Here is a 144179-nt window from a genome sequence, read left to right on the forward strand (position 1 = left end):
GACTAAGGATCGCTGAGCAGCATTTTTGTATGTGTCTATTTGGATTCTTTATCTTCTCTTTGGTGAAGGTTCTGTTAAAATAATTGTCTTCTTTTTAAATTGAATGTGTTTTATTAAACAGGAAATGTTTTATTTCCAGGAATTATTTCATGAAGTATTCAATACTATTTCTGCTTTCAGGGACTCTAACTATATACATACTGGGCCCCTTGATAGTTTCATGTATGTTTATTAATGATTTTCATCTCTTAAACTTAATTTGTATGTATTTGAATTTGAACAGTGTTTGTTAATTTAATGTCATCATCACTAATCTTTGTACTTTGGTGTAAAGTATGCTATTATACCCATCTAGTACATGTTTTTTCTTATATATTGTAGTTTTTGGCTAAGTTCAATTTTAGATTTCTTTCCTTTTGCTTTTTTATATCTTGTAAGTCTTTTTAGCTTTTGGACATATTGAATATATTTTTATACATTTTAACAATATTTCTACTGATTTGACCTCTTTTTCAGTTCTCAGTTGGATTCAGTTGTTTAATATTCCTTCTTATTATGAAGTATATTTGTCTGCCTTTTTTAATGCCTGGCAATATTTTGTTAAATGCTATGAACTGTGAATTTTGCCTCTTGGGTGTGATATTTGTGTACTTCCATTTGAGCTATGAATGTAGATTTTTTGGTTTATCTTTTACAGTTTCATCCATTTAGGTGTTAATTTTAAAATATGTAAGGTAGGACCAGAGTAGTAGTTAGTCTACAATTGTTCTTCACTACTAAAGCAAGATATATCTGGCTGCTCTGTCTTAATACCCATGTATTGTGAGGTTTTCAACTGGGGCTATTATTCGGAACAGACCTTGTTCCCAGTACTGTGTGAGTGTCAGAGAGTGTTTCCTCTGGTCCTTTCTGATGGCTACTTTCTTAGCCTCAGGTAATTCCTTCACAAGTATTCACTGATATGTGAATACTCTGTTGAACTCTTGGGGAGCAATATCTGCATAACTCCAGAGAACTCTTTCTATGAAAGTTTCTTCTCACCATTACTCTGTCCTCTGACCTCTAGTTTCCTTGCTCTCCTTTAAATATGATCTTTTTATTTTCAACTCATAGCCTACAGGGTGCCATCTGTCTTCTTCATCTTCATGCCGGGGCCTAAAATGTCTCTCAAGATTGTTGTAATCTGGCACAATCATGCAGTTTACCTATTTTCATTTTTCATCTTTCACATATGTACTCTTTGTTGTTTAATATATGGTGTTTTGAAGAGACCCTTTTTATATACAGGGTCTGGCAGAAGTAAGGCCTGCTTGAGTATGGTTGGTAGGGTAATAATATGGGTACAATAATTTATAGTTTAAATTTGAACAGTTCACCTAAAATGTCATATGGTGTGCTTGAGTGTGACATTGCTATGTTATAGAATTACATGCTCATGGCTTTGTAGTAAGAGGTTTTGTAATAATAACAAGGGGTGTTATTTGTGCTGGATCCTGTATTTTTGTATTTGTTGTTGCTATTTCAAGCAAGTGTTTAAATTTACTTCTTGTTTCTACATCTTGGTCAGAAACACAAACCCTCTTTTTACATTTTGGTGAAGACCACCTTGAATAATAACTATGCATATTTGTGTACTATGTGATGATAGGACTGATCATAACACTTTTGGAAGGTGTTTTTCTTCTTCTGAAAGATAAGAGAACAGATGAAAATGGAATGAAAGTCTAAGAACTAAATTTTTTAAAGACTCAGGAAATTTAAAAAGAAAGAGAAACTAGTGGAAAGCAATGAAAAATTTTGTTAATAAAAAAGAGTGTGATTAGATTGTTATTATATAAGTAAAGGCACTTCTGAAAGGCTGTTCAAAGCACAAACTGGTGAGTTTAAGTAAAATGAATACTGAGAATAACTCATTTGCCTTAGAACCTATGAATTTATATAAAAAGTCTGTTTTCATCAGAATGGTGGTAGGATTTATACTTCAGAGCTTAAGGGTGGTATAAAGAAAGAGATGGTGAAGGTAGTGTCTCCTACTAGTTACAGAAGCATTGGAGTAAAATGAAGGCAGAAAATAGAGTGTCATCTAACAATAACAAGAAAATCAGGTGAAGGCTTTCACAGGACTGTGTCTAATCAAATCTAAATTACTTAGATTTATTATCCTAAGTAATTTAATGAACAAGTAAATGAGTATGTATTGCTAAATTTTTGCTATTTCTATTATGTAAGATCTCGTCGAGTCCTTAAAGTGTTTGGATTCCTTGACATGGCATTTACTGGTAGTCAAGTTGTCCCTAAAGAGCAAAAACTTGTGTAGCTGCTAAGCTGGTTTGTTGCACATTCATAAATTTGGCCAGTAAGAATGCATTGAACCCAAACAGATTGAGGAAAAAATAAACAAGGTGTCTGTGTCAGCTTCCTACAGGCACAAGATGACTGCAACCTGGAAGGGGCAGAGATCGACAGTAAGAGTGGGAGGCAACTGTGTCCTGGAAGAACCCATCCCACACTGCAATGAAGCAGCTATGCTGCCTGCAGTTCCACCCTGAGGAGGAGGAGGTAGATGGATCCATGGCTTTGTAGAGACCTCCCACAACATGGAGAGGAGAGTGGAAACAGCTGTGACAACTCTTCACAAGACTACTTACTTTGCACTGTTCCCGGGAAGGTTACATACAAGGTGTTACACTGGGGTCAAACTGCTTGTCATCCTTGTCCACTTAGCCAATGTGGCCTCAATGTAGTGTATCCATGTTGTCATGGGGAAGGGGTTTGCCTAGAGTGGTTTGCTAAATTACAGAATAGATGGAAAGTCAATCAAGTCGAAATTTAAAAAATGTGAAATAGAGAATGCTAGAGATTGAATGTTTGTGTTCTCCAAAACACATGTGTTAATTCCTAATTCCTCATGAGGTGGCATTTGGAGGTGGAACCTATGAGGGGGCCAAAGGAACCTATAAGGGCAGAGCCTTTATGAATTGGATTAGTGCCCTAACAAAGAGAACCCAGAGAGTCCTTTTGCACAGTGTGGGATACAGTGAAAAGGTAACTGTCTATGAATCAAGACAGGATTCCTCATCAGAAATCAAATTTGCTGGAACATTGATCTTAGATTACTAATCTCCAGAACTGTAATAAGTTAGTGTTATCTAGGAACCCTTCAAGTATATGGTATTTTTTATAACAGCCTAAATAGATTAAGACAGAGAAAACCCCAAGCCTACATTTCCCGATGAATAAAAAAAACAAACAGAAAAACACAAAACAAAAACAAATAAAGCAGAAACAAAGTGGATAAAACACTACTATGCTACTTCTGGAAAAAATAGTCTTCAAGTTATCTAAAATAAGCAGAATTAGAAAGCAAAAGTTATTTGGAGATGGAAGAGTAGGAAGTTGGCAGATCCCATAACTAACACTTTTTAATAAAGTAGGACCATACATCATGCATTCCTTGACACAGATTACCTAGCAATAGCCATTAAAATGTTAAATGCTAATAAGCATATTATGTGAAAGTTAAGTGAATTTAACTATTCCAAATCTATTGAAGAATAAATATCCATGGCCACCATTAATCTTTATTCAACCACTGAACAAGGAAAAAGTCCACTGTAATTCTAATTTTTAACTTTGAATATATTTATTCATTAAGGTATAGTAAAGTTCATTTGAAATGCACAACTCTTGATTTAATAAATGTGATAATCATCTCATGGGGAAGAACCTTCAAGGTTTTCTGGACCAACATCATCATTATATTGATGAGGAAACTAAAGTCTTTTTTTTAGAGACAAAGTACTTTTATTAAATGTGGTGGCTGCCAATAACAGACAGGATACACAGATGGATACAGACATAGACAGATCATAGGTAGATAGATAGATAGATAGAAAGATGATAGACAGACAGACAAACACACAGTTAGCTTACTCCTACTAGCATTTTTTTAAAAAAATTCCAGCAAACTGGTGAAAGTTTATGGGTAGAAACAAAAAATTCTTTGTGAATACTGATAAGCAAGAGAAATGCATTGAAAGCTTCAAATCCATTACCATATTTCCAGAACTCATAAAGACTAGTACTGCCATCTTGTGTCTTTATGGTTATTTATAGAAATAATCATATAGCTGTTTCTATTTTTATTGTCAACATGTGCTGATGTAAGATACACCATACAGTACACATGGCTGTACATTTCCAATAGTCCCATTAATTTGAAATAAAAGCATACTTCACCTTAAAAGTGTGAATAAATTATAATTGGATGCATCAGAATAGGATTAGAAGTGGTAGATATGACCAAAAAAAAATTATATTCTTCCTTTGTTTTTTTACCCACATATATAATGACATGTTTACATATAGGAAATTATATAATAATGATAGGCAAAGGCAGAAATGTATATCTATTCTGTATATAAAGATGTTTATTTTATATATAATTTTATTATATGTATATGGTTTCACAACATTATAGCTTGGGGTTTGTTGAAATTTATACTGAATATACCTTAAAGTTATTTTTAAACAAAGTTTTGTTCAAGAAAATATTTCTATCATGATAAAACTAAGGGAAATTAATAAATTTTACAATCACAGAAATAAATACTTAAACAATTAGAATATTTACACTTCATGATCAACAATCTCTGATAACATGATATAAGTAATCAAAATATTTGATTATTTTCATATTAAAATAAATTCATTTCTAAGGAAGAAAACAATGGAAGAATGGATGTTTATTAATACATTTAGCATTCATTAAATTCAATGGAATACATTACATTTTATAATATATTAAATGATATAGAGGAGAGACTTACATTTATTAATGAAATATTTACCACAACTTTGCATTAGTGAAAGGGGAAGTAGCAACTCGAATTACCCTTCTGAATATCGAAGACCTAACACTTTGAGAAGTGGGCATTTAAGTATGTAAGGTCAAAGACTTAGAAAAGAACTTAAGCCAAGTGTTCTGATTCTGAGTTTATCTTTCAACATCACAGCTGTCTCATCCACAGCTATATATAATCTATTCATTACTAAGAAATAGAATTTGCAAAATCAATGATGTATGTGCATGTTTTATACAGAAAACTATTCTTTGCTTATGCATTCTCAAAGAGATAAATAGATTGATGTATTGGACAATGCAATCTATGTGCTTTTAGGGATTACTTTGCACTCTCCCATATTTTATTCAACAATTTATTTCCCAATTCAGGTTGTTATTTATTCTGAGCATACCAAATGATTTTATTAAAGCATTTGAAAGTAGGGTAGTAATTGACTGCTGCTGCCTGTGAACTACAAAAATCAAAAAGAAAAATACTAGATAAAAAAGATGACAGTTTCCAACATTTTGAATTCTTTTCAAATTGCGGAATAAGTGAGTGAGTTGCTGCTTGTGCATTTCTATTCAAAAAAGTTTCTAAGACACAAAATAGGAATGAAAAGAACCTCCATTTCAGTTTTACAAATAGCTCTTGCATACATTATTCCAATTGTTCCTCAAAACAATCTTATGAGGCAAGTGCTTAGTGCTTTCACTGACATTGTACTGCTGAAACTGGGCCTTGGAGAGGTTAAATTACTTCCATAGGCTCACACAGCTGGTAAATGATAGAATCAGGCCCTAACACAGAATTTTAGACTCTAAATTTTCATGAAATTCCTCCATTCTACCATGTTACTAGCTTTCCCTAGATACTTGTAAAAGTAGTTTGCTTGTCTTTTTAGATATTTTATATCATTGCTCAAAATAAAGGCTTTCTTATTCTTCCTACGTATATTAGTTGAGATTGGTGAATTTTACATACAGCTTGGAAAAAGAAACTATAGAATGTTCAGCAAACTCTTAGGATTGGCATCTTTCTAGTATTGATAATTCTTTAAGCAGTCTCCATGATATTTTTGATTGGTATGCATTTTTGTATGTGTATGTGTCTAGCTTTGCTACATTTTTTACTTTTAGTATAGAAAAATTCAAACACATACAAATTAAACCAACATTATAGTAAACCTCCATGAATTCATTGCCCAGTACTCTGCCATTTTTGCGACATTGATATCTCCAGGCATACTTAATTTCATCACTAGGAGGAAATGTGAGGACAACATTGATGGTGACTATGGTGATAATGACTACATGTGAGATTTTTCCAGGCCCAATATATTTTTATTTAAGTATAACTTATGCTCATTAAAATTTAGTTCACCTTTGTCAATATATATGTTTATGAGTTTCAACAAAGACCTACACTCATACAACCATCACTGTGTCCAAATGATTTTAAAGTTGGCATAGTAAAATTATGCAAAATAAAGAGATCAATAATATTATGTTAAAGATCTAAAGTAAAAATAATAGTATGTCTGGAAATTATAAATCCACATAGTGTCAAAGTGAAATGTTTTTTATTACATTATTTTATTCCCTTAAGTGGACTGGTTAAATTTCCCCCAAAAAAAGAGAAAAAGAAAAAATAAAGTTTATGTAGTCTTGAGTTTTTAACAAAAGCTAAAATCTATCCCTGTGAAGAACAAGAACTATAGTGGCAGACAAATCACAAGAAAGCAGGGATTGACATACATACCAGGTTGAAAGTTCTCAGTTCTCACGCTCCATAACTACTGTTATTGAGAATCTGTCTGTGGACTTGCTATTTCCTAGCCCACAGTGCAACAGTTGATGGAAGATCATTCTTTCAGTTCTGATTTTCAACTCACAATTATTGGTATGTTCCCTATGGACCCAAATGACAGTAGATACTGACTTTTCTTCCAAAATTGGCTAATCTCAGGCATGACTTCCTGATCAGGAGGCTGTGTGAAGGGATGGTAAATCCAACCAAGCTATCAGTTTCTGCTTTTTTTCTCACCAAATAAACAAAAACTAATATGACTTAGCATAGACAAAGAAGAATTTTTTCACGTATGTTAAAATTTGCACTGGCTAAGCTCATGTAAGTCATGGCTGGCTTCAATGATCAATTTGTTAATATAAATCAGCTTATATCTATCTCTCACTATTAGTAGTTCCATTATCAGGCAAAAAATACATCAGAATTAGTTTTAGTTCTTATAACTTTTATGTGTAGAGCATTAGGGAAAACAATGAATCTCTTAGTATGAGTTCTCAACAAGAATCAAATCAAATCTAACTTATCTAAGTCTTATATGCATTTTGAGTTTATTCTGGTGTATGGTATAAAATGATATTCTAATTTCTTTTTTGCATTTACTAGCCCAGTTCTCCAAACACCATTTATTGAAGAGTTTGTCTTTATTGTATACTATTGCCTTTTTTGTCAAATATTAATTAACCATAAAGATGTGGGTTTATTTATGGACTCTCTGTTTTGTTCCATTGATCTATATGTCTGTTCTTATGCCAGTACCAGGCAGTTTTGATTAGAATTGTTCCTCAAAACAACCTTATGAGGCAAGTGCTTAGTGCTTTCACTGACATTGTACTGCTGAAACTGGGCCTTGGAGAGGTTAAATTACTTCCATAGGCTCACACAGCTGGTAAATGATAGAATCAGGCCCTAACACAGAATTTTAGACTCTAAAATTCTGTCTAACTAATTCTGTCAAACTATACTAACTATAGTATAGTTTGATATCAGGTATTGTGATCCCTCCAACTTTGTTCTTCTTTCTCAAGCTTGCTGAGGCTATTCAGGGTCTTTTTGGCTCTATATAAGTTTTTGAAATCTTTTTCTAGATCTGTGAAATATGCCATTGGTATCTTGATAAGGATTGTGTTGAATCTATAGACTGGTTCAGGTACTATGGATATTTTAATGATGTTAATTATTCCAATCTATGAACAGGTATATGCTTTCACTTATTTTTTTCTTTCTTAATTTCATTCTTCAGTGTCTTATAATTTTCCTAGTATAGGACTTTTACCTCCTTGGTTACATTTTTTTCCTAGGTACTTTATTTGTTTTTGTTGTTATTGTTGTAATAGTAAATGGGATTGCTTTCTTAGTTTCTCCTTCTGATAGTCTATTATTGGTGTATGCAAATGCCATCAATTTCTGAATGTTTACTTTGTACTCTGCTACTTTGCCTAATTATTTTATTAGGACAAGTTTGCTTTTGGTGGATCCTATAGGGTTTTCTATGTACAATATCATCTATAAGTCACAAAACCATAAAAATTTTAGAAGAAAATATAGGCAGTAAATTTTCAGATAACTCATGTAGCAATATGTTTACCAATATACCTCCTAGGGCAAGGGAACAAAGGGAAAAATAAGCAAATGGAACCACATCAAATTAGAAAGTTTCTGTACAGCAAAAGAAATCATCATCAAAATGAAAAGGGAACCAACCCACTGTAGGGAAGAACATATTTGCCATGATACATCAGAGAAATTTTGGACTCTCCAAAATATATAAAGAACGTATACAATTTAACACCAGGAAGGCAAACTATCCAATAAAGAAAAATGGGCAACAGACCTGAATAGACACTTATCCAAACAGGATACTGAGATGGTCCATAGACATATAAAAAAATGCTCAACATCACTAGCCATCAAACAGATTTGCATATGTTAAAACCACAATGAGATATCACCTCACAACTGCCAAAATGGCTATCATTAATAAATCAGTAAACAACAAGTGCTGGTGAGGATGCAGAGAAAAGGGAACCCTAGTGCACTGTTGGTGGGAATGCAGACTGGTGCAGCCACTGTGGAAAACAGTATGGAATTTCCTCGAAAAATTAAAAATGGAACTGGCTTTTGTCTAGCAATTCCACATCTGGGAATATATCCCTAGAATTCTGAAACACCAAGTTAAAAGAATATATTCATATGCACCAATTTGATCATAACATTACTATTTACAATAACTAATATTTGGAAGCATCCAAGTGCCCATCCATAGAGGAGAGGATTAAAAACAGTGGTACAGTTACACAATGGAATACAACATAGCAGAAAAATAGAAGGAATTCTTACCTTTTGCAAAGTCATGAATGGAACTGAAGACTAATACGCTGAGGGTAGTAAGCCAGTTGATAAAAGACAAATACCATGTGATGTCACTTATAAGTGGAATCTAATGAACAAAATAAACTAATGATCAAAATAGAACTAGAGGCATAGACGCATGGAACAGACTGACAGCTATAAGAGGGGAGGGGAGAAGGAGACTGGTTAAAGAAGGTGAAGGAATTGATCACAGAAGCTATGAGGCCTGTCAGTAAAAAGTCCAACCATCGCTGATGTAATGAGACTAGTTTGCATGACATTGATGTAACCTGGCAGACAAAGAGAGTGGACTGGAATGGGTGTGCATGGACAATGATGACTTTACTGTACTATCAGTGGGAACAGTAGACACTCTTGAGTGAGTGTGTGTACTGAGTGGCCATTGCATTCAAAATGACTGAGTAGAGCAATGAATCTGCATCAAATTTTACATTAAGCTTGAAAATTCCTCCACAGAAACTACTGACAGGATTCAAAAGGTCACAGCTATGGGCAACTGATGATGAGCAGCTTCATAACTGCAACATGCCCACTCATGCATCACGCCTCCTGCAGAATTTCTGGTGAAACATCAAGTAAACCAGGTGACTCAGCTCCCCTAAAGCCCGTGTTTGGTGCCCTGAGACATCTGGCTTTTCCCAAAACTAAAATCAGCTTTGAAGAAGAAGAGATTTCAGACCTTCAGTAAAATTCAGGAAAATATGATGGGGCAGCTGATGATAATTGGGAGGGCTGTGTGAGGTCCCAAGATGCCTACTTTGAATGGGACTGAGGTGTCATTGTCCTATGTATGTTTCTGGTATCTTGTATCTTCTTCATTAAATGTCTCTATTTTTCATATTACATGGATGGATCCTTTCTGGACAGATCTTGTATATGAAGGACCCATGGACTTGAACAGTGGTGTGGGGACTGACTGTTGGAGTGGGGGGCAGGCTTAGTGGAGGGAAAGAAAGGGGAGGAATTTGAACAACTATGATTGTTCAGCAAGCATAAACAATAAAATATATAAATTAAAATAATAATAAAAAGAAAAAGGACTTGAAAAATGTTTATATTGAATCCTTTTTCTAGGATTGGATTAAGTAACAATCCATAAAGTAATCACTATGGTCAAGGAAATTAAACAAACTGTGGTCTTTTATCCATAATTGTGAGATGGATCCCCACCAAATGTTTGTCCACGAAATATTTGTGCACTAAATATGGAGAATGGAAGATCTCTAAATTCTTATTAGCAGAAGTAAAAGTAAGAAGCCTACATACTGTGTGGAAAAAAATAACAAAGGTGCATCACATTGGAAAAACTTAGTTTCATCAGGAAACTATCATAGTTAATTAATAACAAAATATTATACATATTTTATTATTTCTCTCAGATAAGGACATTCTAATATTGAATTTATTTTGATGAAACAACATTATTCATCTTATATTGAATAACTGGGTACTTAAGTTCTTACTATGATAGAACTCTTAACAATTTGCTGAAATTACAAAAAATATTTAAAAGCAGACTTTTAATAAGTCATATTTGATATTGGCCTGGTAACTATTTTAATTTATATTTTTAAAGTTTCAAGAAAATAATTTAAATAATTGCCTGAAATTCTAAAAGCACAGATATTAAGGATTTTTAATCAGCTTGAAATCTCTTGATTTCTTCTTCTGAGTTATGCTATAGGCACAGATTTATACAATGAAAATCAGACACAAATTATGTGCAGGTGCACTCAGAGGCACGTTACCTATGGCACAGATGCAGCACATGATTGACTTATGTGTTGTTAATGAGGGACCACATGTTAAACATATTATGGAACACATTATGTGTTGATGTATCTGATGTATTTGATGTTAAAATATCAAATAACCATATGTTATACATTAATGCATACATATATTATGTAAACTCATTGCATGCAATCTGTACTTATCAATTTTATATATTTAATTGTATTTATATAATGGAAATAGTATATTATTGATTATACAATCACCTGCATTTCCAGACTTTTGACCTCCTTCTAGTACGAGCAGTAAAGCAACATTTTGCTTGCTTTTGTCAATCTAGCCATTGCATAATATCAAAAAGAGAGCCCTGGCTAGTGTAGCTCAGTGTATCGAGTGCGGGCTGGGAACCAAAGTGTCCCAGGTTCGATTCCCAGCCAGGGTACACTCCTGGGTTGCAGGCCATAACCCCCAGCAACTGCACATTGATGTTTCTCTCTCTCTCTCTCTCTCTGTCTCTCTCTGTCTCTCTCTATTTCCCTCCCTTCCCTCTCTAAAAAAATAAATAAAATATTTTAAAAAGAGTGATTCTTTTTATCCTTTCTTTTACATTTCAAGTTATTTTTCATTCATAGTAGGCAGTTCAGTGCTTTCCACATTTCCCCTTTACTGTGTACTAGATAAATAACTGACCATGGTGACAAGATAATTAGTAAAAGCTAAGAGGCATGCTAAAAAACTGGAAGACATTACTTTAGAGGAGTCTACCACAGCTTTAAAATCCTGTTAATGCCAATGATGCATATGCAGAGTAAAAGTTACTTACAAACTTAAGTGAGCGCTTAGTATTCTAGCAGAACCACATACCTCTTTAACACTATGGAAAAGAAAAGATAAAGTATTGCCAGAAGCTCACAACTAACATTCACTTGTGCATTACTAATGAAATTCATGAACAAATTTTCCCCTAGGATCTAGTAAGCATGAAAATTGCATAAAATTAAATTAGTACATTTCAATCACCAAGAAACATGATTTAAATTAATATAGATTCAGAAATCTATAAGAACTCAGTAATCTAAGCAAACATCCTGGGTATCTCAATGCACACATACACAGATTTATCTGGAGGTCATGTGTGAAGTTTGTGCTCTCTGACTAAAGAGAGAAACAATTTTATTCACCATCAAAAATTTCTGCAGCAATAATTTTTAAACATAAAATGATAATTATAATTCAAATCACTGGAAAGTGCCAGAAAATTTATTCAATTAAATAAAATAGTGTTCCACATCCCCACACGATGATTTAAAATTACCCTACATTTCATAAACCTTTTTTGGTAGTCTTCAGTGGCCCATGTGCACAGCATGAAACAATAATGCAAAATCCCATGCGATTCCAGGTTTTACTCAGGCAAGTTAGTGGGAAGTGCTATTAGTCCCAGTCTCAATGAACCAGAGTTAGGTCATTAGCTCTTCTTTCTCCTCACGCCCTTCTCCCAGAAACAGAATGTATTCACTGAGGCTTGTAATTAGGAATTTCTCAATCATCTTTCTGTGATGATGATTAGTTTATGCAAAAGCACCTGTTGAATTGTCATAAATAAAATTCAAGCATCTACTGGGCCAGATCTCTTCTGGTGTCCTGATAATTAAAAGATCAGGGATATTTTGACACATTCAAAATATAAGCCTTGCCTTCTTCTAAGAGTTAAAAACCCAGCACAATTTACTGCATCAAGTAGAAATATTCTAACCATAATCCATCTGGCATGGCTCTAACTCTTACATTCATTTGAGGTCATAGAACAACATAACAGATGCACTAGTATCAACATTGAAACAGCTGTAGGGATATGTTCATTTTGTCTCTTGTTTGGGGGGAAATTTTCACAAACAAGGCAATGCTTTATCAAACATGTCTATCCCACCAGAAACCCATCTACCAGACAACCACTAAATATGAAATTGCACAACACTCTGAGGGCCAGGCATGAAATACATGGACCCTGTCCTGGTGTCACAGGGGCTTTCAGACAATCCATCTGAGGTAACTCACTAAGAATAAAACTGTTACCAATATCTAACAAAAATTAGGCTTTAGAAAGCAGTATTTTGAGACAATAATCAGGAGACTATGCATTTTCCCCTTTTCTTTGTAACAATGCTTCTCAAAACAGATCTAAAAGACAATTGGTAACCCATGTTCTGATGTAAAAGTCTTCTCTTCACATATAGGTGTATGTAACTTAAACTATTCCTAACATGGTATGTATGTACATGAGTTAAATACAGGGCTTATAAGTATTGCTACCATTATGTAGCACTTACTGTATGCTCTGCACAGTTATAAGCTCTTTATAAAATCATGTAACCTTTCAACTCTACCTGATGAGGGAGGTACTATCATCAATACTATATTTAAAATCAGCAAAGTGAAATACAAAGAGATTAAGGGACTTATCTAAGGTCACACAGATGATAAATATCCAAATACAGAAAATTACTTTTCAATGATAAGATTTAGAAGGTAATATTTCCAATAATTAGTTGGAAATACAAGGGGGAACCCAAAAAAACTCAGAATTTATTTACAAAACATTGTGCATTTATTCTTACATGTTTAAACTTCAGTCACCTTTGAAGTACTCTCCATTTGATGAAACACACCTAATGAGACTTTTTTCCATGGTCCAAGACAGTTTTTCAACTTGCTGATTTTCATGTCATTTAGTGCTTCTGCCATTTTTTTGTTTCACCTATTTCACATCGGCAAACTGTTTCCCTTTTGAGGACTTTTTTTCATCTGGAAAAATTAGAAAAAAAGTCACTCAGGTCAAAATTTGTAAATAAAGAGGGTTAAGCATGGGAGTCATGCCGTGGGTAAAAACTGCTGAACACTCAGCGAACTGTGGGCAGGTGCACTAGTAAATCACACATCATGAAATGAGCAAGCATATTGAACAAGTCTTCAAAAAACATTTGCTGAGGCCAAACATAGCCTCTCACAACAACACCAGCTTGCACACCGATACAGATGGGTTCCTAGAACACTCATATAGCAGGGGAAGCCTGTACTACAAGGGACCTTTCCTCCAGAAGATAATTCCGCTTTTGTGTGTGTCCCTCCTCATATCATCCCCACATAAACACATATTAATTTGAGAAATTAATATTTCTCAAAGAACATGCTCTAAAGGACAAAGCATGAAAAATGTTGGTTTGTATAGTTTAAATATTTTATTGTTGTAAACCAAATTATGGGGGAACTACATGAAAACTAAATCTGTATTGCTTCTCTTAGCTTCTCTTTTAGCAGTCTTTGCTTCGTCACTCTGCTTTCCACATACATTCACACACACTATATGAAATGCTAATGATGAGATTTATAGTCATGGCAAAGTAACAGGGACAAGATTTAACCTTCCACATTAAATATCTGAAGCAATGTGTAAAACAATGGTTTTCAGCCATTGGACAAAAGATAGCTCAGGACAGTTATCTTTGACATAAAAGAAATAAATATGCCTAGTTCACTGCATGGAAAGGCTCTCAGCCACAATGGAGGAGGGAAAATTCAAATAGAGTCTTTCATGAGCAAAATAAACTAACAAACAAAATAGAAACAGACTAAGAACAGACTGACAACTGTCCTGGAGGAGGGGGTTGCAGGGCTGGGTGAAAATTTGAAGGGATTAAGCAAAAAACAAAACAAGATTCGTAGACATAGACAACAGAGTGGTGATTCCAGAGGGAGAAGCGGGGTGGAGAGAGATAGAAAAGGGTAAAGGAAGGATAAATAGGAGGATGTAAGGAGGCTTGTCTTGGGAAAGTGAATATACAATACAATATACAGATGATGTATTATGGAATTGTACACTGGACACCTATATATTTTTGTTAAACAATGTCAGCCTAATAAAGTCAATTAATAAAAAAGAAAGTTCAAGGAGAGTCTGTGGATCTTGTGTGAATCTTGCTGAGTTGAGGAGAAAGGCCTCAGAGTACAAGGAGATAAAGAACCAGAAGGAAAAGTGTTGCTAAGAAAGGAAGAGATTTCAGGTATGCAGAGGTTTCCCTCTGACCACCAGCCTCTCACAGCTGTTTTGTCTGCATGAAGAAGCTGTAAGAGGAGCCACAGAGCGGGAACAAAAGCCATTAGAGACCACACACACATATTTGGGGATACCTTCTGGCACAAGCTAGCCCTGGATTCTTCAGAAAGATGTTGCTTCTTTAATGGGCTCAAATTAGCCCCAAATGCAAGACTGTTTAAATGCCGTCTAGTGACATTTCCAAAACAAATTTTATACTGATTATTTCCCGCAAGCTTAACTGTGTTCCAAATAAAATACCAACATATTTAAACATATGCAGAAGAGTACAGCATCCAATAAAAAATTCACCTAATACACAAGGTAAAAGATTACTCATAATGAAGTAAATATTCAATTGAAGAGACATAGAAATGACAGAGATAATATTAGAAGCCAAGGATGTTAAATTATCCATATAGATACTATATGTTCTTTGATTATGGTTAAAATTTAAAAAATATTTGATAATTTGCAAGTTTTCATGTGTTTTTAATGTTACTGTACAAGAGGGGGCCAAGAGGAGCCGAGACAATACACTATTCCCCGAAAAGAACCCCCCAGGTTCGTTATGTCCACCGCCAGAGGAAAGACATCTCTCAATGTCGGAGATACATGAAAAGGAAAGGGATTTATTATTCATTTGAGATAACACAAACTAAAGTTCCCCACAAATGCACACAGTCCTCCCAGCACCCTCCACGTGGCAAAAGGGAGCACTTCCAAAGCTTCATAGTTCTGACTCTCACCCAAGCCTCCTGGTCCCAACCAAGACACCAAAGCCGCATGGCCCTAAACAGACATGTGGTCCCAAAAAGAGAGACGTGTGGTCCCAAAACAAAGATGTGTGGCCCCAGAAGAGAGATGCCAAATGACTGCCTCACTGGGTTTAAACCCCAGCGCCAATCTTCCTCTGCAGCCCCATTTCTGGTTCCTCCCACAATTGGCTACAGCTGCCAGCATTCTGGGCAGGTGTGTCCTATTGTGTGGAGCCAATTATCTCCAAGCTCTTCTGGACCCGATTACAAATCCCCATTTGGGGCTTCCCTCTTTGCTGCACCCTGTTACAGGGCTTTGTATATTCCTTAAAGTGAAGCAGTTATTCAGAGAACACTTCTGATTTGTTCCCTCCCATATCCCTTAGACTTCTCCACACAAGCAAGGGTGGTTTTGATATTGGAAGATTTGATAGAAGGTCAAAAGACTCTCAATGTGACAGCTGTTGACTTCTGGTCCCCTCTTATTAGGGCGAGTCTGTGTGTGTGTGTGTGTGTGTGCGTGTGTGTGTGTGTGTGTGTGAGAGAGTGAGAGAGAGAGAGAATTATTTCCTTTGCCATGAAGAGGAGAATAACTACAATCCAAAATATGCCCCATTGGCAGATGGATTCTTTTGAGATGCAGGCAGGCAAGACCCAGCAGACACAAGAATAGCTTCTCACTTCTCCCTGAACTACCTAAAATAACTTTTACGGGGGTCCGGTACCAGAAAGGAAGCCATTGTAAGAGATGACCCTTTTTAAAAAATAATCTGAAAGATTTATCTTCATGGCAGAGCAAACACCTGATCACCAAAATCCTTCCTTCTAATCATCCTGCGGATTACCTTTCTCCTTTTTTTAAAGATTTTATTTATTTATTTTTAGAGAGGGAAGGGAGGGAGAAAGAGAGAGAGAAACATCAATGTATGGTTGCCTGGGGCCATGGCCTGCAACCCAGGCATGTGCCCTGACTAGGAGTTGAACCTGCGACACTTTGGTTCGCAGCCCGCACTCAGTCCACTGAGCTATGCCAGCCAAGGCTACCTTCCTCCTTTTTAATGTCTCAGTACTCTATCCAGTTCCTGAGCTCAGAATGGAATATAAGTCTGAATTTCCTGGCTACCTTTGAGTTTCACACTTTTATGGGGCTCACCTACATATAAAATTAAATGTGTTTTTCTTCTGTTAATCTGTTTTATGTCAAATGAATTATAAAACCAGCCTAGGAACCATGAAGGGAAGAAGAAAAAATTTCCCACACCTACTCTACAGTCGCCTGTATTTAGTAACACTATCAGAACAGTTTGCACCTGCGGCATGCCTAAGGTGGCTGTAACGTTTCCCTGAGCTGGACTAAACTTTAGTTAGACCTCTTCCTGACTGTAAGCCCCTAACCTCCCATTTCTTAGAACATTTACTTTAGAAAACTTGCAATCGTGAATTCGGCAGCCCAGGAAAATCTTCCTCAATATCTTGGTGCAATGCATTTCAAGGATAACCATTAAAAAATAAGGCCCCTGTTTCTTAGTCTCTGTGGGAAGGTAAAATTTTAACTTAGATAAGTGATAATTATCAAAGATAGATGATCTAATCATATTTACCTCCACCCCCGTGAAGCCTTCTAGTACTTCTCCCTAGGTTCATCTCACACTTTAAAATCCGTCTACATTTTGTTTCATCGGAGTTAAGTTCAATCTTTTTGCACTATTGCAAAGTCCAGATCCCTATTGCCATAATCCTGAATAAAATCTTTCTTGTTTTTTTTTTAGCATGTTCCAGTGCAGTTTTTCTTTTACATGAATGCACACTAGTAGTTTTGAGTGGATGAGTTCAATTCAAGGTGGAGAACTGGAAGTTGTAAGTTTGCTTCTGAAAAAGACATATTTCCCATCTGACTCCTCAGCAGGTTTTTTAGTTGCTTTGGAAAATATAAAGGGAAGTGATATAACTGAGAGCTAAAAAATCCAATACTGATTATCAAGAAACATTCACAGGGAATTTCCAGAGCTCTCTCACTCTGTCTTTCTGTCTCTGTCTCTCTCTCTGTCTAAAACACACCCCAGCCCCCAAGCACGCACACACACACACACCCTTGGCACACTGCCTCTTTTTCTGAACTATCAAATGGGTGAGGGAGAAACAATTCTCTTCCAATACATAGAATCTACACACCAACATCTTAATGAACAGTGCGAGGACATTTATCTGTTTCTTTGGTCTGTTTTGCTTTATTTTTAGTGAGGCACAAGCAAGTGAAGTCATTGCTCCAAGGGAAGCTAATTAGCAAGAGACCAGATAACGTAACTCAGATTTCCAAAAGTTTCACTACCCTAAACGACTTCTCTACTTATTTTTTACCTGACTACACTTGAAGATATATTTTAAATCAAGACTTTTTATAGAAAGGGAAAATATTTTTTACGTTCTTCAGGAATCTCTATAGTTATTGGCGATTAAAATGTGCTCATTGGCAGATTGTAACCCATGCTTTTTAAGCAAGGTCAGGCAATCCACGCTGCTCCTTCCCCTCCCTCCCGTCATTGACCCTGCACTGGCTTACACGTGCACTCTAGCAGAGCTGCATGAGGCAGGTGATGACGTCAAAATAACCAGAATCACGCAATTTTCAACATTCGGCCCAGTCACTTTTGAGTCGGACACTCCATAGTACTATGTGTCTTATTTATCATAAAACAAAGAAGATTGTGGGTCTACCTGCTGCGAATTGCCTCATTTGTCAATGTTAAATGTTGTTATGTTGTCAAAAAATGAGGATATGGGTGGATTTTCTTTATGGTCTTATATAAAATTTCATTTGAAAAGCCAATAAATATTTCTGTTCATATTTTCTTTTGTTTATTTTGTTTTATTAAGATCCAGGACCTCAAAGAGCATGCACTAGGTTATTATGTATATAATGAATACGCCTGCGTTTGTACATTTGAATGTTAAATAAAATCATATAATCATTATTGATCATTTTCTATTTCTCAGCACATACCTTATCAATGTAAGTATACCTTGATTATGTACTGATACATTTACATGATCAAGATAATGTAAATTTCCAGTTCACCAGATAATTTTTGTTATTCAAGTCATTTCAAAAACAATACAGCAAACCTCCTGCCCTCAGCCAGCCATTCACAGGGTGACTGGAGATCCATCAGGGCACAGTTCTCCTCCACCTCTCTCGGGTTTGGGCTAACAGCAATTCACAGCCTCAGCTTAATGTCTGCAATGATGCACCCTGATGAGTGAGAGCTTTTCTCAGCGTGAGTCTTATTAGCATTTTTCCGCGTTTGGCAATAAGCAGCTCAATACTTCCTCTATCCTCGTCCCTTCATGGGCCCCAGCAGATGGCTCTGATTTCTTTAAAGAAAGAAGCATTCTCTTCTGGCTGTACAAAAAACATTTTTATTTAAGTTTGCCCTGCTCGAGACAGGTGAAAGACTGACTTTCAGCAGCTACACAGGAGGCTGCTTCCAAGTGTTCTTTGCATTAATATGTAAGGCGATAATCAGTAAGTAGTATCTTTTGACAAACAACAGGCGGCTTTTCATTCCAAAGGAAGCAGTATCTTATTGTGAGTCAAAGGTATCCCGTGGTTCTGCCATCACTTTCAGGTACCTCCTACCAGCTCAGGGGATATAGATATCTTCACAGACTAGAGCAGCAACTGCTCTCCCTGGAGTTGCCTTCCATGCTTACATTGAACTTCAATGATCTGGCAAGTCACTTCACCAGTGTATGCTTTCCTTGCACTCTCAAATCACAGGGGGCTTTTGAAGTGAAAACTCGGGCTTCCTAATCAGAGAACAGAACCCATAATAGTGCATGCTCTGTGAGAACGCTCGATGCTGGAATAAGCACACACAATGCAGATTTGCCTTTGCTTTTATCCCACACTTAACTCCCCAGAACCACGTGCTCTGCATTGAACTACTTCCCATTGAACAAATATGTGATTCAGCTATGAAACGATTTTAAACCATTGACGATGCATAATGTTTTCTAAAAATTATTTTACTATATATAGTTGAGTATACCAGCAATGTTAGAAGTGTTGAAGTTACAATGTGTCTTAAAAATGAGAATTAATTTTCTAAAAAATTGCATACAAGTGCTTTCTTTTTGCCTGTGATGAGTTATTAAACACCATGTTATCATGTGTAAGGCAGATTAAAATGAGTTCGATGTGTATTTCTGCAATAGGTAGCCACAGAGAGGTGCCACAGAGAATGGGACTCTGTTTCAACCTATTATACATGCATAGTTCAATTTATAAAATATAAATTATAATATATGTGTGAATATTACCCCTTTCTTCCACAAATGCAAGTAAATTACTGAGAAGTGTCTACTGTACTTTTAACAATAATTTTCAATGTTAGGGTTCACAAATATTTGTAATCTGTATAATAAACATTGGGTTAGCCTTCTCCTAAAATTTCACAAAATTTCACATAAAAATATGTGTCCGAACACATATTTTTAATTTAATTTATTTTTATTCTCACCTGAGGACTTTTTTTTTTATTTTAGAGAGAGAGGGAGGGAGAGAGAGCAACACAGATGTGAGAGAGAAGCACGGACTGGCTGCTTCTCGCACACACCCAGAGAGAGTATGGAGCCGCACTCTAGGTCTGGGCCCTAACTGGGAATCGAACGCACAACCTTTAGGTTACATGATGATGCTCCAATCGACTGAGCCACACCAGCTAGGGTCAAACACATTTTTTAAATGAAATGTACAGTGTATTTATCTCTACTTCTACTTAGTTGTGAATTATTCTATTTTGCATGCAATGATTTACTTTAAAATCCTCCCATATTACCAAAATTTAATAATAATCAGAAATATGTTGGGTGGCCCAATATGCTAGATTAACGGGAGAGTTGAAAATAGGAAGAGTTTATTATAAAAAATTAGAACACAATTAAAAGACCAAGTAAATATTTTCAGAACTGATCAAATTCAGGGTATTTGATTGAGAAATCAACAAGTATCAAACGTACTTTACTAGAAACTGGAGAAGGCCATATCAACCAGGGGAAGTTAGGGACAGAATTGTGTGTCTAGTATTATTTAGAGAAATGGGAGAACAGCCTAGAATAAGAAATCAGGAAATATATGTAATATAAAGGACATGACTTTCTAACAACAGTGACATAAACCAGAGATGGTATCTGATTATTAAGATAATTACAAAACTGTAGATGTCATCGTCTTGGGGTGTAAGGGACAAGAATGTTTTAAATTTGTTCATCTCTCTTTCTCTTTATCTTTAGGCAGTTTTTACCAATGGATTTATCCAAAAGCAGACGCCAGACATAAGATCATGAGAGAAACTACAGCCGTTTCAGAATTTCTCAATGCCGACTGCATTTCTAACCTACAAAAATCTGAGAATTTACAATAGGCAGTATGTTTGCTTTTACTCTGTTTCCAATCTAACCTGGAGTTTAAACTTTATACTTCTCCAGATGAAGAAACTGAGACTTTCAGAGTTTAAATTATTTATTTAAAATTATCCAAGTAAGAATGCAGGAAAGTGCTTCAAATCTAGTTAAAAGAGCTTTCCAATATGCCAGAGTAACTGTAGAAATATTAATTTCACAGGATTTACTCTTTATTGAGTCTATTCTCTGTAGGAAGGATTTTTAATTTTATTATGCTCTTACACTAGCCTTTTTCTTGTAGTTTTTATTTGCATCTTATAGATGAAGAAACTAAGCCAAATACAGACTGAAAAGTCTGTACATTATACACAATTACAGTCAAATTTTATAGTCAAATCATTCTGTATTGAAATAAAACATTTCCATATATTAGTGTATTATATGTCTTCAGAGATAGAAATAATTGTTTGTATTTCTGGCTTCTCTCTGAAAACTGATCCATAAATTATCTCTAATAGGCTTCCCAAATGCCCTGCTAGACCAGTGCTATGTATAATTAATATTTTCTAGCAAACACTATAACATTTCTGTATTTAAGTTGAAGCTACTAAAGTTTGGGGGCAGGGGAGCCACATACTCTGATGAAATATAAGGACGTTGTAGAGTGAACAAGTCAGATCTCATCAGTGCATCATCTATCATCTATCATCCGAGTTTTTTCAGTACTGAGCAGAAGGAAGTCATGTGTGCAGATGCACAGCGCTTCTTCAATTTAGTGGTACTTTCAACATAAACTGTGCCTGTAAATGTGCCATACTGGAGAATACATTTAAGAATCCTGGAAGAACACACATTATAATTAATGGATATATTTCCAGGGTCACTTGAATCAATGTAATGTAGTTACAGATAAAGAGCCGGCAAAATAACAAAAATCAGTAGTGAGCACCACATCCAACGATCTCAGCTAACAACTTCTATAACAGTGCCTAGATTTACTACTTAAACTCATAGGGTTATCTACATCACTAATTTACTTGGATAAATAGATACGTTTGCCACTTAATTTAAATAATTATAACAGACGCAGTATAATCTCAATATTCCACAACCAAGAAAAATTGTAACCTTCCTTTATGCAAACACCCGCCTGCGTTAAGAGCTACGCTGTAACAGCAATGACGAGTGCTGTCGGAGAGTGCTGTGCAAGTCGCTTCTACACTCAGCACCGGCAAAAGGAACGAGTGGCCTGAGAATTTAATACAACGACCCGTGCCATGGTTTTCAAGTACCAGCAGACTTAATATTATAATGTAATGTATTTATGCAAAATACTATAGTTTAAATCATTCATATGCCTTTGCATTATTTATATTTCTGTCCTGTGTAGTAATTAATTATTCTGACCTGATAATACCCATAAGGTGTTTTAAAATCTTTAGGAGTTTAACTTTTGAATGTATTCTTCCCAGAGCTTGATCCGTATTTACTATCCAGGGATGTGATTTCCTTCTTCCAGGAAAAGGCAAATTTGTTGACAAATTTGTTGACAAATATATGCCTATTTGGAATATCTTAATCCATCTGAGGGAAAACATATTCTGTCTGTTTATTTTTGTGATTAACAAGATGCTGGGACTGCACTGATGTCCAGATTCCTTTGATTCACATCTTTAGAAGCGCCTAAAAATGAGTTGTTTTATTTTTTAACAAGCAACAGATGGATACAAGACTGCAGTTTGAATTGAGGTGACATGAAATTGGACTATTTTCTTTTTAACTGTGTTCTAACGCTCAATGATTCTATCATGTTCCATTACAAACTTTGTTTTGTTACAGAGTATGCCTTTTACCTGCTTTTTTTTTTAACTTAACACCTATTTTGTAGACCCAGGTGTCTTGAAGAGTCTATCAAAGAAATTAGATCATCCTGGCAGCTAACATGCTTGAGGCTACTCTCTGCATGTCCTCTTTTTGTAGCTCAGAATACTTTTCATGTGATCTAGCTACAAGGAGGAGACAGATATAAAAACAAAAGAAACCTTGCCACTTGAAACCACTGATAGAGGGAGATGCTGCTGAAAATATGGTAGATACAATAGCATAGCGAGTCACATCTGGCTGGCTATGCAGTGTAGAAAATAAATAAACTTTCTGAGCAAGTGAAATGATTGCTCATGCATGGAGTGAAGCTAGGAACCTAAGAGGCTATACCCACAAAGCAGAATGATGTGAGGAAAGGCTGGACTGCAAAAACAAAATGTGGTTTACAATTTCGAGTTTTGAAAACAAAAAGAAATGCAAAATTTCTCAGCCTTCTTTATTCTGTCCCTCTTTACAACAGGTTAGTTTCAATCTCCAGAAGACTTCTTTAATCTCTTCACGAACAACTGTTGATTTCGTGTGGGGGAAAAATGATAATCCTAAACTATTTTATGCAGTGCATGTGAATGCAGCAATTTGCATAGGAGAATGTGTGTATGTGTGTGTGCGTGCGTGCGCTAAAGGGAAAGCAAGTGTCTTTCCTCAGGAGGTAGGAAAGGAGTTATTAACAAACAGTAGTTGAACCTGCATATATTTGAATACCCTGTCTCTTGACTGCACCTTTGGATCAGACTGCCTGCCTGCTCTTGACATGTAGTTGGCAAAGAGTAGTCAGCCATATCCAAGCCAAAGGGAAAAGATTTATAATGATTAAATAGGATCCTATCGTAAAAATAACTCTGTAGAAGGATAAGGTGAGAAAAGTGCATTGGAGCATTTCACATATTATGCTAACCCTGGACAGAAAAGAAATGAAAGGTTTAAACACAACATATTTCTTGATTTTATTCACATATTGAGTGTCTCTGTAAGTACAAGTACATAAAGTACAGTTGCAATGTGGATGACCTTTAAATATCTATGATTTCTAAAAATATTAGAAAAGATGTATTACATTGGTTGAATGAAAGGGCAGGCAATTCATTATTTTTCTGCATGTAATCAGTAGATATCCTTTAATCACCCAAAGCTCTAAGTACAATGCATGTGTGTATAAACACCAAAGGTCTAATTAGATGTAAAATTGAAAACCAGGATAATATTTACACTCTCCGATCACTTTAGGGCCATAAACGCTAATTAAAAATGCATGGAGAAAGCAAGTGCACCTTTTGTCTGACAGTGAGAGCTATGGCACAAGTTTATGTTTCTTAAATTGACTATTAAGTTTCAAACTAGAGCAAAGACCTTTGTCCCAAACTATTGTTTAAAAATTTTGTATGCTCTTCATTTGATGTTTTCCAACTAGTACAACCATACCTTCAAATTCTTATAATTAGCTGAAGCTAAAATACTTCCCACAACCCAAGAACTAGAGAATCATTCAGAACAAAAAAATTCTATATTATTCTAGTATTAACATATTCATATTTAATACGTGTTTTTATTTTTATTTTTAATGTGTAATCATTTAAAAATATTTGTTTGTTTGTTTGTTTACTTATAAACAGAGGTGAAGGGATAGAGAAAAAAGAAGGAGAGAAACACCAGTGAGTGGTTGCCTCTTGCACTCCCTCTGTTGGGGTTCTGGCCAGCAACCCAGGCATGTGCCCTGGCAGGGAATTCAATCAGTGATCCTTTGGTACATAGGCCAGTGCTCAATCCACTGAACCACACTGGCCAGGAAGAAGTGTTTCTTTTTTTTTATTATACCCCAGAACTTATACAGATTTCATCAACTTTGTCCACTAAAATTCTTTGTCTATTTCAGGATCCAGTCCAGGACACTACAGTGCATTCAGCAGTACTGTCCCTTTAGCCTCCTTTTCTTCTCGTTAGTGTTTCAATCTCTCCTTATTTTTCTTCACCTTCAGATTTTTGAGACATGTTTTGCCTGGTTTCATATAGTTCATCCTTTCAATTAGGTATGTGCAATGTTGTCTTTATTATTATACTCCTCTCTCTGAGATTCTAGAATGCCACTCCTTTTCCTAATATCTCACTAGGTCTCTCATCCATATTTGCTGCTTTCTCTTCTTCTCTCCCACCTTTAAGTTTGAGTAAGTGACCAAAGGGGGGAAAAAGTGTTGATGAGGTGAGGTGATGGATGTATTAATTCTCTTATCTTCATAATCATCTCACAATGTATATGTACACCAAATCATCATGCTGTGCATTTCAAATGTATACACTATGTTTGTTAGTTACTCCTCAATAAAGCTGAAAACAAGTTCGCATGGGTGGCTCAAGGCTCATTCCTAGTTCACATCATCATTTTTGTCTAACTTTTTCACGTTAGATATTTCATCAGGCCTTACGGTTTTCAGTAAGCTTTATATAGAGGTGATTTCCAAACACAGTCCTATTTTATCTTATGAATTCCAGACTCATTTTTCAAGCGCTGATTTGACATCTCCTTTTGGATATCTTAAAGTCTTGTCAAAGTTAAAATCTTCAGAAATAATTTCCTAGTCTTCTTCTATCCCCACATCTTGTCAAAACCCGCTGCATCTACACTTTTTTCCATCTCATTCAATCCAGGTTCTCAGGTCACAGAACTTGAAGTTTGAGTACATGAGCGTTGATGATCATAGTAATAACTTTAAACTTTTAAACAGTGGAAGCCATTCTTAATTTATGGAATATTTCAGTTTCTACTTAAAACAAGTATAATTTTAAAAAGTGTATGTAGCAAAAGTTTGCAGAACAAATTTTAGAGTTCCAGGTAGCTGAATATGCTTTTAAGAAAAACAATGTGTTTCAACATTCCATGAAACAGCCATAACTATGCTGAATATTGATTGGTGTCAGAGGATGTGCTTCTAAAATTCTGACTTTCCAAGGCACCCAGGCTTCTCTGAAACTATCTTTTCATTTTTTTAATGTTCAAATATGTTGGGAAGTGAAATAATAATGTATTTAATAAGTATTACCTGCTGAAACCTGTGCATTCCAGTAATGTGATGTATTAGAAACCGGACGTCTGGATGAGGGCAGATTGACATTATTGGATCTATCTAGAACAGTATAATGTTTGAATAATGACCTTCAAGCTGGTATTTGCTTAGGTGAGTCAATGAACATCCAGGCATGTCTGACTGGGAGATAAAGTATCCACTGTTGTTAGAAAATATTAACCTTGAATCTAGGGCATCAAGGCCACTTATTATAGTAATTGACAACCTCTATCCATCAAATGACTCAATATTCAAATAATCTATATTCAATCCAAGACTTACAGATAAAATATTTTCAATATTCAAAGCAAGATTTATAGATAAACACACTATTCTATATGAAGCATAAGATTTCCCCCTGGAATTCATTCAGTCAATAGTCTTAAAATAGAAATACTTCATTCAGATTATAGTTGCCAGATAAATACAGGACACCAAGTTAGATTTGGATACTGGAGTAATAATGTATATTATGGCAACGATGCAACATTTTGTACATACTTACATTAAATAAATTAGTCATCAATTTAATGAAACAAATTAAACTGGAAGACATTTGTATTTGTTAAATCTGGCAACCGCAATTCTGAGAAAATAACCCTCCTTTGAAATATTTATTAATTATGTACGTGATATTTATTTAGCAACTAGTATGTGGCAATAATACTAAGGTACAGTCAAGGTCCAATGAATAAGAGTTGGTTCAGTTCCTCACAGGGACTGCTATGTGAGAGAAGATGAAGACAAGTCAGTGGATACTTCTACCTTGCATACATGTTACATAAGGAATTTGGATGTGAAGCTACCTCTGCCAAATATGACTGTTGTAGAAGACATCTGAAAGGGGTCCACATCCAAGTTTATTCCTGAAATACAAGTAGATTTTAATGGAAAGGAAGCTATGGATAAAAGTAAGATATGATGTAGTTCAGGGAAAGATCTACAACTTGGAAACATTATATTTCCAATTTAAAATATTTTTAAAAGTGCTTAACAGTAATGAATTTGAGTTCTAGCAGTTTTGTTTCTACATCTTGTATTATTCAGAGTCCAGTTAAGTAAAAAAATAAAACACTAGTTTTAGGAGCTGAAAAATAATATTCTCATTTCAATTTCATCCAAGTCTGTCACAGATGGCAAGACTGTGAACCTGGAGGACATAATGCTAACAGAAACAAGCCAGGTGCAGAAAGACAAATATTAATATGTGGAATTTAAGGTAGTGAACTCATAAAAGCAAAGAGAGTAATTGTGGTTGCCAGGGGCTGGGAGTGGTGTGGGCTGGGGAAAATGAGGAGATGTTGGTTAAAGGGTGCACCTTTTTTTTAATGCATGATGAATAAATACTGGCGATCCTAAGCCCAACCATGCTAAGAATATTGGTGTTAAATGCCCTTACCACACACACACATAAGAGGTAACCATCTGAAGAGATGAATATGTTAATTTGTTTGAATGTGATGATTATTTCACATTATAAATGGATGGTCAATCATTAAATTGTATACCTTAAATGAGTATAATTCTTAACTGTCAAATATAACTCAATCAAAAAGTAAATAAAATATTATTTGCCTTGGTATATAGTTGCTATCCAAATAGGTGACTCTGGAAAAGTAAGAGACACTGGCAACTTCATGCCCGTTCCCACTAAAGAACTGAGGGGTGGGGCCAGGGAGCTGAGACTCCCACCTCTGAGGACAGGACACCGCTTGCCCAGGTGGTGTCTCCCAGGAGAATAGCTAAGGATGGATGGTTCTGCAAATGTTGGGAAGCTGCAAGGCAACTCAGCTGAAATTGCAGAAAGGAACTGATGTGGGGAGAAGTGTTGTAAGGGTGAAACTCTCAAGAGCTGATGTTCTGGAAGAATGGAAGTTCTTAAGAAGCAAATGGGAAGGAGCAATTCTCTTCTTGCTCCTCAATCCATGGAGCCTTTCTTTAGTGCTTCTTCCTGGCAGAAATTCCTAGAAAGACTACAGGCAATGTGCAAACACAGATTTCAGAAGTTCCAGCTTCAGCTCCAAAAACAGGATATAGAGTGACAGCTTGAAGCTGAAAGGCCATCTGATGGTTAACACACCTTTAAGTTACTCTATGAAGACAACATGTAGACAGAATTTCATCATGCTTCTTGTCTTGTAATTTTTCTTTTTCTTTTTAAGTTTCCTTACTATGTCATGGGGAAATAAACTTTTTATGTTAATTGACTTTTATCATATACAATCATGTTACACTTTTCCTGTTCCTTGAAATTTTTCACATACTTTTTTCTTCTTCATTGACTTGACTTCACTACCATGCAAAATTCTCTCTTTCCATTGCCAATTTTTATTCCTAACTTTAATATTTTCTACTGTAAGTAAAAAAATAATGAAAGCACGTTCCATCGGTAATTTGGTTATTAATGGTACTACAATTCTTCTATTAGACAGCTGAGACATACTACATTAAAGAACTTTTCCTTTCTGAGGCAAATTAGTGTTCCTAATGAATGTAAGAAAAAGGCACATTTTATTCCTAAAACTGAAGATAAGAAAATTCTTGATATTTTAAATATTAATTGGTTAAACTAAAAATAAAATGGAATCCCTTTAATTTAATGCAACAATGAAGTACCTGCTACTTCTGATCAGCAGTGAACGTGACCACAGTTCCTGACTGCTGGCCCACTCCAGCCCTCTTACAACCTTTGATCCATGACATTGGGACAACTTCAGGTATCAGAAGCAGTGACAAACATTCAATGGTTTTCAAATTGAAACAGGAATTTCATTTCATAGCCACATTCAACATGCAGTATATAATGCAAAAGAGAGCTAAAAGGTATAATCAAAGTAATATATCTCCTATGTAATACAAGATTATTTTTACTCTCATACTGAATTTTGTGCCACAAATGGAAATTATCATTTTCCAACATGCTAGTAAAATATAACCAAAATAAATATATGTGACACTTATTAAAATAGTACACATTTAACCGAAGGCATGTGGAAATTGGAACTCATAAACAGACTTGATTAAGCTAAGGCTAATGGTAACAATAAGCCAAATAACACCCTCTTCTAGTAACAGTGAAAATGAAATGCAGAAATTAAATTACAGTTAAGGGAAAAGGGAACAAGTAGAGATTTTGTATCTTCTGGTTTAATAGTCAACTCACTGGTAATATAACCAGTATTATTTTGAGGAACCTGAAGATGACTCTCCATTCATAAGATATTAAAATTATATTTACATTGAATGTTGCATATAACTAAATCAATAAAGCAAAGCATGTTGTGTAGTATTTGTCTATTTAATGCACCTATGGTGGTTTAACATCCAGCATTGATACTAATAGTTACAAAGGTAAAAAATAAATCAATAATTTATTTTTGATTATTTTCTACCACAAAGTATTACATATTTGGTAATTTCTTTTTTTCTAATTGATTAATTCTTTTGCATTATATACTGTATGTTGAATGTAGCTGCAAAATGAAATTTCTGTTTCAACTTGAAGACATTCATAATCACCAGTATAGGTGCAATACAATATGGGAGAAAATGTTCCATTCCTTAATTCACCAGCATAATTAGCAACATGTTTAGAACTTCTCTACCAAGTGAACTGGTATGAAGTTACATCGTAGGTCTTGAGGCAGAGTTGCTTAGTATTATACAGCGCAATTTCCACTAGTCACTGCCTTCAATCTTTGCCCATTAGAGATACAAATTAGCTAAATCATATCCCCAATATTTCCTAAAAATAGTAATGCAGAAAAGTGTAAATAAATAAATATAAAAACATGTATAATCTGTATAGATTTAATCCAACTAGTTTGATAGAAGAAAAATATGTGCATAATAAAATTGTCAGAATAAATTTTATGTCCTTTATGGTTTAAGCCATAAAGGAAGAAGCATTAAGGTTTCTTTTGTATCTTATCTTAAAGGAAAATCATAATTTATAAAGAACATTTATAGCAGTTCAATATGTTTTCTATTTAAGAATATAGCCTCACTGTAACACAGACTCAAAACATTAACTCAAGAAAATATATTCAGTGACCCAATCCTCTTGGATAGTTTTTGGATTATAATGAATGTCACTCTAAAGGAGTAATGACATTTTTTTTAAGTTCACAAACATTTCTGTAGACATCATCTTATTTTATACTATTTTACAAAATCTTAAACAAAACACTATTAGAAATGAAATCCATGAAATATGATTATGCATGGAAACATATATTCTGTATATACTATTATTCTTCTCTTCTGAATATTGGACTATCACTATCACACTGTGAAATTAATGGATTTCTGCCTACTCCTGTGTCTGTTTCCAGGACTTTATTTAGACAAGTAATCATAGAAAATCCAACATGATTTTCTGTGTGGGAGATAGAAAAACAGAGCAAGAAAATGAGATATGGTGGAGCAGAGAAAGAAAAAGAGGGAAGAAACAGAAAGAAAACAGGAAATCATTTAGTGAGAAGGAATATTTCTAATCCACAATAATATTTATGAAATAAACAAAGACCTCCCAACCTTTTTGCTGTGAGAGGTTATCATCCATATTGATTTTGGTTTACAAGATCTCTAATTCTTTCTCTCTCCCTAAGAAGACAGCTTAAAATCCATAAATAATGCCTACCCAGAGAGTCAGTTTCACTAGCAGAATCCTAAGAACTGAAGCACATTAATCTTATCCCTGTGCATTGGACCACACAAAGATATGAAATTTAGAATGGTTTCTTAAGGGTCGAAAGAAATCAAGCTCATGTTTTCACCCTCACAGCCCTCCAGAGAAATATTCAGCAAAAGTAATGTAGATTCAGAAGGCGCGTGCACACAGACACACGTTGTGTGTGATGGCTGGGCAGAAGAGTAGAAACATAAATGTCCTATGAAACTGTGAGCAAATTAAATATCCACAAATTAATAATAACACTTTAGCCACTACTGCTCTCTTTGGTTTGTGCCATATATTCTGGCTGCCCGATTCATTGTCAATATGTCTCTTGTGACATCTGGTACTAATACTGCTTTTTGAGGCATGACCAACAGTGGGGAAGACACTTGACTGAGTAGGGAACACATTAGATACGGAGTAGAGACACAGGAAAAAAAAAAAAAAGAAAAGCATGCCTTCCACAGCGTAAGTCCTTTCAGGTTCAATAAGAAAAAAATAAGAGTTGCTTCCCAACTGTTTTGCAGCAGCACAAATCACCAACGATCTTTGAGGATTTCCTTAGCTCACAATAATAAAAGAACAAGAAAGAGGAGGAGAAGGAACAGGGAGTGTCGAGTCAACAGTTCTGATAAGACTACGCATCTGAAAGACGGCCTGACAGGCACAAAATCAGATGGCCTGGCACCAAATCACTGAGCTGGATGCCATTGTATTAGCTCAGGCTGCCTTCACAGAGTAATTTAGACTGAATGGCTTGAATCAGTGATTTTCAGCCTTTTTCTTCTCATGGCACACATTAACTAATTACTAAAATTCTACTGTACACCATATATAGATATGCTTTCAGAAAACATATATATATATATATATATATATATATCTGCTTTCAGAAAACAAGTATAATTTTTATAGATATTTTATTTATTTAACTTTTAGAGAGAGGAGAAGGGAGAAGGGGAGAGAGATATCCGTGTATGAGAGAAACAGACATTGGTTGCCTCTTGCTCACCCCCGCCTGGGGACCTAGCCAGCAACCCAGGCATGTACCCTAACCAGGAATTGGACCAGAAACCTCTTGGTTCGCAGGCCAGCAATCAATTCACTGAGCCACACCAGCCAGGGCGAAAACAAGTATTAATTTTGATTCATTCACTCTGGATGGCTATTGTTGTGTTGGCAGTTGTCACTATTTTTCATTTGACAATCCAAGGCAGCAGTTGCCAACCTTTTTTTGGCACCAGGGACCACTTTTGTGGAAGGCAATTTTTCCAGGTACTTGGGGTGGGGGAATGGTTTTGGGATGGTTCAAGCACACTACCTTGAAGCTCACCTCCTGCTGTGCATCCTGGTTCCTAACAGGCCCGGACCACTACTGGTCCACAGCCTGGAGGTTGGGGACCCCTGATCTAAGGGAAAAGAGGTCAGGTTCCTGACTGAATAATTAGGTATCTCATGTTTTAAAAATTCAGGTGCTGGCCTGGCCTATGTGTTGGCCCAGTTGGTTGGAGTGATGTCCTATAACCATAAGTCTGTGAGTACAATTCCAGGGCAGGGCACATGCCTAGGTTATGGGTCCTATCCCCAGTGGGGGAAGTAAAATTCCCTGTCTGTATGTATACAGAAGGCAACCAATCAATACTTTCCTCTCTCATCCATGTCTCTCTTCCTCTCTCCCACTATCTCTCTAAAAGAAATTTTAAAAAGTCCTCAGGTGAAGATTTAAAAAAAATTATTGCAGTAGACCAGTGTACCTGCCACAGCACATCAGTTAAAAATTTCTGGCTTAAACAACAAAAAATAATGTTCTAACACTTCTGGAGGTTGGGAGTCCAAGATCAAGGTGTAGAAAGTGTTGGTTTCTGGAGAGACCACCCTTTATTTTGTCTTCACATGCCTTTCCTCTGTGTACATAGGCTCCTGATATCTCTTTCTTATTATAATAAAACCAGTTCCATTGGATGAAAGGCCCACTCTTAGAATTTTATTTAACCTTGATTACCTCCTTGAGGACACTATGTCTAAATACAGTCACTTTGGGGGTTTGGGTATCAACATATGAATCGGAGAGGGTGGACACAATTCAGCTCACAACAGCCATCGAGGGGCTTCAATAAGTGCATGGGTTTTGGTATTGGAATGTTCTTTTTGAGTCATGGCTCTGCCACTTACAGTTATTAATGACCTTGTTTGGCACATTTCACTCTTCAGTACTCAGTTTCTCATCAGTAAAATGGGGATTAGGGCAGTAATTTTTTTGTATGATTTTTGTGAAAGTTTAATAAAATGGTTTATGTAAAGTGCATGTAAAGAGCTTAGTGCATTTGAAAAAAACACAAATGGTACTTGTAAATATGGTTGTGTATAGATGAAGCAGACAGGGAAAAATTTATGATGAGAATTCCGAATTCCATAGTAACTTGGAAAAACACTTTGGTTTTGCGCCTTGTTTTTCTTATCATTGAGATGAAGAAACACCTTCCCTTCATATATCACAATTATCATATCAAAACAATGAGGTAATGCCTATATAGCATACTGTTTCATAAATATGAGCTCTACCAAAAATAAAAAAATAGTATTAATAAACTGCAGCATATATATTAGCTTAAAAGTCATTTCTTTACAATTAACAAATTTATAACTGACTGGTATATATTGTAGGTGCATAATTATGTTTTCTGGACTCTTTGTATGTTGGTTGTACTTTGTTCTTTTGTTTTCATTGAGTTACATTCTGTTTTGATTTAGCATGAATGCATTCAATAAAGGATAGAAGAAAGAAGCATTCTTAATGTCATGGTATCTACGTTCTTCCCCATTTGACTAAGCTACTTAAAATCATGGAACACCGATTTCTGCATTGGATCGAAAGACCTGAGAGAAAATCATCACTATTTTTTCCTATTCTCTCTCTAATCATGTGTAGATGAAAAATACAAGAGAAGTGGAATTAGGGAAAAGAGCCATTATTAGCCATTTATTACTTATAGGTTTGTGAAATTTCTAAGTGAATATTTAATCATTCCATATATCGAATTAGCAGTATATGATAAAACATAATTTTAAAAATTTTGTAAAAGAATAAAAAAGACTATATAAATGTACCAAATTAAAAGAAACTAGGTAGATACAATAAAATAGAAAAAGTTAACTTAGATGAATTAAATAAACACATTTTTAAATATTATAAATTCAAAGTATTACTAAAATTCTGAAAATCACTTTTCTGCTAACAAAACACTGTGGAGGTATCACATTTTATTTTATTTTGTCTTTTAACTATGTGTTAAATTTGAAGTTTTAGGCTATACTATTTTTAGTTTTATTAGCACAAAAGTTCTGAAAAACACATTTAAGTAGCTTTTCATGCTTGACTTATTCAAAATAATAACATTTTTATTAAAGCATTTTTTGCTATTTCTGTCTATATTGTACAGAAACATTGAATATGTTATTTCAAAAGTGTAATTAAAAAAGAGAGAAAAATAGTAGAATATACAGAAGCTATCTTTTTAAAGTGTTGTTATAAAATTACCTTTAAAGATTTTAGAATTTGATTTTCCATGTTAAAGTTCTTTTAAAATAATACATTATTTTTAATCAGAAACCTTACATTATTCAGATAAAAGAGTTAATGAATTTGAAATGCAAATAAAAGGGAAACTATTAATCAGTGTTTCTATTGAATAACACCTATTTGCACTAAGAAATACAGGATAATTTTAATTAAGATGCATTTTTAGCTATTAAAGATACTTAAAGATATTTTCTTTATATGAATTCTCTAGCTTATTTAGCTTTAATTACTTTTGTTTAACTAGAAATAATAATAGCAGAAATATCTATGTGGAATTCTACCCCCTTTGTTATTTCACTGAATGAAGAAAGGTCTTTAAAAGACCCATGAAGAGTGTGTGTGTTGGAAGAGGCATTCTAAGGTACTTGCCCTTGCCAGATCCTCATATAATCACAGACTCAATTATACTATTATCTGATGTCAGATAGTTATCGGGAAGCTTTCAGAAAACTGACACCTAGCCCTCCAGCCTGATGCCAGAAACCTGATTTTGGTTTTCAAAAGAATAACAGCATAGAAACATACACCAAAGTGTAAGGTTTTCCCTTGATGATGTGAGATTCTTTTTTCAATTTCCACAAAGGCAATTTTTGCAAGCAAGAGAGACTAAGATAATTCCTTCTTGGTATAGACAGTTATGTTTTGAAATTCATTACACTTAATAATTCAAAAAATCAATCATGTAATTCTATTTTAAATATATCAAGTTTTATTAATCACTTTGCAGAGGTTTTGGAGTAACCTTTTATCCAAATGCAGAGATTATAAGCTTCATTACAAACCTAATATGTTTAATTTCCTTTTAAGTAATAAAGTTTTATGACTAATTGGTAAACTTTATATTTTCAAAAATGTTACAGTGGTATGAAAAATGTAAGAGGAGATTAATTTAGCATCCTAAGATTTAATCAATTATTTAATTGCAACTACAATTGGAGCTACAAAGTTGATAATTTCATGGGCACAATTCTCTTAAACATTACACAAGTATAAAATATTAAATATACCCATTTTCTTTCTTAACTCAAAAAATAAATACATTGTAAAATTTTTTTTACTGATTTACATATTTAATTCTAAATAATTCCATTGTCAGAAGAGCCTTCTCCTTCCAGGAAGGGAATTCCCTTTTTTTAAAAAAAATTATTTATTTTTAGTTTTTGGGTTGTTTTTTTTTTTTATAGAGAGGGGAAGGGAAGGAGAGAGGGAGAGAAACATCAATGTGTGGTTGTGTCTCACACATCCCCTATTGGGGATCGGTCCCACAACCTGGGCATGTGCCCTGACTGGGAATCAAACCCACAGCCTTTTGATTCACAGGCCCACACTCAATCCACTGAGCTACACCAGCCAAGAGGAATTCCCATTTTAACAGGGCACTAGAAGCAGAGATTTTGGCTGGGTCTGAGATCAGAGGGGCAAACACCCAGAGTGACCCTTCGACTGTCAAACTGAAATCTTTTAAAGAGGTTTAAAACTTTGAAAGAGAATGGCTCTCAAGGCTCAAATTATCTAATTCCGTTCATTCTAATTAAATTTGAAACTTTAAGTCAGATTGGTTTCCACATATTGTTGGCTTTCAAATATATATAAAGATTATTTGTTAATGAAAAAAAAACTTTGTATTTGTTCAAACTCATTGATACATAACCTTCAATGAATATTTAAAACAATATTCAAATAAATTCTAGATGTAACCTATCACATACCTTTGTCTTGATTGTTGTCATGCTTTAGATATGCCCATGTTTTGCCATGTGTTTCTTCTACATTGTATACCCCCAACCTAAGTTTCCATTTTTTCTGTTCTTCCAAATCTTGTAGCACATGCTGCCTAAACACAACAAAATGAGTTTCCTCACAGGATGGACTAGTTTCTGGCTTCCTTTTTAAAAATGGGACCAAATTCTTTGTTGACTTTAGTTTTGAAAGCATCCTTGATCCAAATTGTGTACACCCTGGGAGTGATGATTCTGTAATCTGCTGATTTTCAGAGGCTCCACTGCCTAAGACCTTTCTCCCAATAGACACCCTAAATATAAGCATTTACTCAAATTAAGTTCCATGACAGCTTTCCCTTGCAGACAATAATTTGCAATGTTATCTACTTACTGGGAGGTTAATCCTACAGTTGAAGGACTCTTATTAAACCTGAATGCACTCAGTTCTAGCTCCTTCCTTTAGTCAATGACTATTGCTGATCTATTAAAACCTAGGAGATAACCACATCTGAGTATGTCTTATATGGGACCATAAATACTATTTCAACTGAGAAGCACTATATTCTGTTCTTTTTGTTATTACAAGCACTTAAGTATGTAACTCTCTTCATTGTAAAACCTAAAACTCAGAACAAAATGAAGAAAATATGATTTATATCTTCAGTTTTAAAGATTTTTTTATGTTTGCCTCCTTGTACATTTTCTACAAAGCCTTGTAATTGTATTTTAAATATTTCTTACATTACACAAAAACATGGCAATAGAAATAAGTATAATCTCTGATTTCATCATTGAAAAATTATACATTAATTAAACATCTAAGAAAGGTAATAGTAGAACTTATTTTCACATTGCTCTAAAGCATCCTCCTGGAGAAACACTTAGACCAATGTGGGGTCACACAGAAGTAAGTTGTAGCTCAAGAAAAATCTAGGGCATGGTAACAAATTCATATTCTATTCCTTTTTCAGGCTTAGGAAAGACCACTTAAAATTAATGAGATCATAATAGAAATTTAAACAAAAAAACTGATTGTGGCTTGTCCTTACTCAACATTTTAGTTAGGACTTCTTAATGAAAATTTAAATCAAAATTGTTTAAATGGAAATATAAGATTTGAAGTGCAGAATGTATAAACAGAGGAGGTAGCAAAGGACATTTGGAGAACTCTGCTTTGCTTGTCAAGGCTACATCACCACGTGTCTTGTGGGAAAGTGGCATACTTATCCACTGTCCTTAAATTAACATGATATATCAATACCTAGACCATTCTCAGGAGACTATTTATGTGACATTGATGAGAAAAAATGAAGTAATGAGATACTTTTCAACTATTATATCTTATTCTATATCAAGACAAGTTTTGCATGCTTATTTTTACGAAGTTTTGATAAGAGAAATGAAAGGTGCTGATCAGCAGTGTTCTGAAAAACAATCATAGGTGTTATGGATAAAACCTTCAAAGGCGATCATCTAAGGTATGGAGAGCTTCAGCAGCTCACTGGGCCTGAGACTAGACAGTAAACAGGCAATGTCTTCTGTGTTTGACTGTGAATGAACCTCTTTGGGAAGCTTCTTCAAAGATTAGGAGGAGGTAAAATCTACTGAGAAGGAAGAAGGGCTGTCTCGCTGTTTATATTTCTGAAAGCAAAATTCAAGAGAAGTTATTTAAAAAGCATAAGTCTAAGGCACAGGTGGCAAACACAAGGCCCACGGGCCAAATTCAGCCCTCCACCTTGTTTTAACCAGCCCAGCACCTTGTTTGTACCCAGTGTGGCCCCCTGGTGAAAATCAGTTTGACACCCCTGATCTCAGAAACCAACGTGGCAAACATTAGATAATGGCTTTGAGTATAAAATAAAAGGGACCTGTTCCTTAACTCTTTTGAATAGTATCTATCACTTAGCAACTGAAATGATCATTAACGGACTCATAAGAAAACACACTTTTCTTTAGGGCATGGCAAAGAAAGAAAAGAGTGTTTTCTTAGACTTATGTCAAAAATAACATAAACAACAAATTAAAGAAGAGGATTTCTGAGCAGTGTGTGGTTTGAGGGGAAACTGATTGTTTTAGGAATTCAACTAAGAGAACTTAATCTAGGCTAGTCTCCAACCAGATTGAGACCAGAGGTAAACAAAGAAGCTTCCCCTTTTCACCCAGTTCAAGGAATGATTCCCTTTCTCTCTCTCTCTCTCTCTCTCTCTCTCTCTCTCTCTCTCTCTCTCTCTCTCTCTCTCTCTCCACCCCCCCTCTCCCTCTCTCTCTCTCTCTCCCTCTCTCTTTCAATGACCAAAGATTCTGGAGATAGATGGGTGAATAAAGAGATTGGATTGATAGTTAGATATAGATATCTATATTTAGCTATATGTTCGTGAAACATATAGAAATGAATAAGATACGAACTAGAAAAAGTAATGAAAAAAGCATTTATAACTTAGTTTTAAAATAAAGTAAGGGCTAAATTGGTATAATATTGTCCTTTGTATGTTTCTAGGATTTCTCTAATTTATCCCCTCTCCATCAACCAAGCTACCCAAAGGAGTTTCTCTCTCCCTGGTAAAATTTTAGTGACATAAAATGTATGTGTTATAAGTAGGTCAAGGTAAAGCCATGGACTTCTTTTCAAGTGGTCCAGGGATTTCAGTAGGAGGAAGTTTGCTCACATTTGCGTGGTTTTCACTAGGATTTTGGAGAGAATTGTTCTTTCCAGAAGAACAGATGTAGTGTATACAAATAGAGAATATTGCTGGGAGGTAACTCAGTACCTATCAGTCAAAATAGCTTATCATTTGTATGTGGTTCATTCTTATGGGAAAATGAATAGAGAAACAAAGCTGAAATGAAACAGTTTATCCCAATTTTTCATAGCCTCCTCACATGGGTTTAATTTACATGAACATTTAAAACCAGGGGGCAGAATTGAGGGTAGGAAGTGGGGATGGTTGGGGGTGAGGGGGTGGGAGGGGGAAAATGGAGACCCCTGTACTTGAGCAATAATAATAAAATGAAAGAAACCATATTTAAAAAAACACCTGTAAACCACCCCCAGGTTTTCACAAAAGTAAAATGGATTACCATCGTGTATTTTAAGGAAAGTACACTAAACAAAGAAAGAAGTAATGGCTCTTACTCCATCAACTAAATCTTTTAGCATTTCCTGAAGCATGCCTCATTCACAACCTATGCATTTTTCCTGTGGTGCTGACTGAATGAACAGATAGATAGAAGTGGTTGCTAGGGACTAAGAAATAGGGGAAATAGGAAGAGGCTGGGAAAATGTGCAAACTGCGAGCTAGAAGGTAAGTAAGGTCGGAGTGATTATCTGATGCACATGTTGACCACAGGATAACGCTGCATTGTATAATTGCAATTTACTGAAAGAATAGAGCTTGACTGATCTCACAGGGGAGAAAAAGGTAAATGAATGAGTGATGAATGGGGCTAGCCAACACTATGGGAAGAATCCATTAACAATGCATTCAAATACTTTTACAGTGTATATCAAATTATCACTTTAAATATCGTACTGTTATTTTAAAATTATATCTCAATAAAGTTGAAAAAATAAAAGGAAGTAGTCAGCAACAGGCAAGTTGCTGACTCTTTTCCAAACATGATTTGCACATTCACAGGCCTTCGTTTTCAGGTGTTCATTTTTTAATAATGTCATAAAGCATCTTTGGAACACGTCGACTGTACACCCATAGCAGCACTGACACTTTATGTAAAAACAGATTCTTTGAGCCCTTGCTGGCGTAGCTCAGTGGATTGAGCTCAGGCTGCGAACCAAAGTATCGCAGGTTCGATTCCCAGCCAGGGCACATGCCTGGGTTGCAGGCCACGGCCCCCAGCAACCGCACATTGATGTTTCTCTCTCTTTCTCTCTCTCCCTTCCTTCCCTCTCTAAAAATAAATAATAAAAATAGAAAAAATCTTTAAAATCTTTCACATTAAAAAAAAAAAAAAACTTTGTACAAAGGTTCCCAGTCAGTCCTCATAACTTGAGGTGTGCAGCTGGAAACCTGGCCCAGCACTCCCCAGGTAACTGCATCAGAAGAAACCGGCCACGCGAGACTTCCTTGGGAGCCCTTCTCAAGTGAAGTCAGAGCTTAATTTCTTTTGCCTCGACTGCTTTAGTATTCTAAAACTTGAGAAAGTGTTTAGTAACACGAGCAATGAAGTAAAAACTTGAGGGAATTACTTGCTAGCCAGGTAAAGCGTGTTATTTTCACTTTTCATGGCAGTGCCCTTAAATCCACACACTGGGTACTCATTCTCATTCTTAATCACCCGAGGTAGAACGTTCACAGACTTACAATTTTCAGAAAACTCCACTCGGTGTGACACATGAAAATTGATTACACTTGTGAAAAAGCCCAGCTAGAATTGGAGTGAAGGAGTAAAAGGATAATCTTTATTATTTTTAAAAGCTCCTTTAAAAAATCTCCTGTTGAATTTAGTCAATTAATAGTAATCAATTTACTCAGTTAACATTAACTAAAAATGTATACATTTCTTTGACAGGTTTCAGGACTGCTACAGAACTCCTGACTAAATTGAATATATTTACATATTCAGGGAGAGTATAATACTGAAAAAAGTAACTGCTTTTGTTTTTTTCAGAAACTATCTCCATCTGTGAAAACATTAATTAATTAAACTTCAGAATAAAAAAAGAAGCTTGATTTTCAAGATATAATTAAACTTTTCTCATTTAAAAGAAAATTGAGAATACTGGCTTAAAGCTCTTTTAGATTTCTTTTTTTTTTTAACCATGATGAGGGAGGAGACCCAGTACACCACATAGCAGAGGCCAGTCAAATGGTTTTTTACTAACTTTTAATATTTTCACATTTTTCCTTAACAGACCTCCGTCACACAAAAGAGAATGTATCATGATCTTTTAGGTCATGGCACGCTGTCATTAATGATCCAAATATAGCCCTCTTTTGCTTATTTGTTGAGTGTTTATTTACTTGTAGTTATACAATGACCCACACGTGAACTCACTACCCCCAATGAAAACAAAAACACTGACAATAACTTGACCGGGACAGAAACTGTAGCTTCGCCAAAATACTTAATTATAGCTCGTAAGTAATGTTCAGTAATGCAGTATTGGATTTATTTATGTTAATATGAATCCATTAAAAGCAAGCAAGAATAATTTTAATGGGGAGAGACTTCTCACAGGTAATTTGAAATCACTGCAGGCATTCCTGGCTTGTTGTAATGGATAATCAGCATTCTGGGTAGAAACACAAAGGTTCTTGAGGTATCTTGCTTAAGAACAATGGACTGTGGTTACAGGATGTGACTTCCATCTACTCTGGGAAACAATGACAATAAAACAAAACAAAAGAAACAAAAACAATTATTTAAGGTGTCTTCAGTGATTTGGTGTTTTTCAAGATCACAGGAGGGATGTGAAAAGTATCCCTGAAAATTGTCTCTTTTCAGGTAGCAGGTTGTGCTTATATCCCTTTATCTTCTTTACAAAGGTTTATTATAGTTTGAATAATTATTATCACACAACTCCCAGTGGATGAGATTTCTCTCTATAAAGATAAATAGATATATAGGTGATAGATAGATGGCTGATATAGATATATTTGCTAATTTTTTAAAATATATATTTATAGATATTTAAAACTAAAGCAACATTTTATGACACTTGCTATAGTTTTTTAAGTGGAGCTGCTGTTACTTTATGACAATGCCTTATTGTTTCTAGATCTTTCTGTCAGAGTCCCAGAAAATGATAAGAATTTTGTTTCAGCTCTTGACACTAGACTTAACCAACAAAAGTTTATTTTTAATTATAACTGTAGTTTGAAAAGTATGTAAATTTAGATAACTTTTTAGATGTGTATATATATTCCTTTCTATATAAAGAGAGATTATTTTCTCTATATATTTATTTCTATATATGTATACATATATATAATCACTCAAAACAGCAACTGGATTCATACTGTTAAATATATCACATCATCTCACTCTTCTTGAGCACTACAACACTATAATATTTTCTTATTTCTCAGACAGTAAAACTACCAGTTTTGACAATGACTGAGAAGGGCCACTATGATCCATACTCTTTCTCTTACATCTCTGACCTCAGCCCCTATTACTCACCAGCCTGCTCATCCTACCTAGCACACTAACCTCTTTGTTGTTCTGTACTGCATGGGGTGGGGGTCTCCCTGCAGAGCCTCTTGCTGTTCCTGGTCTAGGCACATTATCATCTCAGGACCTTCGAAAGCTGCTTCGCTCACTCTGTCACCTTCTTTCACAATGTGCCCAAGTATTTCCTTCTCAAGAAGGACATGCCTACTGCCCTATTTCAAAATTTCAGTCAGCTCCTTATCGCCCACAGATGCAAATTCACTGGCTATTTTCTTTGTCTACTTTTATTTTCTTCATAGAAATGCATCCCTTTATAAATAAAACATAATGCATTCAGTGGATCTGTTTATGGTCTGTCTTCTTCCACCTGAATGGAAGGAGCCAGATTCTGATGCATCCCCAGCGTGTAGTGGAGGCCTGACACACAGTTTCTACTCAGTAAAGATGCAACAAACACTAGTGTCATTTTATTTCATTTTTAGTATTTTCTTCTATTATTTCCCCCTCTGTGCATTATTATTTCTTGTGTTTCGGTAAGTTATGTCATGCAGTTCTCCTTGTACTGCTCCCAGCCCTCCACTTTACCAGATAAGAGGGAAGTCAGACTTGACAAGGTTTCAGTGGCCTTTTTCCATTTATTTGGAAGCATTTTGAAAGTCCGATGTTTCTCTGTGCCTGAGGGCTCATTGTCTGACACAACTTTTCTTAGCATCTGACAACATTACTAAGCAACAATTTCACAACTGACATCACTTTTACTATGGCACTCCCTATGTAACCATGCAGAAATTTTATTTCTTTAATATGACCTTTTCTCCCTTCCTTCCTTTTGCTTTAAGCTGGCCTCATCCAGCCCCCTGGCTTGCCTGCCTCCTTCTCCCTTGCCTCACCCCTCCCTGAATCATTGAGTCCTCAGTACAATGAGACTCCGATCAGTATCAAAAAATCAGAAACAGAGCGGTGGGTCTATTGACCCCACAGACAGCAGTTCAGTCAAACTAGAGATAACATGTAGACCTCTCCTGTTTCAGCTGAAGGCCCAAGAACCTGTGAAACCAGACCAAGAGGTGGCTTTAACATCTGGACTAGATGCAATGATCAATTATCCCCTATCCTAGCACCAACCAATCAGACACCATGACCCTAACTCCCTCAGACCTCTATAAAATCCATCTCCCAGAAGCCATTGGGGAGACAGGGTTTTGCGCATTAACTCACCTATGACTCTGGGGTTGGTGCCATTTCCTTAAAAATGAACCTTTATTTTCTTTGCTGTAAGCTCCTGTTCATGTTTTATTGGCCTTTGCTGTGCACAGTCAAATGGACCCCTTTAGTCTGGTAAGACCTATAACTAATGCAGAGAAGTCTTCCTGCCTATCTGATTCTCAGGTCCCGGCATCACATTACACAAGGTTCTCTCTCTGCCCAGTTCTCTAGCCTATTAGGGAAATCTGTTCAGTGTTTTCCTGATTAGTGAGGCCCCACACCCCAGGCAGAGTTTCTTTTCGTGCTTCGACTGATGTCTGGTGGTATATAGACAAACTGGGCTGGCTTCTGCCCAGCTACACATCTGAAACAGTTACCTCTTTTATTCTGCCAGTAAAAGCAAAATATGTGATTTGATTGAATTAATGTTTGCATCTAGTCTGAATAAAGCCCTGCTGGAAATTTTGGATGCAGTTTGGAAAAATTGGAAGAAAAAAAAAAACGGACTATAGAAGTACCATCAAACAAACAACAGTATTTTCTCCAAGGGTAAGCGTGCATTACCAAAAGGAGGGCCATCACAGCTGTACTAATCTGTTTTCTCCTTTCTTCTCTCTTTTGTCTCCTGGGGTCATGTTATTGCAGAACTGTGCTGGTACTATGTGTATGAGTGGAGAGGAGAAATCTTCTATTATGTCTCAAATAATAAAGACGGGTGTGCGTGTGCGTGTGTGTGTGTGTGTGTGTGTGAGAGAGAGAGACAGATAAGGCCCTATGCTACTATTATCTGCCTGATAATAGAGAGTAAATCCCCTCTTCAAAAGAAAACCTTCAATCGTTTAGGGTAAATTCTCCCTCCATGGTCACACATTTGCCTGTAAAAATTGGAAAGAATATAAAATCTTCACTTTATACAAAAGCATCACTGTTAACCTTTAAGATTTTATTTAAAGAGAATCTGAATTAGATACATAAATATTTCTGATTTTTCCCCTGACTTTTGACCAAGATACCTAAATTAAAGTGAGATGTAATTGTATAACAGATTTAGAAGTTGTCTTAAATTTATTCCTACTTTAAAATATGGAAGGGTCACGTGGGCATATAATGTTAAATGGACCAAATTGCTTAACGATCCTCTCAGCAAATGCTTGTGTAATTGTAATTCAGATGCACTCCTGTAGCTCTTCATGGTTTACAGGATGCATAGATTCTTAATTTCTTCATTACATCATCCTCATTCAAGTTAATGAGGTTTTGACATATTTAAAAGGGGTAAACATAATGAAGAAATCATATACACAAGTCAAATTACATTTAAGATGTTTTCCTACTTATCACTAGAATTAAAGGTGTAATTTAATATGGATTTTTGATTAAAAACAGATGGCTCACATCTGTTCTCAAAATGGAAAAAAATAACCTCATTTTAACTGAAAAGTGTAAGTCACTGAGGTAATATTTGATGAGGAAGACATGCTGAATATAGTTTTATTCTGTCTCCACAGATAGGTCCCAATATTTGCCCACTACATGAGAAACTAGAATATACATACATGCACTCCTAGAAAAATATTCTTATTTAAAAAATCTAATTTTGTAAGATATTTCATGTGTGAACTTTCAAGCATGTTATCATCTCCAGGCACTTATGAAAAATTCCCAAAATAAAGCCACCTAGGTCAAGAATAAGAAGTTGACAAACCTAAAGGAGAAGATGTTATGGCCAAATAGATTTTCAGTTAAGTTTTGAGAATGAGGTATTTTGTGAGAGAGAGTTTCTAAGGTAGACTCCAGGATACCTGCCTCCTGGTATTCACACATCCTGTTTTATGTAACAATCCTGTGAGTTCTTCTATCTAATAGAATACAGCAAAGGTGACTGGAATATGTGATTAGATGACATGATTAGGGTGCATAAAACTATAATACCTGTATTGGGAAGAAACACGTTCCCATTGCTGACCTGGGAGAAGCAAGCTATTAAATTTATGTGCTACTATATTGAAAAAGCAGGGAACTAAAAGTGGCCTCTGGCCAAAAACCGAGGAGGAGGGAAGGAAGGAAGGAAGGAAGGAAGGAAGGAAGAAGGAAGGAAGGAAGGAAGGGGAGGGAGGGAGTGAGGAGGGAAAAAAATAAGGAGAATAAAAAGAAAGAAAAGGGAAAAAGAAGAAGAAAAGAAACACAAAAAAGCGAAGAAAGAAAAGGAAAAGGAAAGAAAACCAAAGTCCAGAAGCCTAAAAAGAACCTAATTCTGTCAAGGACCACGCATTTCTATCAAGGACCACGCATTTCTGTCAAGGACCATGCAAGTTTGCAAGTAGTTTCTCCCTAGACAGGCCTCAAATGAGACTATAGCCCTAGCAAACACCTTGACTGCAGGTTTAAGATTTTTTAGCAGAGGGTCTACTTAACTTAAACCCATTTTTGCTCTGCAGAAAGTATGAGAAAATAAATGGGTGTTCTTTTAAGTGTCTAAATTTGTGACTTATTATTCAATATTACATAGCTAATACAATAATTTTTCACTCTATACTTCATAAAATATTCATTTCACTAAGTAAAGGCAAAGCACTCATGCTTGACAATGAGACTGCAGGAGACCGAAGTGGACTCTTATGAATAGTTCAGGACCACACAGAGCTGTCCAGCCTTGGGCTCTCAGGTATAGCAAAAACAATTTGTGCAAAGGTTATACTGCTAAAATTTCCATATAAAGCAATGAAAATAAAAGTCATCATTCTTAATAGAGTAATACAAATATGTTGAAGGAAATCATTGTTTTTTCCTCATTGGTTTAATTTGTTGGTACATCAAGGGAGGTGAAGCCACACAGGAAACATCCCTGAGTTCTGCAGGACGCTAAAATATTTTAGGAATTTAAAGAGCACTATCCCTAAAATGAGGCCACATTGTTTTAGAAGACACCACCAGGAAACACAGTTAAACATGTGACCAAGAATGTGTTCCAGAATGAGTTTAATCTCAGGTTACTGGATCTGAAGGTCATAACCAGCTTTGACAATTTTAGTAGTGGGAATTCTTATCTAGAAATTAATAAAAGACACTATGTAATAATTAACCTATGGATACATGGAAAGATTAAATATTAATTCACCATATTTATCCATTATCAATATTTTGAATTATTGCTACAATTTATCAGTTCCATTTAAATATTCTAAAGAAATTGTATCTGCAAATTAATTTTTTAAATTGTCGAATCAATGATAAGTATGCTTTCTCAGGTATATGTTAATGTAATTTTCAGTAAGGTCAAGGGTTCGTAAGTGGTTTTATAAAAATAAAGTTTGCTATATTTTTTGTACCTAAATCTTACGAATTTAAACTATTTATTTATGAAAATATCATGTCTGTAAGGTACAATACACCATCTTCTTCTTGTTATTTTACTTTCACTTTCTCCCTCATTGAGAATACTTACTAGATAATGAATTGATGTACACATTGTCATGGGTTTACTTGCATAACTCTCAGCACATAAGCATTAATGAGTTTTCCTTTGCAATGCCAGATGGTAACAAGTTAGCTGTACATTCTTATATGGGATGTACACTGTGATGGATGCTAAGATGAAAGAGAAAGTGACTGATAATGTTATTGGGAACACAAGAAAAAGTGAAGATTGAACTGTAAAAATCAAAAGTTACATATCACTACAGTATTGATTACACTATATTTAAAAAATATATTCAACACAATGGTCAAACTACACAACAAAAAGGGAAAAAAGTTCTGCAGAGACTACAGACGACAGCTTGGTACACGAAATTTCTATTCAAATCATCACCATTTGCCTAACTTGTGATCAAATCTACTTTGGCATGTGGCATCCTATTTCCTTGAGGATATGAATCTTAATGCAGAGATTCCTTAAGTGGAGGAAAATAATGAACTTAAAGATGAGGGAGAATGGCAGAACCCATGGAGAATAGAGTCAAGCTATGTTTACCATTATCATAAACTCTTTTTCCATATGTTTGTGACTGTCTCCAAGCATTCACTAATTGCATACAGGGCAAAGATGATGTTCTGTGCCTCACCCCTCTGCATGCCTGTGTGCTCATAATTGATGTGTTAATTAACTGACTGACTTGCTAAATACTCCCTGGAAAATGCACACACACACACACAAAAAAACCTTTGACATCAGAGAAGCTTTGAGTTCTGGTGCATCCACAGGTATTCTCTTGTCCTTTCCCACTCTTTTCTAAACACATCTAATCTGTGCACCAAATTATTATATTATTATTTTATTATTATTTTAATTCTTATACCTGTATTTGGGGAGCTGGGCTGAAATGTTTACATATGGGTAGTAAAATGATTCTTCAGAGATCCATGATACTGTAGCTCAATTTGACATGAACAAAGCCAAAAAATAAAGCTACTCTTACACCTCATATGTTACTTAATGCTTTTAAAATATACAACAAAACCAACATAAATGTGTCCTATAGAAGCTCAAAGAATGAATGGGAACTTGAAAAGAAACTGGAACCTAACACTGTAAAGCCCTTGTCCTTTCTCCTTTCTTGTTTCCAAATTACCTGTCTTTAATTATTTTGTCTTCTAGAATGTTATTTGTTTGTTTGTTTGTTTATATTGCATTTTTCCATTACCATTTATCTCCCCTATGCCTCCTTTCATTTCTACCCTCCCCTTTGCTTCTCTAGACCACTTGGCACAATATGCCTGTTGTATAAATACTGAGCTCATGATTCCAGATTTGTGAAGTGGTTAATTGAACAGTTAGTGGAGATATATGTGGTTAAACAGCTTGGAAAGGTGTACATTACTGTTTTGCTCAATGATGGCTAAAGGGGTGAAGCAGGGTAGAATATGATTGTTCTGCACGAAGACTTAGCATAAGCATAGTGTACGATCAAGTAATAGCATTCCAGTGTCAACATTTGAATACTTCGAGCACTTTTGACACTGCATCCTTTGCTTCCACTGTCTGGAACACAGCAACATGAGAATATCTGCAAGAAAGGCACCGACTTCTGACCCCTTCATTTCCACATCCACAAATGAGACAGGCAAGAAGCAACTGCAAATGTAAGCTTTATGCAGGCTGAAATTACTGGATAAAATTAACAGTGCAATCCCTTGCCTCTATTCTCTTTTCAATTTATACAGCCACACATTTCTTAAAAAGGAATTCATGAAGAAAGTCTTCATAAAAATATCATAATGAAATAGACAATGTAGAGGAAGGATCATGTAATTTTCTCAGTCTATTGTTTGATTACCTTAGATACTGTTTTTTTGTCAATTTAAAGAAAAGTGGTGAATGTTTAAACCAATTTTTATCTTGTTCTCAAAACCGTCAATCACTAAGCCCAAGTAATAACCATATTACTTCAGATGTTTTATGTCATATAGCACAAGGTGCACACCTACTATTTGTAGTGTGCCAGCTCCAGCTTGTGCCAGATAATGAGTTGGTTTTGCAAGTTGGTTGTTAAAATACAGCCATGATTAAATGCCAAATTGTATAAACTTATGCAAAGTATTTTTTGAAATAATATGCCAAAACAAATCCCATCCTAACTTTTTTACTACACACTATTATCATTTATGCTTTTGAAATTATCTTAATTATTTGATTTATGGGGGAAATAAGTAATGGTGAGCTACACTACATCTCTTTCTAACTTTGCATTCAGTGACCTCAGTAGCTTAAAAGTGGTCCAAGTGGAAATTTTTATACCACATGTTACTCAGGGCTTTTTGTTGTTATTCAGAGAGCTGGTTGTTAAACATTTACCAACATGCTACTATCTATTACTTTCTAGAAGTATGACTATATTATTTTATATATTCATGCTACAGTTCTCTAGAGACAGAGAGATAAACTGAAAATCACAAAGAGCTTGCTTGGGAAAAGACATTAGCTGAGTAAAATGACCCTTTTTGTTTTGTTTCTTTTGCTTGACAATGTGGTACCTTTTGGTATGGTAAGTGCTCGTTGGGACAGAAAAGGAAACGTGGGAGAGTTGCTTTAACCAGGTGAACTCTGTAAACTGTGGAGATGGTTGATCAACATAAAAAAGGGCAAGATATGAGATACAGAAGGAGGGGCCATCAAACAAGACACAATGTTTACAAATATTTTTTTTTACAACATAAATGTGCTAAGTAGGGTATAAGGTGACTTCTCCCTCTCTCGTTAAGATGTATATTATCCAAAATTCTTTTGGATTAAGACTTAATATTTTATTCTGGGGAGTTTCAGATCATGCATAGGCACAACCGAAATGATGCAGTACTTTCCCCTCCAGTCTGTCCGGTTGTTCAAGGTTATTTCAACATATCTATCCCTCAGCTCATTTCTTTATTATAAAACAATGGCAAAGAATCTTTAATAAAAATAATGACAGATATTTTAGTAATTGATTCTGTTTTGCCTTATATTTTCAAACTTCCCTTTATTTTTTTAGTATCATAACAATAAGGAATTGGGTAAAGATTTAAACCTCTGATTAATATCAAAATTTTAGATATGATTAAAATATTTTTAAATGATTCATTTTGCTGTATGCTTAAAGCCACAAAATAAATGCTCAAATCATTTAAATGATCATATATGCATAGGGCAATAGACTTAAACTTTAAATTATTATAAACTAGAAATAATTTCTCTACTTTATTAAGTACCAGTTGATATTATTTAATTGTATAATCAGTAATAGCATAGAATGTATCAAATAGAAAACCACATTGAAAAAAACGTCTGCTTTTCTAATTTTCATATAGTCTGATTTTGTGCTAGTTGAATAATTCACTGAGTGAGTTTTATATTGAACCAAAGCATATTCAAAAAACCTGAAAAGAAAATGGACTCATTTCCATTTTAAATGTCACTGAAATGAAAACACTCAAGTCCTGAATAAGCGATTTCCTTTCATAAGGTTAAATATCTATCAAGAATATTACCTGAGTTTTCTCAAAATTGCCCTTTAAATGCTATTCTGCCCAAAAACCAACATAAAGAAGTGAAGCCAGTATTGTCTTAAAATCACAGAGCCATAACATTAAATTGCTGAGCTATTATTGCAGCTGGAATATTATCAACAATGTTTATTTTAACCAATTTTATAAAACGTTTTTTCTACTTTTAGTAGTATGTTTACAAACTTGATTACTTCCCCATAAACTGATAATCTAGTGGGTGAGTCATACTATAGCAGATCATTGCCAGGCAATGTGTTAAGTGTTATAACCGAAGTATTAGTAATGCACTTGGGAGTACAAGGAAGGATGCTGCCTCCCAGAGAAGAAAGGAAGGCTTCAGAGAAAGGAAATCATGGTGTCAAATGGTTAAGGATAAGGGGGACCCCAAGTCAAAAGCTGTCTAAACAGAGGGGAAGAGAGCAAAGGCAGAAATATTCTAACAGCCTCAAAAAGATCATTAACAAATAGAACAATATTTAGTATGAATAATACTCAGAAATTTTATATTAGAGAAAATATTATTCATTTATAGCCATCTGATCATAAACTACGAACTAAAATCAGAACCTTTAGGGAGAGGGTCACAAGCATATTTATTTGAAATAATTATCCAGAGGATTCTAAAGCTCATTGTTAACACAAAATGTACAAAATGCATCTTGAGTTGCTGGGCAGGTTAAAACTAATAGAGTTCATGACACACTACCCTAAAATATAGCACCTTGGCTTAAGGAATGTTTTAAGCTGAAAGAGTCTAAGAAATAAACAGACACAGGAAAGTCATCTGACCCCTGACCCCATCCACACCCTCCTACCTCCCCTGAAAGAGGTCATACAATCTGCATGTAAGAGATACCCTTCTTATACCTGGAGGAATAAATATGGTTACCTGTCAAGCTCACCCCCCAAAACAAAAGGATGCCAAAGAAGGACCCAAACAAGCGGCTAAGCTTTCCCATGTTTTACAATTACTCCTTAACCTATTATTTTCCTGCATGAGGGTGCACTCTTCATCAAATCTCACATAAAACACTCCAGTCAAAGTCTTTTTTTGGGGGGGGGGGTATTTCCTTATGAAGGCATCTGTGTCATATAAAACTTACATTAAATAGATTTGTATGCTTTTCTCCTGCGAGGCTGTCTTTCATTTTAACGTTCAGACACAGTCGGAGACTCTAAGAAGGCTGAGGAAAATTTTTCCTCCCTTACAAAATGAGGAAGGAAAGACATAATTTAGAGTGACTGAGCATAGTACATAAAAGGACTCATCAGAACGTCAGAAGTGTTTGGGAGAACGAAGGTCTGGCCACGAAACTGCAACTTCTGTGGGAACACGTGGAATATGAGATGTTAAAATTTCTCTGTGAACATAATTATCACCTTATTTTTGTCTTGTATAGCAGACAAGGCATTTGTCCAAATATTAAAAAGCAACAAAAATAAAAACTGAAATAAGCACCATGTGAAATGTTTGAAAGAACTAATATTGGCATGAAAAAGGTAAACATAATGATCAGTGTGTCATTAATATGATCATATAATGAATACATTAATGTAATAAATACGATAGATGAAACTAGAGACGTACTGCTACTACTTCTGTTTGTTTAGTTGTTTGTTTGTTTGTTTTTTGTAGTAGGAAACTAGCAGTGTGTTGGGCCCTTTGTTCCATATTCATTCTGATAAATATTGGTTTGTGATTACAGAAAGAAGATGCTGCAAAGTCATTTTCTAATTCCTTCCCCAGCCTATCTCACATTAGGTTCCATCAGCAGGGCACTAGGGGGAAAGCTGACCATAGAACTGGGGAGGTGAACCTTTTCTTCTGTGTGAGTGTTGTTCCTGTGATCTTACCAGCGGGCCTTTACCTTGCCAGCAACACCTGATCCCCTCTGCCCACACACCACCCTCGAGTGATTGTTAGTTCCAGCTTCCAACATGTTCTGAACTCTGAAAACCAGCCTCCTTGTAGTCCCTTAGCTGTACATACAGGCCCCAGATGGGTGGTATTCTTGGCTTAGAAGTCTGATCCCCAGCTGCTGCAGGTGTCTCCTAAAAGCAATTAGCTCCACATTTCCTTGGTAAATAATTTATATATAAAAACTAACCAATTATATATATTCAACACTTTCTATAAAAACTTCCAGTATTTCTTTTCCCTCATGACCTTAACTGTGTTATGAGGAGACACTTGCAGAAATCTGATCAAATTATAAAACTAATGTGTCCAAAAGTTTGGCATTGGTACTGCAAGTTTTTTATTTAAATTTCTTTACAAGCTGAATATTCACTGGGCGTAAAGTGTTATAAGTTTGCTTTTGTGCCAACTAATTAGTTGTGATTAATAGCATGATCTGAAATGTCATTATAATTTTGTAAGACTAGAGGCAAGTAATTATTACATCCCTACCAGCAAAAATATAGCCAAATACAATGATTTAATCATTGTTCAAAAAGTAAAATAAAACATGATGAATGTTTAGCTCAAAATAATCTTTCAGTAAATAAAATATTTTCTATGCATACTTGAATACAGTTTAAGAATTTCATAATGAGTTATATGTGTGAATAAAAGGAGAAAAGAAACAGTATTAGAGACTGGGGAAATGTCTTCATTTAGAAAAGATATACTTTAAAGTTACTTCAGGTTAACATTCACTGTTAAGTAATATTAAGTTGAATTTTGAGTCACTTAAAGTAAACCATCATTTTCACTATCATTGTACATAGGAATCATTGAACAAATTGGATTAAGAAGGGTGGTAAAAGTGAATGGACAAACTGATTATTCAACATACCTGTTTTTTCTCGAAAAGCAGACACTTTAGGGAAGCTGTACTTTTTAAACAATAACTCTTTTTAACTCAATGTAGTCAATGTATTCTCTGCATCGAAGTATACCAAGTCTGTCCAGAAAAGTCCAGCCACAACCATTATTAACATAATGAGAAAGGTTTGGGCAACATTGATATAACCTGGCAGCCAAGTAGAGTGGAATGTACATGAGTGAACAATGACAACTTCACTGTCCTAGTCAGTGGGGGCAGTAGACATCCTTGAGTGAGAATGTATACTATGTGGCCATCACATTCAAAATGACTGAGTGAGTAGAGTAATGAATCTGCATCAAATGTGCACTAAACTTGAACGTTCCTTTCATGGAAACTATTTGGATGATTCAGAAGGCCATGGGCAACTGGTAAATGGCAGCTTCATTGAGACCATGTGCCTGCTCACGCAGCATCTCAAGTAGAGTTTTTTGGTGAAACATCAAATCAACCAGGTGACTCAGCCCCACTATAGCCCTGATTTGGCACCCTGTGACTTCTGGCTTTTCCCAAAACTAAAATCACCTTTGAAAGGGAAGAGATTTCAGACTGTTGATGAGATTCAGGAAAGTACAATAGGGCAGCTGATGGCAATTAGGAGAACTGTGTGAGGTCCCAAGGTGCCAACCTTGAAGGGGACTGAGGCGTCATTGTCCTATGTACAATGTTTCTTGTATCATGTGTCTTCTTCAATAAATGTCACTGTTTTTCAGATTATATGGCTGGAAATCTTCTGGACAGACCTTGAATATAAATATAACATGTGAATGCCCAGAAAAGAATCAGGTAAATAGGAGGAACTATTAATACAGAACTGTCAAAAGGCAGTCAGGTGAAATCCCCTGAGGGACACTACAGCCTCAAGGGCTTTGGGGACACACACACACTCTCTTAAAACACAAATGAAATTTTTAAACCAACTCTGAAGTTTCTTTACAAATTTGTAATTATTTTTATGAATAGATTATTAAATAACTCTTGAATGTAAACTAATGCAGAACATTGGCATTCAAGTTCAAAGTTAAGAAGCACAAATGTTTGCAAATAACCATGTGCAACACAAAGACCTTTTTTCTAGCAATATTGTTTATTAACGTGTTATCAAACATATAAAACTATCAGATCCAGTAGCATCCTAGTGTTAATGAAATACTAATTAGCCAGTCAAGAAAATTTTAAAGGATACTATATAAAACAAAGTAAAACCAACAACAAAAATCAAATAGTTTTAGGTGGGAACAAGGAATAAGGATATTAGAAAATAATCTATATTTATAGTGAGCAAAATTAAATTGAGTCAGAACATCAGAAATCATACTATGGAAGGTTAGAAAACTACTTTTAAATCTTTTTTTCAAAGTAGACTCAATAACAAAGTAAAGTAAATTCATATCCTAATAAGCATTGAGGATTTCAGAAATATGGCCAGTTGAATATGCAAATGAGAAATATATTGTGCTGTGTTGGAAAATGAAAAAGTTACATATATAAAATAACATATATATAATTCTCCATGTATCTATAATTACACACAAAATATGTACATATGCCAAATAATGAATGCTTCTGGAAGATGTTTCATGGTGTCCCAACAGTCAGCAGCTACTTAAAGCACCACACACACTGCCTCCCTGACAACAGGCATGCTTACTCTGGAGGACAGAATTGGAAAAGGGGGGAAAGTATTCCAAAAAAAAGTTGTTTCCACACGTGTCTTTGTTAAAATTCTGCTTAAAACTGGTCTTGAATTCTGCTTTATAGGGAAGACTAACAACAAACAAGTATTCAAGTATAGGAACTGAATTGTGCATACACTATACATCCAGGCCCAGGGAAAATCCTCCAAAATGCGTAATTTAAATTGTAGTGCCTTGTCCAGTTTAACAAGATTAACTTTACTTAAATTCAACAAGTAGTTCCATACACACAAAAACACTGTCTAGAATACCATAGTAAATATCTTAAGTATTCATATATACACATTGGATTCATATACATAATTTTAAACATGCATTTCTATAGCCCAAGTTAATTTGTTTCTTTATTTTGTATATTAAGATAAAATTCAGCAGGTAGGGATATGTAGGTAAGTGGAGGGAAAATCTGAACTAAAGTTTTCAAGTTCCAACATCAGTGGAGTTTTTGCCTAGGTCATCATTCCTGCTAATCAGTAGCTACATTCTTCTGTTATTTTTTTCTTCACAGTCTTTGGTAACATTTTTAATTACTTCCAGAAAGGAGTAATCTTTCCCTTACACTTTTGCATACAAACTGCCTATAATTACTTAATAATAATTTAGTGCACAGTTTGGAAGAAAAGAAAGTTTACAAAGACAATTAATATCCTTATTTTTTTCCAGCCACTTGTGTACTTTTACAAACATATAAGCTTTGGGGGCTGTAAAAATTAAGAGGAAACACTCAACTCTTTAAGGTAGAGCAATCATCCTAAAATATATGGTGCCAAAAGGCCGATACAATTAACTGTGTATAAAATGTGGCATGTCATTAAATATCCCCTCAATAATAAATCACTTTTACCAGATGGTATTCCATCTGACTGTCGTCAATAATGGGCACCTTCGATGGCACTAAAGATAGCAGTCCTGTTTCATTATGATATTGTGTTTGGACACTTGCCAGAGAGAGCAAAAGAAGCAAATCAGCAGCTTGTAAACCTAATAATGGTAGTTTTTCATATTTCCTATTTCAAGTCTTAAAATAAAAATTTTCCCATCTGAAATTGGGCAAAAGAGAAACTCATGCATATTTGCATAATTTAAATTACTTATTATTATAACAACAAACTCACAAATTTAATTCTCTAAATTTTCTATTCAGGAATGTACTTGCACCTTAATTGAAATAAGTGTATATATTTTCAGTAATAAGAATTTTAAATTATAAGTCATTGGAAATGTAAGTGTACATTAGGGACTGCAAATTTAATTTATAATTAAGCAAGTTAATAATATCATTTGAAATTATCCTACCTTCCTACCTTAAGCTTTTTTTTTCTAATTCTTTTCATGAGTCATTGGGAATATAAAATTGCTCAAAATATCCTTATGTGGTTTCTAGAATATAGATTTACTTTTCTTACAAAATAGCAAATTTTTCAGTTTCAGATCATTATTGAAGGTAAAAAGACATTTCCATTGTTATGCATTAAATTCCCGTGATTCCTTAGAAATCAGTAATAATAGAGCAATGCAAGTAAGAAAGCAACTAACAATAAAAAACATCATGTTATTTTTAATAGCTTATAATGCCCAAATCTACAAAAACTCTGCTCTGACTTATAATTGAAGCCATAGCTATGCAAAGTTGATAAAATACTGAATTCTTTTTGTTTTAATCAATAATCTACACAATTTGATTAGTTCTTGAATATGTTATCTAGCCCTGAATTTCTTAGTAGACAAAGCAGAACTGTTAAATTTCCCTCTCTTTTAGAACTAAAGCTTACATTTAATAAGTAACAATATTTATAGGTAGCTCTTGAATGATGCAACTGAACCTTGTTCCTATTTGAATATAGTCAGAGCTGGTTTTGAAGGATTAGGATCACAGACTCAAATCAATATTTGAATGGCTAAAAGAATGATGAGCTTTATATGAAAAGCAATCAAAATGAATGGTAGGGATCTTTCATGTTCAAGCATAAGGACCTACATGTGACCTCAGAGGACCCAGTACCTTGATGCTTTTGGGCAGACAGCAAAGCCCGAATGAGTATGTTAAACACCGAAGATTCAAATTCATGGAGGCCTATGCCAGTATTTGTAATAGTTCAAAGGAAATTTTTCCACATGGAAATAATTGAGTTCACAGATTTTAAGAAATATATTAATGTACTTTTTATCTCTCCTCCCTCTGTATACACTTATTTCTATGTTGTCCAAGACGTCCATCTGCCTCAGGAAAGATTAACATGGGAAGAACAGAAATGCAAAGAAAAAAGCCAATGTTCATCTTGTGATATAATACCTGAGACCAGAGAATGTGATCTTCAACTTCAAGCAATTTTAAAATAAATGTTTCCAGATCTTTGTATGCTTTCATTAACATATCAAGAACAAGACTTGGTGTACTTCATAGGATTTTTACAATGAAGCTGAGAATAAAGATAAAACAAGATGCGATGAAAAGAAAATTTCTTTCATACAGAAATAGGGAAGTACCACCACCACCACAGGACTATCAGTAAGAGATAAGGTCCCCATCTGTCCTCTTCCTAAGCCAGTGATTCATGTTCTAAAGTTTGGAACTTGAAAGATGAAAAACTTGAAAGATAAAAAGTCATATAGAGTACTTTATTTTTAAAGGGCTGATAAAAAGGATTTTAGTCACTATTTACTCAATTCTCTCAAAAACAGTGCCTGCCACGAATGCCCTAGGACACTGATCTTTAATTACTTGCCATAATGTGCCTGAGAAAACCTGCATCTAAAAGAAAGTTACTTATTATAGGTCTTCAAGTGCAATTTGGCAGGAGAGAGATGGGGCAGGGTTATCACAGGGAACAGTTAGAGGGAGAATCTAATTTCCTATATCATTTACCCAAAACTCAAGGCTTCCTTAGTTTCAGTTGGGTGACCCAGAGGCACTAAGAGACTAATTAGACCAGAAAAGACCTGTATAACATTCTGATTAATATATGCAGCTTTATATAAGAGAGAGTAGAAAATAAAACCTTTGTAATCAATTGAAATGCATAAAAGTGAGTTTTTAAATGGTCAGAAGTTTTCTATTATTCTGTGTTACTAGAATAAGACACATGTTATCAATGATCCAGGAAGAATGGCCTGTGTGTCTTCAACAAATTATTCTGAGGGAAATCCCATATAAAATGTATAAAGACATTATAAATTTGAAAAATAAGTGAAGAAAAGTAGAAAGACACATACACACAATAAGAGACAGTATATTAGAAAATACTAGGAATTTTTTTTATAAAACTGAACTATGAGGATATATCTTAATATTTTCTATTTCATGCTAATTATCTAAAACTTCATCACTTTTTACTTCTTAATAAGATTATGACTTGGGTTCAGGTATATTATTAGTCTCTTATTTCACCTAATTGTCCTTGAAATATCCATAAAACTATAAAAAACAGGGACAGACATGCACTTCTGTTGTACAATAAGAAGAAAGAATGCCTTCCACGTATGAACAACTTTGGAAGAGAGTGAAGGTAAACCTATAACTTGACCTGAGCAAATAGTATGAATTGCTTGACTGTAAATAAAACATCCTACCTGTAGATGTCCATGAACACTTTCACTTTGTAAAGATGAGGCTAGGGGATAATGCTGCCATGTGGCTGACAGGGCCACAGGCCACTTCTTTGCTTTTGTCCAGCCTTCAGCAGCTTTGGAAGCAGTTCATAGGTGGCCCCGGGATAAAGTATTAACAGCTACTAGGGAGTGGAGAGTCAGCCTTGAGGCAGGTCTTTTCCTTGAGGCAGAAATAAAGAGCTCAGGGAAACAAACAGACTCAATAGCAACAATATTTTTTAGAAGCCTCGGAGATTAAATCTTGTGTCTATCCTGATCAGCAACCATTTTTTTTTTTCTCTCTGCCCAGATGTTGTACTCTGTATGTAAGGAAACAACCCTAATTTTAAATTAAAAGGAAAAAAAGAGATGGCACTGCCTTACCACTATTAAAATGACAGAAATAAAACACAGCTCTCCTGTCTTCTTTTCTTTATATGGCCAGTTACCCATGGGATCTCTGCTATTTCCCATTTCCACAATAGAATGCCACACAACATTGCACATGATAGAAGCCTAACCTGTGCTTCTTCTCCCGAACATCTTCTAATGTCTGCTTTACCACCCACTATTTATTTCCTTGGCTTTGGAAGAGAAATTCATCATGTGTTTAAATGTAACCAGTGGTCAGGCTTTTGTGGTTTTTGTTTGTTTGTTTGTTTGTTTGTTTTTTCCCCATCATAAGACTTTCTGCTTGTCCAGACCTTTTAAAATGAAATCAGAGAAAGAAAAACACTGATTGCTCACTTTTTAAAAAAGTGGCCTGTTGGCACTTTGTGGAACTGTGACACAATTGCCAGATGTTAGCCATATCCGGACGTGGGTGTTAAATAGCAATAGGCACCCCCACCCCATTATTGTGATGATCGGATTTTCGTGGCTTAGAATGAGTATTAGAATGGCTCATCTCAAAGGATATAGTTCAGTTGTGACTCCCCTTCAGAATCCAATTTCCTTTTCGTGGCTGCTCTCTGGAGGTCTGATTACACTGCACGGGCAGGTGAGGTTCTTCCTAGGGAAGACACGCCCTTCCACAGAGTCAGCAGCCATGATCGGGACTTTCACCTCATTAGTCACTTCAGTTGGGTTTTAATTAAATACTTGCTTTTCTTTCCCTAAACACAAATTTATTTTTGAATTGAAAACTTGAATCAATGTATTTGATACTAAAATAACACCAAAATAACAATAATATCACATTATGTTGTTTTCACACTCATTCTATTCTGGGACATATTAATCAAGAGGTCTATTAGTTTTGCATTCCATTTCTATTAATTTTGTTTATATGACCCAAAATATTAATTCTAGAAACTCCACTCATATTAATTTTCATTTTTTTATTGTTGTTCAACTACAGTTGTCCACATTTTCCTCCCCCTCTCTCCCATTCTACCCACCCCTGCCTTCCACACTCAGTCCTACCACCATTTGGCTTTGTCCATGGGTCCTTTATAGACGTTCCCTAATGATCCTTTCCCTTCTTTCCCCTGTTATCTCCTTCCCAGTCCTCTCTGGTTACTGTCAGTTTGTTCTTATTTCCACTCTCTGGATATATTTTGTTTGCTTGTTTGTTTTATTGATTAAGTTCCACTTATAGGTGAGATCATATGGTATTTATTTATCTTTCACTGCCTGCTTATTTCACATAGCATAATGCTCTCCAGTTCATTCCATGCTGTCACAAAGAGTAGGAGCTCCTTTTATTAGAACTTACTTGTGTCACAAGGGCTGAACAATTTTATAGTGTTTATATCTTATCATGTGTTACAAACTGAAAGTTTATTTTCCCCCAATTCATATGTTGTGACCCTGACCCTAATGTGATGGTATTTGAGGTGGGACCTTTGAAAGAGAGTTAGGTTTAGATGAAACCATGAGAGTGAAGTTTCAGTAATGGGGTTAACATCCTTATAAAAAGAGGAAGAGACACTAGAACTTTCTCTCTTGGTCATGTAACAATATAGCTAGAAGGTGGCTATCAGTAAACCAGGAACAGAGTCCTCGCAAAGAACCCAATCTGCCCACACTTTGATCTTGGACTTCCAGACCCCATAACTGTGAGAAATAAGTTCCTGTTGTTAAAGCGAACCAGTCTTAGGTATTTTGTTATAGAAGCTCAAGGAAAAACACCGTCATTTTATCTGCTGTGTTACTGATCCCATTATTTTTTTAGGTCCACTATTAATATGCTAAAGATGTTATCCTACACATGTATATATAATACTCATTTCCAGTAGAAAAGCCCTACGGGGAAAACCAGATGAAACAGACTGTTCAGATAATCTTGCAAAGTGGCAACGCTGTAGGTCAGTTCAATTAATTAAGTGAACATACTCATCAAACCAGTTGTTAACTATCTCAAAAATCAAGTACCTAGTTTGCTTTATACAAAGTGAGGAAGACTCAGAAAAATTTCATGTCAAATCTGCTTAGATTTAGCAATATGTACAAAATCACTTAAATATTAGTACAAGACCAAAAACTGTGAAAAATGAAAATAATTTCACTGTAACTTTCATTTTTGATAATATGTTTTCTTTAAGCTGACATGGCAAGGATAAAATAGATAAATTGCTTGGAATTGTCTCCTCCAATAGGTTGAAGGATAAAATGTAATGATTATTGGGCAAAATTTATAGACATCTATCATTTCTACAAATTGAGAAAGACTTGGACTTTATTTCTCCTTTTCCTTACTCTTGTGCACATCCCAGCTATTGCTTGGACTACACTAAATAGAGCACATATTAAAAAGTAATTTTAAAAGTTAGTTCTTGAGAATAATGTTTAATAATTGTATAGTATTTATGCAATTATAAAATTTTATAGTATTTATGCAATTATAAAATTATTAAAATGTGCTAAAAACTCTAGTAAAGGAGAGAAAATAAATTACATCTTAAATGAAGTTTATCTGTTGACATTAATATACCTTCTTCCTAAACATTTATTGTAATTTTAAACTGTTATATGCATACATTTTTTCCAGTCCATTTCTCTAGATAGTGCATTAAAATGTGCTAAAAAGTTATGTCTGTTTCACCTGTACTGGCTAGAACAATAGCCATACCCCCAAAAGTATGTCATTTCACCTAATTTTCAGAATAGAGAGAGAGAATAGAAAGGAAAGTGAAAACAGTGGAAAGTGGTTCAATTTTGAAAGAAGAAATTAGATATACCAGAGTAATACAATTTTTGATTCATTTATTTTCATAATGGGATTCCTATTGAAAAATTATTAAGTACTATATGTGTGTTGATTCTGGTAGAAGCCTCAGAATAATCAGAGGGGGAATTTTTATCTTCTACCTACTCCATGATCACTTCATGAAGATCATAGCCAGAACATTTTCCTAACAAAATATCTCCTTAACTCTACCATCAAGGGCAGAATTACAATCACTTGCTTTTCAAAGTAGATAAAAAAGATGAATTCTCAGAACCTGAAAGGAAGGATACTTGAATTTTCCATGGTTATGTCAAGGTGAGGAACTAATACAAATTTTAGAAGACATCAGAAGCATGGTGCCTTGAGCTTCAAGCTAGCAGAGACTTTCCTGAGTCATTCCTATTGCCTGGGACATATTATGAACACCCTTACCTACATCATCATCTCAGGTTTCAGCCAAGTAACTGGGTAAAGGGACAGGTAGGTGGTCACAGATCATGAGGTCATTCCAGAGAAGACATTCGAATAGCTACAGCACTGCTTGTGAGAACTGGCTCGGGCGTCTCACAGATTCTAAGTTTTGAAGCATCAGCATAGCTCAATGTGTCCTGACTCAAAGGAGAGAAGGTTGACTAATAGAATAACCAGGTAATAAGCAAACAGTAAGAAATAACATAAGGAACAGTAAAAACAATCAGGGTAAAGACAGTGTTTTATATAGGATGGGAGGAAATGCAGACTTTCTTCATATTTAACATCATGTGAAACAACAATATAGTCATTTTTTTCCTATTATTTAGGTGTCCTGTAGACAAAAAGTAACTAAATCTAAAAGCTCTGTCATATTATCACATAATTAGAAGTATAATCTGAATTAGATAAGAAAACTCTTAATTAAAGAGTTGTATAAATGATATATAAAATTTACAGTTCCTTTCCTCAGTTAAAATGTAATTAACCTTATTTAAAAACAAAAACATTCTTATCTTTCCAATGTAATCTTTAAGCCAGAATCTAGTTGCAATTTTTTCCCAGTTTCACAGAAAACAATGATACAGCTTAAGTATCACACTTCTCAGTTTCTACATTTCAGCAAAATGCATTGTTTTACTCCTTGACTCTGCAATGTGCCTGTACTTTCATCATGATGGCTTTCATCAAAGCATAAAAAAGGAAAAAGCATTATTATACTTGCAGGAATGTGGTAGAAAATATATGAAATAAATCACATGTGAGGAAATGTTGTCTCAGTATATTTAATGATGCATCAATAAATTGTCAATCTTGGCCCTATGTTTTGAAAGAAGTATTTGAAGAGTTAGAAAATGGGCATTAAGAATGCAATAAAAGAAAAGAATACCTAAACAATGACTCTTGACATCCCATTCCTTTTTGTGTGCACATGTGCGCTTGTGTTAAGAATATAATATTTCAGGAACTTGTGGGAATGGGAATCATAAAATACTATTTGTATTAATTTCTCTTTGCTGATTTAAGAAATTACCACAAATTTGTCACTTAAAGGAACATAAATTAATTTTTGAATAGTTCTGCAGGTCAGAAGTTCAAAATCAGTCTCAGTGGGGTAAAATCAAGAGTTCAACTGCTTTTCTTTTGAGCCTCTAGGGGAGAGTGCCTTTCCATGTGTTTCTCTTTCTTTCCCCCCTAGCTACTAGAGGCTGCTGCTGACATCCTTAGCTCATGATCCCTTCCGGTGTTTGCATCACTCTGACCTCTGCTTCTGTCACCGTATCTCTAGGTCTTGCTCAGGCCCTCCTGCCTATATTTTATAAGGACTCTTGTGGTTACATTGGCCCCCTGGAAAATCTCCACCTTCTCAAAATGCTTAATGTAATCATATTAACAAAATTCTTTTTGTTATGTAAGGTACCGCTTACAGATAGATCCTGGGAATTCCCACATGGACATCTCTGTGGGGACATTATTCAGCCTACCATGTAATATTATTCATGCAGTTTATTTCCAAGTATTTCTGATGGTTACTGGAAAACTTAGAAGTGTAACTACATGCTTATATGTGGATAATTTGTGCAATTGTGATATATATAATTTACATATATATGCACATGTATTAAATAAATAAGAGATGGCATTAATTTGACCTCACTATAAAAAAGCAGTAGGATTATTGAATTACTGTTTAAAGTGGTTCAAAATGAGAAAGTATACCATTGGAGGTACATTAAGACATCCTTAGGGAAGTGTTTACTTTTATATGTGATGCTCAAGGGACAATATTTATGTTAGAATTCAAAATCAAATACAGCTTCTCAAATTCTTTATTTATTTGAAATTAAAAAACATATTAGCATATCCTTTCTTTCTACTAGGATATATTGGTTATGAAAATCATATTTTCAAAAGGAACAAATATATGAACAAAATAATTATGGCTCATTAAACTATAAATCATATTTATATTGCTGTTACAAATATTAACAGTGCTATATTTTATTTAAAAATCAAGAAAGGACAAAAAGTTGCTTTTAATTTATGACTTACGTGAAAATTTTTGAAAAAGTAAAAATAAAAGGAGAACTCTAATAGTTTTAGGTAAATTATAAGTTTAGTCATGCTGTTACTGTGGGTAATTAGCTAGTCACTAATAAAGGAAGGAAACAAATGGAATCAGACATTTTCAAACACATTTCAATTGGGAGCATACATTTGTTTCACCAGAAAGCTACAGCTTTACACACTCCAGAGAACCACAGCATTGCCCTGCAAAGGGATTTAACAACTCTCCCTCCCCCATGCAGAGAGAAAGAACCAGCTTTTCAATCCATGCAGTCCATTCACCCAGTCTATGGGAGGAAATAAGCACATGCACAAGTCATAATGGTGCAGAGAGAGGCACTTGCCATAGAGGCCTGTCAGTCTAATCTGGGACAGGGATCAATCAGCTAGGGTTAGGGTTAGGGTTAGGGTTTGAAGCCCATAAAAGCTTGGGAACTTGTTTGGTTATTTTGGAAAAGTGCCTGGTTTATCCCAAGCCTAAAATAATATAACCCAGATTAACAAAGACATTTTCTCTCTCCATCTCTCTCTCTTTCTTGGGAACATGCACCTGTATCATTCATCCATTCACGTGTTCTCCCCACAGACCATGCTGGTCTAACAGCCCTACAGGGTGACGGCCCTCCAGCACACAGGTGGGCAGGCTCCAAATGCAGGCTTCATGTGAGAGCTTGGGTATACACAACACAGTGGGGAGCTAGGTGATGGAGACTGAGACAGTTTAGCAACCACGTGCAGGCTCTAAAGAAGTAGCTTTAATATGAAACAGAAGATCAGGACACCAGACTTTCTTTTGGCCTTGCTGAGGACATGGTTGGACTTTTTTCATGGTGGAAAGGATGGAGGTGGGACACAGGGGTAGCCTCCTATTTCCACTTGAATAATCTTGCCACATCACAATCTCCTGTGTATAGGTTCCTGTGAAAGAGCCCCACTTCCACCAGCAACAATGCCATTCCGAATTCAGGTATTATTGTTGGTTTTAAAACTATATTTATACAGACACGTCTTAGTAAGTCAGGGCTGCTGTAACAAAATACCATGAACTGGGTGGCTTCAACAGGTAAACATTTATGTCTCACGGTTCTGAAGCCTGGGAAGTCCAAGATCAAGGTGCAAGTAGACTCAATGTCTGGTAAAGTCACTCTGCCTTGGTTTTCAGATGTCTGTCTTCTTGATGTATCTTTGCATGGTGGTGAACAGAGAAACTGATTATTTTTCTGTGTCTCTTCTTTTGAAATCACTAATCCATTTTCAGAGGGCTCCATCTGCATGACCTAAATACCTCCAAAAGTTCACACCTCTAAATTGCACTGGGAATTTAGGCTTCCACAGATGGTTTTTGCGATGTCACAGCCATTCAGTCCATAGTAGATTCTGTTTTCAAAAACTTTACATGTAAGAGGAAAGAGCAAAATAACCGGGAATTATTAATGATTTTCTTAGATTAACTCGAGCCACAGGTTAGACTGTGTTATATTGAATTTTGTTAAGTCAAAAACAGTTGAATATTGACAGTTTTATAAAGTTCACCCTAATGCAATAGGAAAACACACACCCACAAAAAGATGTGAACAAATCATTCCCGATAAACTAGAATACCCAGATCCCTTATCAGTTTCTTCTCTTATTTTCACAAAATCTATTGCAAATCTTCCTAATCACATAAAGCCACAAGAGTGAAAACAGTTTCCATAGTATCAAAAGAATCAAAGAATTATAAACCCTCCTGAGGAAACTGATAATTTATTCTGAAAAAAATAAGTTATACATTACACAATACATTTTTTCTAAATGGATTAAAAGGAATATGTAAAAATTAAACATTGAATTTGAGAAAATACATAGTAATCATTTCCTCATTTCTAAAAATTGGAAAAAACCTAGATCAGAAAAATCCCCTTTGTGACAGCATGGATGGACCTAGAGAAAATTACGCTAAGTGAAATAAGCCAGGGAAAGACAAATACCATCTGATTTCACTCATATGTAGAATCTAATGAACAAAGTACACTAACAAGGACAATCTGGACATGCTCATAGATGGAGAACAGGATGACAGCTAGTCAGGGGGGTGTTAGTAGGTGGAGGGATTGAACAATAAAGAAAAGGGCTTGTGGACATGGACAACAGTATGATGATTGCTGGGGAGAGGGAGGTAGAGGGGAATAAGGGGTAATGTAAAAAAATACAATAAAGATTAAAAGTAAAAAAGTTATCTACCTATGTGACTACATAGCAACATGTTAAAATTATTATAAACAGTATTGAAAAATGACATACAATATCTAAAACATGACTAACAAAAGTTAATAACATTAATTCTTAAACACATAAAATTGATAAAGAATAGAATTACATAAATAAATGCAACATATTAAATTCCTTGAAAAATATGTTAGTATATAAGTATTTTTAAAGTTTGGCCAGTCATTCCTGAATAACATACATATATAGCATACATTAAAATGCAAATGATTGCCTACAAGTAAACATATTGGTAATAGACATGCAAAATGAAATACAAATATCTGAAGATTTTAAAATCTGCAATGCATAGAATTGTTTTTCCAACTTCCATAAAGTTGATACTACAGTGAGTGTAGTAGGTGAAAATCGACTGTGCTCATAACATGACTGTGACGTTCCTAATAGAATATGAAGAGTGTCCCTTATAGAATATGCTTAACACTGCTTATATTTTACCGCTTATGTTTTCTTCTAGAATATTTATGGTTTTGAGTCTAACATTTAAGTCTTTAATCCATTTTGAGTTTAATATTGTGTATGGTGTAAGAATGTGGTCTAATTTCATTTTTTCCATGTACTGTCCAAATTTCCCAACACTAAATTTCCCAATAATAGACTAAAAGTAATCTATTATTGAATAGACTAAAGATAGTCTGTTTGTATGTTTTTTGCCACCTTTGGCAAATATTGATTGACTACAGAGATGAGGGTTTATTTCTGGGCTCTCTATTCCTTTCCATTGATGTATATGTCTGTTTTTATGCTAGTACTATTCTTGGAAGGCAGCGATGTTCACCATTGTACCATCAACGCCGCACGGTGCTAGGACCATTCTTAGGGTATAAACTGATATCAGGGAACTTGATTGCTCCAACTTTGTTCCCTCCACCCTCAGGATTACTTTGGCTAGTCAGGGTCTTTTGTGATACCAATATAAATATTTGGAATTTTTGGCTGTGAAATATGCCATTGGTATATAGATAGAAATTGGGTTGAATCTATAGATTATTTTGGGTAGCATGGACATTTTAATGATGTTAATTTTTGTTATACCTAACCAGGGTATATACTTCCACTTATTTGTATCTTCTTCTATTTCTTTCTTCATTATTACATAATTTTCTGAGTAGAGGTTTTTTTATACCTCATAAGGGGTTAATACCCAAAATTTATAAAGAACTTTGAAACACTGGCACCAACAATATAAACAATTCAATTAATAAATTGTCAAAGGGCACAGGTAAATATTTCTACAAAGAGGAGATACAGATGGTCAATAACATGAAAAATGCTCAATATCACTAATTATCAGAGAAATGCAAATAAAACCACAATGAGCTATCATCTTACATCTGCTAGAATGGCTATCATCAATAAATCAACAAACAACAAAGTTGGTGAGGATGTCAAGAAAAGGGAACCCTAATGTACTATTGGTGGGAATGCACACTGAGGCTGCCACTGTAGAAAGCAATATGGAGTTACCTCAAAAAATTAGAAATATAATTGCTTTATGACCCACTGATTCCACTTCCTGGAATTTATTTTAAGAAACCAAGAACACTCATTGAAAAGAATATGTGCACCCCTATGTTCATTGCAGTACTGTTTACAATAGCCAAGATTTGGAAGCAGCCAAATTTCCATCAGTAGGTGAGTGGATGAAGCAGCTATGGTTCATTTACACAATGGGATGCTATGTGGCCATAAAAAGAAGGAAATCTTACCTTTTGAGACAGCGTAACTGGACCTGCAGAACATTATGCTAAGTGGAATAAGCCAGTCAGAGAAAGACAAGTACCATATAAACTGGCAAGCAAAATGGAGACAGACTCATAGAGAGATACCCGGCTAACACCTGTCACAAGGGCATTGGACCACAGTGTGGTAAACTGCAGGGCGATGGGTGGGGTGGGGGAGGTAGAGCAGGGTACAGGGGAATAAATGATGATGGACAAATACCTGACTTCGAGTGGCAAACACACATTACAGTGTACAGATGGTATGTTGTGGAATTGAGCACCTGAAACCTGTATAATTTTGTTCACCAGTGTCCTCCAACAAATTCAATAAAGAGAAAAAAAAAGGGCAGCTGCACAATGATTATCAACCTTGTTACATCATTATTGCTGATTTCTTACTAAGTACATCCAGTATCTTGCTTCATTTTTCCCACCTCTTTTAACAAAAATAACTGAGACCACCAATTGTTGAACTGTTCCACCATCTTGAGAGCATCTGAAATAGCCCTGTGTCCCTGATTCTTCCTTAGCATAATTCAACACATATGCAAACTCTGTAAAGATCCTCTCTCTATTGGTCTTTCCAGTGATGTTCCGGGGTTCCTGTGCTCTGTGCTACCCATTAAGCTGCAAGTTAAATAAATATAATTTAATTCAACTACAAGAATATTCCAATGACCTTTGTATGTTGTGGTTCCCTTTAGTAGGCACTCTTCTCTTATTTTCACTAGGTAAATACTGTCTTTACATTATCTATCACATTCAGGAAGTGAAGGAAATGGGATAAAAGATTAGCAATTTAGCTCTGTCTCTTTTCTCCTGTTAAATTAAATAATATATAGCTGAAATAAATATGGCAAACAAATCATTAACTGTGTGAAATCTGGACAGGGGATCCATGAGAATTTGTACTGGTGTTCTTTGTACCTTTCTATATATTTGCAATAATCCTCAATATGTTAATAACAGGCGATATTCATTATGCCATTTTACCTGTACTTTTATAAACAGTTTATCTGGAGGAAGAAAGAAGGTGTCTACACCACAGATAGCCACTTTTTAGCTGTCTGGTGATTAAAAGTTAAAGTAGGTTTAAAATTCTTGTAAAAAAGAATAGATATTTGCCACTCAGCTGTTCCTCATGTGGACAAATTCTATACCCATGACTTGTTACCAAAAAAAAATACAAATAGGTAATTCAAAATATTTGTGAGGTTTTCTTGAGGGTTAGCTTTCATGACAAAATAAAGAAACTAGTTTTCATTTGAGCAGAATTTATTCCCATTTTCTCCCATCATTGATGATCAAGAGTGAAGAAAGGCCATGAACAACATAATCATAGGTTTAATTTGGGAATTTTCAGATGGTTTTAAACTGTATGATGTGTTTAGTGGATCACTGGATAATGTACTTTTCCTTCTTATGTGAATATATCATGTATTTTACAAAGATATGGTAGCACAATTACATATCTTATAATGTATTTCCACTTTCTTTATGCATGCAATATAAACAGTTCTGCACATTGAAACATTTACAATATTAATATTTAAACACAACTACATAAATGTACAAAACAGAATTCAAACTATGATTAGGACTTTATAGAAGAACAACAGATTTGAGAATAGTCGTGAATGCTGGGAAGTTTTCCAACTCAGCACCAGGTCCTGTTTTAATGTCATGTGCGTTGGCCATCTTTTCCAAATAGTTCACTCAGGATTTGTTCCTCTTTTATCCTTTCATCACAGTGTTTTATTTTAACCACATTAAACTTGTTGGTTTCTTGTTGGCCAATGTTTCTTTTAGCTTTATTTAAATGCATTATTGTAGTTTTACCTATTAACCCACTTATTGCTTTTGATATTAAAAGAAAGAATAAAACAAAATACAACTACTGCACTATGTATGATAAGTACTGAACAGGGGTAAACTGCCTATTTTTAGTTAAAATGCATTAAATAAGTAATTATAATTCTTATAATTGAGTTTGTTTATCTATCTTAAGTTTAGAGTTATCACAAAAACACTATAAATATATGCATTATTTCTAGGTTATTGAGATTTCCATATAGTAGACTATAGATTTAAATGTCAATCCTAATTCACAGGCCTCTGAATATAAAAAAGTATAAATTAAAAATTTCCAATTTCTGTTATTATTAAAGTATGCATGCACAATATATATATATAAATCATTAAGCTGACATAAAAACTGTCATTCCAGAACATAACTATACAATTTCTTCTATTAAAGTTTGGTGATTGATTACTATAATTAGATGGGTGTTCGACAAAAGCTACTTGAACAAATTATAGAAGAAAAGAAAATCATAAATCAGAATTAACTTGAAAGAAAATTAAAATAAAATGAAATTCACCTTTTAATTCAAATTCTATAATTGATTGAGTTATCTCATTTGACAACATTAGATTCTTTCCCATTAATCATGAAAGCTCAAACATCCAACAGAAAGAGCCAATGAAATTTCAAACAGTTGATAAAGGTGACTTGTTCAAACAGCAACTTGTAAGAAGTACTACTAGGTCAAAACACATTCACCAATGTCTATGGCTAATTTTCAAAACAAAGTGAAAAATAAAAGTCCATCACCATAGCCCAATATCTTAAAAGTAATTGTAAATTGATTAAATAATATATTTATTTATAAATACAATATATTTGCATTTTAATTATTTAAAATCCAAATATGGCCCTGGCCAGGTTGCTCAGTTGTGAGTTCTAACCCAGTCAAGGCACGTATAAGAATCAACCAATGGATGCATAAATACATGGACCACAAGTGGAACAGATGGATCTCTCTCTCTCTCAATTAAAAAAAAATTAAAATTGAAATAATATATGCTATATGCTATAGGTACTCTCTCAGTCAGAACATTTGATTAATAGAGCATACTTATTCAAGAACTGTAGGTAAACTGGACTGGGAGCATTCGGAGTTTGTGAGAGCTATGAATCAATAGTAAGCTGACTCTGACAAATGTGGTAGATATTTAATAAATATCGTGCAATGGACACTAGTTAATGACTTAATTCTAAATGACAAAAGAATAAATGTAAGGAATTTAGTAATACTAAGTGAAGCAGCCATGAATTAAACATTACTACATTCAAAATTTTCAGCTTTGCTGTAAATATAAATATTTATATTTGACATCTATGATTAACATTCTTTTAGTAACCCAGGAAGAGGCTTTTACAATCTTTTTTTTTAATGGGAAATGGAGACTTTAGAAGGTTAACTCAAATGGTCACGTGTATGCGTGTCAGAATAAGAAAACTGACCTATTGACCCCACAGGGCGTGTTCCCTTTGCTCACCATGCTGCATGTCTTTCTTATTGCTATTTTCTGTATCCTGGAATTATTACTTGAGCTTATTTATTCTTAATGCTTCCACTTTTTAAACAATGTTGTATTTTTTTTAATTTTTAAGCTATATACTCTGAAAATTATGGGAAATGAAAACTCCAGTTTCTGATGGAATTAGTATATAAATACAGGCACACACTCAAAGTCATATGTATGTATATGTATCATAGTTCTGGAGAGCTTTGAGTAAATATTCTCTTTAATTCTAGAAACCAGGACACATAATTGCCACTCTAGTTAGATTGGAATTTGGATACAGGGTGAAATTCATCTCTTTGTTTCCAAACTGAAATGCATATTACTATAGCATGTCATATTGAAAATGCTGCTATTGGAATCTAAGGCAATTCATCTTGCTGGTATTTAACATGGAGTTGTTGTTGCTGAACAAATGTTGAGATTAAAATAGTAAAAAACTAAAACTTCTCACATTAACAAAATTCTCCATGATGGTTTTCAAGCTTATTATTAATTGAATTCCTAAATACCTGAACAGGAAAAAGTTAACATGTTGATCTATACAAATATATATACACACACACACATTTTTACATATACATACATTTATATGTAAAATACATTAAAACTTGTATATTTGTATCAAACATACACATTTAGTGTTTTTAAAAGTCTATATCTACTTGTTTTCTTTAATTTTTAAACTTCTTTATTTTTATTGCTGACACTAATAAATGCCCATTCAATAATTACGGTACAATAAGACCTTGAGTGGAGTACCATTCCATCTCAAATTACATTTAAGAAAAAGCATGACTGAATGACCTGAGGACAGAATTCTTGTATTAGAGAAACACATTTTTTTATATGAAATATGTATTTAATTCTAAAATATTGATTTAGAAAATTAACAAAGTAATTAAAATGTCAAAATACTTTTCTTTTATTTATAAAATATTTATTGAACACATACAATATAATGTACACTATGTTAAGTGCTGTATATTTATCAGTAACAAATTACCCTGCCTTCTGTATTTCAGTGGGAAATGATAAATGGTCTTCTCATAAGTTGGATTAAAGAAAATTTATGAGCAGTAAAATTGACAATATGAGTTCTAGCTAAAAAATAATCTCACTTACAAACATTCTTGTGTTCTTGGTCATAATAAATTTTACCTGTTTTTGAAAATACATCCACAGTTCTAAAAATTTGCTATTTTTATATAATGCCAGTTGAAAGCCTTTCAACTGTAACTGTTATGCAAATAAATCATCAATCTTTTGTGCAATAGGTAAAGTGGAGGCTGATGAAGAAAACAAATGTCTTTGCTGGTTAACAGACTTATCAAGCTGGAAAGACTGACAACATATTTTTATACAGGCAAATACAATATCTATAAAACAATTGTATGCATATGTAAAACTGACAACAAAACTAATTTTACAGTTGCTGTGAAAGCTCTATGAAGAAAATATCCACTTCACCACCTTTGCAAATCAATCTGAACCTTCAAACTTCTACCATTTTCTTTCCTCAAGGAGCAGAGATTAAAAACAGTGTTGAGTTAGTAGGCAAGAACTCTCTGCCTCTGTCTGAAAATCTTTTAGTGGAATATTTGCACTGATAATTAATATTTTTATATAAACAATAGTGTCAAGGGATGCATAAAAAAACTCAGCTTTCATAGAGGGATTTTCCTGAACAGAGTATTAGTTTAAACTGTACAGCTTAGTGGTCATGCAGCTGAAACCAAGGTTCAGCTGTCTGCCTTAATGAAAGCCAAACTTGTGAGACAGGTGCTGGTGGAAAAGGAAAGAGGTTTTATTCAGGTGTTGGCAGCCTGATAGATGGGGGACTCTTGTCTCCAAGCCCACCTTAACATCTCAGTGCAGGCAGGGGTTTTTATAAGGAAGGAGGGTGAAGGCAGAACAAAGAGATCAGGGGGAGAGGCTGTAGATGTTCCACATCCTGGATGGTCCCAATACAGATCTTTAATGTCAGCATCCTGGAGCTGGTCAGTGCCAGCCAAATTTCTGCCGTTAGGTAATCTGCATCACCTGAAGTCTTGGACAAGGCCATTTCTTGTACAAGCAGGAACTGGAGCTTCTGATGACTGCAATTCAAGTATGTATGGTAAGTTGGTGTGTACATTATTTTTATCATTTTGTTAGTACATGTTTTTCTAAATCCATTTCATGATAAGTCAGAGTAGTATGAGGTTTTTATTCCTTGTTACATTCAGACAATCATACACTTTACAAAAAGTTCCCTGTTGCCGTGATATCTCCAATACCCAGCTGGTCCCATACATAGCTGTTACAATATTACTATTTTTCTTTGTGTGCTGTAGCTTGCATCCCTGTGAAAGAAGGAAGTTTGCATCCCTGTTACTATTTTGTAACTACTAAATAGTACTCCCTAATTGCTTCACCATTTTCACTCAGTCCCCCATCCCCTTTCCTCTGCCACTCATCAGTCCGTCTCTGTATCTGTGAGTCTATTTCTATTTTGTTTGTTTATATTGTTCTTTAGATTTCACAAGAAGTGAAATTGTAATTACATTTTTTATTACAGTTTAGTTGTTCCTGGGATTTCCATGAAGTTTAAAGGTAATAAAATAAACAAACATAATTTTAGAAAAAAAGGTTTAGAAGCATGAAAGTAAAATATGCTTGTTTTAGTGTTGTAAGTACTTCTGGGCAAACAGATTTAATATCAACAATAGATCTAACCTGCAGCTTTCCATCAATCTGTTTTCTTTGGTAGATAATAGCTCTAATATGAAGTTATAAATTTTGAGGCACTTTGAAGGAAAGATTAAATCTCAATATAATACATACTTTTAAAATATGAATCACTGGATAATTATTTCCAGGCATTCATATTTGAAGTGATAAAACTGCGTGATAAAATTTTAATATTTGAATGAGATATTAATTACATGTTACTGACTTAGCCTTGTTTTAATGTCCTTTCTGAATATAATTTGTCTAGTACTGTGAAAGTGCTCTCCCAGCCAGCCACCAGTTGGAGCTACCTCCCGGTTGGCCACTTCAGATGCACGGGTCAATAGATTCTGTGCAGAGGACATGAAGAGGTGCACTGGATGTGCATGCCCCACACTGGGAGGTGAGCTGAGCCTGTGGCATCTCAAGGCTTCCTGATGGCAGGTCCTGGAACTCCCCTCACCCCATTATCATAGACAGTCAGGGGTCTCTAGGAGTCTCCCCCACTGGTCAAGATGGTGCAGAAGGAGGTTCTTACACCAAGGGCTCCGAAAGCTAGAAAGCTGAGTGAACAGGGCCCCAGTGCAATGAAACCTAGCAAGATAATTGGGTAGAAAAAAAAAAAGTGTATTCTTCTCTATCCATATAGGAATGGAGGGCTTAAGCCGGAAGGAGAGATGGTCTGTGAGTTGAGAGTCCACCATTCTCCTAGGTTGCTCAGTGCCTGAATAAATCTCTTTCCTTTTCTCCACTGCACCTGCCTCACAAGTTTGGCTTTCATTGCAGCAGGCAGCTGAACCCACCTTTCAGTCACAAAAGTCCAGGCCTAATGATGGTGACTGCTCTTCAAACAAGTTCAAATGCACACGCACTTCATGTTTCTTGCACCTCCCTGGAGCCTCCATTTTGTTAAGATATTTTATCATATTGTGGTCAAAATCAGCTTGTAATTTTGGGAGTAAGGGGCTGATAATTTATCTAGTAGCTTAAAACAGATGAATCAAACACTTTTCTAAAGCAAGAGAGGTGAAAAACTTTGATAACACCCTTAGATAATTTTATGCTCTTTATTAATTAAGATTTTTTACAATAACCTCTGAAGTAATATGAAAATGGAGTATATAAAGCAATTGATTAGTACCTTTTTGTATAATGAACACTTTTCTTTTACAAAATCATTTGCTAGAAGTAGTTAAATAATAGAATGTCATAGTCAAGGACCTTATATTTTGTAGTTCTTCATCATCTGAATTTCCAACAAAGATAATGACTGAAGTGGGAATCAAATTCAAGTATCTTAAACTAATTGTATATTTTTTGCATTATCAGTACCTTTAAAATTATTATAACTACACAAAATGATTACAATTATAAAATGGTTGTATACAGTTTCTTTAAAAAATATTCTTTGAGTAAAATGAGTAATATCTACCCAAATCTAGTCTTTTTGCTTTGAAGGTGAAATGAAAGCAAGCCAAGCAAGTAATATATTTTCCCCATTTCTTAAAAATTTTATTTTCAGAAGTAAATGTACCTGTTTGGGCACTGTCCAAAGGACCATGAGGTGGGGCTGAATCTCACAGGAAACAAATGATAGAAAGGAGCAAAGAAGGCACTTTAGGGGACAGGACAGAGAAATATACATAGCATGCTAAAGCAGGTTTTTTCTCTCTGAAAAACTGGAAGGAAATAAAGCCTTCCACAAAGGAGTGAAATGTGTGTTTCCCATATTCCACTCTACATCAAACTCTGACTTCATTCAGCATTCTCTTTGTCCACTGTCCCCCAGCCAGCTGCTGCTTTCACACAAAGCAGAAGCCTAGGTCTGTAACTTTCAGATATCCAGCCAGCTCTCTAATGTAACATTTTCAGCAGTACATGGATGGCAACTCTTCACTTTGTTTGTTCGCTTCCCTTTTATCATCGGTGCAGCTCAGATGCTGACTTTACTGGCAGAAAAGCATATACCATGTGTTTCATCCTGATAATGACTATCAATGCTTAATTATATTTAAAATTCATAATGGAAAGAAATTATTAATAAATTGTGATAAACATGCTATGTGAAATCTGTAACAACTTGGTGCTGACAATGTTATTGGATTTTATGACAAAGTTACCAGATTGAAAATAAGTCATGCATGCCCAGAAAATTTACACGGCTCTTTGCCCAACACAAAAGACATTAGTCATTTTTTTAACATTTGCATAAGATTCCTTGCTCTGCCCTGAATTAGCTTCCTGACCTGGGCCAGTCACTTATCTTCTTTAGAAACTCAGTTTTCTCTGTTCAATAAATTAACATGAAAGGATTAGACCTTGTAATTTCTAAAGCTACTTCCAGGTTTCAAGTCGTGTTTTTATGACTGGATAAGAAAACATCTTTCAGAAAGGTGCTACAAAATAGACAAAAATAGACATCTTTCACATGCCAATTATGTGACATGAATGTATTTGCTTTACTGTTGATTGCACAAATAATAATTTGGGGGGGTTACAGATAACAGTCATGGGAAATTCATATATAACACAATGTGTGATAAAATACCTCTTTATTGTTGATACATATATTTTAATAAAAAAAACAGCAGAGAAATTTGGTTTGTCTTTACTGTTTCTTCTATTCTTTAATCAAAAAATAATAGACCTAAAAAATTCTATCTTATTTCTACTAATTAAATTTTAAGAACAGATTTATCTCTGATACAAAATAGTGGAAAAATTAATCCTCTAAAGAAATGGTAACTTAATATTTCATGGCTATAGTGCAATTAATAAAATTAAATGTTGCTACTCAATGATTATTCCTTTAAAAACATTTTTAGATTTTATTTATTTGTTCTTTTCAAATACTTCGTGCATTTGTTTAAAACCAATTAAATATATTAGCTATCTTCTTAATATGCAATATTACTATTATTTTAATGATGGCCATATGCAATCATACATTCTAATTTTTTAATATAAACATTGAGAAAACATATGCATTCAATCAACAAATGCTTACACGAGGTCTGTAAGCATTTACACTTAATATGCTAATATAGTTACCCTAGGTGTGATGGGAAGCAGATTATTCTCACCTGCCCAGTACATTAGTAGACCATAGGTGTCTACTTCAAAGGGGACTGACCAGATATTGTCCTATGTACATTGTTTTTTGTATCTTGTATCTTCTTCAATAGATGTCTCGTTTTGCATACTATGTGGCTGGGTACTTTCTGGACAGGCCTTGTGTGAAAGACCACTACTAAGAAAAAAAATAACTCCTTACTTAGCATGATATTCAAAAGTAATATATAATGATTTCATTTTCAAAAGCCTGGAATAATACAAAGAAGTATGATAAAATTCTAGAGTCAAAATGTTTATTTAACATGAGGGTCATTCAGTCATTGATTCATAAATTTGTGCTTCTTTATTGATGATCTATAGGCCACTTACCAGAGATGACTTCTTTCAGTATTGTGTCTCTGAAAATACCTTTACTTAATAGGTTATCTGTTCTAGGTTGATGGTTCTTTTTTTGCCACTAATGAGAAAATTGGGATGAAATGTCATATTAGGACATGCCACGTTCCTTATCACCAATGGGACAGTGTTCTGTTAAAAATTTAAATATGTAAATAAAATATCTGTTACAACAGGAGAGGAACGTTGGGAACTGCCCTGCCTGGTATCAGAAGCTGTAATCCCCGCCAAGGCTAAGGCTAAGGGAATGCCCTTGGAACCGTGAACCAGCAAGGAGACAAAAGCTTATCTCCCTGGCAGGAACGCTGCTTCTGCTGCTTCATTCATAACTGAACCCCAAAGCTTGGTCGGTTAGCTAAAGACAGGTAAGATTCCCCAATGGGGGAACAATCTAAGACAGGCACGATCATGTGGGAGGCCTCCCAAAAGAAGGACTTTGGGGGCTGCAGCAAAAGGGGGTGATGGACCCTCGCTTCTCAGCTTTGACTTAGCCTGAGTTCTCTTCGTCTGGGAGAAAATCTCCTTATCTCTTGGTTGCCTTAGTTCCCGTGCTCCACCTAAGCCTGAAACAATGACGGGGTGGTGCAGCTCTGTGCTGAAAAGGGCGGATTCCCCTGGTGATCAGGCCTAAGAAAGAACATGTAAATTACTGTGAAATCTCCTTTGTTTAGAATGCTCTCAGTTGAATGAGAAGGGTCCAAGGAGGAAGTTAGTTTGTTCCTCAAAGTCTTACAGCTCTTTGACCCCGACTCAAAATAGACAGGCAGAGTTCCTTGTTATCTATTGTTCCTTACTTCCCCCTAATGAGTACTGTACTTTACTTGAATTATTATGCAAAACGAACCCAATAAAAGCAGGTTTGGACAGTAATTCAGCGCGCTCCCCACTAGAGGGGGTGGCCATTCCATCCCTACTTCTCCACAGAAACTAGTCTGTCTCTGTGCAAGTTTTTGTCGAGTTTCGTCAAGCCATCTGCAGTGTTCCGGGATCACTGCTGGCCGGTTACCCATTAATCAGAGGAAAGGGGCTTTAAAGGATACCTTCCATGGTCAGCATCTCCTAGGTTGCACATGATTGGTGCTCTGCTGGAGCTGTTACTAGGATTGGGAGGTGGGAATGATGGGTTGAGAGATGATAGAAGACGTCTATATCCTTCTTATCTCATTTTCATCTTTCATTTACCTCTATATGGTTTCTACAGAGCAAGAGCTTCACTTTCTTACGCTGCTAGTGACAGCATTGATTTATATGACATGATAACTATATCACTAAATTTGACTCTATGTACTAAAATTAGAAACTTGGAGGTGAAACTTAAATTCAGCCTAAATTGCTAACATAAGGTTAATTGTGGAGTGACTACCTTACTAAGTATTAGGAATATTTTTATAATTTTTGCTTATCAAATTGTAGGGCATTACACTGGAAATTAAGTGAAGGACACAGTCTTGGTGGGAGCAATGTTACCACTGTCTGCTGAATGTGTCTGAACTGGGTACCTCCCTGAGGGAAGAAAGATAGTGATGAAAATAATTTGACTATGAAATAGAGGGAATATGATGAACAATGAAAAGAGGATGCATAACTGAATCATTATGTTAAGGAAAAAATGTAAAAGGTTTTTACTCACAAGGGTATCTACAGAAAAATAATACTCAGGTACTTGTCTCAAATGTAGACCAAGAAATCACTGGTACTGGGAGAGACCACCTGACTTATTTTGTCAGGCAAAGGGAAATTAGATAATTGTTTACTATAGGCTTTCCTTAAAGGCTACATCTGGGTAATTTGGGAAATAGTTGTGAAACAGCACCCTTTCATGACTTAACTGACTGGTAGCAAGTCAGAGCTACCATTTTGTTCATGATTAATAACATTTATTTATTATGTTTGAATTGCATTTTTTTCGATTTTTATTTATTTATTTTTAGAGAGAAAGAGAGGAAGGGAAGGAGAAAGAGAGGGAGAGAAACATCAATGTGTGATTGCTTCTTACGTGCTCCTTACTGAAGACCTGGCCTACAACTCAGAAATGTGCCCTGCCTGGGAATTGAACCAGCAACCCTTTTGTTCAAAGACCAGCACTCAGTCCACTGAGCCACACCAGCCAGAGTTTAATTTTACAGGATGGAAACTGCGGAACAGATAGTAGTGTAGCTGTGAATAAAGGTGTTCCAGTGCTAATACAGTTAAGCTAGGTGTGATAAGCAGGTTATTCTCATCTGCCCAGTACATTAGAGATTGTTTTGCTCTTTTGACAATGATATGGACATGTGGGTGTACTGACTTTAAGTGACAGGGAACTCGAATAGGCTCAATGGGCTTTGTCAGCATGGTGCTGAGGGGTCACATACCCTTTCGGGTCTAGAAGTTCTGCTACTTCGAAGCCTTGTGACACTCTAAGACTTATATTTGGGGATAGAATGTATCAATGAACAGTTTCGTTGGACAAACAATACTTGGAGGGCAAACAATCTACCCGAATTGTACCCAAGTTATGAACATCAGTAGTGTTCAACCTAATAGCAATATACCTAGTGCCTTAATCAGCAGTGACTTCACTAGACACTACATAACTTGAGTAGATTGTTGAATATTCTAATTAAAATCTTAAGAGTAAACTTTGTCAAAACTCTTTATAATAAATCATGCAAGTAGAAGTATTGATAAATGAGTTTGGTTGACGGATATGGTCTTCCTTACTAAGAGAACAATGTTGGCATCATTCCTCCACTGGTCTACCAGTGGATAGGATATTTTAGTATTTTTGTTTTATTTCAGAAAGGTAAGTTTTGTTCTGAAGTAATTCCTTTAGTCTAAACCATTAAACCACATAAAGAGGAATTAAATCCTTGAGGAAATGTATTAGGTTCATGCTTAAAACACATTTAAAACATTCAGCCTATAAAGAAAGTAGCCAGTAGCCATAAGAAACAATCTACATTCTTATTTCTGTCCTCAAGTTGTAGCTTAGAATGCAAAGGATGGGTAATTAGATGGTGGAGATCACGATTAAACGGAAAAACAAATAGAAAGAGTAAAAGACAGCTTTTATGAGCAGGCAAGTTTATTCTATTGATGAAATGGGAAAGTGCCTCGTTTCTTTCAGAATACCGAAGTTAAGTCACTAGGTATGCATAGGCACTGAACTGGAGGAAACTGCCCTGGGCTAATTGCCATGTGCAGTGTTAAAGCTAATAAAGTTTTATGCTAAGTGCCTGATGAAGCTTTCTAAGGTAATAGATTTTCCTTTAGGGCAGGGGAAATCACGAGATACTTTGACCTAAACGGGAGAAAGGGTGATGAAGAGATGGGGAAAAAGAGAGAATAGGGTTGTAAAATTCATGACTAAGAAAAGATCTAATGAGCAAAATAAACTAACAAAGCAGAAACAGACACATAGATACATATGAGTAGAACAGGCTGTTACTTATGAGTAGACAGCTGTCAGAGGGGAGGAGGGTTGGGAAGCTGGGTGAAAAAGATGAAGGGATCAACAAAACAGCAACAATAAAACAACAACAACAGGCATAGACAACATAGCAGTACGGTGACTTCCAGGGAGAAAGGAGGGTGAGAGGAAGAGAAAGAAGGCAAAGGGGGATAAACAGTGGTCGAAAAAGACTTCACTGTGTGGGTGATGGCGACATGATTCAGGATGCCGATGGTGTGCTATAGAGCTGTATGTTTGAAACCTGTGTGGATTTATTAACCAATGTCACCCTAACAAATTCAATTAAAAAAGAAAAGAGGTAAAAAATTGGATAGGAAGCAGATAGAAATGTTTATTTGGTTCCCCCTACAGATAATCTACAGTGGCTTTGTCTATGATGTAAATGGCTAATTGCATATGTGTTTTTTTATTTCATAACATTTGACACTATTTTATAATTATGAGCCACCATGAATAGTAGTTTTTATTTTACAAAATTACCTAATAGTTTTCATTAAAAACATTATTACTTTAAAAAATGAATTAAGGTTCTACTTTGAATATTAAAGCAATCATTTAACCATTATGTGAACATATTTAAAAATATTATAAATAATTTTATAAAATATATTATAATTATACAATTATGTTAATTTTGTGGATATAGAAATTTAAATGTCTCTCTAAATTAACAAATATTTTCTTTAATATACTTGATTAAGGCATTTTAAACTATTTTCCTATTATTTATTGCCTAAAGGATGGTCTCATGTTTCACTTAGTGCTTCTTGCTATATAAATAAAAAATCATGCATGTTTATTAAAAGGATAAATAGGCAACCCAGAGTGGTAGATAAAATAATACATATATTCACCAAATAACTCATATCCCAAATATACATAAAAAACTACATATCCATAAAGGCAAGATAAACCAAGATACCTCAGGCCCTTTAAAAAGCAAAATCTTTAAACAATTATTTCAGAAAATAGAATATCAACAGACAATGAAATATAATAATATATCCAATGTAACCATTATGAAAGCATAAGTTAAAACTCTAAGGACATACTACCATTAAGCATCTCCAAAAATAACTAAAAATAAGAAGACAGATACCATTAAATCTTGGCAAGAATATGGCCTAATTGAGACCCTAATTTGAATTTTAACACTATTTTAGGAAATCCTTTGGCAGTATCTACTACAGCGGTGTATGTATATACCATATGATCTTGCATTTTCTCTCCTAGGTAATAACTTGATAAAAATGCATATACATACTCACTAAAAACATGTTAATAGAGTCATTATTCAAAATAGGCTCAAACTGGAGCTTACCCAAATGTCCATTAATAGTAGAAAGAGTAAATCAACTGTGGCATATTCACACAATGCAATTCTGTGCATCAATGAGAAAGAACTATTAGCAACTATACGGTAACAGTATGTATGAATCTAGCAAACATAATATTGAGTAAACAAACATTTTTAAAAAATTAAAAATAAAGTTACTTATGAAACCTTCAAGTTTTCTACTAAATGATACATAAAGGAAAAACAAAAGAAAAATTAGTGTTATAATAAAATAAACTATAAAAAATTCCCCAGATTGGAAAAAAAAGTCTCCAGATTGAAAGATCTCACTTAGTCTTAAACAACATGAATCATAGAAATTAATAGATAGTTTAATATATTTTTCTGAAGTTTAGAACATCAAAAGTACATTTTTTCTTTTTTTTTCTTTTTTTTAATTGTTGTCCAAGTACAGTTGTCAGTTCCCCCTTCCACTCCCCCCAACCCCACTCACCCCCACCTCCCACCCTCAGTCCTCCCGCCCTTGGCTTTGTCCATGTGTCCTTTATACATGTTCCTTGATAACACTTCCCTCTTTTTTTCACATTATCCCCCTCCCACCTTCCGTCTTATTCAAAGGTACATTTTTAAAAATAATGTTATCTGGAGAAAATAAAACTCAGGTATTATATTTACTCTTCATCAGTAGGACTAGTTTTTAGAAAACAAGATAATGATCTTTAAAGATTTGGTGAAAACAGTATTGAACCAAAATCAATATTCTGAAAGAAATAATTCAAAATGTAAGAAGTAAAAATATAAGCAATTAAAAAATGGTATATGCTATGATCTGAATGTTTGCCTCCCCCCTTCCAAATGTATATGTTCAAGTCATAATGCCCAAATACAATAGTATTAGAAGGTGGAGATTTTAGGAAGTGCTTACTTAGGTTATGGGTGTGGAGCCTTCATGAATAGAATTAGTTTGTGGTTGTTGATGTGGTTGTTGTTGTTGTTGTTGTTTTTTAAAGGGGCTCTGCAGAGATTCATGTCCTCGGCCACCATATGAAGACTCAATGTGAAGGTACAACTGTGAACCAGGAACTGGGCCATCACCAAAATGTGACTATGCTGCCACCTTGATCTTGCACCTCCAGAACTATAAGAAATAAATTTATGTTATTTATAAGCTACCTTAATATTTTGTTTTAAACAGACTGAATGGACTAAGACAATGTATCATTTGTCCTTTCTGACACAAAAAAAAAGGGGTTGGAGGAGAGAAAAGCATATATTCTATCAAATGGAAAATAAATCCAAGAAGAAGTGTTATGAAAAGTGAAGAATAGAAGAGAGCAAGGGAAAAAAGTCCTTGTGAAGAAAGGCCCTAGATTGCAGCAAAGGGTCTCAACTTTACAGAAAAATAGTGTCAAGTAAAAACTGGATGTGTTGCTGTCCTTTTTAATTAATAGAATGTGTCGCAGACCTTGCTATTCACCCTCCTACTACCTACTCTTTCTCTTCTCTAATAATGTGTTTTACTTGAGCACACGATGGTGAAGTGAAATTTACATTAGGTTTCTTCATAACAAATTATGGTCATATAATCAATTTCTGGCCAAAAAATTACAAGAAAGTAATACAAATCTTATTCAAGACTTTTATTGTGCTTATTGTTTTACTGTATCAGGTACTAGTCCAAGTACCTTATAAATGGCACCTCATTTAATTCATACAACACCCATGTAAGGTAGGTGCTATTATTACTTAAGATTTGTAGATAAGCGGAGCTTTAGCATATTGCACAAGGTAACACTGAATTACTGAGTTATATGTGCAACTTCCTGGTGCTACTCCTGAAAGGCAAGGTTTCTGCCTTCCGCTTCCTCTCTCCCCCTCCCACTAGCTGAAATGTGGATATTATGCTAAGATACAGTATTTGTCTCTGAGACTACAAACCTAAGGATGAAGATAGAAGATCAAGAGAAAAAAAGGACCTGAGTTCCTGAAATATCAAAGTGGCATATTGGCCATTGTTTGCTTAAGAGGAAACTATTAAAGAAATATGTTATTTTTTTCAAATCACTGTCATTTTTATCATTGTTACAGCATCTAAACTTGCATCTTAACTAAAATATTTTTTATCTTTTATTTATTTTTTAGAGAGAGGAGAAGGGAGGGAGAAAGACAGGGAGAGAAATATCAATGTGTGGTTGCCTCTCAGGCACACCCCACTGAGGACCTGGCCCATGACCCAGGTATGTGTCCTGACTGGGAATCAAACCAACAACACTTTGCTGGTGCTCAATCCACTAAGCTACACCAGCCAGGGCTGCTTTCCTTGTTTTTAATGTCTAGACTGAATTTAAAAACACAGCATGGCACTGATGTGTTACATATTTTATATAAGAGTCATACCCTTTGCCAATGTAAAAGCAAAAATAAAGCTAGAATTTGACAAACTAATGGAGACTCATAGAGATAGAAGTCTAGAATGCAACTTTCTTCATGTGACTTGAGGGAAAAAAACAAGATACAGTTCTTACAATTAATTTAACAAGAGAAAGAGACATGCATATTTTATTTAAAATATTAAAGTCATTAATAGTACACATTAGGAAAATCTTACAAAGACATTTAAGAAGAAGAAATCAGGTTAATTTATAGTTCTCTTTTTTTCATGGTAGAGAATTCATTGAAACTTTCTAAATTTACAAATCAAGAAATAAAGTTAGTATATCTTAAATAACATAACATTGGGAACCAACAGATGAACCAATAAAAAGAAATTTAAAATGTGTTGCCTCTGTGTAGTGTCACTGGGGGAAATGGTAACACAAGACTTTTGTAATATTTATTTTTATTATGTCCATGTATCTATGTTACAATAAAATGGCTTACGGGGCAGTCATCTGATTTTCAGTAGTTCCAGTTAGTATGAAGTCTCTGCCAACCTAAAGTGCATTGTATTTCCCTAGGATGTGTTTCTATTATTTGGAAAAGTAATAATTCACTCTTCGTCCTTCAGTTAACAGAAGCCAAGCCAATCAAGTCTTCTGATTAGACTAGACATAAAGATCTTCACATGTCAGCCACAGAATTTCTCAAAGTGGAATGTTGAGATAAATTGCTGAACTGTGTGAATTAAGCAGCAATATTCTTGCCCTGCTTTCAATTTTGTGAATGATATTAATTACAAATTCACTGATATCTCTATAGTCAACAATGGTAATGAGGAGACATGCCCTTGTAGCCCATGCAAAGTATTTCTAAAATGGTTAAACTTGGACAACTGTATGACACTTAAGGTAAATAGTATCAATTATTTCTATATTCTAGGAGAGAATGTTCAGTTAGGCCTAAACAGCTGCCATGATAAGTCTTTAAAGCTTTCATTAAAAAATAGTGTATCTGTGCTTGGGGTGGGGTGGGGTCGAAGAGTGGAGCAATTTAGCAAAAAGACAAAGTAACTCATCGACAGGCACAAGAGGGTGTTGACTGCTGGGAAGAGAAGGCTGGGTGGAGGTGGGAGAGGGTATGGGGGCATAATGGTAATGGAAAACACAATAAAAATAAACTATTTAAAAATAACATACCTATGAAAATACACATGCATTCTAATCATATAGTTTAATGAATTCCACTCAGTGTTTTAAAGGGAAAGTCATAAGATATATTTGTTGTTGAATTTCACAAGGTTAGAGAGTTCTCTACTGAGAACCAAATAAGAATAAAGTTCATATTATTAAAATCTTATGTAACTTCAACATGTTCTAAGAGAGGCCTAAATAGCGTGTTACATACAAATATCATGGGAAAATGTTCTGGCAAAACATTATATACTGTGAAAAACTGAACTTTTAAACTAATAGATAAGCATATAGAGTTTTATGTTAAAAATGAGTGTTCATTTTCTGGTTGTGGTGGGGGAGTTCAGAATGTGATTGGGCTGTAATCTCTTCTACCTGTTAAGGTGAAGATTTTTCATTTCACATGAAAAAAAAAACAAGTTTCAAGACTTTTTTCAAAACACATATTTTTCAGTGTTACAAGACTGAAAGAAAATAGAAAAGAAAAATTGTATGTGATCCCAGGGATGGAGAGTTTTCCGTCATCGGTGTGGCAAAGGCAAGAGGCAAAGATGACTGATATTTACTATACTCAGCCCTTAAAACATTATTAGTATAAATGTCATTCATTTGCTTTGCTAACATAAAGAGGTTATTTCCAATAAGTACATATGACAAAGCAGACATAAAACAGGTAATACTTACATTTGTTGTTTAGTGAATTAGAAATAAACAAAGCAAATCAACATTTGCATTTAAGTTTACAAAGATTGAAGAAAATATAGATATGTAGAAAAAAGTACAAATTTTATAAATTTTATGTTATTAAATGTGAAAGTATTACAATGTTTTCTAAATAGGTAATAGTTGTCTCTCCTTTTTCTGAGACATGTTATACAGATGTACTCCTTTGTGCGTAAGCTCCGAAAAGCTGTAACTCTCTGTGCCAAAAGACCTTTCCCGTCAGCAAATTTGTCTTCAAGTTCCACAGCTCCAGGATGACTACATGTATCAAAGCCTTCAGCAACTTGGATTGCCCCTGGATTCACTTAATTCTTTATTGCCATTTGCATATTTTCTAATTATCATTTAAATTATAACTTGTAATAATTAGTACACATTTCCATAACATATGATATCCCTAATAATAAGAAACATCCACATTTATGCAGGTTTTATGTGCAAGTTGAAAGAATTCACTGAAAGGAAAGAAGGAAGCTTTTATGATGATGGTACTGGATACATTCCAAGGGAAATGATAACGCTCTTTCATTTATTAACTTAAGTATATACTTTATTTCAGAGAGGACATAGGAAACGGTTACCCAGGAAAGGGAAACTGCTCCCCATTAACAGCAGAAGTGTGTTTCCATTGAGTCACCCACAGTATGTCACAGGAGTGGACGAAGTACAACCCAGTGGAACAATCCAGGCTACTGCTTGTTCTTAAAAACTTTTATTGAAATATCATACACCTATTTGTTTATGTATTGTCCATGGCTGATTTCCTTCTAAAATGGCAAAGTTGAGTAGCCACAACAGAGATATACGACTAACAAAGGCTAAAACATAACATCTGTGACCCTTTTTAAATGTTTGCCAAGTCCTGTTTGATTAGGTATCGTTATGCTTACCAGAAATTATAGTTTAAAATTCATAAAATATATACACATTCTAATTCATAATAAATATTTCTGAAAAGTATATCTACACAATTATAATTATTTTTTAAAGGTTGTATTTATTTATTTTCTTTAGATAGAAGGGAAGGGAGGGAAAAGACGAAGAGAGAAACATCAATGTGTTTCTCTCACACGTTCCAACTGGGGACCTGGTCCTCAGCCCAGGCTTGTGCCCTGACTGGGAACTGAACCAGCAACCCTTTGGTTCACAGGCCAGCACTCCATCCACTGAGCCACACCAGCCAGGGCTACAATTATAATTATTATAGTGTATGCTTAATCATATAAAGACATTGACCTAAAAATAAAGAGGACACCTGTGTCAGAATGGTTGTCATCAATAAATCCACAGACAAGTGCTGGTGAGGATGTGGAGAAACATGAAACCCTGTGAACAGTTGGTGAGAAAGTAGCTTCATGCAGCCACTCTGGGAAGCAGTATGGAGTTTCCTCAAAAAATTAAAAGCAGCACTGCCTTTTGACTCAGAAATCCCACTTCTGGGAATATATCTTAAAGATCTCAAAACACCAAATTTAAAAGAATATATGCTCCCCTATGTTCATAGCAGCATTATTTACCATAGACTGGAAACAGTCCAAATGTCCATCAGTAGTAAGTGAGTGGATAAAAAAGCTGTGGTACATTTACACAGCTGAATACTGTGTGGCTGTAAAAAAGAAGGAAATCTTACCCTTTGTGACAGTGTAGATAGACCTGGAGAATATTATGCTAAGTGAAATAAGCCAGTCAGAGAAAGAAATACTTACAATCTCACTTATTTGTGAAATCTAATGACAAAATAATCTGATGGACAAAGAGAAACAGAGGCATGGGCACATGGAAAAGACTGATACCTGTCAGAGGGAATGGATTTTGGAGGGGTGGATGAAAGGTGAACAGACTAAGCAAAAACACATATTTAACACATAGACACAGACAGGGTGGGGAGAGCCAAAGGGAAAGGGGATGGGGAGTAGGGGGAGGCAGGCAAAGGTAGGTAAATGGGGACACAAAGAGACTTGACTTGGGGAGACAGGAAAATGATGCAGTGTGCAGATGATGTTTTGTTGAGTTTGACACTTGAAACCTGTGTCACTCCCATAAATCCAATGTAAAAACACAATAAAATACTAGGTTTTCATTAAAAATACATAAAAATAGAAATAAAAAGCAAAATAAGAAATAAACTTTCTTCCAAAAATATAGTCATTTGTGACTTTATATTTGTCATATTTTTTTAAAACCTTGATATTTTAGTTCCTTAGTTTTAAAAAGTACATATTAAAATTTTTTTCTGTCTTTAGCATTGGAAGCTTCTCACACTTTGCTTGTTTAGAAAAAATACATCAATTTTTATAATGTTTGTTTCAGTTTTCATACATCTTGTGTTCCTGATGGAAGTGATTATTATTTTCTATTACTTTGCTATGATTCTTTAACAACAAACCCAATGTTTTAGAACTATAATTATATTCAAATTTGATTTAAATAAGTAATTTGAATGCAACTTTTATTTCTTCCATTAGGGACCAAAATTACAAAGAAGTGTTCAGTGATAGTGTGATTCCCAGTGTTATTGTATTTGTTTGATTTTTAACGGTCTGTCTCATGATTTTATACACCATAGTATTCTCAAGTATCAGAAAGGGTATTGATAATTATCTTAAATATTTTTATTTTAAGATATACAGAAATCAGCACTAATAAGAAAAATACTAAATCACAACAGAAGGCCAAATACTAAAATGAACTTGAAACTCTGTTGTCTATTCTCTAATCATTAAAAGTTTAAAAATGACAATTGTGCATCTTTTACACTTTTTATGAAGTTGTGATGCTGATGAGTCTAAGGGTAAGGTAAATGTGCACTTCAACTTCACATATTTAGGCAGTTTTCAGAATTATTGAACATTTACCACTGCTGTCAGAATACATATTCTAAAGCATTTTATTTTATTTTACACATTTATGCACCTCTTCATTTATTTTTTCATTTGCCCCTTTATTAATTTGTTTTATACTGTTTATTATTTATTTTGCTCTGGGCATTATCCTTCTCTGCATATGTAAAAGAAAAAAGAAGTTACTTATTTCAAAGTTACCTTAGTTCAGTGAGGAAAGCTGTGAATTATTAATTTTATGCAAAGGATACTTTCTGTTCATCATAATTCATAAAGTAGCTACACTTGTCATATTAGTTTCATATTATACCTTTCATGTTAGTTTTCAACATGCCTACACAATAAGACACTCTAGTTTTGTAAGGGAGAGATCTTCCTGTTTCTTCTCTACATCATAACTGTCTCTACTCTGTGGATTCTGCTCATTTTGTTTCTCAACCTGATACACTTTTTCTCTATCACAGCAAAAAAAAAATCTTGTTACTTCTTTAAGCCCCTTCTCAGATTTCACTTATATTGGGAATTCTTAGCTTTGTCTCTCTCTCTCATTTGATGTCCTTTTTTTTTCCCCCGTTGGAAGATAATAGCAGTTGGAATGACAATCAATCATTTTTTAATTTAATTTTTTTATTGTTCAAGTAGAGTTGTCTCCCTTTTCCCACCACCACTTCCCCCACAACACCCACCCCCACCTCCCACCTTTAATCCCACCCCCTTTGGCTTTGTCCATGGGTCTTTTATACATGTTCCTTGACGACCTCTCTCTTTCTTTCTCCTGTTAATCATTCTCAGTAACTCATTGTTGAGAAATCATCCTTTAATGATATGGACAGTTAGACTCTGATATTTTCTACTTTATTATTCATTTCCTAAGCAGTGGCTCATAACCTGAGTTTTCCAGAAAATTTATTTTACTCTGTAGTCTTGTCTAATATTAAGAAAAAGAATACAGGCTTTAATGGAGATTTTATAAGGATTGGCTTGACCAGAAGTTGAAATAAAGGATAATGAATTCTCTGTAAGTATAATTATTCTGCTGGCTTCTTTCTCTATCTATGGACAGCAACTTCTACAAAGCAACTGGCCCCACTACTGCACACCAAACTCAAATAGAAAGCTCGAGAAAACAGAACAATTTTAGATTGTAGTTTAATATATAATTCTGTGCCATATCCTGTTTTAATCACAAGAGTTCTCAAATTTATGGCTATTTTGAGACTAGAGTACACAGAAAAAAGTTAGTCAAGAGATCAACTGGGGTAAATAGCAGGTGTAGTAAGGCATTTCATGTAAAAGGAATTTACTTGTCTTCTCTATTATTGAAGGTTGAAAGAACTAAGGAATAATACTAAGTACATGAATGAAAACTAAACTCAATATACATATGCATGTTCTTAAGTAGAAAAGAAAGTTATCAAATTATAAATTTAATAGACAAATACTGAAATAAGCCAGAAAGGCTTATACTCTATTCAGAAAACATATTCCAAAATAAAGTAGAAAATATTGACAGTACAAGGTAAGCTATGTTTCTTAATGTTCCACTCTCTATCTTTCATAATTATATAGATACTGCTGGTGTAAGTGTGTGGGTGTGTGTGGGTATGTACAAAAGCAAGAGATCAAGGTGGTCCTTGCATAATTTATTTCCTAATGATATTGGTGTCTCCAACCCAAATTTTGGGTTGAATTTAACTTTATTCACTTCTATGGGAAGTGAAACAATTACTATGATTGTCTAAAATACGAGCATTCATTTATTTTCTATTTTCTCTTCATATACTTGGACCTTCAATGCAAACTGGATGTCACTTTATAGATCATAATGGTAAAACTAAATTGCTAACCAAGCCAGTATGATGTTTGATACTTCTAGAAAAATGTAATTAAGTAACAAAAAATTTTTTAAAAGATTCCATGTATTCTCAATAATATATTATTAATTTTATAATTTTAATGTAGTATTTTACTAATGTGGTATAACAACTAGTTTAAGTTTTCAACATATACCCACAATTTTCTGCAGTTACAAATAAAGAAATATACAATAGCATATTCTTATTAATCACTACTAATTTTATGTTATGGATAATGAAGTTAAAAATAACACCTTAATATTAGTAGTAAAATATGTCATAAAATATTATTTGTAAGTTTCTCAAGCCTGAAAGGAAACAAACTATGTTCATTGGTTATGATTTGTATGTATTTAAAACTAAAAAATGTTTTCAAGTTTCATATGACTAGAAGAAGTAAAATACAAAGAATAAAGAAATGAGATAAAAATAAATGAAAATATATCAATATAAAGTATTTATCAAGAACAATTATTCTTAAAAGTACATGTTAAAACATTTTTCAAACAAACAAAAAGAGTTAATTTCTTGGTACAGAATAATTGTAATTTTCTTTTTCTCTACATTATTATAAATCAGTTTCAAGAGCAAACTATACAAAGTATATATATCACACATACAGAGTATATAAGGGATATGCTTTTGTTTTTCAGTTCTTACAAAACTGGAGTGTGCCTGTTTTTAAATGTGAACACTATCAGTCCATGGAAACTATTGTTATAATTCTGAATGTTTAAAATGACAGATAGTTGAAATAACAATATACAAACTCTAATAGTTTTGCTTTAATTAATTTTTAATATTTTATCACATTTTTATTTCTATTTGTGTTAATTACCATTCTTTTTGCTCAACCACTTAGAGAAATTAAGGACATCTGATACTTCACCCCTAAATACTTTAACAAGTGTCCTGTTAAATGATATTTGTATATAAGGTCACAGTAATATTAACATATTTAACATTAATTTAATAAAATCAATTATACAACCTTATTTCTAGATTGCAACAAAATATCTTATTTGCAAATTTTCTTTCAAGAATGCAAATAAAATCCTTGCATTGCAATCATTAGTTTTTCTGTTTCTCTCTAAATCTAGATAATTCCCACATTTCTGTATTTTTCATGAACTTTGACTTTTGAAGGTCCAGGCTAGTTATCCTGTTGGATGTTGTATATTCTGCATTTTTCTGATTGCTTCCTCACACCTATTTGTAACACAGGAGTTTCTTGACAGGTGCAGTACACAAAGGGAGGCATCCTCCTTATTGCGATACACCAGGAGAATACAAAATTTCATTATTTTAAACCAGAAATTAATTTATTCCCACTATTGGTAGAATGGAATTAAATCACTTTATTAAGTTGGTAACCACTAGCTACCTCCATTATTAACACACAATTTTTATAATTCATAAATAATTCATAGATTGTTGCTTTGTGATTATGTAAATATTCTTTTACTACAATTTTTTACCTAATCATTTTAGCATCCATTGATTTTCCTTTCTTGAGTCTAATTAAACTGGTGATTTAATATGGTTACCATTTTACTCAGGCACTTCGGCTTAATGCTACTTATATTCTGGAGACTCTTAGGAGCTGTTCTTCTGAATGCACTGCTTCTGATTTTATCTATTTTCTGAAACATTTCTGATGGGCTAGTTCCTTCTATTAGTGCTTAACCTCAACCAATTCTAAGCATATCTACACCTTCAGACCAATCCTTGCATTTAAGTTTCATAGACAAATATCCAATTGCTAACAACACATTTCCAATTATTCTCTCATTTTTTGTAGGTAAAGTCAATGGGACAAAAGCTAAACTCAAATTTTCCCTCTCCAATCCCTCTCCAGTTCATTTGACAAGGTTAATTACAAAATACTTGATTATTCTTTTATATAGGAAATTTCAGAAAATTCATCAGTTCCTCTAGCTCCTTTATAACTGATATCAATCATTTGCAAACATTTATGAAATTTATTATCTAAATATTTATCACAGTAATGTCTTTATTTCTCCTCCCACTGAGACTATTTTGAAATAAAAAAAAATGAATTACCTGTAATCAAGCATTTTACAATTAACCTTTCACTTTTTTTGCTTTATTTTCATTTTCCACTTAGTTGCCAGTGTTTTCCAAATACTGAAAATTATAATATTAGTATTTGAAAAACAACCAGCCAGCAAACAACACCCTAATACTATTGTATCTATTTTATATAACTAAGTCTACTTAAAACTGCTTAGCATGATATGCTCCATATTGTGACCTTTACTGATGGATATGTTATTTTTCCACTGTTTCCCTTTCTTATCTTAGAGTACTATGATGTCAAAATAGCTGTAGATTTGCTCATGTGTCAGGTTGCTTTTTATGGTCCTTATATTTGCATAAACTTTTCCCTCTGAGACCCCATCAGAGTAGGTAGGGATGGGCACACAGGCATATGCATGGATGCCGTCTCAAATGAGACTAAATTACATAAATTATAGTCCCAGAGAACTCCTATGAACTTTCAAGTTTGTTCTCAAGAATCTCTTCTTATATTTAAGTGGTTGTAGTGACCTTCCTGCAGATATGACATCACTGTACTTTTTATATAATTATATGTTTAATGACAATCTTAATCTTAGATTTTTCAATGTGTTCTACTCCTCACCACCCATTTTTGTTTCTTTGAGCATTGTCCCTTAGGTGTCCCAATGTGGATATGATTGTTAGTTACAGAACCCTCCATCCACGTTTCCTGGTAATACATTATAGGATTTCTTGGACACATTGTTGGTTCCTTAATTGCCATAGGGCCTGAAGCAAGTCTTTATGCATCTTTATTAGTGTTTTCTGAAAAGCAGCTAAAATCTGGATTAGTGACACAAAATTGTATACTTGGGCTCCAGCCAGATATATTTTCAGAATTGGGATAATATTTTCTATATTAAAGGCAAGCAACAATAAAATAAAAAGAAATAATTAGAACTCAAATACAGAGGGAGAGCTCTGACAATATCCTTTGAGTCTCTGGATAAGGTGGACTGAGGCATGACCCAGTTACATTAACTAATAAATTTCTTTATTTGCTGACACTTGGGATTAGTATCACTTGGAATAAAATAAAACTGACTAATGCACCTACAATATTATACATTTGATGTTTTTCCCAATTACTTCCCCATGTATTCCTCTATGAAAGAATGAGCATCTAATGTTCTTATATTATTCTATAAGACTATATTAATCATGACTAATATAGTGCATATTGCATATATGTAACTTAATAATTTGTTCAAAGAAAAAAATACACAAATATGATAGTAAGAAACAATCTGAATGGAGATATAGGCTTTTTATTTCATACAGGGTCTGGTACAAATAATGTCTCTTTTTTATTACAAAATCATAAGCATGTAATTCTGTAACATAACAATATCATACTCAAGAATACCATATGACATTTTAGGTGAAATGTTCAAATTAAAATTATAAATTATTACACTTATTTTATTACCCTACCAACCACACTCAAGCAGGGCTGACTTCTGCTTACCCTGTATACTATACTTCAAAAGTGGAGTAGAAGGAAAGCAAAAAAGTGTAGTTGATAAACAGAATTTCTCAAATTGCACAAATGTTTTTAATATTAAAGATGAATAAAATATAACAAAAGATTGTATACGATGTTAGTAAAATTGAAATATGTACATAAATGTCAGCAAAATTTAATTTGCCAACACCAGATGAATAAATTTTAAAATCTGAATAAATAACCACTGAAGGCATTATAATAATATCAATAGAAATAAATAAAACCACAAGCATGGAAAAGTGGAACAGGCTGAAAGTGACCAGAGGGGAGAGGGTGGATAATGGTGGAGAGAAGGGGAAGGGACTAGACAAAGGACATGTATGAATGACCCTGGGACATGGACAACAGTGTGGGGATTAACTGTGGGAGCAGGGGGTTGGATAGAAGGAGGAAGGTAAAGGGGGGGAAACTGGGACAACTGTAATAGAACAATAAAAAGTGGTTGAACACAAAAAATAAATAAACACTTAGACCAAGAAGTCAATGGAAATATTTTAAACTCTTGAAGAAAAATTAATTCTTATTTTATAGAAAGTCTTTAAAAGAACAAATAAAAAAGTAAACAGCAGCAAAATGAAGCTACCAATTAAATCACATAACCTTGATACTTAAGATTAGGGCAGTACATAAAATGTAAACTGTGAACTAATCTTACTTAAAAGTATTAACTCAGCAATATTAATCACATTTAGGACACTGATTTGTAGTAATAAATTATTTTTTTTATAATGTCATGGTCAGGAGGAGTTTGTACCGAGAATGTAAGAATAGCTCAATGTCAGAATATCAATTAGTATATAATGTCATACTAACTGGATAGAGATTGAAATGATTACAGTATGTAAGTATATTTAGAAATACATATTTATGATGAAAAATGAACTATCTAAAAATTAGAATAAATGGTTCTGGGACTGATGCAAAAGTATAAACTATAAAAGAAAAGAGTGGCTTGATTATATAAGACATTTTATCTAAGAAAAAATAAAGAATTAAAAAATAACAGATTAAGAAATATATTTAATTTATAATAAAACATAAATAGTATATTCAAATCAATAACCATAAGTCAAAATAAACCAATAGGAATGTGGATGCATGTTTTGGAATATTCACAAAAAGGGTAATCAAAATGGTAAATAAGCAATACTGAGCCTCACCATTAAAAAACACAAATTAAAAGAGAAAATAAGGAATTTTGGAGGGAAGGAAAACTTATGTCACTCTCTTTAAAGCTACAAAATATTAATTACTCCTCAAGCAACATGAGATACAGTTGAGGATGTGGAGCAAAGAGAATCCACACACTTTGCTAGAAATGTGATTTGGTGCAAGCACATTGGATATGTACAGTATCTCTACCACATTTAATTTCTTAAAAAAAAAACGATGTGAATTTCACATAATATTAAGATTTACTAAAAATAAATAAATAATATAAAATCAAAAAGGTAGTGAAAGTTAGATATTTGTGGGGACAAGAGGTATATGGAATTTTCTTTATTTCCTATTCAATTTTGCTATTAACCTAAAACTTCTCCAAAAAGTGGTTTGTTTTTAAAATATATAATAAAATATCCTACATTTTTATAGAAAATATAAGACCTACTCATTGCAGATTAAGACCAACATTAATATCTAAAGGGTTTCCTTCAGGAGATGAGAACATGCCAGAATTCTGTACATAGTTGCATTACTAGTAGTCAGTCACCAAGGTCTATGGAATTTGTCATCCTCCACACAGAGTCATAACCAGTGTCTGTGGGTGAAGATTGAGGGATCATCATCCCAAGTATAAGACGTGGCACAGACCAAACTAGTTCACAAGCAGCCAACAGGGCATTGCTAGGGTAATGTCTGCTCTCATAGAAGAACTAGTAAAGTGCAGTAGGAAATAAATCCTTCGGTTTGGGGTTTAACAGAAGACTGTAGCTCTGGCAGTATGTTAAGAGTCAAGAACATAACCTGGGCTCACTGGGCCCCAAATTGTTCCCATTTGCTACTGGGAATGATGCTGCTTTATACCAGGCCCAGACCTGATGGCTCAAGGGTGAGGGTGGATGCGTCTGCAGTCAACTATTCTTTGACCTCCCAGGCCTGGACTCACAGTTAGGAAATCAGAGAAACAAAAGAGATTGTGATGATTCATGGAAAAGGAAGAATTAAGTTTATATAAAATGTAATTACAGTTAAAATGTTCATACTGCTGACAATCAATATTTCAGTTTGTATTTTTAAGTGTTAGCTGTTTTTATTTCTATTATCTGTAAAGTAAGCCCCACAATCAGGGCCAGGTTCAAACCTTCAGAGGCCTTGAAACAGCAAAGATCAGCCAAAGTGGTAGTATTTTCAGAGCAGTACTATGAATCTTAAAGGTATTAAAATTGAATAACTCTTGTAAATGCATATGTTTGTGTATAAATGCCAACAAGCAATTTGAAGCATATATTATTTCACACATACCATAATTTCAATTATATTGTTTTATTAATGCTTCCAAACAATATTAGGCTTTCCCATCTTATAAAGACATTCACTTTATTTTACCTCTAAAGAAATAAAATAGATAACTTTATAATTTGTGACTCAAAGAATTATGAATTAATTTAAATATGGCTTTGCCTGAAATATCTTTGAAATAATATTACTAAAATCAAATGGCATGAAATGTATATGAATTGGACAGATCTGATATAATACAGTTTTATATTTCTAATAATCCAAGTCTGCAGAGTTGCCAAGTGCATCATGGTAAAACTTTTAAAAATCACCAGGGTAATAAATCTAATAAATTTTAAGATCTAACAGAATTATTTCTTAATATAATTTCTAAAACTGGAAGCCTTCCATTGAAATCTATTAGCCTGTCATCCTAATGTAGTGTCCATTTCTGAGATATTTGAACTTTTGAACAGCATTTGTTCTGTAAATGACTTAGCTTATTCTTTTCATAAACCACATTTTTGACAAGTCTTTGGTTAATCATACTAATGCACACTCAGATGTATAACTTAATAACATAAGTGTGTGTGTGTGCCTGTACCATTACCTCAAAATATCTAACTTAAACATGATATATTTTATGTTTTACCAGACACACATAAACATGATGTATGTGTATGTATTTAACTTAAAATATATTATATTTAGGCAAAAAAATTGTTACAAGTTGAACAATTAGAGTTCTAATCCCCAGTACCTCAGAATGTGGCCTTGTTTGGTGATAGGATACTTACAGATATAATCAATTTTAAGTGAAGTCATTAGAGTGATTCTCTCTTTTTTAAAAAAATATTTTATTTATGTATTTTTAGAGAGGGGAAAGGAGGGAGAAAGAGAGAGAGAGAGAAACATCAATGTGTCGTTGCTTTTCACGTGATCCCCACTGGGGACCTGGCCCATACCCCAGGCATGTGCCCTGACTGGGAATTGAACCTGTGATGCTTTGGTTCATAGTCCATGCTTAATCCACTGAGCTATGCTAGCCACCACTCATTAGGGTGATTCTTAACCCAATATGACTTTTTTTTTTTAAAGGGGAGGTATGAGCAGGAAAATGATTCACAGAGGGAAAAGTACCTAAAAAGACACAGAGAAGATAGCCATCTACAAGGTAAGAAGAGAGGCCTGGAACTGATCCCACACCCACACTCACAGAAGAAACCAATCCTGCCAAAAATTTGATTTTGGACTTGCAGCCCCCAGACTAGTGAGCAAATAAATTTCTGTTCTTTAATCCACTCTTCTTCTGGTGCTTCGTTATGGCATATATAGAAAATTAATACTAACACTTAAAAATAAATAGCAATTTTCCCTTTCTATAATATTTGGATCTTAAGTCTTTTACACTGAAAATACAACAGCTATTTTTCAATAATTATAAATGTATATCAAATAAATTTATTTACATAATTTTATTGATCCACAAGATGTTGAAAAAAATTAAACATAAAACACATGGTGGGGGTGGAGGGATTGAACAGAAAAAGGAAAAAAAGAGAAAGAACTCATAAACGTGGGCAGCAGGTAGCAATTGTGGGGCTGGAGGGAAGGGGGTGAGGAGTGGTAGAAGAGGTGTAGGGAGTATAAATGGTTGGGTGGGTGGGCTGGAATGGGAGTAAAAGGGAGAAAACTGTACTTGAACAAAAATTAAAATTAAAAGAAACGAAGTGGAAAAATGAGTAAATGGAAAAAAATAGTAATGGAAAAATACAAGAGAAAAACAGTGTCTAAAACTAAATAAAACACATGTTTTTGTGTAAACATGGCTTGAGTTGCTTTATTTGGGGTGACAAAATGATGCCCTGAGGACAGTATTTGTACTTGGTACAGCGTAAGGTTTCCTCAAATATTTTTTCCCTAGAAATGTACTCCTTTAATTAGCTGCTATTTATTGGGTCATTATGAAAACACGATCAGAATTTACTAGGCTAATTAAAATTGAATAAGTGGTTAAAATTTTAAAAATCACTAGGTTTTCTTCTGTAATATGTTCAAATTTTCAAGAACAATTGCCTTTAATGGTAAAGGAAATGAAATAATCATTTCCATAAATACAAGGTAATTATTATTCATAGGACGAGTGCTTTTTTCCAAGATGGGCTTTATGCCTGATTTTGATTATGGGATGAACTATAGCTTTATACAGGGGTGGGCAAAAGTTTACATTTACATTACAAATAACACAATAATTAATAATGCAAGAATAAATGCTGGGTTTTAGGTGCTCATAAGTGAAAATTTACTTTTGCCCACCATTGTATTTATCTTACATCTTACTGAATTATAGAATACAATATGGTATCTAAATAAGGGTTGATTTAAGAGGTTCTAAATATTAAAATATTAATTTTTATTTCAAAACTTTAAAAAGTATATTTTCAATATTACTGATGAAAAGACCTTAACCAAATTATAGTAGTACTACAATGATAATTAGAATGCTTAATGCTTTAAAAATTAATACCAAATTTTTTCATAATGCTTTTTGTCTTCTCCTTCATTGCTAGCACACTAGTCTGACTCAATTGGCCTAGATATAATGTAATACCACAGCTTAGTGAGGAAATCAAAGACAATAAAGACAGTTTTTCTAATATAATTGCAACATAGTAAAATTATGTCTCAAGGTCATAACATCCTCACTTTCAATAACTGTTATAAATGACCTGTCATGAAAGCCAACTATCAATATGTATTTATTTGTCAACTTTCTGAATTAACATAATATTGAAGTATTATTTATAGCATAAGTTCAAGAAATTTTCCATAGTTTAGTAACATTCAAATTAAAATGTAAACATACTATTACATTATTTTTTTTTAAATAGAAAAATAACGAAAAAGCTGCTTAGTTATCCTTCTAGTGAGAAGTTTCATTTCCCGTAGGAATCGCTGGCACTGGCCTTCAAGTTAGCAGCCACTTCCATCTTTTATTTCTTTTCTAACAGCCATAGGAGAACCAAATCTTACTCTATCATTTAGGAATACACTGTATTTTAATAGTTATATAATAGTCATTGATTTTGTTGACAATAAGCAGATACAAGAATTAAAAATAAATATATTTAGTGTTTAAATCACAGCTTTCCAGTGTTGAAATTAAAAAAAAAAAAACCCTGTCTGGATTATCAAGTACAAATAATAAAGTACAAACAACGAAGATGAAAAGAGGAAAGGGTATCAATAACAAATTAATTAATTTGAAGCTAGGCCCTTTTTATACATTCTCTTAATATATTTGCTGAAATACATTTCTATTTGAATATATAGCAAATTTCTATTTCTCTAAAATGGCAAATAACTAGTTTTCTATTTTTAAATCAAAGAGGCTTATTATTTTAGAATTACTGTCAAAGGAAAAAATACCAAGGAATAATTGAAGCTTAAGTTTCAAAATCTCTTATGTAACTAGTTTTCTGAGTGTGAGGTTTGCTTACAGTGCAGAGTGTTCTAGACTGGAAAGTTGGTTGCAATCAGAAAGCATTTCTATTCAAGCATTTTAATAGACTATAATATGTTGTAGTTTTCAGTTCTGATTTTAAATAAATATTTGACTTTAATACCCAAACTTTATTGCTATAATTTGGATTTTTAGTATTATTGATTTATTTTTAGACAGAGGGGAAGGGAGGCAGAAAGAGGGAGAGAAACATCAATGTGTGGTTGCCTCTAGAGCTCCCCACACCTGGGAGCCCGGCCTGCAACCCAGGCATGTGCCCTGACTGGGAATCGAACCAGCAACCCTCGGCTTCATAGTCCAGCACTCAATCCACTGAGCCACACCAGCCAGGGCTAATTTTGTATTATTTATCCTTAAAAAGTTTTCCCTGAAATATATAAAGCGCCACTAGCCTAGAACATCCCCAGGTTATCTGATATCTCCATATTTTTTAAAAATAACTTGATTGAAAAATATTTTAATATTCATTACTCAAGTAATCAACAAAATTTAATTCTCTATAATTACTCATTAAATATTTTGATACTTTCCATAATACTTGGTTATCATTGTGATACATACGTATTTATGAAAACATACTGAAAATGTAAAAGATATAAAATGCAATCTGTGGTTAATTCATATAATTAAGAACCTTAAAAAAGAGGAACACAAAATTTTCACTCATATTTTCATAGACTGATATAAAATAGAAACAAGATAATAAAGTGCTAAAGTTATAATAAAAATAAATTTATATATAGTGGGTGAGCAATAATGATACAACTTGCGATAGTTATATTAAGAATTCTACTCACACAAAATTGTACTATAACTTGTCATTGAAAGTGACATAATTATATATTTTAATGGGTATTACCAACAAAAAGATAAAACAATTATGATAGATGCACATTGCTCAAAGTCCATCACTTGGACCACACTGGAACAAATGTAAAATAAAAGCATAGCAAATTTGTAATTTTCTTAATAGATTATGACATCAGACTCCTTAAGGAGCAAGGAATTGTTTCCCTACTCTTGTGAATCTATAATTAAGAAAGCGTAAATTGTGAGAGTAAACACATGCCATGATATATGTAATGTGTATTTAACTACAGGCACTTCAATCAATTATAACTTATTTTATTCATAACCCAAATGTCAAATATAGATGCACAAGCCAGTTAGTGGGCCAGTTGTTGAATAATTAAAAGTTCATGCATCTGTGTGCGTGCGTGTGTGTGTGTGTGTGTATGTGTGTGCATGCTCTTGCCCTATGTGCTTCATGTACACTTTTTCACATTTTTAGGTATAAGTGATTATGAAATTTCTCTCTAGGTAACATTTAAGAGAGAAAAGAGGGCAGAATCATGAGCACATTATAATGTGTTTATTTTTAACTTTTATTTGCCAAAGAAATTGCTTTGACTATAACAGTAATAAATAATGAAGTGTTCTGTTTCATAATTCTTATATTTTTTATTCTAAGAGCTTTGGCTCAGCAAGATACTATTGCAGCAGTCGGGTGCAAAAGAAATATATGTGAATGCCTCATTAATTGGAGATGAATTATCATCATATATTTTTATGTGGCAGCCATTCTCCCTTCTATCTTACTGGGAAAGCCTAAATTTTTTCTAGTATCTGCGTTTCACACACATGATTCATGAGTAAACTCTCATTATTTATGTTAACCTTGGTAGTCCTATTTTCTTGAAGGTAACAGATTTATCAGATAGAAATGTTATCAATTTCTGTCCAATGAGATGTGATGGAAGTTTGCTACAGGGTGGTATGTTTCTTCAAAAAGATCTTCTATCTCTAGAAACAAATGAGGAACAAACTACATTTTATCTTCCCCTGAAATTGTCAGGTCTTGTTGTGGCATTTTGCAACCACAAGGTAAAATATCCTGAAGATCAAACCAATACACTGAGTATCAGACTCTAGATAGATGAATAACATTTCTGATGATGGCATGATATTGACAACATTCCTAATTAATGAACTGAATAATATAAATATCTTATTGCTTTTTTGTTGTATGTGACAATGAGTGTTGTCATGATTTAAACTACGTTAATTTGCACTTTCTGCTACATGGCTACATGCAGGTGAATGTCACCTATTAAAATATCTCTTAGGTGTGCCCAAGTGTTCATGTACACATGTGTACTGTTCATGTACTATGCCACATATCTTGTTTGCTCTACAGATTCATTCTTTGTCTTTCTCCATGTTTTTTTAAAATAACAACTAAAATTGTCCGGAGGAAAAAATCAAAATGTAATCATAAGGAAGGTGGGTTCATATATACAAGGGAATATTACTCAGCCATAAGAAAAGGTGAAATACTATCATTTGTGCAACATGAATGGAAATTGAGAAAATTAAGCTAAGCAAAAGAAGTCTGATGGGGAAAGTCAAGAACCATATGATTTCACTTACATATGGGATATAAAACTGAAATCTGAGGGAGGTAGGGAGCAATGGGTGGGTGGGCTGGGATGGGACTAAAGGACAGAAAACTGTACTTGAACAACTATTAAAATAAAATTTAAAAAAACCCTGAAATCAAGTAATGAACAACAAGACAAACAAACAAAACATCTAGACGCAGACAACATTGTGGTGGTTACCAGAAGGAAATGGGGGTGAGGAAAGTAAAGGGCAAAGGCGATCAAATATATGGCGATGTGAGGTTTGACCTTGGGTAGTAAACACAATGAAATGTATGGATGTCGTATTGTAGAATGACACACTAGATATATAATTTTATTAGCCAATGTCACCTCAATCAATTCAATAATATATTATATATATGGGGCAACCAAAAGTAGGTTTAGAGTTGTTTGCATGGAAAACAATACAATAATTTATAAATACTAATATAAGAATAAACTGTTTTGCATACTCACAACTGTGAACCTCTTCTGCCCCACCCTATATGTAATTATGAAAAATATCTCTTTTTAAGTTAGAAAAAATTCATACAAAGTTGACTTATGATATTTTTTGGAGCTAAGAATAACTAAAGGAATAATCAACAAAACGATTATATCAGCGCACCAAATCAAGGTATTCTTTTATGTTCTTTCTTTAACTTTCTCCTTAGCCTTAAAAATGAAACACTCCAAAATTAGAATTATATAATCTATGCTTATTTCAGAATAATTTTAAAAATAATTCTCTAAGAAAGTTACAATTTCTCATGTTATCACCTAATTAATATTCCCTGAATCACTGTAAAATATTGTTGTTTTTTTTTAATAAAATGTAAATTCTTTCCCTTGTGGCTATGGCATCAAAATAAAATCTTCATTTTTTATTCCCAAGATTTCTATAATTTGAATTCACCCAACCTAGTGAATCTACTTATACTATAGTAGTTTTTTTTTTCTTAGAAAAAAGGCCCTAGATGCTACTATCTAGGACAATGTAGGAACTAATTCTATCACACCTGTTGTCTAAAGGTCATTCACCTTTTCTTTAAATACTTTCAGTGATAGGACATTATTTTCTTATTTATATGTCATTTCTAATGTCTAAATCTGTGTGAACTATTTTTTTTCAGGACCCAACATTCTTTGCAACTACTCTCCAATTTTTTGGACTTTGCTCTATGCCATCAGGTATAATAACCCAACATTTCTCAGAAATGACAACCCATTATGTTAACAGGTAAGTTTTATGTTTATTTTTCATCTTTCTTTTATAAAAAGCCCATATTGTATCTAAAAATTAATGTATAGAATCAACTGGCAAATATAATCTTTAAAGTGTTATTCACAAGTTTTATTTCTCATTTCTTATTCATACTTCATGCAAAAAATTTGCTAAATCTACATCATTATTCTTTGAACACAATGTGGGAGTTTATATTTTCTGCATAAAGCTTCAAATACAAAATTAAATGAAATGTCGTACAATTGGCAAATGGCAATCTAGCAGTACCACGTGTCTCAGCCTGGCTTTCACATCAGTGAGTTAACTTTCATTCCTGTTCTCTTTTTTTCCTACCTCAGAAAGCTTACTTATCTTCTTTTACCAAACTAAAAGGACTTTTCTTTCCTTTGTAATCAAGTAAATGTTCTGTATCTTTAAACAGTGAACTCAAGTCATATTTCCTGTATTAATATTTTTATTTACTACACATACATGAAAATGTGCCTTTTTGGAGACCCATTGTTCTTAACCCTGAATTGAATAATTTTTACTATCTGCATTCAATATTTTTTCAATTCTATCTTTTCTCTCATCCCCTCTTCATTTTTCCTCTCTCTACTTCTTTCTCTCTCTCCCTCTCTCCCCTTTCTCCTTACCACTATCTCTGCCTGTATTTTTGTTCCTCTGTTGGAAGATTTTTCATGAAAGTAAGTAACCTCATGCTTCTTTTACCACCCATTTGGAATGATATAGCTCTAGGTCTCAAATGCATGCTCAGAAACATCAGTAACTACAATAATGACTAAAACTATTGCATTTATGGACCAAAGGGAGTGTGATTCAGAAACAAGAAACTTGGAAAGAAAAACTTCCTTCAAAGTTCTAGTCTATTAGTGCTAAAACGCTGACATTTAAGAAATTCATTTATCAAACACACAAAAAAGAATTACCTAATGCTTTGGAGAGTGATTAAACTCCAGGGTCTCTACAAACTGTAAGGTAAGACCTTTCTCCCTGACCTAAATGTAGGGGCAATCGATAAACATGATGGCTAGGGACAAAGATCACTAGGCTTAAGCACCCTTTCACATTTATACCATCATTTATGCAAGGAGACTGCCTCTAATTTGCTACATGGACCCAGTTAACTCTGTCTTTAAGTATAGGTGAAAAGCCAATTTTCTTAACCATGGGAAAAATCAATTTATATTCATAGAATAGGATCGGCTAATACAGTATTTTCTGCCTGGTAGATGTCATGAATTAAGTACTGCATTGCATGTGTCTCATTAAGTGCCACCACCTCAAATGTCATTTAGGTAAGTAGTGATATTGGAAATACTCCAAAATGTAAAATAGCTGTAAGTAGCTCATAAGCTGATCTGGAAAATGCTAACATCTTTGCTAAATCTGCAAAAATGTGCATGCATATGATCTAATTTTAAGGATGTTCTATACCTATGTTTGAGGTGTAGTTCTTCTAAACAGAATGGTAAGTTAAATGATTATGCAAGAGAACTTTTCCTTTAAGTTTTGAAATATTCTCCACTTTTATAAAATTCACACTAATACTGTTTTTAGAATTTCAGTCTGTAAGGCACAGATGAAAGTTTTGTTTTCACTGGAAGGCTGAAGAATATAAATATAATTATCCATATTCAGATCTAGAATTTTGTAGGAATTCTAATGGATATTACTAATAAGAAAATTATGAAACCTGACAATAAGAAATATATTAATAAAATAAACCCTATCATAAAACAATAAGAAATGTACCATCCATTGCACTTAGTGGATGAACTTTTGAAAGCTATATATCAACAAAAAGAAAAATGAATCCAGAGAAAAATATTACAAAGTAAGAACAATAATAAGCATAGAAATGAACAAATGAATTATTAATCTTGCTGGTTTGTATCTACATACACAAGAAATATTTTTGGGAACAGATTGTAAGTGTCCCAGAACAAGGATGTCAGATAGTGCTAGGTGACCATCAGTTTATCAATATGGAAGCAAAAGTGGCTGAATAGTGCTGGCTATCTTTCCTGCATAATAAGAAATATAATGGTAGCTGAGGATTCTGGGATCCTTCCAAACCCCTGAAAAAAATGACCAAAAGGGTACAGGCCCAGCCTGCTAATAGCAGAGGCCATATCTTCCAAAGAGTCTACCCATTTCACTAGAGAGGAATAAACTGGACCGTTGGAAAGCTGTAAATTTGCATGTTATTTATAAGTTGATTTTGGATTTTCTACCACAATAATGATAGATTATTTTCTAACTTTCTTTGGTTTCTATCCCTCAAGTTTATCTGTTTCACTTTTGTGCCTTAGTTTCATCTTTTTTTCAAAGGGCCTCTAAGGGTCAGATTTCAAAACCCACAATTACATTTGTTGACAAAAGGTGATTGATGTCATTGAACATCATGCCATTAATTGTCACTGGTGTAAAGGTCCACAAAATAAAATAAATACATACATAAATAAATAAAAACATCCCTAGAGGAACTTACTATTTTTATTCTGCAAGCAATTAATATAGTATTACTCTTTTTTTTTAACTAACTTTTTCATTTAGGTGCCAGTGAAATCAAGTTCAAATATGCAGCTCAGCCATGAGCATCCTCAGACCTAGCTCTTTCTCTTCGGGTGTGGAATTTCTAATCTGTGCTTTGTCCTTTGTTCTGATCTTCATTCATTCTTTTCTCAAAATATTGTTTTCTATATAAACTCTTCAAACCATTTGTGGCATAAAATTGGGTTAGTGATTGATTAGCTTACCTTAAAATTCACTTATGAGAAGACAGGATGGTTGAAATCCCCATCATGAGGGGCATCTTGAGGAGGAAAAACTCAGGATTCTAGGCAACAGCTTCATGGTGAAATCTTGCAGGTGCTCAAATGAGTTAATTGCTGCAGCTTCTTCTGTGTGTCAAGCTAAGAACGTGTATGCAGTCAAGAATATGAGGCATCCCATAAGTAATGTCAGATATAATACACTAGTAGCGACTGATATTAAATAGTTTTAACTGAAGTATGTTTAATCTCTCCTGAATGAGTGTTCTATCCTAAATTACTTCCATTTATTGAAACTTGGAAATTCTGTACTGAATTGTATTCCTATTTCTGACTCTCAATTGATCTTTATCAGTGTCTCACTTCCTGTTTGTGTTCAATTCCATCACCACATCTTCAACTTCAAAAGTCCTGGTTCTCCACCAGATTAGTGTGGCAGCTCCCAAACATGTCTCCTGCATCTGATCTCAGCCAGCTCAGCTTCAGACTATATATTGTTTCCAGACTCAATTTTTTAAAGAACAGCTCTTAATCAATTCCATGTAACTCAACGGTGATCTGCTATTTCCACAACACATGATCTTTCTGTTCCTGGTAAAAAAAAGCCTTCCCCCTGTTTTTCAAATAAATTGAAACTGCTTCTGACCCATCTCATCTCAGACATTTGCACATTCTCTTTCACCCCCAGGAAGACTATTCCTTCAGAAACCAACATGGCTCTGTCCCTCATGTTGCTTCAGATATGTTTGTAAATGTTTTTTTTTTTCTTTCCCTGAAGATCTTCCCTGACAACCTCGTGCACATCAGCGCAACTGCTCTGACACTCCCATGCTTTCCAGTCAAGAAAGCATGTCATTAACTAATAGGGTAAATCTTTTGTATTTGTTTATTTTTGTGTTCAGTAAACACATATTATCAATGTTATTGTTTCCAGATTTACACCTTTCTGTCTCTGTTCACACCTTTTTTTTTCAGGAAAAGTATCACAGATTCTCCTTGTTCTCATTCAAACAAGCCCTGTATTTTCTTATATGTACATCTTTGTTACATTTTTATTTACTGGTGTCTTCCCTAGACATTGCAAGTTGTTGGGGATATTTTTGTTCTTCAAGTCAACTTTCTTGATGAAATTTTTCCTTATCCTCCTCAATGCTGTGAACACATATTTTCATAATATTCAAAATTATAAGATGTGTCATATCACTTATTGTTTTATAGTAATTTCTAACCATTCTTTATGCCTTTTAGTACAATATAAATTCCTTGGCAACAATGTGAAGCACTAAATTTGGTTATAATTCTTGGAGCTTCTAAAACAAATGATAGCATTAAAATGAATCTAAAATATTTGGTCAGTAAGTTATAAAGAATGTAACCTTTTAATTTGCAATGTTATTTTAAGCACTATTGGAATATATTACATTGATATTTCAATGTTAAATTGAGGATTTTTAAGAGTAGATAACTTAACAATTTGTTATATATTTACTATTTTGCAATGAATCTCAACTAGGCATTGTGAAAAAAATAAATGCACATACATACAATTGTGTGGGAAGTAAAAGAATGTCTCTCCAAACATGGTCTAGTATCTGAAACTTCTGAATATGGTGCATTATATGGCAAAAGGGACTACTTTGCAGATATAATTAAGGTTATGGACCTTAAAATAAGTTTATCCAGGATTACTACTGAGAGAGTGAGAACCTCCACGGTGAGCCTGTAAAGTGGAAATCACTCTCTTGCTCTTAACTCTAGTGTCTATTGCTCTTTTATATGTAGCCAGCTCTATTAGATTAGGATCTTATGTGTATGACCTCATTTTACCTGAGTTACTTCTCTAAAATCCCAATCTACAAGTATAACTTCAACACATTAATTTTGGGGGACACAAGTCTATCTATAGCAACAGAATTTGTATAGTCATTGAACTTTGGATGTGAGATAAAGAAGTCAATGATGACGGGAATGTTTCTGAACAAAGAAGCGCAATAATTGAATTTTGATTAATTTGGATGAGGAAAAATGTGGAAAGGGAAGTAACTGTTAGGAAGTGAGTTGACTTGATTCAGTTACTATGTATTGAAAAGAAGAGATGGCGTAAGCAGGGAGATATATGAGTGGAATCCAATGGAGATTTGAGCAGCTGACATACATTTGTGAGCTGTCAAGGTTTGGAGAGTAGTGAAGGTTTTAGATGTCATAAAATCATCAACAGAGTGAGAGCAGAGAGACTTGGGAGCAGTGGGAAGACTTTCCCTTGGAGCATTTGGGTGTTATGAGGCCAGGGGTGTGAGGAAGAGCCATTCAAGAGAGTTTAGAAGGAATGGCCAAGTAATGAGTCACAGTAACCCAGAGAAAATGTAGTGTACTGGAATGCAATCAGAGAAAATAGTTCAAGAGAAAAAATTATCAACTTATTTTTTCTTCCATTTTAATGTATCTTTGAAATTGTATATAGATCATTCAAATATTTTAAAAGTAGTTATCTATACACTTGTAATAACCTTAAAAGAGTCTAAACAGTCTCTTTTGATCAAAACAGGTATAATACATTTTAATTATTGACATATTTTTTTAATTAGAAGATTTTCCAGTGTTATAGGGCTCCCTAGAACATTATTGACTACTTTTTACAGAAATAGTATTAGAAGAAAAAAACCTGTCAGGTACCTATTATATACTGATGTTCTGTGCAGGATATTCTTTAATATTTAAACAAGATTTAACTTTTTATTTATTTTGTTAAATCTTGAAAATGTTTTTATATTGTTATATTTTCCATAAATCATGGTAATCAGCACTTATCCTGATAACAAAATTGAGAAAAACCTGCTTATAACTACCAAAGACAGACTGGCACGTTTGATTCAACAAATGCTAATAATGTGTCAACTATACTTCTTAATTATTCTGCAGATACAATATTCTAATGTCATATAAAAGAGGGATGAATATAAATTCATAATTTGCAGTTGTTTCATAGTAAAAGACCATATTCTCAGAAATATTTAAGTGTCCCTATAAAAGATTGTTTACTGCAATATTTCTATCTGTTCCTCTATTAGTAAAATTATTATATGTTCAAAAAACCTTATCCTGTTTTCCTTCTTTACATAACCTTTTCTCCTATGTATATAAACGAGAAAGATTTACAAAATGATCACCCTTGTCACTGTTTAACTGTAAGAAGAATACTGAGGTTACCAAATTTCATCCAACTTGGTTACTTGGTAAATCACAGGGTATAACCACTTCTGAATGAATTAGATTGTTTTTAGTTAGGAAAGCAAAACTTTTAAATTGTGCCTAAGAAGTGAAAGAAGAAAACATTATGTAGTTTTTCCTTTACCCCCTTATATCATTCGCACTGGCTCTGTATTTCCAGTCATTATTTGATTATAAATTGCATAAAGCAAGGACATTTCTCCTATCTTCTATTTTTAGTTAGTAAAAAAAATATTTGCCACTATTTCCTCGACTCCCATTAGCTTAAATCTGGGAGCCATATTCCTATTTCTACCTGATCACTGGAAAACACGTCACACTCTTTGAACATGCATCTCTGAAGGGAGACCACGCACCTCGCAATTGAGTGTCTTGCATTGAGTTGCCTCAGTCCTTACCAGTGAGACTTTTGAGGCCATATAAAGTCACTGGGAGCAATGCTACATTAGGAGTTTCTACTTTCACACATCACTGCTCTTTACATGAAGTACATTTACAATGGAATACCATGCAGCAGAAGGAGCGCCTGCCCTTTCTGACAGCGTGGATGGAACTGGACAGCATTGTGCTAAGTGAAATAAGCCAGCCAGCAAAAGACAAATACCATGTGATCTCACCTATAAGTGGAACCTAATCAACAAAACAAAGAAACAAGGAAAATAGAACCAGGAGCACGTAAACAAGGAACAGACCGACAGTCACCTCAGGAAGGGGAGAGGGATACTGGTGGAAAGGTCTAGTCAAGGAACATGTATGAAGGTCTCATGGTAATGAACAACAGGGAGGGGACTAGCTGGGGCTGTGGAGGATGGGTGGGATGAAGGAGAGCAATGGGGGATAAATTGAGATAACTAATAGAATAGCAATAAAAAATAAAAATAATAAACTAGAAAAAAATGAAATAAAATGCATTAATTGAGTAAAAAATAAAATAAAACACTGGAAGCACTATGCTTTTTAAAGAAAGTCAAGGAAAGATTCCAAATGTAAATATGAAGTTGTTATTTTTATTTTCAAACATGCTGAACCTTAAATAAATAAAGCACATTATAATCCTTTAATTTCCTTGAAATTGAATTTAGAAGTCTTAGACTCATTATATAAACCTCTATAGAATAATTATCTCAAATTTTAATGCCACTCTCCAGCAGGGAACTTCAATAAGAAAAAACATTGTCTATATTTAACTAAATTAAGCATTGAATAACATAGACAATCTCTTAATAATAGCTGGATAAGTTTAGTATCACTAATACTTCCTCCAGTTAATCACTGGAGAAAGCAGTATACATAATTATGTCACTTTTATAATCTCAATACATATAAATGTCTATATGTCATGGATGTTTTATATAAGAAAAGATAAGGACCAAAGGTAGAACTTTTCTTCTCAGGAAGGATAAATTTATTCCTGCCATATGCTAATTTGGAAAATATATTTGGTCAATTGGAATGATTATTCTATTGCTATTGACCCACATTAGTTTTCATTTTGTTTTTCAAAATATGTTATATTTCATTTCATAGTAAGAACTTTTAGTAGAACACAATGAATACTTGGAATACATAAAATATTAAGTCTCAGAGAAAAAAAATATGCCCCAACTTTTCCAAGTTATTTTTTCTTTCTGAACAAACACACACTTACAACATAATCATAAAAACAACATAGATTATCTCACATTTGGGATCAATATCATTCTTCCATACTTAAGTCACTTTTGAAAGTAAAGCTATTTTTGCTTCTTTAATCATAGAAGTTAGGGTAATTTAAAAAAGTGTTTCTTTTTTTTTTTTTAAGATTTATTTATTTATTTTTAGAGAGGGAAGGGAGGGAGAAAGAGAGAGAGAAACATCAGTGTGCAGTTGCTGGGGGCCGTGGCCTGCAACCCAGGCATGTGCCCTGGCTGGGAAGCGAACCTGTGATACTTTGGTTCACAGCCCGCGCTCAATCGACTGAACTATGCCAGCCAGGGCTTAAAATAGTGTTTATTTTTTCATTTAGGTGTCCCAATTTTTTAGAGTAAAGTATACTGAAACATTCCAAAAATGCTGAGACAGATTTAGCAATTGATTGAAATCCCTGTTATTCTCTTTTAAGAATTGATCTAAAAGAAGCACCACTGCACATTTGTAGATAAAATATTTACTGCAGTTTTTAAATAAGAAAACATTAGAAAAAACTAATTACCAATAATGGAATTGCTAGATATTATGGTATGCAGGTATATGGATTTATCCGCATGAATCTACACACGAATTTTCATAGCTGATGCACAGACTCAGGGCTAGAATAGTACAAACCCACTGTTCAAAGAGTAATGACTTAAAATAAAAATGAGAATGAGGAACAGGATAATTCTTTTATACTACTTGAAAATTTTCAGCAGTAATATTCATTCTGTTGAAATGTTTTAGGATTCTTTTGAGTGGCACTTCAAAGGTAAAACTAGAGAAGTGTTATTTATCCATTAGCCAGTTTTGTTCCATTTATTTTAACTTTCCTTCATTCTAAATGATCTTCCACTGATTTGCCCCTCTTTTAATTCTGTTTATAATTTAAAAAGTCATTTTTATTATGTATTGCTAATTTGCATTTTGCTTAGCTGGTATTTGGCCGAGCATCAATGACAGAGAGCCATTTTTCCCTCATTTGAATTGTTTCATTGTTTAATTTTCTTTGTAGCCACCTTGGTATGTGGGAGAATTTGAACGGTCATTCCCAAGTCACTATCTCAGAGCTCAGGTTCCTACCCTGTACCTCTCTCACACTTTTGATCTGGTGCATGTGTCAGATTGTGACATATTCCGGCCTTAACTTTATCTTAAAGCTTAAATATAGTCATAGTGATCATGGAATGATCATACTCCAGCAACTCTAGTTTGTGATTAAATTCAGGTACAAGTGTTTTATTAGAGAGGAAAATAAAATGGAAAAAAATGATTGAAGACTCTTGCTACAAACAGTATAGATAAATTTCTGGTCAAAGGAATGTTACTGATAATTTTCACTGTCACCTTCTATTAGGGCAATTGAGAATTTGGAATCTAACAGCTTTTGTTTACATCCTGATTTCCTTTTACCCTGCAACCTTGTACATATTACATATTCTGTTCATTATAGCTAGTACATTAATACCTCACTGTTATTTTGAGAATTATTTATTTAACCTTTACCATCATGAGTGCATACTTCAAAATATCTTCTATTAGTTTATTTTACCCAGAATATTCTATCCTGATTTGTGTCATCAGCAGCTCTAAATAATATTAAGACAGAATTTTTCAACTTAGTATTTGTGCAGCTTTCTCATCAAAAACAAGAAGAGATTAATAGGAGAAAAGTACATCTATAAAAAATGAAAATGTTAATCTTCTAAGACTAGATCCAATTCATTTATATCTCAACAGGAATCTGTAAGTTAAAGAGAAAACTAAATGTTTTCTGCATCATTGAATAAGGACAGTTTCTTCATCAAGGTTAATATATGAAACTGAAGTCTTAGTATATCTCAGATTTTTAAAACAAAACACAGTAAAATTCTCTTAGGGTTCATTCTCTATAAAGAATATTGCTGCTTGAATAATTCCAATTTCAGATAAAAACAATGGAGGAATTGTACTTGAATTTGGAAATATGCAAACTACGAAATATAATATGGACACTGAAATAAAGTTTAAATATCTTAGTATATTTAGAGACCATACTTGAAATTTCAGAATAGCTCTAAAAATATAAGGAACACATTTAAATGTTTACTTTAAGACACTGGAGACAGAGAAACATCTCTGTCATCATGCATAGTGCTATTATTTCACTTTTTTCACATCTGTAAAACAATAATGTTATCTTTGATATTTTTATTACTTCAAATTACAATTACTTCAAATCAAGTGTTTTGCCACATACAATTCATTAGAGTTAAATCACCTGTAGTGTAATTAATGTAAAATACATGGAAAGTTACCATGAAGTAAATATAAAAGGTTATGTAGAAATATATATTTGATTGCATATTTTGGAATTAGTAGTTTATTCAGAAAAAAATGTAAAATAATAAATTTGACTTCCTATATTCCTAGAACATTTACACTGTAATTACTCCTTTCTGCATTTGAAGTTGTTGAATATGTAAGACTTTGTAACTGGTTTCTACTACCTATTTAACACATGATATAGGATAAAAAAGTTTATACAATGAAGTTTTTTGCTCTCTGCTTATTAGTTATCACAAGCATCTACCGATTCTTCAAAAGTTGGATTTAACATACACTGATAGAAACATAACTGACTTACTCTTCTTCATTTTCCATGGCTAGTAGCATATAACTTACTCCAAAACTATGGCTTAAATAGTTACAATATGACAAAGTAACATGGATTCCTAGTATCTTCTTGTTGATCTACATCTAGAGAATTAAAATAGGGTAAAGGTCTGAAAAATAATGGACAAACATCTCATGAATTTCTTAAGGCTAGTTAGTATAAATGACACTGGGGTAGTAGTAGGGTGGATTTCAAGGACGCTGTGGCTGATTAGGGTTGATGTCTAGGGAAGAAGTATAAATTATAAGGATATTTGCTTGTCTAGGTGTAGTTTAAGAAACAAACAAACACCAACCCATTCTACTAAACCCAGGGATACTAAACTCTGATTGAAGTAAAGGGCGTACTAGTTCAGCAATTTCTGGTGGAACTCTGGTAAAGCCTGTATCTCACTTCAAATCTTAAAGATTAGTGTATTACACTGGCAGAAGAAGAAAATTGGAGCTATGCAGCTTTATCAGCTTTATTACTTTATAATTTTCTATTATAATTTATATTCAATATTATTATGTGTTAGTTTCAGATGAACAGCCTGGTGGTTAGACAGTCATATACTTTACAAAGTGTTCCCCATGATATTTCTAGTATCCACCTGGCACTAAACAAAATATATATATATAAAGGTAAAGGGCCTTAAGCAGAACTATGAGTAGAGACCCAAAAGGACACCACTCCCTTAAGTGTAGGAATACAAAAAGCCCAGACTAATATCAGAAGCGTTATACTCCAAAGTGCTTGCTCTACCACCTCTGTGCTACACATTCAGGATGAAAGTAAGAACCACAAACTATGCTGTAGATTTTATCCTCTGACCTTGGGCACATATTACCATTTAATGTAATTCCATGGAAATATAATTTATTTGGGAAATATTGCTAGACACATATACTGGTTACCTGCAAGAGATAAAGAAAATTAAGCCAAAATATGTAAAGTAAAACATAGTATTGATTTAAAATGCTCACAAAAATATAGGTAATAGGGAGCATGAATTACTAAATATGAAAAATATGAGTTGTGTTATAAATATAATAAATGAGTTAGTGACAAAATGATTATACAAGTGACCATACTTGTATTAATGTTTAAATGAATAAATGAAATACATTAATCAAATAAAGTAAATACAAATGAAGTATTAGATAATCTAGAAAGCAATTGAACAAATTTATGCTTATAAAAACAGAGCTATGTTTGTTTATAGAGTGTGAGGAATTACTGACATGAACATAGAGGCATTTCAAGTTGTAGAAAAGTTTTGTATCTAGATTAAGGTTGTGGATAAATAGATGCATATATTTACTTCAGCTCATTTAATTATAAACTTAAGATCTGTACATTTACTGTATGTACACTTTACCTCAATAAAATACACTATTAAAAATAAACTTGCCCTTGCTGATGTGGCTCAGTGGACTGAATGTCAACTTATGAACTGAAAGGTCACTGGTTTGGTTCCCAGTTGGGGCACGTGACTCTGTTGCTGGCCAGGTCCCCAAATGAGGTTGTGAGGCAGCTGATCAATGTTTTTCTCTCACATTGACATTCTCTCCCTCTCTTTCCCCCTCCCTTCATCTCTAAGAATAAATAAATTTTAAAAATATAATAAAAATAAACTCAAACAATTTATATCAAAATCAATCAGTAGGTAAAATATAAAAATTAAAATATACAAATTGCTTCCAGAGACAATAAGAATATGGAAATAAGAAGGTGGCCTTTTAAGAAATGGCAGAGAGCCATGACTGGTGTGGCTCAGTGGATTGAGAGTTGGCCTGTGGACTGAAGGGCCGCTGGTTCAATTCCCAGTCAGGGCATATGCCTGGGTTGTGGGTGAGGTTCCCAGTTGGGGGCCCGCAAGAGACAACCACACTTTGATGTTTCTCTTTTTCTCCTTCCCCTCCCCCTCTATAAAAATAAATAAATAAGATCTTTAAAAAATTAAAGAGGAATGGACTTGCAGAAAAACAGTAGAAATGAGAGACATCAGCAAGGGCCTAACTAAAGTTAGCATTTCTAGATTCAGAGTAAGATGCATCAAGGTTTTTATGTTTTCTTAACCACACACATTGGGCTGCCCTACCGTGGACTTGAATTGGGCCCTTTCAGGCTTGTATTGTGCAAACCATGGTTTGTGGTAAGCGGTTGTGGTTGCACGTAAGTGAGGTTTTATAATGATGAAATATGAGATTTAAGCAGCAAAAAAACAGTTTAGATGTTGAAGGATCTAAGCTGTTAGGTAGAGAACTAGAATGTTGAAAGAATGAATTCAGAGGACAATGCTGAAAGGACTGACAGAGTTTAAAACTTCATGGCTATACATAAAAAGTGGCCAATAAATGAAAAGTTATACTGTTTTCATTGATGAAATAATGTAACATTGTGACTTTTTATTCCTTCTCACACTGATCAATAGATGAACTGTAATCCTTATAACATAATAGCAGGACTTTATTGATGACTTCAAATAATTTATCCTATAAACTTTATGGATGTTTAAAGTTCTATGAATAACTGATTATCACAAAATAATAGTAAAAAACTAAATAGTTCTGGCAGTGAAATTAACAAAGAATGAAACAATATGAAAGCTTAGATGCATGTACATGTGAAATATTGTAACATCCTAAAAGTGATACCAAATATCAGTAGGAAAATCAGGAATATTTAATGAGTCATTTGGGGAAAATATTAACATTTAGAGAAATTAGATGTACATATTTATACTATGTTGTATAAAAAAATGCACCTCAATGAATTAATACCGAAATATGAAAGAGAAAACTGTCAGTTCAATCAAAAATAATTTGAAGAACTTAATTTCTTAAGTAAAATAGAGGTTAATATATTAAACAAATACCTAAAGAATATATCATAAGTAAAACTGTGAAATTTTAGTACATGCATGCAAATTAAGAATTTCTGTTCAACAAACAGCTGTCTTAAATAAGAAACAAATAATAGTATAAGAGAAAAATATCTGCTCCATTTAGATAAAAAATGGATTAACCTCTAAAATATAGCAGGTATTCTTCCATATACTCAAAGTAAACATTACAAAATTAGAACTAGTGAAAGAGTAGGGAATTTAGCATAGGAGAAATATAAATCTGTTAAGTCCATGTATGTTTGGGAAACAGTTGTCTAATATAATGCTTGTGGGTATGTGGAGTAACAGAGCCATTCTGGAAGTTGCCTCAGAAGAATATAACAAAATTAGGGAAATATGCACTCTAGGATCCATGAATCCATCCTGAACATCTATAAATAAAAACACTTGGTCTGGTTCACAAAGAAGCTTTATGGAGGTTTTCCTTTGAGCGTAGTTTTGAGTAATTGGTTATTAGAAAAAAAATATGCATCTTTTCTTTTTTGTTGATCAAGTATAGTCATTGCCATTTTTTACCCACAACTCTCTGCTGCCCCACCCATCCCTGCCTCCCACCCTTGATCCTACCCCCTTTGGCTTTGTCCATCTGTCTTCATACATTCTCCTTGATGACCCTTGCATCTTCTCACTCAAGAAAGTGTATGTGAAATGAGGTAAATCAACATGTAAAAAATTAATAAGCAGAAGCCTCATTCAACATGAAGTAGGGAGGCCAGAAGAGGGTGCTTTCATGCCCTGTGCATACTGTAAAGCACAGCAAGAGAAACTTGGCTTGTAAGAGCCTTTCCCAACTTCCTTTTCCACTCTGTGAAATCATTTTCTCTTTGTTTTAGTGGACATGCATGTGGCTCATCACAGTTGCATGTGCCAGATTGCAATTCTTCATGGTTTTCAAATAAAACTAATTTTGATGGAGAAATATCTGGCTGACTCTTTGCTCTGGGTCCACATATTTGGTGGCCTATAGGAGGATTCAGAGAAGACCCCTAAACTTCTGAAGCCGGTGAGCAGGGCGATGCGGCACCCACAGAGCCCACGGAACTCTCTATGTTCTCTCGCCGACCCTGTGGTTTGAGGGTATGTTTTCTCTGGGATTCCAGCTCTCTTTGATTTTTGGAACTCTCCAGGCTTTCTTTGGGATCCATTCAGACACCATTTTTTTTTTATTAAGACCCTTTTCTGTGAATACTTGTTTTACACTTTGGCCTGATTCACTTAGAATCAGTCTCCTTCTTGAGACTTTGTTGGCCTTTGGCCAGATTCCTTCAGGAACCAGACTGTTCATTGAAACTCTGAGTTAGCTTCCAGCCTGACTGACTCCTTTGCTGTTTCTCTGAAATGGTGCTGCTCAGCCCTCCGTTGACCTCTTAAGGGTCAGACTGTTTCCCCAAAACTGCTGTTTCAAGCCTTGGGCCCAAACTATTCTTAATGAAACTGGCTGGTGTTTGTGAGCAGGCTGCTTGGGCTCTATGCTCCAGAGAAAACCCTCTGAAAAATGGATCCCTGTTATTTAAATACTTTCATGATACCCACCAACCCAGGCCCATGGACCTCGGCTGATATCATACCTAAAAATCACAGAATCTCCTCATGCACATTTACACTTAAATGAACCGATTGACCAAAAAGTAATTTAAAATAGCAATGACCATTACTCATAACTTATTTAACCTCTGAACTTACTAAAAAAAACTGAATTGGACAACGATAGCTCTGAAATTGGCAAAACTGAATGGTATGCCTATTTAGCTTAGTATTTGGAGGCTTCGAAACATTTCTAGGGGTCTAAAATTGGCTCAGCGAAGTAAAAATTTAAGATTAACTGAGACAAACAAGTGTTTAAAGAAAGAAGAAATTGACTTTTGACGCCTTGTGTTTCCCTCCTCAGCTTCTTTGTCTTTGGAGCCATCTTTCTGAATGTATCAGTGCTTGTCTCTTTGAAATTAAGCTTTCTGAGGATCTTAATAAGCCCCAGATTTTTTATATATGCTTTGGACTAAAGCTGAACTACAAACCATAGTCAACAATTTTCCCAAAGTAAATGAAGATTCCCTAAGATTCACTGGAGAATGTAATGTATTCCTTCAGACTCACCAACCTGGGCCCTGACACATCAGCTAACTCATAGACTTGTTGATGAAGACCAGGCTGAGCCTCGGATGGAGATGCTGATGGAGAAAACTCTGCAAGGTCTCCAGCCTTACCTTTCTAGGTAATTGTCCCCTTGACTTGTTTGTTACACGATCAGGCACGTGAAATTGCTAAACACCTTCACAAAAGTCAGGCTTACTTCAAAAAAGCCTGATGAAATTCTTCACAACTGTTATAATCAACTTTAAATTGTTTTCATTGTTTAATGGTAGGAAAGAGTCTGAGGTAGAAAGTAAAACAAGTGCATTCTGTGTATTTAAATGTAAGAACTGTTAAACCCCTGGAGGTATTATAACAATTCCCTGAAAAATATTTGATTTAATGAGTTTAACAAATCAGTATCTCTGTAAATGTATACTGTTTATACAATATAAACACCAGTTTATATTGTATTAGTAGTAATTTTAAACAAGTCATACCAAGAGAAATATGGTTTTAATAAAGCACAAACTATATTTTCTTCTATAGAATAAATTAAAATTAACTATATATTGGTAGCTTTCACTGTGAAGTTAATATTGAGAAATATCCCAGTATGTGTTTTTCACTTAGAATTATCCTCGAATAATGAAAAGTTAACTTGCACTTTTCTTTTCCACTTTTAAATTGCTTTTTCCCTCGTCTTGAACTTGAATTTAGAAATGGCAGGATCTCAATAGAGGTAGAGGGTAATTTCCCACAAGACCTGACTAATTTATAGCTTTCAACACACCAATGACCCCTACAATTTGGCAGTTGCTTCATTAATTTCACTACACCTGCTCCATTTATCTTGCAAAAAAAAAAAGACAGATAAAGGCACAATCTTCTCTCACTGCAGCTATTGTCAGGAAAAGTTCTTCATGTCTTTCTGAAGTAAATTGTAACCAGCACTACGGAGAACAAAAGACAGTAGCATCAGACAGATGTTCCTAGTTTGTCACTGGAATGGAGAGGAAAGTTTGAATGACCACAGACTTTTGGAAAAAGTTGTTTCCGCTGTGAAATTCTTTGCCTCTCCAAAGAACACTTCAGTTTTTCCAGGGCTGCTGTCTGATTCATACAATTTAGAATTAAAAATAAAAATAATTTGAAAAAAATTTTAAATAATATTTTCTCATCAGCAATCATAAATTTTACTGGCACCCTAATTATTGTCTAGCTGGCTAGCTAGATAAAAGAAAGAAAAAGAAATAGAGTTATAGGCAACCTAACTTTTCTATGTTTGTAATATCAAGCAATTTATTTTCATGAGATAGTGACTGTCATTTGAATATTTCTAGAACCATCAAAAATGTGCTTTCATCAACAAGGAGTTCATTAATTAAAAACAAAACATTTTAATGTCCATTTAGGAAGTCATTTATTTTGCTGGTTCATTATCTAAGCACTTTTTTATTGTTATTTTATGCAATTATTTTTATCTTTATACACTGTGAACTCCATAAATACACATGCAGTTCATATTTTATTTCTCTTTTATGGCAAACAGCTTGAATTCCCAGTCTCCAGTGAATGAGCAGTACATTTAAAAAATAATTAAGAAAATTAATAAAAATATATTAAGAGCTTTTAAGAATTTGCATTATTGACATATAATAAATGTAAATATGAACTTGAATTACATATAGGTTGCCTTTCCAGTATTGTTATTTATTTTATAATAGTATAGATTATTAAATGTTGGTGATCATTGAAAAGACTGTGGATGTTTAATTGTTTGATAAGATCTGCATACCTATGTGGCCAGGAGAAATATATAACTTATACAGAAATCGTTTCCATTCTTTTGTTACCTGAACATACCATGGTCATAAATGCATGCTGTGATAACAATGGAAACTGAATAAGAAAATCTTGATTAATGACATCACCTCCATAATTACTAAAACAGAACAACTGAAAATATCATGATTCTTTGTATAGCTTAGTCTAATTTATTTACTTATAAGAATTATAACAAAAGACATAAAATTTCACATGCCACAAAATATTTATGGCATATATGATTTTAAGAATAACTCATACACAAGTATTGATAAATAACAAGAAATTATTTTAACATAAATATGTATGTCTATCATATTACCATATATTTTTATTAATTCAGAATTATTTGCTAACTTAAATTAAAATATACTATTAACTATAGATTATAAACAGAAACAAAGACAGAAATCTTCTTTCATATGCAAAGTATGATAAGACATCAATACAACTATTGGCAAAATGGGAAGGTGTCCTATAATTTAGATAAATCATTTTATTACTTGGGAAACTGTGATTTACATAAACAGAGAAATTTATGAATTTAGAAACTGTGATTTACATAAATAGAAAAATTGTCCTTTTCATTGCGAGACCAGACCACATTAGAAATAATTACAATTGGATGACACAAAATAACTAGTATTTTATGTAGTTATTTCAAAATGTTATATACTATTTAAGTTAGATTATATGAAAATGTTCATAAAATATTTTGGCCACATAAAGTATATAGTTAGGGTAATAAGTGCCATTGTTATGTCTGGAAGTCACTTTAAATGTAACAACTGTTTAGAGAGAAAAATATCTAGAACAAATGAACAATTTATTCAGTAATAGTGAGCTACTAGTGGACTAGAACCGTGACTAAAATCTAGACCATAGAATGAGGACTGGAATCTTGGTGAATAAGTTATCTACTGCTGTGTAACATATTGTCCCCAAATTTAGTGGCTTGGTGTTTGGAAAACAAAGTCCATTCACACCACTAACCCCTCAGTTCTTAACATTTCATGACCTTTTACACTTCCATATGGAATTTGAATCTTTTCCTTTCCCTAAGAGTGTCTGATTTCTTCTCCCCTCATGTTTTATCCTATTTATGCTTAGGTGTGTGTGTGTGTGGTGTTCATTTTCCTTATGTTTTTTGAAATTGTTACAATATAGTTTACTTTCTGTTAGGATTCTTTTCCAGGGAGGTTTGCTCATGAACTGGCATACACATTGTCTATCAGTTGGCTTTTCGTTATTCACAGCTTTTTCTAAACTGTATTTTTCCATTACCATTTATCCTCCTTATAACCACCCACCTCTGAAATCACCACACTGTTGTCCATGGCCAAGGGTCCTTTTACATTTTTGTTGGATCTCCCCATCCCCTCACTTCCCCTTCCCAATAGCTGTCATCCTGGTCACTTTATATCCATGAGTCTGTCTCTATTTGCTTGTTCAGTTTGTTCATTAGATTCCACATATGAGTGAAATTATGTTGCATTTGTCTTTACCTGACTGTTTACTTCACTTAACACAATGTTCTCCAGGTCCATCTATGCTGTTGAAAAGGGTAAAATTTTACTTTATTTGCTTTTTACTGCTGAACAGTATTCCACTGTGTAAATGTACCATAGTTGTTTTATCAGCTCATCTACTGATGGACACTTGGGCTGCTTCCATATTTTGGTGATTGCAAATAATATGGCAATGAACACAGTAGGGTGCTTTTGTTCTTTGAATTAGTGTTATGGGTTTCTTAGGATAAATTCCAGTACTGGGATTGCTAGGTTAAAAGGCAGATCCATTTTTAATTGGTGGCGGTATCTCCATACTGCTTTACATAGTGGCTGTACCAATCTGCATTCCCACCAACAGTGCAGAAGGGTTCCCCTCTCTCTACATCCTCACTAGGCTTGTTTGTTGATTTATTGATGATAGCCATTCAGACTGATGTGAGGTGATATCTCATCGTGGTTTTAATTTGCATTTCTCTGATGATCAGTAAGGTTGAGCATCTTTTCACATGTCTATTGGTAATCTGTATTTCCTCTTTGGAGAAGTACCTATTCAGGTCCTTTGCCCATTTTTTTTTTATTGGATTTCTTTTCTTTTTTTTCTGTTCTTTTCTTTCTTTTCTTTTTAGTGTTGAGTTTTATAAGTTCTTCATGAACTTTGGATATTTACCCTTTACTACACGTATTGATGAATATGTTTACCCCTTATCAGACATATTGAAGAATATGTTCTCTACATGGGCTGTCTTTTTATCCTGATCTCCTTCACTGTGCAAAAATGTTTTAGTTTTATGTGGTCTCATTTGTTTAGTTTCTCTTTTGTTTGTCTTGCCTGGGGAGATATATCCAATAAAAATTGCTATGAGCAATATCCCAGATTTTTCTGCCCATGTTTTCTTCTAAGATTTTTATGTTTCATGACTAACATTTAAGTCTTTGGTCCATTTTGAATTTATTCTGTTGTGGTGCAGGAAGCTGGCTTAGTTTTACTCTTCTGCACATATCTGTTCAATTTTCCCAGCACCATTTATTGAATAAACTGTCTTTAGCCCATTGTATGTGCTTTCTTCCTCTGTGAAATCTTAACTGACTGGTATGGGTTCATTTCTGAGCTCTCTGTGCTGTTCCATTGATCTATGTGTCTCTTTTTATGCCAGTGCCAGGCTGTTTTGATTACTATGGCCTTGTAGTATAGTTTGACATTAGCATGATTCCTCCAACTTTGTTCTTTTCTCTCTGTTGCTTTGTGGGGCATTTTGTGGTTCCATATACATTTTTGAAATATTTGTTCTAGTTCTTTGAAATATATCATTGGAATCTTTTAAATAAACTTCCAGAGAGGGAAATTTAGAAAACAATACCATTCATGGTTTCTTCAAAAATAATTAATTACTTAGGAATAAATTTAATCAAGGATTACAAAAAGACCTATACTCAGAAATATTGTAAGACACTGAAGAAAGAAGTTGTAGAAGATACAAATAAGTGGAAGCAAATACATTGTTCATGGATAGGAAGAATAAACATAATTAATGCTACCCAACGCAATCTGTAGTTTTACAGCTCTTAAGCTTGCTTCATATTAATAGCTAAATTCTGGACTTTGCATCACAGCCAGTCATGAATTTTGTAAAAATAATTTTATCTAAATTATGGGCCAAATTCAATATTAGCAAGTAGAATTATGACTGCCATGTTGTAAAGTCTTACATACCTTGTTTATCAGAATTATTGAGGTTGAAATGCAATAACTTTCAGTTCTGTGGGTTGTAATATTTTAGACTCTATTCCTCACAAACTTGCCCTTTATGGGCCACAATAAATTTTTCCCTATATTAATCTGTATCTATCTGCCTATCATCTATTTAACCCATCCACTTATCCATCTTCTAACTTTTTAGTGTATGTATTTCTGTCAGAAATCAGGAGATTTTTTTTTTCCTTAAGCAGGCTAATAAGCCCTATAGTAAACAAGTCACTTAAGGTAAGTAAACATTTATTTATTACCAAGAAATATTTGTAGGCTTACAATAGGCTATATGCAAGTGTTATAAACATTAGAAAATGTCTTTTCTGTGTTGTCATTGAGACAACATGAATGGATTCTCAAGGATTATGCTAAATTAAATAAGTCAGAGAAGGACAAATACTGTAAAATATCACTTACCTGTCAAATCTGAAAAAAAAAAAAAGCTGACCTCAAAGAAATAAACAGTAAAATAATAATTACTATGGGGATGGAAGCTGGGGAAATGAGAAGATGTTGGTCAGAATACAAACTTTCAGTTTTAAGATTAATTGGTTTTGGAGATCTGATGTATAGTGTGGTGATAATAGTTAACCTTACTGTATAATACACTGGAGTGTTGCTGAGTAGATCCTACATATTCTCACTATAAAAATTGTAATTATGTGAGGTGATGGAGGTATTAGTTAAGACTACACAGGCAATCATTTTCCAATATATAAATATATTAAATCAACACTTTACATGCCTTAAACTTATACAACATAATATTTCAATTATATCTTAGTAGACATGCAAAAGAGAAAATATCTTTCCTTAAGGATTTTTCACTTTTATTTTTCCAGAAATGAATAGTAATTTTCCAATAAATTTTAGATTAAAAATAATCTGTGAAGAGAAAAATTACTATACCTGATCAGTAGCTAAATTAGGATATTTTTAATGATATTTTTATCATTAAATATTTTAAGGATATTTTAACTTTAAACATTGCTATAGCTCTTTTTGGGTTTTGTTTTGTTATTTTACTCTTTTCATCTGACAAACTATTTGAGATTACATTAATTTAATGACTGGCGAGCATATTCATATAATTTATGGATATCTTGTTAGTTAATGTAGTCCAGATACAGAATCACTAGAAATTTGTTTTTTGGAAAATAAAATATTTTTTCAATGGTCCAATACAACTGTTACCTTAAAATTCTCTCAAATGTATTTTAGTCTGAATCATAGTGAATTATTAGGGTCATCTAAACCTTTTCCAATGATAGCTTGTGCGTGCTTAGTTTATACATTTACATGGTACTCATTACAAATAGCTTAATGATAAAATGATAGAAGGAAAAAGTTTAGTATATTATACATTAAACTGCCCCATGAATGGCTGCTAACATTTTCACATTCCCTTTCTAAAAAGCTTAGTGCAATAATGTAATGGAATCTATAAATGTTATAAAACAATTTTCATGGGAAAGTGTATCTAATATGATGAAGACCAAAATAGCAGTGTAGCATAGAGGATTATAATTTGAAAAATACTCAGCAAATTCATAAACTCAAATGAATTTATTTTGAAACTAAAAATATAAAATGTAGCATGAAATTCATATGATGTCATTTGAGAGACTTTTCCTCAGTTATAAGCGAGATTTCTCCATCCTTTTTACTATAATTTCAAACTTAAATAATAGTATAAAATGCTTTTTAAATATTGCAAATTTAAATACTAAATAGGGGAACATTTTCAATTCATAAAATAATAAAAGAGCTACCTAATTAGTAAAATAGAAAACACTAAAGTGTTTTATTACTTAGTTATTTATCTGAAGAAAAGTTTTATTACTTAAAAGTTATGAATACATAGTTTCTCTTTAAGACTTATAATTTTGAAGAAAATAATTCCTTATTTATTCACAATCACCTATATCTCTCCACTATTCTCATTCCTACCATGTTTTCAACAGACATGTACACACTTCCTTATACCTCTGCAACTCACCAGTTATTTTAAGCAAACTACAAAATTAACTATGTTTATATTAGTCTATTCTTCTATTTATATTGTTTAGCTGTTCAAAATATTTGCTGACTCTCCCTGTGATGGAAATTTACACCCACATCCTGTACATATAAGTCATAGCCATATGACTTATAATAACAGACTTTATTCTGAGTAAGTAAGCTACAGCTAAATCAGATACTTTTGTGTATCTGTTTTAATTTGTATGTTTAAGGTATTTGTATTTTTTTTTCTTTTGAAACCAGCTAAGGTAAAGGAGTTCCTTTAAAGATAGCAAAAATAGGAATACATTAAAGGAAAATATAATTGTACACATATATTTTTAAAAGCTAAAACAACTCTAAAGCCAGGTAAAGATTAATATAGTCACTGGAGATACTGCTTATGTAAAGAAACTAATTTTGAATAAAAAAGGAAACTATAAGGACAGGGGCAAGAATTTGTTGCATTTAATAAAACTAAAACCTGTCTTTGCACCCAATTTCAATAACCACATAGCATCAATGATGACATAAATAAAGCCACAGAAACATCTAGTTGCAAATTGTGAATGACTGTTTTAGAAGAAGGGTAACTACATTTAGTGAGCATCCACTGTGTGCAAGGAGTTTCATGTACAATACCTTTTATTACCTTAGTTTCATCACACAAAGATATGTGTATTGCTGTACTATTTCAATGAATAAATAAAGTGAGGCTCAGAGGAAATATGTGTGAAGATTCTGCCTACCTTTAGAAACTGTATTCTTTACATTATGATGCCAAGTGATGCCTTATCTTTAATTTCACAAAAGAACCACTAACAAAAATAGCAGGTGACCTTTGTTAAAATGGGGTTTTGTTGAACTTTGGAAAAAAGAATAAAAACCACGGCTAGACAGTGATTCCTCTATGATCTTGGAAAAAAATCGATGCCTTCTTTTGTTTCTCAACTTTGTCACTGGAGAGAACATGTTGGCCTGTCTATGAAAGACTATGGCTTAACCAAAATTCACTTAAGGGAGACGATAAGAACACAACCTGAAATCATGTGAAGTAGCAGTTTTACTAGGTGACCTTTCTAACTTTGCTTTTTCTTGTGTATTTGTTTTATCTATATCTACTATTTTAATAGATACTGTATTTAACAGTTTCCTTCCATTTTTGCAATAGACTGAAATGTAAATAAACTAAGAAAAATGAAATGTATAACTACATAGGTATAAAAGTCATATCCAAAATTAAATGTATTGCTTGTCAACTTGATAAAATCAAATCCTAGCAGGCCCAGGTAGAAAAGTGTGTCTACTAAACAGAACACAGTAGCAATCCCAAGAAGTCAAACAGCCATATATTCATCACACTGAAGCATATGCTCTTTGAATCCAACCTTTCATTTATTCTTTCTCCTGATACTTCACATTAATAAAAATACACACGCACATTCATTTACATTTAAAAATGTCAATGCCAGGTTTCCTGGGTGCTAAATGAGAACCAGCTGTGACATTTAGAGAGGACTTTGAATTTAATGGCTACAAATTTAACTCTAAACATAAAAATATAGCTTTTTATGAAGAATCTTATTTAGAATGTTTACAGATCATTAAGAAGACATGGTTGATAATAATGTTAAATCAAGAAAATATCATGCTTTTAGAAATAGCAATACTACAAAATCCTATTTCTCACAGAGCACCTAGAACTTAAATATGTCATGTCTTAATTGAAAAAATGCATTTCCTTAAGAAATTATTTTTTTTTTGCACCTGATGCCTTGATCTGTGGATATAATTTTTTTTTGTCTTTGGAGTTTCTTTCCTAGATGTAGACCAAAGAAAAAGACATTTAAATAAAAATATATAATAACTGAGTGAGCATGGCATAATTTGTTCTTGTGTTCTTAAATTAACCTTCTTAGGGAGTTTGCAGTGCACACATAAAACTTCTCTCTTAGGAAAAATAGTTATTAGAAAATATTAACAAAAGACAGGACATGGTATTTCAGACACTATAAGCTCAAGTGCAGTGACTATATAACAAAGCAATGTGCCTATTCTTGAGGATAATGTACTCAGTAATAATGCTGAATATTGAGAATTAAATCTAAGCAGGAAATGATGAGAGTGTAGGTAATGTGTTACAAAGAAGAAGACATGAAAAATTCCATTACTTGAAAGTAATCTTGTTTTATCATTTACCACTCAAAATTTTTTTGCTAATGTACTAAAGTACATTGGAAACCTTAGAAGAGTTTTTTTTTAAAAATTTATTTTGCAGACACATTGGAAAAACTTATACTTTCTTTCTGAACTTTGACACTCAGTAGAAAATTTTTTTCCAAAGCTAATCTAAGAAACTTACTCTATTTGAATCTTCGTATATTTTATTTGTATTTAGACACAAAAGGGTTAGAAAAGAATTTTTAAATATGTTAAGCATCAATGAATTTTTGCCCTGGGTGGTGTGGCTCAGTGGATTAAGCACCAGCCTGCTAACTACAGGGTCACTGGTTGGATTCCAAGTCAGGGCACATGCCTGGGTTGTGGGCAGGTCCCTATTAGGGGGAACATGAGAGGCAACCACACATTGATATTTCTCTCCCTCTCTTTCTTCCTCCCTTTCCCTCAGGCTAAAATAAAATAAATAAAATATGTTTTAGAAGAATCACTGGATTTTTTTATATCTTGTTAATTCATTATACCTCAATTATCACAACCCCAACAACTGTCCCGCTTTTTACAATTTCCCATTATTTACTTGATCTGTTTCTTTGACTAACTACTTTTATGAATAGTCTAGAATATATAATCATATTTTATAAGCTCGTCTCTTAAAAGAAAGTTCATTTACATTGAGGTAAGTAACACGCAATTATGATAAAATTGCAATGACTATTGGACTACATGTTCCACAGAAAACAGGCAATAAGAGTGCACTAAATGAAGATGCTAGTTAGATCAATTTATTTTATTCTCAACCTATTTGATGCACAGGAAGCTGTAAGAAAATAGACTAAAGAGAAAACAAAAGGTATGTCTTACATACTTTATTTATATTTCTCATTTAATATTCACTTCAGTTATATGATATGAGTAGCATTAATATCTTCTTTTTACAAATGAGGAAACTGACAGGTGAATGATCTGACAGACGAATGATTACCTAACATCATAAAAGGTAAGCTAAAAAGCCCAGGTTCACATTTAGTAAATATGATGAACAGGTCCCTGTCCCTGTGTTTAGCTATCATAATATGGCTCATACTTACAGTTAGAGCTCAAGAAGAAGAAATAATAAACCTGACAGAAGATGAATAACTGAAGAGAAAGAGGCTAAGAATTTTCAAAAATGATGAAAGATAATAAGTGATTTTATAAGTTCTTTTTACAATCAAGCTGAATAACCACAAAGAAAAACTATCCTTAGGTACATAAGTAAACCTAATGAACACAAATCTTATGAGAAGGACAGAAAATAAAGCCATATTATTTTCAACAAAGAAATAACAAAACTGGTGATAGAGTTGCTGAAATTAGGAACTAAAAACATGAGTCAGTGAATGGTGTAATGTCGTCAAACTGCTGAAGGAAAATGTCCGCACACCTTGCTTAACATATAAGCAAAAAAAAAAAGTTTTAGAGATGAAGAAAAATAAAAAGTATTTCCAACCCAAATTGGAGAGAATTATTCAGTAACAGGTCTGGAATTAAGAAGCAGAAATAAAAGGAAAGTGAAACAAGTTAGAAACATAGTAACATAGAGAGCAATGAACATAAAAAAAATAGAATAAACATATAGAAAATACAAATTATTTCAGACTATATAAAATAAAATTCTGTAGAGGTTGAATATGTACAGAAATACAGTATGCATAAAATTGTATGGAGGTTTAAGGTGAAGGAGAATGAAAGGTTTCTAAGACCATGCCCTTTCAATAAGTGGTAGAAGGGCTCATTGTTATTAGACTTTAATAGCTAAATAGGGCATGATAAAATTTCTACATAATCATTAAGTAAACCATAAAGAATGTGTTAATTAACACATTATGAAAGGAAAAACAAATAACAGAAACAATCCCAAAGAAGGCAAGGAAAAGAGAAAGTGACATACAAATAGGATGATAGAAAATGAAAGTTGTTTTATGTTAAGGATATATATCACAATAGGGTCACATTATAAATATAGTAATTCAATTAAGATACACACCATAAATGTAAGTCTATAATTTAGTCTGTTTGTATCTCATTGTTATCAGTGGGTTTAAATATGTATAAACACTATTATTTTGCTTATATGCTTATGTATTACTTTCCTTATATGTGGCTGTAGCAGATGGTATTGTAACCTTGGCCAGATTGCTTTAGATATTTTTAGCATTTACATCTGCCATTGGATTTGTCCACAACCTGCCTCTGTAGTTCATAGTTGGAGGGCTGTGCTTCGGCTGCTGGACCACACTTGGCCTGCTGGGGAAGAGCTTGGGTCACCTGAGATTCACATCTCCTTGGGCAACTCTTCACCAAAACCTGATGGTACAAGAATATAACAGCTTTCCTTAGCTCTGCATATATTTGAACATAACTTACACCACAAAGCCCTGGTGAAGGCATGTCCTGAAGATACCCTTGGCAAAACCTTTCTTGAAATCCCATCTTTGTTTGATTCCATACTCTTCTTTATGTCTTGGTTTAAAAAAAAAATCACTTACAGAATATTCATCACAGGGCTTCAGCAGAATCAGACCTAAGACAATCACTTATGTCCCCTTATTTCTTCCTCTCCTGACTTCTTTTTGTTGATTGAGGGTGATTCTTTGTTATCATTGTAGTTCATTTTTGTTTTTTTTGTTCTGGTTTGGAAATTATGCACTCTATCATTTATTAATAGTTACCTAAAACATTAAATTGAATGCCTGATCTGACAAAGTCTAAAATTAAAAATGCTTATGGTTATTTATTTTTTATTCTTTTTTTAACATGTATTTTTTTAAAAATTTACTGTTGTTCAGTTACAGTTGGCCAACTCTTTTGCCCATTGTTCACCCCTACCCCACCTCACCCCACCCCCACCCCCACAGTCCGTTCTCTCCATTGTCTGTGCCCTTGCGTCATAAAGACAGACAAAATGTCTTCCAAAAATCTAATACAAAGCACTGTATTACCAACACCAAATTTTCTGAGTTCTGTTTCCGCTTTATTTTACCTTCCATTATTTGACAATAATAATTATTAAAAATAATCATTTTTAAAAAATATTTTTTAAAAAATAATTTTGAAACAGTCAATGTGTTTTGGGACTTATGCATATTTTTCCCATGTCTTTCCTCAGTAGTGTTTATTGTATAATCTTAGATCATCCTTTTGATAGACTGTTCTTTCTTACTAGAAAACGTCTTACAAAAATGTTTTCAAGTGACAATGTGTGGTCCCTGTAGCCTTCCTTAGTTATACGACCCATGATAGGTTTTAAGATCCCAAGGTTTAGGTATATGTCTGATTTCCACTGTGAAGATTTGTGTGGAAACCCAGCTTTTTTCCCAGACACCAATCCTGGGAATTGAAATCACCTTACTATACCTGATGAGGGAGATCAGCAAGTGATAACAAAGCTAGTAAGGTACCGATATCAATGTTCCATTTTACTAAGTTACCTTTTCTCCTTTAGTTTTGAGAAAAAATTTGTGTAATGTTGGTCATGGTGTGTGTATAAGATGATAGGTGAATTTTTTTGATGGGCTAGGTGTACAGGTGCATGATTGTTTCACCATTGGCTGGGTGACCAAGCTTTGCAGCCATGGTTAAAAGGCAGATAAGTAAATGGCTAAGAAAGAGACCAGTGCATGATACAGGGTCCCTAAGAACAGATACAACATATATCAGGCTCTAGGGTACAGCATGCATTGACAATAAGGGCACAGAATGAGTGCACAAGATCCAGCCCATTGTGATGCATCATCTGGTCCCCATGGCCAGTCCACAGGCAATGCCGGTGGTCTAGCTACACACTCCTCATTTTGCACTGCAGTTGCAATACCCCAGCTCACCTCCAGTGAGATATGAAACACAGAAAGCCGGGGACATGCCTGATGGCTAAAGGCAGAAGAGAGGAAAATACACTGAGTTTCACACAAGGGAAGATATTTCTATACAAGGTGATAAGCCCAACGAAGGGTGTGAGGGTTTCCTTTCCCTTGGTAAGGAAGTGCTCCAGGTCCAAGGCCATCCTTATGCAGTCCAGTCACAGAAAGACTCTATTCAGGAGACTACCTTCCCCAATATTACTAATTGCCTTTGTTCACATAAGTGGTGTGAGGGGAGGAAGTCATATATGCAATATTAATTATTCTGGCAAATTTACCAAAATCTGCATTCATGCCATCAATCCTAACTTTTATACAGCATCAAAAATGTTACGATCTTTACAAAGGAAGAAAATCATATCAATAAATTTCAAAATAAACCTTTGTAAAATAAAAATGTCATTTCCTAAAAATGAGAAGTAATTCTCACTGACACAGAAATACATGCAGGCATATGACTAAGCGATCCTCTCCTGGAGAAACAATACATTGCTTGGCTCACATTGACATAAGTGAATTGAATTAGATTATTTATTTATTGTCAACCAGGTCAGGACAGTTAATGAGACAAAGTGTAGTTGCTTGAGTCTATAGGTAAAATTTCCTTTTAAAAATTCCTCTTATTTGCTTCAATATTTCTTTCTCTATGATCTTCTGGTTCAATAGCTCTCCTTTTCCATAGGACATTTATTTTTATATATTTTAATTGCTTCAAACAAGTAAGAATCCACACCAGTTGCTGGAGAGATTATTTATTTTAAAATATACATCCATTCAATGTGATATAATTATAATAATTTAAAAGTTCAGCTCTTGGAAGACATTCTTCTTTATTATTTTCTAATTATAAAATCTTCACCTTATGAAGAATCTCCTTCTTGCCAACAAAAGAGGAGCCTTAATCTCTACATCTCTTAATGTGTGTAGGCGTTCAAGTTAAATAAAACCAATTCATTACTTTCTATGTACTGCACTGCAGTTATTTCACAGTGTCTTATTTAATCATTACTAAGACATGAAGCTTTAGAAATTAAAAGTCATTCTCAAAAAAGCAAGTGTCATATGATTAAATCAACATATGAATTTAGGAATATAAAACTTTAATAAAACGCATCTAGGCGGAACACTAAGCAAGACATAGATTTCATAAATTTAAACGAACATTTTAACCACCTATGATAGTAGTGCTGCTATTTGGAGCTATCAACAATGGAATTAGCTTTCCTACTTAGTATTACACTATCAATTACTGGAAATTCTCACACTAGCAATGAGTTTACACTTACTTTCACAGAAGATATCTTTACCGGGAACATGGCATTATCTCCCCACACCAGAAAGAAATGTGATTCCTTTATACTGTATCACTATGTTTTATAAGGCATTGTAGAATAAAATGAATGTCCTTTGGGTCATAATATATTGCTTCAAATGAATATTTGCCTAACTAAACAATAGGAATAGTTACCAAGGATAAAACTTCTACATCATTTCAAGAATTAATTCTAGTTGTAATTACAATTTACACTGCACTTTGGGAAACTTTGAGTTAAAGGGTTGCAATTTTTCTTCTTTAACAAGAGAGGTGACCTCAGCCTTCACTAAGTGCTTAGTGGAAGCATTTAGCACAGCAAAATTGCAAGAGCATCCCCAGAGAAAATGAACTGCCATGATACCAATGTCCTTTATAGAAAAGGAACTGCAAAACAATTTTACCTTAGTAAAAGAGGGAAGATAGAACTGATTAACTCTAAGCTAATCAACGAGTTGGCCAGAACATGAAATGGGATGCTCTCAAAGCATTTGTTTAAACAAAAGTAATCAAGAATACATGTCATGCTAAGGGCTTTTTTCATAAGGCTCTGAAACCTCTGTACACTGTAGTGAAAGGTATTATTTGAAGATATAGGTTGTCCCTAGCTTGTGTTGTACTTTGTACTTGCCTTTCAAAATGATAGTAGTATACAGTTCTAAAGATTTTGATCAAAACATCACAAATTTATAATTTCAGAGGGTTACAATGGACCTTAAATTTAAAAAGACAGAATAAAAAAATAAAATAATACATGAATATCTGCATGTGTGTATATATGTATTTGCATATTGATATATGTGATTTGACAAATAATCTCATGCAAAAATAAACTTAGTCACTATCAGCACCAAGAAATAAGTTGAAACTGTTTAGTGATATAAATATTTTTGGATACATAGTAGAAAGAAAAATATATTATCAATATAGATCTCTGAAATTCCAGTTAAATTTTTTTCTGAATATCACTGTATAAGTTACTAGTTATCTCATGACAAATATCAAAAAATAAATTTGATCCATATTGTCAGGTAAATAAAGAATATCTCACACACACACACACACACATACACACATATTCTCCAAATCTATGTTTCTACTTTCTAATTAAGGGTATTTTAAAAAATAATATAAGCCCTTGGTTTAAAATAAGAAAAATAATACTAATGAGTATTTGATTTAAAATAAGGAAAAGAATATGAGCATTGGGTGATGCCAAATAGCCCAAACCTATTTATACCGTCTGGTAGTTATAAGAAAAACAGTGAAGTTCATGTTCAAGACAAATCCTTTTTTAACAATACACTTCTTAGCATTGTGTCTAGTCAATCCTTCTCTTGTTTGCAAAAAATACAAATAAACTTGAAATAATGTAAGTAAAATTCTAGAAGGTTCTATGGTGGAATTATATGGAATCTCAGGGAGTTTGAGAGGAAGTATTCAGTAGAACCTCAAATGGAATAGAAGCCAGGACCTGGAAGCTGTCAATGTGCATTCTTAACTTCCTGAAGCACCTCCCAGAGAGTTCTGTGTTTCTCTACACACATTCTATGACCTGCTGTGTTTCTCCAGCTCTCGTAGTGAAAGGAAAATCAAGTGTCTAACTCTCTTAGTGCCTGTTTCACAACTGTGAGAAAGTTCATTGTATTGACTCAGATTAGAGAAAACGTGTCTTGCTTTCAACTTTATTCTTTTGTATTTACTTCTTCTACTTGCATAGGGTTAAATGGTTCTTTCCCTACTTTCTCAAAGTGGAAGCTTTAGATTCTTCATCTTTTTCAATATGTGCATTACATATTCTAAATTTCCCACTATGCACTGTTTTCAATGCATCTCACACATTGTGATAAGTTGTGTTTTGATTTTTAATAAGTTCAAAATATCTAATTTCTCTTGAGACTTCTTGATCCATTTGTTTTCTGGAATTGTGTTCTTTAATCTCCAAATATTTTACAGCTGTCTTTCTGTAATTGATTTCTAGTTTAATTTCATTTTGGTCTGAGAACATACTTTGCATGATTTACATTCTTTTCAATTTCTTGAGGTGTGTTTTGTAGTCCAGACATGGTTTATTTAAGTAAATGTCCAATGTGAAGTTGATAAGAAGGTAGATTCCACTTTGGACAGTCTATCAATGTCAATTAGATGAAATTGATTAATGATGTTTTTTAGATCAGTTATATCTTTACTGATTTTCTACTTGCTTAATTTACCAGTTATTGAGAGAAGTATTAAAGTCTCAAACAATAATAGTGAATTTGTTAATGTCTCCTTGCACTGTTATCAGGTTTTGCATTCTATATTTTGACACTATTGTTTGGTATATATACCTTTAGGATATGTATGTATTCTTGGAAAGTTAACCACTGTACCATAATGTAATATCTTTCTATATCACTGATAATTTTGTGTTTTACTCTAAAACCTGCTTCATATGATATTAATTAGTTTTCTTTGATTAACATTAACAGGGTACATATTTCTTCACTTTTTTAATTTTTAACTTATCTCAGTCTTTAAAGTAGTTCCTCTGAAGTCTTTATTTTTGTCCACTTCTGCCAGCCTCTGTGAAAGTGTGCATCTGCCATCTGGACATGTAGCACCACCTGGAAAGTCATCTGTGACCAGAAATTGCTGATGGAGGGTAGGAATTCCACTGTGGCCAAGCAAGAAAGCAGAAGATAAACCAGCAGGCAGCAAAGGGTCTCAGTTTGAGATGGACATTTAAAGGACCAGCCGTAGGATTGGACAATGGTACATCCCCGACCTTATGCAAGTATCATCTTGGGCAGGTATCAAGGGCAGTATTGGCCACCCAACCCCTTTCCTCAATCCCTCAGCACATGCCTTCCCCTTTCACTTTGTGCACACCCCCAGATGCCTCCCTCCATTGAGGCAGGAGCTGCCACTTGAGAGGAATGAATGCAACGGAAGGCCAGTAATGATCCCCTTGCTCTTCCAGCCCCATCTTCTGGGACACACCACCTTTCCCTTAGGTTGGTGTGCAGTAAGAAAACGTCCCTCTTTTTTGTTCCAAGAGAGTACATAAAAGCCACCTTCACCTTAGTGCAAGGGGGTGGGGGAATGGAGAATGTCATATAAATAAATTCTTAAACAGTGTGACATTTTAGAATAGAGTTTTGTCACTCAATAGGATTTTCTAAAGATGCACCCAAGTTGTTGTGTAGACTGCACTACCTATTTATTGCCCTCTACTATTGTGTAATATAGATGTGTTAGTTCATTTAATCATATATTTGTTGAAAACATCTGAACAGATTACATTTTGGGGCTGTTGTAAATAAATCTACTGTGAACATTCAGGCACGGTTTTGGGTATGAATATATATTTTCATTTCTCTAGGTTAATGCCAGGAGTGCAATTGTTGGGTTGTCTGGTAAAGTCATGCTTAGGTTTTTAAGGAATGACCAATTTCTACTCAATTCTAAAATAAAACCATTTATTTGTTTTGTATTATTTATTTAAATATGGGAATACGCTGTTATATTTTCCTTTTTTAATAATTGCAGGTCAACTGGGGAAGAAATGTAATCTTTACTGTGATAAGTCTTTTAATCCATAAACATGGAGTATCATATACAATTATTTAAATTGTGATTTCTTTCATTTGAACTAAATGAAAACAAAATTGTAGTTTTTAGCATATAAAACCTGTATATCTTTTGTTATGTTGATATCTAAGTATTTCATCTTTTGAGCAATTGTAACTGCTATGATTTTAATTTAGGTTTCCATATACTCGTTAATATATATGTAAATATAGCTGATTTTGTATATTGACCTTAGCTTACTTAGCAATTTTTGAAATTTTTGTGTTCATTTTTGGGGATTTAATACATATACTATATTTTGCCTTAATGTTTAGCCTATAATTTCCAGGACTCTATAGAGTAACAGATTTGACAACAAATATCCCCACAAAAAAAAAAAGCTGTCAATCATTGATTATTAAATATATTATCTTTAGTTTTAATCAACGTAATTTAAAGAACTGAGAAACTTTATATTCCTTTTCCTAATTTACTCAAAGTTTTAACCACTACTGGTGTCAATTTTGTCAAATATTTTTTGATATCAATTGATATAATTATGTGATTTTTCTAATTTAGTTTATTATGTGGCAAATTATATTAATTAATTTTAAATACGGAACTGACCTTGCATCTCTGGAATAAAAGCCACTTACAGCATATAGTTATTTATGTATTGATGAACTTTGTTGGCAGTATATTTTTGAGCATTTTTCCATCTATGTTGATGAAGAATGCTGGTCTGTAATTTTTATATTTCTTTTATTTTTTTTTTTGAACTTCCCTTCTCTGATTTTGGAATCAGGATAACATTAGATTTATAAAATGAATTGGGAAATATTTTCTGTTCTTTTATTTTCTAGAAAAGAAAACAGGTACAAGTATCTGTATCTGCACATTTATCTTTAGGAGAATTTCCTAATTACAAATTCAACTTATTTAATAAATACAGACAATTTAATACTGGTTTAGTCTCAGTAATTTGCACATTGTAAGAAATTGATTTTTATTTTATCATTAGTGAAATTTATATGTCGCCACTTGAATAGATTTCTGTTTCACTTGAATGTCAGTCAGTTTCTCTTTTATTTAATTCCTAAATATAACTCCATAAGCATACATGATAAACATATATTTAAGTCTATATGGTATGCTTGCATTTTTAAGTATCACTTCATAATAGCTTTAAATCTTCCAATATGGAGACTCCACACATTTACCTATGAAGGAAATCCAAAATTTATTTTATCCATTATGATATCAGAAAATTATATTTTACACTGATGGGTCATACAAGAAACACATTTTCAAAATAATTTTGAGGAAAAAAAATTAAGTAATGTGTGTTCTATTTAAAATGTCTCAGAATTTCAGAAGTAAAACAAGAGCCACAAGTGGAGGTTAATTTACTTTATGAAGCCCGTATTCCTCTGTGGTATTTATCTCAATTTCTACAGAACTGAAAAATAAAAAAAAAAAAAACTTTGCCCTCAAGAAAAACTGGGTAAAACACAATAAAAACATTATTTCTTTGAGGTTAATATTGTTTTGCTGGTTAAAATGTATTTTTCTCTTTAATAACCCTATTAATCTTAATTATGTATTTAATTTCTAAGTTCTGCTTAAAGAATTTATCTAAATCTTTTAAATTGAAAATTACAAATGGGGAAAATGTCTATCTGAATATGTTCCGTGTTATGCACAATACCAATATGTTAAATTTAAAAAATAAATGTAACACTTAAATGAAAAAAGCAAACTGAAAAATAAAGTATAATTCTGGAATAATAAGTAAACTACACAAATATGAATGTTCTGACTACAGAAATTTTTGCTTAGAAAATAAAAATCTAAATAGTGGATTGATTTAAATGTATGCCCATGTACAAAGATGCTTGAAGAAATTTCCTAAGAAAGTCAAAATTAGTAAAAGGCCAAATTTATTTGATAGCAAGAACATCTTTGACTAAAAAATAAAATATTCAACCAATTTTTGTCATTATTTTCTTACTTCTTAAGTAAGCATATATGTGGGGAACTAAAAAAAAGTAGTGCTAGATATGTATCTTATTTTTCACCTTTTAACTGAGTATAACAGTATGCTAAATTAAATCTTTTCCTGTGACCTGATAATTGGGACAAAATACTTGTTAGTTTGCTATAGTCACAAAAACATTGTGACAAAAACAAAAGAAACTAACAACAAAAAAACTAACCATTCCAAATGTCATTATTTCATACCAATAATCATTTGTTCTAATTCATTTCCAAATCAGTTGAGGGCCTGTTGGTCTAGATTGGATTTAGGTGGCTCTGCTGAGTACTGTGGTATTTTCACATGTGTCCAAGGACTTAGTGGTGCTGGGGTGGGGGTAGTGGGGGGGGAGATTACTGAGGATTCCTATCTGGATTTTTCTCTGATGGAGCAGTATTACTCTGATCTATGAGTCTTTCTTCCCATCCTGAGAAAGCAGACTATGCCAGGCATATATTTTAGATTTTAGGTGTTCTGGAATATGTCCAATAGTGCAAACATCATTTTCAGGCCTGAGCTTTCTTCTTCCTTCTTCTTCTTCTCCTTCTTCCTTCTCCTCCTCCTGCCCCTCAGCTACCCTCTACCCCTCCCCTGCCTCACCCTCCCATCCCTCCTTCTCTACCTCCTTCTTGTTTTCCACTTTCCTGTCCTCCTTCTCTTTCTTCTCCTTCTCCTCCTGTTTTCTGAGTGCTTACCTGACACTGTGTAAAGCATTAACATGACTTATGAAACACATCCAGCATGCAAGCAAACATAAGGAGTAATACAACCTCAGGCACTTTACCTCTACTGAGCTTACTTCTTTAATAACCATCCCAAAGCAAGTTGCATAGCTAAACTTTGAGTTTAAGAGTGGGGAAGAGCAAAGAATGTTAGTGTGTGATCCTGTTACTGAAGAAGTGTAGGATGTTGAATTAATACCCACTGTAGTGTTACTTCAAAGCTCAAAATATAACTAGAAGGTAGACACATTTACTTGTTATTCTGAGTAGAGTTATCAAGATGTCATCACATACAAATTAATGGTCTTTTCATTAATATGAGGAAGGCCCCAAGACAATCCCTGATGAAGATGAAAATGAGAATAATTATACAAAGCAGAGACAAGTATCTCATTTTGTGGTTTGGTACTTTGGTGTATTTAGTGGAACTGATTATCTTTTTTTTTTTGGTGATTATTTGAAAAGGAAAATAAGACACATTAAAGGGATGACAGGTAAGACTAAAAAGATTCTTAATTTTTCTACCACCTTTCAGCAAGAAAAGAATTCTGAGATGATTTATTTTATGTGTCAACTTGACGGAGCTACAGGGTGCTCAGATATTTGGTCCGGCATTATTCTGAGTGTGTCTGTGAGAACATTTTTGGATTAACATTTGAATCAGTAGAGTAAGGAAAGGAGAGTCCCGGCCCTACCTCAGGTGTCCCTCATATAATCAACTGAAGACCTAAATAGAACAAAAGGCTCAGGAAAAGGAAACTTTTTGCCTGACTGACTTAGAGCTTGGATATCTGTTTTCTCCAGCTTTGAGACTCAGACTTGAACTGGAATGACACCATCAGCTTTCCTGGGTCTCCAGCTTTCCAATGCAAACTGTGGGATATTTCAGCCTGCAAAATTGTGGAAGCTAATTCCTTATATAAATTATATATATTATATTACATGCTTATTCTGGAGAACTTCACATAATACAAATGCATTGGTTACTGAACAAGTTAACCATTAAGGCAAGCCCTTAAGAAGTCTGGCTATTAAGAGGTGACTTCTGCAGTAGCTGGATCATGGAAGTGGGAGGCTAGAAGAGAAAAATAAGTGAAGCTATAGTAAGAAGACCCTCACATGAGGTTTTTCAAAAGACTCATACATGTGTGCAACAATGTTTAGCCACATTAGAGGGTATCATCACAGTGAGGGTTGACAGCCAAGAGGCACAAATTAGGTAGGAAGTTTGCTCTGTTTTTAGAACTCCTCCCCTGAATCCTAAATGCCCCAAAGCGTAAAAGTATATAGAAGAGGAAACTGTGATGAAAGGAAAAGTGAATCCACATGTATTTTCACTAGGTGTTTCCTAAGGTTTAAGGCCTCCCTGAATTTTGGAGAAAGAGAAGAGGAACTGAGTATTTAAGTGGGTGAGAAATTTTCATTGTAAACATTAATTTTGATGTAACATTTTTAAATCTAAAAGTTTCCAGAAATGTTTATAGCTTGTCTAACAACAAAAAGGGGGATTTTTCAAAGCTCGTTTCAAAGCAGAGATTAAGGAAAATGAAAACATCATGGTTGTAGCCCCTTGAGAGGGAAATGTCTACTTGTCTAAGACTGATGTGGTCTTATGAAGAACTCCATGAAAAATTGCTACAACCGAGAATAAGACAATCAAATCATCTATCATACTATAGTAGCCACAACCCAAGGCTTACGTCCTTGGTGCCCGAAGAAGGGACTAATTTACTTCAACTATCAATATTCAGCTGGTAAAACAGGGCTAAAGCAAATATTCTGTCATTTTGTTATGATATCGTAACTAGCATCAGGTAATGACAGGTAAATGACCCGTGGTTCAAAATCATGCAGCATGAACTGCACAATTTAAAAGTAAGAAACTCTTTCCCAGACACTGAAGCCCTTGTCTGCTACTTATATATGCAATGGAAAACAGACAGCAATACTGATACAATTGCTTCTCTCTCCTAATGCACCTATTTATGTATATTCCTTGGAAAATCCTGTCTATGTTTCTCTGCTAGCTAATGGCAACTCATATTTTAAGAATAAACTACTCCAGTATTGCATTAAATCCAATGTAACTCCAGCTTGCCTCCACTCTCCCATCCAAATCTATGACTAGTAATCTTTTACTTCCTTTCATTTCAATATAGGTTTCCCTGTATCAGAGTATTTGCAACATTAATTTGGAAGGCTGTTCACTTACTTGCATTTTTTTTTTACTGCATTTTCTGTTTTTTCCATGATCAGATATTTGATGTCAGCAAATGTATTAAATACCCTTATATTCTTAGAGGCCCTCAGGGTATCTGAAATATAGTAGAAGCTCAATATATTGGGGTAGAATGCAGTGATTTCGGTCTTCCTTTTTGAGCACCTACTTTGTGTCAACCACAACGCTAGGTTATTTACATATGTACTCATATTACCTTATACAATACAACAAGGCTTCTATATTTGTAGAATATACTTTAAGTATCTGCCTAGTCGATTTCTGCTTCCTTTCCACCACCAGAGATCCCAGTTTAGTTGAATACCCATCACACTAATTCTTCCCCAACCTTAGCTAACTATTGTTCTTTCAGAACAATTGCCAGAGAGTAGATTAACAAATTCAATTGCCATGAGATTTGTGATGCAGTTCTGTAAGGAGAGAAGTCAGTAGACGTTTTCTAGAGGGCTCGTGGAAAGGGTTTCTTAACCTTAAAGCAATGAAGTAAAAGATAGACTTCTAGAATTACCACACTGTCTTGGAAGAATGAAGATCACCAGACTGGTTAGAATATTAAAATATTGTCATAAAGCAAACAAAAAAATGAAGACAAATTGAGTCCCTGAAAACCAAAAGAATCACAGAATTAAAATCAGGAACCACTTACATCAAATCTTTTTATACTCGATGATTTTTTCTTTATTTTATTTTATTTTATTTTATTTTGCCAATGAAGGCACTCTTAATTATATTACCATATTTTTACCCACATTTGATATGTGGGAATTTTGAACTCCAGAGTTTAAGTTGACCATCTATTTAGGAAGCAACAGAAGAATTCAAATCCAAGTTTCTTGCTCCAAAACCATTGTTTGTGTATGGCACAGTAGAATCTGTGAGGCATTTTAGCAAGCCAATAGGTGGCTGGACTAATTCCAATGCTATATTCTGCATTTTTCTAAGTATAGCTATACAAAACACAAACAGAAATTTCATGTATCATACGTCTGTGGAGATCTCAACTGCTTATGCCATTTTTAGTTACCAATATTAAAACTAAATATAATCATCACTGTTAATAATTTTTAATTATCTCCATTTTTAGCTTAACACATAATATGGTTTGTATCCTTGGCTAGCCTGGGCATAGATGGCTTATTTTTAAAAAAATAACATTTAAAATAAGTATTTGAATAATGACCTTCTATCGTGAATGATGAAGTCAATTTACTCTATAGTGTAGTAAGACTCCCAAAGTACATTTATCAGTAACAAAGCTATTATAACATGCTGAAGAGAAACATAGG

The sequence above is a fragment of the Phyllostomus discolor genome, chromosome 2 (genome assembly GCF_004126475.2).
Source record: "Phyllostomus discolor isolate MPI-MPIP mPhyDis1 chromosome 2, mPhyDis1.pri.v3, whole genome shotgun sequence".
In the NCBI taxonomy this organism is placed as follows: domain Eukaryota; kingdom Metazoa; phylum Chordata; class Mammalia; order Chiroptera; family Phyllostomidae; genus Phyllostomus; species Phyllostomus discolor.